This window comes from Sus scrofa, chromosome 9 (genome assembly GCF_054392235.1).
Source record: "Sus scrofa isolate SSC_HxYL_T2T_F1_AM1 chromosome 9, Sscrofa_HxYL_maternal_Yorkshire_Landrace_v2.0, whole genome shotgun sequence".
Classification (NCBI taxonomy): Eukaryota; Metazoa; Chordata; class Mammalia; order Artiodactyla; family Suidae; genus Sus; species Sus scrofa.
Genome location: NC_139391.1, coordinates 71140086 through 71281129, shown reverse-complemented (window position 1 = coordinate 71281129; position 141044 = coordinate 71140086). Strand labels below are relative to the sequence as shown.

General features: G+C 50.1%; 3 protein-coding genes across 20 annotated transcripts; all 3 read left to right on the top strand.

Moving 5' to 3' along the window:
- Positions 1 to 20862: 20862 nt before the first annotated feature.
- SLC26A9 (solute carrier family 26 member 9) lies at positions 20863 to 56638 on the top strand. Of its 5 annotated transcripts, XM_084978397.1 has the most exons (23): positions 20863 to 20958; positions 21312 to 21634; positions 28103 to 28208; positions 28385 to 28511; positions 33544 to 33683; positions 33796 to 33906; positions 35007 to 35182; positions 37800 to 37964; positions 38760 to 38912; positions 39213 to 39295; positions 40040 to 40187; positions 40766 to 40879; positions 41069 to 41146; positions 41715 to 41810; positions 44698 to 44804; positions 46090 to 46159; positions 46287 to 46379; positions 46516 to 46629; positions 47264 to 47533; positions 48561 to 48615; positions 50240 to 50385; positions 52609 to 52680; positions 54339 to 56638. In XM_084978397.1, the coding sequence occupies exons 3-23, from the start codon at positions 28169 to 28171 to the stop codon at positions 54384 to 54386; spliced, it is 2406 nt and encodes an 801-aa protein (XP_084834523.1). In that variant the 5' UTR covers positions 20863 to 20958; positions 21312 to 21634; positions 28103 to 28168; the 3' UTR covers positions 54387 to 56638. The 5 variants fall into 5 exon arrangements, with proteins under 5 accessions (XP_084834523.1, XP_084834525.1, XP_084834526.1 ...); XM_084978399.1 differs by lacking the exon at positions 28103 to 28208 and having other exon boundaries at positions 28369 to 28511; XM_084978400.1 differs by lacking the exons at positions 21312 to 21634; positions 28103 to 28208.
- Positions 56639 to 63717: 7079 nt separating this feature from the next.
- On the top strand, positions 63718 to 92203 carry PM20D1 (peptidase M20 domain containing 1). 12 transcript variants are annotated; one of them, XR_002346929.2, is made up of 14 exons: positions 63746 to 63985; positions 65593 to 65679; positions 68447 to 68679; positions 69508 to 69594; positions 71369 to 71502; positions 72946 to 73065; positions 73991 to 74066; positions 74698 to 74759; positions 75022 to 75100; positions 78164 to 78235; positions 86822 to 86990; positions 90120 to 90219; positions 90437 to 90618; positions 91765 to 92203. XR_002346929.2 is itself a non-coding variant. In NM_001243465.1 (13 exon segments), coding segments are annotated over 13 exon segments (1512 nt in total). In that variant the 5' UTR covers positions 63718 to 63816; the 3' UTR covers positions 91889 to 92199.
- A 21347-nt stretch (positions 92204 to 113550) lies between these two features.
- On the top strand, positions 113551 to 140743 carry SLC41A1 (solute carrier family 41 member 1). Of its 3 annotated transcripts, none has more exons than XM_005667535.4 (11): positions 113551 to 113895; positions 116667 to 117693; positions 128025 to 128132; positions 129256 to 129327; positions 129966 to 130110; positions 130258 to 130404; positions 131008 to 131155; positions 132300 to 132379; positions 133501 to 133635; positions 133907 to 134055; positions 138155 to 140741. In XM_005667535.4, exons 2-11 carry the CDS (start codon positions 117319 to 117321, stop codon positions 138338 to 138340), a joined length of 1545 nt encoding a protein of 514 aa, XP_005667592.1. In that variant the 5' UTR covers positions 113551 to 113895; positions 116667 to 117318; the 3' UTR covers positions 138341 to 140741.
- Positions 140744 to 141044: the final 301 nt, after the last annotated feature.

The following is a 141044-nucleotide window of genomic DNA, read 5'->3' as shown; positions in this document are numbered from 1 at the left end:
CCCAGGACTTCTTCTGATATTCCTCCTCTCTGGTTTTCATTTGTTGGGGGTTTTAGTTCTGCAGAAGAATTCAAAGATATTGTTATGTAGGAGTTCCCATTGTTGCTCAGTGGTTAACAAACCCGACTAGTAACCATGAGGTTGCAGGTTTGATCCTTGGCCTCTCTCAGTGGGTTAAGGATCTGGCCTTTGTTCAGATATGGTGTTGCTGTGGCGCTGGTGTAGGCCGGCAGCTGTAGCTCTGATCTGACCCCTAGCCTGGGGACCTCCATATGCCACGGGTGTGACCCTAAAAAGACAAAAGACAAAAAAAAAAAATGTTGTTATGTGTATTCCTTGAAGAGGAACCAATACCCTGCCCAAGACCGCACTATTGTTTCTTGACTGTTCCTCCCTGTCTCAGCATCCTCTCCCTTCCCTGATCAGCAACTGTTTGAACTTGCCCTTTGGAACTCAGAGAAGGTCACGGAGGCTGAAGCTCATTCGCTGAAAACAAGAAATGAGGAACACAAAAAGGCTTGTGTGCAGGAGCCCCACGGGGTCTGCTCGGTTCCAGTCTCAGGGACCATCTGGTCCCACATCCCTCCCCACCTCCACTTTACAGATGAGGAAACAGGAAGTGTCCAGCCAAAGGTCACCTTGGGTGACAGGGACAGAGCTAAAGTCCAGATCTCCTGGCACTCTGATCTTACTCAGAAATCCACGGGGGGAGGACAGGATAAAGCACTATGAACTGCACAAAGCACTCACCTGCCTAAGGTCACCCAGCAGACACATCCGCAGCTCTGTCCTTTGGGAGCTCATCATGAGACTGTATGAGAGACCTAAGTGCTTTGCGCTTCATTAGGCTTAAGGGAAAAAGGTCTTGTGTCCCCTAAATGGGAGTGGGACAGTAGCCATTGTAGGAGGTGGGAGGAAACCTCACTGCATAAGTCTTCACCCTCGCAGTTTCCTTAGGGGACTGTCCCCAAAGTTACACGACCACTGTAAATTAGCAGTAGCTCTCAGAAACAGGCAACGTGGGGCTCTTCTGTTCTTGGGCAGTTGCCTCTCTCTGTAGCCCTCCATCTAGACATAAAAGTCCAATGGTAGAGACAACTGCTTTGACCCAGATCTTATTTTTTCTTTTTCTTTTTGGCCATGGCATGGCAGGCAGAATTTTCTGGGCCAAGGATTGAACCCAAGCCACAGCAGTGACAATGAGCCATAGCAATGACAATGCCTAATCCTTAACCACTTGGCCACCAGGGAACTCTCCAGAACTCACACACTCACTCATTCAACAAACACCTACTGAGTGCCAACCAAGTGCCAGGCAGTGTGCTAGGCACTGAGGCTGCTCAAGTGACTAGGACAGTCTGCAGAGTCGGGGGAATGGGGCCCCAAATGGGATCAGGGTCATCGCTGGCCCTCACCTCTTGGCCATGAACTTTTATGCTAGTGGGGTGGTTGGTGGGGTGGGGGGTGGGGGGAAACAGATGCATCCACAAAAAATTGACCATTCATTGTGGTGGGAACTCTGCTAAGGCTGTGCAGGGGCTCAAAGAGCTCAGGGAGGGCCACCTGGTCCGGGGTGGGGGACAACAGAGAAAGTGGCTTGAGTCCGGGAGTATATAAGCTTGACAAGAGAGAAGAAACGCAATTCCAGGAAAGCAGGTGCAGAGGGCAGGAGCAAAGCTGCACAGCATGCGTAAGCTGTTTGTACACACTTAGAAAGATCTTGAAGGGTGTAGTCTCAACTGCTAAAGCTGGTTATCTCAGAAAATTAGATTCTGGAGACTTTTGCTTTCTCATTTGTGCATTACTTTTTTTATCTTTTTGCATGTTACTGTTTTGTCTGAAATTTTTACAATGAGCAGGAATTACTTTCATAAGCAGAAAAAAAATTAATACACTAAGAATTTTTGTGTATTTGAAAAAGCACGGGGTTTGAGGAGTGTAAAATTGGAGGAGAAAAGGCAGGGAGCTGTCAAAAGTCCCCAGGGCCTGGAGCCACAGTGGGTCTGGCTCGAGCCCACAGGCAGGGACCACAGCGCTCCTTTATGGGGCAAGTCCCTCCCTGGGAAGCCACAGGGAAGCTGGAGCTGATGTATTCCAGCCAGAGCTCCGAGGAGTAAGCAGATCCTTGGGGTTCTGGAACTCACCAGCTAAAGCTCCCTCTCTCTGTTAGGCTGGGCACCGTGCTGCCCTGAGGTGGTTCCACTGGCAACATCAGCGGATCCTAGTCTCCTAATCAGGGTGTTTCTCTTGGCCCCCATTTCTGTTCCACCACCTCACTCCCTAGCCTGGAACTAGACTAAACCAGTGAAGGACAAAATGTCTGAAGTTCTTTTAAACAAGGTCATTTACAAAAAAAAAAAAAAAAAAAAAGATCTTATTGACCTTCCAAAGGAGTTTTCTATAGATGTCATTTTTTTTTAACACCCTCAGTATTAGTAGGATCTTTTTCTATTTATCCTTTGCCAGAGAAGGAGGAGGTAACTTATAAATTGTAACTCAGGTGTATCATTCAAACACATACACTCACCCCTAAGAACTTCTTCATCCATTCAACGGGGGGCTGCAGGAAGTGGCTGCAGTTCGAGGGGCGCTAACAATGTCTCCAATCCAGAAGAGTCTTTCCTTCACCGGTGCTTGGAATTTTATTTTAGGTTTAGGCACTTCCCATCCTCTCCCTAGAGTTTCTCCTTTCTTCCCCCACTCCCTACAAATGCCTGGGAAGGTTAGGATTAGGTTAGATCTCAACCACTGAATGCAGGTTTGTTGGTGTGGAGAACACAAACCAAGATGATATTATTGGTTCCATCATTTAAAGAGCTCAGAAATGGGAGGGTGCCTGGTGACGGGTCAGGAGTACGGTTTGGGATGCCTTATCCATGCCCTCTTCAGTTGGGGACTACGGAGCGTCTCCCAAGAAAAGAATAGAAGAAACCTCGGAAAAGCTTCTTGGTTCAGGGCCAATCTCCAATCTGACCCTTTCCCTTTTGACCAGAACAAGGCAGAGCTATTCTCTGTCCCCTGAGGGGAAGTCTGCCTTCAAAGCCTCAATAGATGTGGAACAGCTCCCGAAGACAGGGACGTGTCTTATTCAGTGACACTGCTGGTGGCTCAAGTCTCAGTCACAGAGCTTGCTGGGGTGGGGTGGGGGGCAGAAAGAGTCAGAGAACCCAAGCCCAGGGAAACACCCCGCAGATCCTAGAATCTGCTTTTACTCCGAGGTTGGGGTGGGGTGGGGGTGGGAGGGTCTATTACAAATAAACCTGAACATCCCCTGTAGTCAGGTGCTTCATTCATATGCACTTTTGAGGAAATACACAATTTTTCAATGACCTCCTGAAACCGTCCCTCTCCGCCTTCCCCTCTTTCCTAATTTTTGTCATTTTGAGTCTTCTGGCTGCTACTTTTGGGTCTCTTAACATGTTTAAACGTATTAAATATTTAAAACTTTATTTTTTAAGTTTTTTTTTTTTTTCTTTTACATGTTGGCTCTGGGTAGTGACTCCCCTAGGGCAGGGGAAGTTTTAATTTTTTTTGTTTTTTGTTTTGTTTGTTTGTTTTTGCTTTGTTGGGCCACACCTGAGGCATATGGAAGTTTCCAGGCTAGGGGTTGAATCAGAGCTACAGCCACCAGCCTACACCACAGCCACAGCAACTCAGGATCCTATCCGTGTCTGCGACCTACACCACAGCCACGGCAATGCCAGATCCTTAAGCCACTGAGCTAGGCCAGGGATCGAACCTGCGTCCTCATGGATACCAGTCAGATTCGTTTCTGCTGCGCCATGACGGGAACTCCTAAACATTTTTTTTTAAATTAGAGTATATTTGATTTACATTGTTGTGCCAATCTCTGCTGTACAGCAGACCATCAAAGGCATAACGCCTTCTGTGCTGTCTCCATGGGGTGATGTAAGAATGACTAAACCTCTATGACGTCTCTTTAAAGACGCCGCGCCCACTGAGCACATCAGGCCCCTGTGGGGAGCAGTCAGGACTCCCTGTCCTTAGGGAGCCTTGGTGGAAGTCAGAGAGGCACAAGCCCCAGGAGCCGGGCGCCCCACTCAGAGATAAAAGCGGGAACAAGTCAATACCGGTAGAGGCAGCACCTCAGTGGAAGGCGGTCCAGTTACAGTGTAACTGGGCTATCAGTTATCTAGTGTAAATGACTGGTTATCAGATCCCTGCGCTGTGGGTCAGGGAGGTGGGGGAGGGTGAGCCCTACGTGCCTGGAAGGGGAAGACGATATAAGGGGTAGGGGTGCTCAAAAGGGCAGTTCAATTCGCCCAGGGGGAGGGGGCTGGGGGCTGAGAAACCTTGCAGGCGCCCCTCCACCATAGATCTCCAAAGGCGGGGTGGGGGCAGCCGTGTTTACTTTCAGCTGGTCAAGGGCACACAGAATGGGCACCGAGATGTTGATCATGGCTTTGTCAACACAGCGTCCCTGCACTTAATGAAGATTAGATTTGGGGACATGGTTTTTGATGGTTAAAAAAAAAAAAAAAAAAAAGCCTGACTTTATATAAAACAGACTCTTCCTCAAAGAATGTGGGACCCACTTTGCTAAGGCAAAGAAGCCTTCCCAAAGCAGCTATCGTACGATTTCACTGATACGAGTGAAGTCACACAAAGGGCAAACTAGTCGGCTGTAGGAAGAAATCAGGAGAGTTGCTGAGTGGGGGTGGGCTGGGAGTTTATTGGGAGGGGGCACAAGGGGACGTTTTTTGGAATCATCATCGTCTTGTGCAGCTTGATAGGGTTTTGTTTTGTTTTTTTTGTTTGTTTGTTTTTGTTTTTTTTGGTCTTTTTAGGGCCGCACCCGTGGCATATGGAAGTTCCCAGGCTAGGGATCGAATCAGAGCTTAGCTGCCGGCCTTTGCCACAGCCACAGCATCAGATCTGAACTGTGTCTTCGACCTACACCAGAGCTCACGTCAACACTCGATCTTTAACCCACTGATCAAGGCCAGGGATTGAACCTGCCTCCTCCTGGATGCTAGTCGGGTTCGTTAACCGCAGAGACACAACGGGAACTCCTTGAGAGGGATTTGAGTTGTATGGGTGTATGTGTTTGTCAGAGCTCATCCAGGACACATTTGAGATCTGTGTGTTGTTCTATGTAAAACTTATCACAGAAGAAAAAAATAACTGCAACAAATTCTGTGATCTTCAAGATATGATGATGACATATTGGCCTAGATGTGTGCTGATGCCTGCACCTTACTTAGTTGTTCTTCTAATTTAATTTATTCATTAAACTATAGTTAATTTACAATATTATGTTATTTCAGGTGTGCAGCTCCATATTCTTTTCCCTTGTAGGTATTACAATATATTCAATATAATTCTCTGTGCTATACAGTCAATCTTTATAGTTCTTTTTATAGAGTGGTATGTATGTATCCATTAATCCCATATTCCTAATTTATCCCTCCCCCTCCATGTTTCCTCTTGGTAACGATAAGTTTGTTTTCAATGTCTGTGATTCTGTTTCTGTTTTGTAGAGACATTCATGTGTATTATTTTTTAGATTCCACGTATAAGTGATTTCACATGTTTGCCCTTCTTTGCCTCACTTAACTTTGCGTAATATGAAAATCTCTAGGTCCATCCATGTTGCTGCAAATGGCATTATTTCATTCTTTCTAAGAACTGAGTTATATTCCATAATACATGTATACCGCATCTTCTTTATCCATTCATCTCTTGATGGACATACGGGTTGCTTCCATGTCTTGGCTGAAGTAAATAGTGCTGCTGTGGACATAGGGGTGCATGTATCTTTTTCATTTAGAATTGTCATCTTTTCTGGATATATGTCCAGGAGTGGGATTCTGGATCACATGGCAACTCTATTTTTTAGTTTTTTAAGAAATCTCCATACTGTTTTCCACAGTGGCTGCACCAATTTACATTCCCACCAACAGTGTAGGAGGGTTCTCTTTTCTCCAGGATTTATTGTTTGCAGATTTTTTGATGATGGCCATTCTGATATGAGGTAATACCTCACTGTGGTTTTGATTTGCATTTCCCTGATGATTAGTGATGTGGAGCATCTTTTGGTGGTCTGCATCTCACTTTAAAATACTCCCAAAATAAGAGGGATTGATGGATGGACAGAGAGAAGGATAGTTGGACAGACATGATAAACACATATAACAATGTTTTTTGTTTTGTTTTGTTTTTTCTTTTTGCCTTTTCTAGGGCTGCTCCCACGGCATATGGAGGTTCCCAGGCTAGGGGGTCTAATCAGAGCTGTAGCCGCCGGCCTACGCCAGAGCCACAGCAACTCGGGATCCGAGCCGCGTCTGCCACCTACACCACAGCTCACGGCAAGCAGGATCCTTAACCCACTGAGCAAGGCCAGGGATCGAACCTGAAACCTCATGGTTCCTAGTCGGATTCGTTAAACACTGATCCACGACAGGAACTCCAAACACATATAACAATGTTAATGGTAGAAGCTAGATATATGATGGATATATATGTATAGTGGATATATTTTATTCATTGGAGAAGCCTTTCAACTTTTCTGGATGTTTAAATTTTTTCATAATCAAATGTGGAAATAAAAGGATTTAAGGCGTCAGGGAATCATCCTCCTCCTTAGGACCCTCTGGGCCCCTCTCACAGGTCTTGATTCACTTGACTTGGTGGAATCTGGCTGAGGAAGCAGAGGGGCCAGCAGCCCTTGTCCAGCCTCCTTGCCCCGATTCCCTCTTGCTCTGTCCCAAGTTCAGGTGCCCAGGCAGACCACTCCAGATGCTACCCTGCTAGACACAGGGAAATGCTGCATCTCAGACTCCTCACCATTTCCAAAAGTGTTCTTCTTCCTTGGTCCCTTTATGCCCAGCAGGCAAGTAGCGCCCTCACTGCAATATTCTAAGCCCAGAATTCCCTCTTTGTTTCCCCAGGCACAGAAATAAATTGGAGGTATAGTTTCTAAACACCTCTTACTTTATTCTTTTATTGCTTCTCCTTCTGCCTGGGCTTACAGGTAGTCACCTGTAGGGACTGCATGCCTTATTCACTTGGTTGTCTCTGGGCCAATCCAGTTTGTTTGTTTGTTTGTTTATTAGGGCCACACCTATGGCATATGGAGTTTCCCAGGCTAGGGGCTGAATCAGAGCTGTAGGCACTGGTGTACACCACAGCCACAGCAATGCAGGATCTGAGCCGTATCTGTGCTCTGCACCACAGCTCAGGCAATGCCGGATCTGAAACCCACTGAGTGAGGCCAGGAATAGAAACTGCATCCTCATGGATGCTAGTCAAATTCCTTTCTGCTGAGCCACAACAGGAATTCACCAATCCGGTTTAAGTTGCCCCCTCACCCCGAAAATCAGAGGGGATAAGTCTTTCTTTCACATTTATAGAAACTATCAAATTTCCTTCAGAAGATTCTACACTGGAGTTCCTGTCGCGGCTCAGTGGTTAACAAACCCGATTAGGATACATGAGGATGTGGGTTCAATCCCTGGCCTCCTTCAGTGGGTTAAGGATCTGGCGTTGCCGTGAGCTGTGGTGTGGGTTGCAGACTCGGCTTGGATCTGGAGTTGCTGTGGCTGTGGCATAGGCCAGTGGCTGTAGCTCTGATTCAACTCCTAGCTTGGGAACTTCCATATACTGCGGGTACAGCCCTAAAAAAGAAATATTCCACACTGCCCAGTCTCTGATCTAATATCCTCACTGCAGGAAGTTCTCCTTTGTGTCTAATTTAAACCCTGCATGCAGTATCACCCTAATGGTGAACACCTGCAAGCTTTACTATAGGAGCCAATGACCTGGAACCTGGGGTCTATGGCTCTAGACTTGTGGGTGTGTGTGTCAGGTGCACAGGGCTGTGTTTGTGTAATTGGTGGGGCAGCAAAATCAGGAACACTGGGGTCAAACCAACCTTTCTTCCCCACTGGCCTTTATCCTGCACTCCACCCAAGCACCTGGTGTGGCTCAGCCACTGGAGGTGAAAGAGCGCGTTCCCAAGCCCACCCCATCCCCCATCCCACCCTGTCTTTCTGGGCTGAGGAACTCTCTGAGATGACATCCCAGGGGCAGCCCTGTGTGGTTCACCCCAAGCAGGCCCACCTGGGGACAGGAGCCTGGGATGCCTCTTCTTCCCCAGACCCCACCTTCCCCCAGACAAGTTGAAGTCCATAGATCAACTGGCCTTACAGTCTCAGAGGAAGGACGGGAGTTTGGATGTGAGCAAGGGAAAAACATCAAACCCTCCACTTGGTCTGAGAATTTCAGGGATGTCATTCCCCTTTTCAGAAGAAGAAACAGAGGAGTTCCTGCTGTGGCGCAATGGGATGGGTGGCATCTTGGGAGCATTGGGATGTGTGTTCGATCCCTGGCCTGGCACAGTGGGTTAAGGATCCTGCATTGTCACAGCTGCAACATAGGTCACAACTGTGGCTCGGAGTTGATCCCTTGCCAGGGAACTCCGTATGCCATATGGTGACCTAAAAAGAAAAGAAAAGGAAAGGAAAGGAAAGAAGGAAGGAAGGAAGGAAAGAAAGAAAGAGAGAGAAAGGAAAGAAAGAAAGAGAGAGAGAGAAAGGAAAGAAACAGAGAGAGAAAAGAAAGAAAGAAAGAGAGAGAGAAAGGAAAGAAACAGAGAGAGAAAAGAAAGAAACAGAGATAGAAAGGAAAGAAAGAAGAAGGAAAGAAGAAAGAAAGAAAGAAAGAAAGAAAGAAAGAAAGAAAGAAAGAAAGAAAGAAAGAAAGAAAGAAAGAAAGAAAGAAAGAAAGAAAGAAAGAAAGAAAGAAAAGAACCAGAGTCCTGGGTAGCTTAAACGGCTCACCCAAAGTCTATACAATGCCGGCTTCTCGATGTCATCCTCAGCATCCAGCACTTTCTGGGCATAAGTCAAACCACAACATTTTTCAGCCTGGCAGCGTGTAGAAATGAAAGCAAGAAGCTGAAGAGTCAGGAACCCTGAGGTCTGATTCAAGTCTGGGCATTTCCCAGGTCTGAGTAACTGATCCTCAGTTTGTAAACCAGGGATAAAACAGGATGCATAAACAGCCACGTCACAGGGCTGAGGCCAGCAATTAGGTGAGATGGTGCATGTGAAAGCACCCTATATAAACTGTAAGGGTTCTACAAATGCAAGGAGTGCTTACATCACTTTTTTTTTTCTTTTTTAGGGCTGCACCTGCAGCATATGGAAGTTCACAGGCCAAATCAGAGCTGCAGCTGCCAGCCTGTGTCACAGCCAGAGCCACACAGGATCCTACACCACAGCTCACAGCGACGCCAGATCCTTAACCCACTGAGCGAGGCCAGGGATCAAACCTGCGTCCTCATGGATACTGGTCAGATCGCTTCTGCAGAGCCTTGATGGGAACTCCATTTTTTCTTAACGTCGGTAAATAGCACAACTTTCTCTCTCTTGCAATTCCCAGGAAGACCCTAGGAGACTAGAAGTTACCAACACACAGGGTTCTTTCCCGATCCTGAAAACCCCAACCCTACCTGTATCTTCTCATTCTAAGCAGGAGACAGAAGTGAGCCCCACAGGAGGCTCACCCTATCTGGGGCAGTGGGGACCAGGGGGTGGTGGGCAGCTGTGCATCAGTTATGAAGATTCTGCTGTTGGAGACACAGGGAACAGACTTGTGGTTGCTAAGGGGGAGGGGTGGGGAGGGAAGGATGGGGAGTTTGGGATTAACAGAGGCAAACTATTATATACAGGATGGATAAACAACAAGATCCTACTGTATAGCACAAGGAGCTATAGATTCAATATCCTGCGAAACCATACAGAATATTCATAAGAAAATGAAAAAGGAGTTCCTGCTGTGGTGGCGCAGTGGAAACAGATCCAACTAGTATCCGTGAGGATGTGGATTCAATCCCCAACCTTACTCAGTGGGTCAGGGATTCAGCATTGCTATGGCTGTAGTGTAGGCGGACAGCTGTAGCTCTGATTCAACCCCTAGCCTGGGAACTTCCCTATGCCGCGAGTGCAGCCCAAAAAGCAAAAATACATAAATATATAAAAATAAAAGAAAATGAGAAAGAATATATATGTAGATGTGTAACTGAATCACTTTGCTGGATAGCAGAAATTAACACAATGTTGTAAATCAACTATACTTCAATGAAATTTTAAGAGAGAGAGAAGAAAAACAAAAATCTGTGGTTGGAGAGGCACAGAGCTGGGAGTCCCAGCAGACCCAAACTGGGATCCAGGACTGGGTATGTCTGCTGACCAGTGAATCAGACATCTGTTTACAGGAGAGGACGAGTTCCTGAGGTCACGTCTCTGGAGCAGAGAAGCAAAACCCAGGAAATGGGCTTCTTAGGTCCTCTCACCTGAGCCAAGCCCTAAGGATCAGTCCAGCCCTTAGAGAGATGAGATGCAGGCCTACAGGCAGTGTTCTCAGCACTTTCAGAGCCCACGTGTGCATCAAAGACTAAACTGCAATGTAGTGGGGAGAACCCCAACACGGCGGATTGCAGAATTTGGGAGTTTTTCTCTCCTACAATAGTCTCGAGGTGAACAGTCCAGGCAGCTAGAGCCCTCAGCTTCTTGAGGTCATGGGCTCAGATCCCTTCCATCTGTCGCTTTCCCATGTGCCAGGCCATTTGTCATCATGCATGGTTGATGCTGGGTCACCAGCATGGCAAGAGAAGCAAAGAGAGTGGGGGAGATGCACCCAGCTCCTAAGGCCCAGACCTGGAAAGGCTCACCTCACTCCACGTGACAACAGAGAGGCCTCGGTCATGTGGCAAAGGAGCCTGGGAAATGAAGTCCAGCTTGCTACCAGGTGCCTCACAGTAATGCTGTCACTGGTGGCAGAGAACTAGCAGTCTGCAGCACAGCATCAATAGAGTTGGGCCAACACAACGTGACTCAGACTGGATAAAAGCCACCCCATGTGTCCAGTGGGACACACAGGGAGGCCACCGGTCCTAGCATGCACTGAGACATTGGACCTTCGAGGGCTGGAGCTCCGGGACACAGCCGAGCAGAACTCCCAGGAGGGGCCCTCTCTCCATGGCAGGTGGGCAATAGACAGTAAAAATGAGTTTGGAGAAGAAAAACCTATCCAGAGACCCCCTGGAGACTCCCAAGCTTAATCATAAGAAAGTGCAGCCAGGGAGGGGGGATCCAGGTCCCGAGTCAGAGGGAGGGGGCACAGGCAGGCAAAAATGTAGGTAAGTCAAGATAACATGGGCTCACCAGCTGGTGGGGCATGGCTGCAAATGTTGCACCTCTTTGGAACCCTTGGACCTTCACAGAGCAGGGCTGAAACCGCAATACATGATGGCTCTTCTGTAATTGCCCTGGGGCAGGACCCAGGATGGGTGCTCGGTCAATAGGTAAGCAATCGTATTAGTATGCTTAGTACATTTTGGTCCGTGAAGGACACAATAGAAGCAAAACACCCAAATGCTATGCTCCAGGAAGGTAGCCTCTTGGAAACCATTAGAGGCACATCCCTAAGAGCACGTGGTCCAGTGTGTAGGTGCAGTTGGCCCCTGAGAGAATGACAGGAGTGTGGGTGCAGTCAGAGCAAGCAGGGCTGGCTTCAGGGAGGAGGTGTGGCTGGAGCTGAAGGACTTGGAGAACTGAGAAGGGAAGGGGGAACCTTTCAAACTGGATGGGGACAGAGTGCCAAACCCTGTGCTAAATGCTTGTTCAGTCTTCCCAATATCACTCTGAAATAAGTGCTGTTACTACTTACATTTTGGGTGGGGTTTTTTTGTTTGTTTGTTTGTTTGTTTGTTTTTCCTTTTTAGGGCCATACTTGTGGCATAAGGAAGTTCCCAGGCCAGGGGTCGAACAGAGCTACAGCTGCCAACCTATGCCACAGCCACAGCAACATGGGATCAGAGCTGCCTCTGTGACCTACACCCCGCAGCTCATGGCAACACTGGATCCTTAACCCACTGAGAGAGGCCAGAGATTGAACCTGCATCCCCATGGATACTAGTCAGGTTCATGACTGCTAAGCCACAAGGGGAGCTCTATTTTTTGTTTTTTTTTTATTTTTATTTTGCTTTTTAAGGCCGCACCTGTGGCATATAGAGGTTCCCAGGCCAGGAGCCAAATCGGAGCTGTAGCCTCTGGCCTACACCACAGCCACAGCAATGCCAGATCCAAGCTGCATCTGCGACCTATGCCGTAGCTCATGGCAATACTGGATCCTTAACCACTGAACAAGGCCAGGGATCAAACCTGCGTCCTCATGGATACCAGTCAGATTTGTTTCCACTGAGCCACAACAGGAACTCGTATTATTTACATTTTGGACATAAGGAAACTGAGAGCTCAGAGAGCTTGCCCATAACCACACAGCTTGTTCCTAAGGTGCCAGGGCCAATCCTAGGACACTCCGGTTGCAGAATCTGCTCTCGATCTCCTCACCAGGGCCAGCAATGGTGTCAGAACGTGCCAGGCAGGCTTGCTGCTGCCCTTGGCAAACCGCCCCAACAGCCACATCGAAGACAGACGAGCCCCCGCTGCTCTGAGCTCCCTGATCGGTGGAGCAGTCCAGTCCTGCCCGCAAGCCTGGCGCCCTGCCTGCCCCTGAAGATGTCTTCTGTGGAAGCCACAGCCAATGAATGTACCAGCAGGACGAGACGAGCAAAATGTTCAAGAGACTGAAGGGGAACAATGCAGCTCTGTGAGCAGCCCAGGCTGGGGCACAGCCCTGGAGGGCTGACAGGAACAAGCCCCAGCTGACCAAGTTGTCCCAAGGACTCCTCAGCACCCGCTGGTGCTGTGGCCTCTTCTCTGCACTTCCCGAGCCTAGGACCCCAGACCCTCAGCCACCTTCCTTCGTACCCACCTCTGCCGCCGTGCCAGGAGACCTAGTGAAGTGGCCCCGGCTGAGTCCAATGGGCTGGCCCCTGGCCCCCTCCCACACTGTCACGCTGGAAACGCATTCTTGGGGAATTCCATGCACGTCGCTTATGCCCTTGAATCCCAGAGGGAGAGCGGGGTTCAGGCTGGTCAAGACTGACCAGGCTGAGGGACCCTGAGTATGTCCCAGGCTGAAGCCCTGGCATGGTCCCAATCCCCTGCCAGAGTGGACAAGCCCCTTCTCTAGGGATGAAAACCTCCTCCAGACCATGCTCCCACTTCGGCACAGCCCTTCAGGAGTGGTTCTGGGGACAGAGAGGGGCGATTCAGGCAGGGTGCTAGGTGCCCTGACCTGAGAAGGTGAGAAGACTAACGGCAAAGGAGGCTGACTTTGGGGATACCTTTCTGGACTTGTCCCCCAAACACAGCCCCTGTAGAAGAACTCAGGGTAGGGACCTTGCTCTCCACCCTTCTTGCCAACAGGAACTGAGGAGAGTTCCAGCTGCAGGAGTCTGTTCTTGCAAAGGCTGCCCACGTCCTGAAGAGTCTGGTTTATTCCTCAGGTGGGGCGGGGGGGCTCCAGGACCTAGAGGGTGAGGGAACTCACCCTAACCCACCAGCTGGCCAGCTGCGGCAGGGCAAGGCCAAAGACCCCTGGCAGAGGGTCATCAGGGAGCGTGCACGGTAAGGAAGGAACAAGACAAAGGGTGAATACATGGCCCGAGTTCTATGCCCTTTTATTTATTTATTTATTTACTTATTTATATGTGTGGTCTTTCTAAGGCCACACCCGCAGCATATGGAGGTTCCCAGGCTAGGAGTCGAATCAGAGCTGCACCTGCTGCCCTGCACCATAGGCACAGCAACATGGGATCCAAGCCACGTCTGTGACCTACACCACAGCTCACGGCAAGGCCGGACCCTTAAACCACTGAGCGAGGCCAGGGATCGAACCAGCATCCTCATGGATATCGTCGGGTTCATTACAGCTGAACCACACTGGGAACTCCTCCACTCCCTTTTAGAAAAGCGCCTCTCTTCTCGTTCAGCACCCCCATTGCAGACACGCATGTGTACACTTGCACCCTCTTCGCTCGGCACCTCCCAGAGGCAGAAGGGGCAGACGGGCAGGGACTCCAAGGCCCAGGCTCAGGGCATGCCCCGAGGCTCGTTCTGCTACTTGGAAACAACTTGGGAGAAGTGCTGTCTCAAACCCAGTCTGCCACTGGGCTGCATCCTTGGGAGACCAAGAGGGCAAGACCTGTGTGGGAGCTCAGCGCTCCTGGTTCCTGGACAAGGGAGAAAGAGACATTCGTGGTGCAGGGTGAGAAAGGGTATCACCTGGCTGGGGCACAGCCAAAGGGCCTAGGGCGGCGGGTACCGGAGAGGTCATAAAGATGGGCAAACGGCCAGGTGGCGTGTAGTCACACCCAAAGGAAAGGAACTTGCCTGACCAAGGCAGTTCCTTTTTGCCAAGTGTCCCCTTTCACAGATAAGCAAACTGAATCTCAGAGAGGTTGACCCTTTGCCTGTGATCACATGACCAGCAAACTGAGAGTCAGGATTTCAGCCTAAAGTCTTCCCACTCAGCCCTGATGCCTCTCAAGTACCCTGATTTCAAGCTGCTGTGGGAGAGACAACACCTAGAAGACCTGGAACACCTCCCCTTTGACCCGTCGGGGTTCAGAGAGCATAGCCGTCAGCACTCGGAAAAGAGGCCCGTGTGGTCAGGGGGTGGGGGGTGGGGGTGGGAGGGGACGGGGAGGAAGAGTTGGGAGGACTGGACAGGATGACAGTGATCGGTACCTTCCAGTTTTACTCTTTCCTGGAGAAGAGAAGTGGGAGGCGTCATTTTCCAATGACTTTCCAAGGTCAACCAAACACACCACCTTCTGCCTAAGTGGCTGCCCAAGCTAGACCTGGCGAGAGAGCAAGGCCCTGGAACCAGGATTATCAATTCCGTATGCTTCCAGCTAGCTTGATTCCCCCAGCACTGGGGGGTCTAGGTCCCTCTATACCCCACCCTTGAGGAGGCAGCCCTCAAGGCCCCAAAGCCAGCACTGCAGTTAACATTCATAGCCTGGAACTCACCCTGTCCCCACCTCCAGCCTCATTCTGAGCATTTCCAGGGCAGCGCAAACTGCCCTGAACACACTCCCCTAGTCCACCAGCTTCTAGTTTTGAGCAGACGAGTTTCCTCTGTCTGGAGGCTACAGGATCAGCCCATTTGGGAGCTGCACCCCCTGGGCTTCCAGGCCCCAGTACTGCAGACCGACTTCCCCCAAAGCTCTCCCTTAACAAAGGTGGCTGGGGTCGGGCGAGCAGGGAAGTCCCTCTGCAGCTGGCACAGGCCCACAGGGTCTCTGGATGGCGACTGAGTGATCCTGAGAAGGGGGAGGGTGTCACCAAGTAACCGCCCACCCTCTCTGTGGAGAGAGCTTGGTTGGTGCTGCAGCGTCAGGCTGGAGGGCTAGGCTGGGGCCCTGGGCTGAGCGCCGGGCTCAGCTCTGACCTTGTCTCTCTGCCTGACCTTGGGCCGCTCTCTTGCATCTCTGGGCCTGAGGTCTCTCATCTGTAAAATGCAGAAGGTGACTTAGAACCCTCAGGCCCGTTCCTCTTCTCCCCATCCTGTGGTTCAGTGACCCTCCCTTTCCTTTGGTCTCAGCTCCCTGGGGGTCTTGGTCAACTCTGATCTCTCTCCAGATGGGTCCTGTCCTGACCCTCTACCCTTCAGGGTCCACCCTTGGGTTCCTTCCAACATACTGTCCCCCAGCCCTGTGACCATGTGTGTTCTGTAAAGCCCCCCTCCGTGTACTAGTCTTGGTACCCCAAGAACTGGCTCTCATGGGTCTTAGCTGTCAGCACCAAGCACAGGCGCATGGCAGGAGCTTGGGTTCCTTAAGCCAACACTGATTGGCATCGCTGCTACTCACTTCGCCTCCCCTGTCTCATGACGGGCCTGAGATGCTCACTGCTGGGGCACTGAGCCCCTGGTTTCCCTAGGGAGAGAGAGGAGAACTGGCTTCTCCTTGGGTCTCTCTGCAGCCCTGCCAGTTCCCATGCACTCAGGAAACTAGCAGCCGCAAGGCCAGGTCAGATCCTGTCACTGCAGGGCAAGGTGTGGAAGGTTTTTCTGTTTCCAGCCTTGAGGTGTTTGCTTAAGTCACTGGGCTGCTCTGCCTAAAACATGATCGTGCCCACACCCTTGGCACAGGCCCCACGCAGGGCACAGGTACAAGAAGCCAGCAGGTGCAGATAAGGCCAGAGGCCCAAGGATGGGTAGAGGTGGAAGAATTCATCTCCCTCTTGGGGAGGTCTAGTCTCCGTTTGTGCATCTGAAAGCTAGCTGTTCCTTGGCTGGACTAGCTCAAAGGCAACATAGGTCAGGAGGGTATTTGGTGAATACTTTGGCTTTATCTGCATGCCTCAGTAAATCCCCGAGTCCTGTTTGGTGTGAGCACATGAGTGCGTGTACACACGCATTCTAAGACGTGTTGAAGAATAGGGATGGAGCCCCGGGGGGTCAGAATCAGGCTGGAGCACAAGGATGGGCTTTAAAGAGAGAAGCTGGGATGGAGTCAGGAGTCAGAGGGCTTGGGGACAAGCTGGAAACCCCTGATAAAAACTGCTTCCAGGGGTGGCCCCATCCCACTTCCTCCTTGGAGCAGCCACCTGGGGTTTTGAACTCAGGTCTTGGGCTCTGGACGTGGCAGGCCTTTCTGTGTCCTCACCTGGAGGAAGCCTTCCCCCATGTCCCTTGTCCCCTCAGCCTCTCCTCCACCCAGCCACAGTGCTCTCTGTTCCGATGTGACAAGTCCCTGCCTTCTCCCCCAGACTGGGATCTTCTCAGGAAAACAGTTGGGCCTTATTTATCTCAGTATTCTGAGGGCAGCATCCTGGCCCTGAATAAGGATTTTGAAGTGAATGAATGAATGAATGAAAGAATGAATGAATACAGCTTTCAGCCCTAGAAGTGGGGGTGGAATGAATGGGTTGCTATCAAAGGAGAATCCACATGCTTCAGAGAAAGGTACAGAGTTGATGTTTACCTGCTTTCACCATGAAAAATACACAATGATTTAACAAGAATCAAGACAGTGAGCTGTTGGGATGTTGAGGTGCTCTTTGCCCTTTCCTCTTTGTTTTTTGTTTGTTTGTTGTCTTTTTAGGGCCACACCCACGGCATATGAAGGTTCCCAGGCTAGGGGTCTAACTGGACCTGTAGCCACTGGCCTACGCCCCAGCCACAGCAACGCCAGATCTGAGCCATGTCTGTGACTACACCACAGCTCACAGCAACGCGGGATCCTTAATCCACTGGGCGAGGCCAGGAATCAAACCTGCAACCTCATGGTTCCTAGTCGGATTCGTTTCCTCTATGCCACAACGGGAACTCCTCCACTTTGTTTAGGAATCTGCCTCTTCTTCTTTGTGTTTTCATCTCTGCCAACTGTCTGTCTATACCTCTGGGTCTTTGTTTTCTTTCCATCAGCCCTAACTCTGTCTCATAGTTTAATTCTATCCAAGATACCCTCTTGAGCTCTCAGTGTCTCTCCCGCCTGTCCTTGGCTTCTCCAGCCCCTGGTCTGCTTCCACGTTCCTGGGCTTCCTTCCCATGGCCAGTCCCCTGTCCATCTCCCTTGGTGACTTCAGAGAACACTCTGGGCTCATGTATGCTTCCCATTTCCTTTATGCAAGATTTACTTCCCCAGAATTTTATTGAGAAAGTAGGGAAAGAGTTGGGGAGGAGCATCTACAAGTTCCCAGGTCCAGAACATATTCTGGAGGCCTCAGCCATCTTCATCCAAGCTATCTTGGGAGATACACCTGATGAGGAGGCTGAACAGAACGTATCTAAAAGGTGGAGCCGGAATTCCCGTCGTGGCGCAGTGGTTAACGAATCCAACTAGGAACCATGAGGTTTCGGGTTCGATCCCTGGCCTTGCTCAGTGGGTTAAGGATCCGGCATTGCCGTGAGCTGTGATGTAGGTGGCAGACATGGCTCAGATCCCGTGTTGCTATGGCTCTGGTGCAGGCCTTTGGCTACAGCTCCAATTAGACCCCTAGCCCGGGAACCTCCATATGCCACAGAAGTGGCCCTAGAAAAGGCAAAAAGACTAAATAAATAAATAAAATAAAAGGTGGAGCCTTATATAGGGTTTCATCCTCAGCTTTGCAGGTTTGAAGATTAAACTGATACAATGGACTAAGCATAGGATTTGAAGCCATAATATCTAAATCAGATTCCTTCCTTTTCCATCCATGTTTCTGTGACATCGGGCAAGTTATTTTACTTTAGCCAACTTCAGTTTCCTCCTCCAGATAATGAGAGTAATATGCCTATATCATGTGGTTGCTATGAGAATTAAACCAGATAACCTGTGTGAAAGCCTAGTGTCCCTATCAAAAGTCAATGGAACTCAGGGAGGCTGACTCACATTAACAAAACTCACACAAGACCAATCAATAGACCAGAATGTCCGTGAGTATTTAAAAGAGAGAAGGGGAGTTCCTGTCGTGGCTCAGTGGTTAACGAATCCAACTAGGAACCATGAGGTTGTGGGTTCGACCCCTGGTCTTGCTCAGTGGGTTAAGGATCCAGCGTTTCCATGAGCTGTGGTGTGGGTCGCAGACAAGGCCCGGATCCCGTGTTGCTGTGGCTCTGGCATAGGCCAGCAGCTACAGCTCTGATTAGACCCCTGGCCTGGGAACCTCCATATGCTGTGGGAGCAGCCCTAGAAAAGTCAAGAAGACAAATAAATAAATAAAAGAGAGAAGGTTATTCGCAGGCAGCCCCTGATGCTCCAGTCAATTGGTTAGTGTGTGCTCTGCACTAAAGAAACCAAATCACAATCAAAAGTTTCCTTGGCAGGCATGGTATCCCAGCAAGGGGACTTAGTTGTTGGATTTTGGTGGCCATGTCACCTGGCTATAGGGAGAGGCCGATAACCCATCTGCCCAAAGTTTAGAAAAGGTCAGGCTACCCATGCCACTGGACAATGCTGGAGATGCATGGACAAGCCCCAGCCCTCTGCCTCTACTTTGCCTGAAGATTCCAACACAATCATTCACCCATTCCACAAATCTATACGGAGATTTTTCTTTTTTTTTTTTTTTTTTTTTTTTTTTTTTTTGTTGTTGTTGTTGTTGTTGTTGTTGTTGTTGCTATTTCTTGGGCCGCTCCAGTGGCATATGGAAGTTCCCAGGCTAGGGGTTGAATCGGAGCTGTAGCCACCGGCCTATGCCAGAGCCACAGCAACGTGGGATCCGAGCCGCATCTGCAACCTACACCACAGCTCACGGCAACGCCGGATCGTTAACCCACTGAGCAAGGGCAGGGATCGAACCCGCAACCTCATGGTTCCTAGTCGGATTCGTTAACCACTGCGCCACGACGGGAACTCCATATACGGAGATTTTTCTACCAAGCGCCAGGCACTGGGCTAGGTGGTAGGGAAACAGAAGTGAATTAAACAGGCAATGCCCTGCCCTGCCCTCCTTGAAAAGTTCAGAGGCTTTGGAGAAAGACTGACAATTGAACGCATAATTACCATCGGTTGTGATCAGTGTATGGTTACCATGGTGAAGCAGAGGGAGCCGTGGGAACATGGCAGTGAAGCCAGTGCAAGGGGAAGGGCGGCTGGAGGAAACATCCACGCACATATCCTGCCTTCGGCAGGTGGCCAGGCACGCTTGGGTGGCTTGCCTTCCAGCTTTCTTCAGTTGTGTTCAGGCCCCTGGCTACACCCTGACAACTCTGAGTGAACTTGGGTGTTTCCCTAGTCCCCATAAGCAATGCATCTACAAACTCTCCCCTGGGCTGGGCTTGCAGACAATTCATTCTTTCATTCATTCAACAAATATTTATTGAATCCCTATTATGTGCTGAAACTAGTTCATTTGACCTTCTGAGGGGGACTTTCCCCTAACCTCCAGGGTGCCTTACGGAAGCCCCACGTACTGATTCCAGCCCACATTGGAGCCTCTACTGTCTTCTGGAGAGATGGGAGGATGATTCAGGCTAAGGCAGGGCCGCCCCAGATGTCACGAAGGAAGGGGCTCCTGGTACCAGCCAGGGCCTCCCCCTCTCAGGAAATAAGTCAAGAAGCTTCCCCAACCCACACATCTCCCTTTTCCGAGGTCCTCCCACAGAGCTCAGTGGGCAGGGGATGGGCAGGCTGTTCTAACCCGGAAGGCAGGACGCAGCCTGAGCAGAACCACGACCCAGTGGTTCATTCATTTCTGGAAGTGACAGCAGCCTGTGGATCAGATTTGGTAGCCTGCAGATCACCTTACATATAGTGGCTCTAAGTCCAATTTCTTGAGCTCTTTTACCAGGTCCCCAACCCCCATGCTCCCCCTGCACCCTCCCTGGGAAGTTAGGGAACAAGGAATACTTTCTCCATCTCACTGGTGGATAGAGCAATGCACAGAGCTAACAAATGACTTAAGGTTGGGGACAGAACCGGGAACTGGGTCTCCACCACGGCCCCAAATCTCCCAAGGGCCCTCAAGGCCTCCCAGGCAAGGCTTGTACCCTTCCTCAGGGGTGTTCAGAGGTCTGCTGTCCCTCTCAACACCCGCCCCCGCCGCCACTGCTATCCAAACTTCAAAGCAAACGGCCCCAGGACCCCACCCCTCAGGTGGCCTCAATGGGTCCCATTGTCCAAGAGGCAAAGTGGCTTGACCCCAGCCCCATAAACAGCAGGACAGCAAGCTCGAAGAGGGGTCTGCCTTGTCCCCTCCTCAGCCTCGGCTGTCCGCCTTGGGGGAGCCTGTGGGGCTGGGGCCCCGCTGAATGTGACCTATTGTCTTCGGGGTGGATTTAGGAAGTGCCAAGCTCCCATCAAACAGCCCTGCTCCTCAGGTAAAACAAAAACAGGGCTGTTCATTTGGGACTTTTCTTCCCTTATCTCCTTTTCCTATCTCTTCAGGCTTAGCTACGGTGTAGTGTTCAAAACCACTTCCCCTCTGAGCCAATCGGAAGCCGGGGCTCACCCCGTGGCCCTGAGGTAAAGTTATTTATAAACGCTTCCCTGGATTATTTGAGCAGAGCCCTTTCGCACACCTCAGGAACACCTTTCGGCTGCCCGCTCCCCAGACACACCTGCAGCCCTGCCCAGCCAGCTCTGCTCACCCACCGGTAAGCCCCACCCAGCCCACCCTCCGGGGCTGGGGGTCATCCCTGGAAAAGCGTGGACACGGGGGGCTGCGAGAAGGGGGATGACAGGGACCAGCCGATCATGGCAGTGGCTGTTTGCCAAACCGACCACCAGTGGGAAAGAGACTCTGAGAACAGCCCCCAGCCCTTCACCTCTGAGAAGCCCGTGCTGGGTGCTCACTTCCAGGTCGGGATCGCACCTGCAGCGTAGGGTGGGGGGCGCGGAGCTGAAGGGTGTTTGTGGGTCACAGCTCTGGTGGGGGAGGTGTGCCAGACCCAAAAACGGGGTGAGGAGAAACAGCCCGCTCCCCCGCAATGGCTCCCTTCCTTTGCAGAGGAAAAGAACAAAAATATCGGACCTTCCTTGGGGCACCCGCCTTGGAAGCTGCTGGCTGTACCTCTCACTTTCTTTTCAAGTCTTGGAAGCGAAAAGACTCAATGCTTGGCTCACTGGCCTGCCCTGAGCAGCTGCCTCCCGCTCCTTCTGCCCCCCAGAGGTCCTCCTTTCACTCATCTGCTTCTTCACCAGCTCGGTGCACCTGCACGGGCTGCATGGAATCCCACTTATCCACATTGGTGCTGAGAGGTTGGAAGAGGCGGGAGGAGGGGAAAGTGAGCCTTCGGAGAGGGCGAGCCTGGGACCAGCTCCGTCAGGCAGGTAGGAACAGGACCCAGCAACCTGCCTCCCGGGGGACTGCTCAACATGGGAGGGTCTGGGTCAGCTCCACTGGCTCCCAGCCTCGTCACCCTGTAGCCCTGAGGGGTCCCAAGTCATTATCCGGGGGTACCCCCATTCCTCAAAATCAGCCCAAGCAAGGCCAAGCAAAGCTAGCATTCTAGCATAACCCCCCAACCCACCCACTTACCCTTGGCTCCATGACTCTGAGCACCAGGAGGAAGGTTAGGTTTAAGGTTGTGCCCCTCAGGGTGGCAGAGCATCCCAAGGAGGACAGACCAAGGGAGGGCTGTGCTCCTGCATGTCTTCCCTCACAGAGACTCCCAGAACCCCACCATCCTCCCCATCCCTCCCTCAGCCCTGGCATTCAGAGCCCGGCAAGCTCCTCCTTGGGCAGCCCTGAGCCCAGCTGCTCCACCACCAGGACGGCCTTCCCGGGCACCTCCCAGAGCCTGGCCGCCTGGCCCGAATGCTAATTTGTAGAAAACCCTCTTTTACTGCTTGATGTCAAATATCTTCTCAGGAGGTTGGCCCATAGCAGGTATTTAGCAAGTGTGTGCTGAACTGAATCAAACAACCAGAGCTGATCCCAGCGAACTCCCCGAGGGAAAGAGCAAGCTCGGTGAGGAGCAAGCTCTGGATTCCCTGAACCAGAGCAGCAGGTGCTTCACTGGTCTCCATGTACCCTTACCTGCTTCTGAGGGAGACTAACCCTAGTCTCCTTACAGACCTCTGGGAGTCTAACTTTAAGTGTCCGTTTCAAGGACCCATGACCTTGATCAGGTCCCACTGCTGGAAAGTGCTTTTCCAAGTCTGGCCTCAGTCGTTTCAGCTGGAGCTTATTTCCTCAGCCCAGCAGCCATCCCCCAGGGAAAGCAGAGAGGCAAGGGGGCTTAGAGACACGGAGCGGGGATTTGGGGCTGGGGGGTGGGGGTGGGGTTAGCAGTGGCTCCCTCCCTTAGAGGGGAAGGCAGTCCCTAGAACAGCCAGAGAGCAGGTAAGCAACTCGGCAACATTTCACACTGGCCATCGTGTTAGGCTGAGGTCAAGAGGGGTTGGGAAATTTGCCCCAGACACATGGGGACAATAGAAATAAAGAGTATTGAGAAAACACCTTGGAAACTCACAGGCCTCTACAAACACCCTCCTTCCTGCCAAGGACATAGTTGCCAGCGAAGAACCACCCTGTCCCATCCCCACCTCCCACCCCACCCACCCTGTCACTCGAAGGCAGCCCTTTCTCTCTGGCTCCCACCTGGATGAGGCAGGGAGGAACCAGCCCCTAGAGCAAAGGGGAAACCTCAAAGTGACCTTTCCTCTGCCCAGAACACAGCGATTGCCCAGGTAGGGACCAGTGATAAGAATGCCAGGGTGGGTTGGCAGCGCCGGGGCTGCTCCTGTGCCTGGCACACGTGCACATCAAAGAAACAACACACACACACATGCTCACCCTTTGAGGAAGTCAACCTGGGCCACAATGACGGGGTCACCTCCAGACCTATCGAAACCCCACAGACAGGCTCCTTGCCTCCCTGCTGCCCAGATGTCCCGCCCTCTTCTGAAAAGTGTTTCTGCTCCTCCTCTCACCAGTCTGGGGAAATTTTGGAGGAACAAGGCTGAGGGGAAAGGCAGGTGGGGCTCACGTAGGAGCAGATGGGAAAAGGAAGGCTGGGAAAGGCAGAGGGACTTGCCTGGGGCAGCAGAGGAGCAGGGGCGAGAACTCTCCAGAGTAATCAGAATAATAATCTCAACAGTCCGATTTTGCCGCGCACGTACCGTGGCCAGGCACCATTCCAAGCCTTTCTATGCGTTGCCCCGGGCACTGTGCCCGAGCCCATCTCTGCCCACAGTAACCTCGTGGGGCTTTGAAAACAGACCGTCAGAAATACGACTGGGAGGAGGGTCCAGTGGGCTTTCTTTTGAATGAGCTTCCTTTGGGGGGAATTAAGATTCCGATGAGGGTCCCAAAGAAGCCCAGGAGGGGCGGGTCTGTCCCAGCCTGTGTCCTCCCCGTGGAGTCCACATCCCCCTTTGTCCCCATCCCCAGCTCCTTAGCTCTGCGAGACCTCCGGATCCCCCTTGGCCCAGATCTGACCCCAGTCCCCTGCCAAGCCTTGGGAATTGTCCAGACACCCACCTCTCCCACCCGCTGCCCTTCCCTTCTCGCCTTCTATTTCCCTAAAGCCCGGCAGCCCCCCTCTAGGTCCCTCCAGCAACTCAGGACCCGCCCTCCTTACCTCCACAGTGGGAGGAGGGGGCAGGGCACCTTTTGTTCCTCAATATTGTCACATGGCCCCTGCTATTTATCCCTGATCCAGTGGGGGTTGGGAAGCGGCAGAGGGGCTGACACCTTGGATGGGAGGCAGGGCTCTGTGATACACACCTGTGGCACCAGAGCACTTGGGCTTTTTTCAGCGATGCTGACATCACTTGGCAGGGCTGTGTGTTTGTTTAGTTAGGGATCAAGTCTTCGCGTTCCCTCTACCTCTCTCCCCTTCTTGCTCCCTCTTTCACCTTGTCACCCCTACCTGAGCATTGTAGGAGCCCTCCGTGGCGGGGGCGGGGGCGGAGGGGGGACGATCTCTGGGAGCCCCTGAACTCTCTGAGAACCCGGGGAGCCATGGAGGAGAGGCGGTGCCTCCCACCACACCACCAGCTCACTCTTTCCCGCCTCTCCCTCCCATCCCCTCCTTCCTCCTGGGCCTGAAGGACTGGCTGGGGATGAAGTAACCTCCCCTCCTAAGCCCCACCCTGCCTCAACCCCTATTCTTGGAATTAGGAAGTGAGACTGGGGCAGCTCCTCACCAGGAGCTGGGCCAGGTCGCGTGGCTGCACACTTGGGATCCCGTCTGGCCCTGTCCTGGGAGAGCTGGGGCCAGGACAGGAGTCAGGACCCCCAGCAGAGCCCTCAGGAGCAGAAGCAGAACCCACAAGTCTTTTATCACCGGCTGTGATGAGAGAGTCCCCAGGGTGGTCCCATGACACTCAGGGCCAATCCCCAGAGAGCAGGATCAGGGTTGTCTCTGGAAGGTCTGGGGTCCTTTCAACAGGAGCCCTTGAGCTGAAGTCCAAGGCCTGGTTCAAAATCCCCTCCTGCCTCAATTCAGTTTCCTCGTCCACAAAGTGAGAGGGCTGGACCCTGCCTGGTTCTCGGGTTCCCTTTCAGACAAAACTTCCTGAGTCCGGCCAGCTGCTGGGTTCTCGTTTTGGGGTGCAAGGCAAACTCAGGACTGGAAAAGCTCCCAGAGCCTTCTCCCTTTCAACACCCTATTTCTGGGATGAAATGAGCAGAGCATATGGAGAAAGGGGCAGATTTTGCCTTCCAGTAAAGCAAGGGTGCTTCCCTCCTCTGTCAGCCTGGGGAAGTGGGAACTCTCCTAGCATCTAACCCCCGCCCCATCTGTCTAAAGCCTGATCACAGGGGCAGAAACAATCCTGTGTCGTCCACCTGTGCTCTCGGAAGGATTTCCAACATCATCACCCCCTTTCTTGCCTCCTTTCCCTGGAAGTGACAGCCCCAAAGCCAACAGTGGTGAACAGGCTGGAGAAGTCCCAATAAAGACGATCCAAGGGGAAAGAGGTCCCAGACCAGGGTGGTCAGGAAGGCTTCACAGAAGAGAAGGAGGGTAGAGAGAAGGAAGAGAGGGCGGAGCAGGAGGAGGAGAAACCTAAGCAGGTCTTAAGGATGGGCAGGGCTAGAAAGACAGAATGAGTCAGGGCATCTCATGTAAGGAGGAAAGTGTGGACAGAGCCTCAGAGGGAAAACTGAGGAAGTTTGCTTGGGGGATGCTGGGTGGACCACCTGGATGGAGCGGGCAGACCCAGCCAACAGATCTACTGAGTCCACCAAACCAGGTCCAGGTGGTGCAAGGACAAACGTGCCAAAATAAGGAGCTGGGCTTGGTCCTCCTGGAAACAAGGAAGCTGGGGGTTTCTGAGTAGGGGGTGTGGGCTGGGATATCGGTCAGAAGACTAATGCAATCATCCAGGTGTGAGATAAGCCCTGGGAGGGTAGGGATGGGAGAGACACCGGAAGGAAAGAGCAATGGGATTTGATGACCTACTGAACGTGGAGGCTGGCAGGAGGGAAGGGCAAGGACAAGGGTATGGGGCGGGGAACCGTGCCCCTGAGGAAACGGGGGAACGGGGCGGGTCAGGAGGATCCGATGTTCACAACCCCTTCCCACAAAGGCACCACTAGAACTCAGAGCCTTTGAGAACAGCCTGCGAAGGGTCTTTGGGTATCACTGCCTGCTGCCTGGCAGGGAAACAAGATCTCCCATCACCCCCTCTTCCACCTGCTGGTTCTGCCCCTTAAATGCTTGGCTCTTCCTTTACAAGCAGTCTGTAGGGGGCCCGGGCATAGACTCTCCAAACCACATGCCTTCTTCTGAAGCTGGGCTGAAGCGCTGGGTTCCTCCAGAGCATCACGCTCCTGGCTCACTGCTCCCGAAGGACCCACCAGGCAAACCACCTGGAAAGCGGGACGCTTCCTGACCCTGGAAAGGACGGGGAGGGGAAGGAGGAGCGAGGCCACCCTGTCGCTCTGAATAGTCTCTCCCAAGAGGAAGGAAGCACCCTCCCATCTTAATCACAGTAATCATCGCCGTTACCATTTACAGGGTGCCCTCCAACGACCAGCCACTTCACACACCTGATCTCATTTAATCCTCATGGCAACCACCTGGGGCTGTTATTATCCCCATTTACAGATGAAGAAACTGAATCTTTGAACCCAGGTCATTCCGGCTCCCAAACTTGGGCTGTTTTCCTTATGCCATGCAGTCTCTCACTTCTCCCACTGAGATGTGTCACATGCCATTGCTCTTACTCATTTCTGCCCAGGTCTTCTCCAGAACAGCAGTTTGATTCACTCAACAGGCATTTATTGGGTGCATACGAAGTGCCAGGAGAGGGGCTGAGCACAGGCGCTGTTAACAGGCTCATTCCCCTCATTCCCTGCCAGTTGGGTGGCATCCGTGGGGGTTTGCTGGGGCACCCAGCCTAGTGGACCTTGAGGTCTTGTCAGCAAATGAATGGAATGTACCAACCCAACTTTCATTAATATGGGCACAGTCTCTCTCTCTCTCTTTTTTTTTTTTTTTTTTTTTTGCTTTTTTTAAAGGCCACACACATGGCATATGGAAGTTCCCAGGCTAGGGGTCAAATCAGAGCTGCAGCTCCCACCCCATGCCACAGACACAGCAATGCAGAATCCTAGCCACATCTGGGACCTGCGCCATAGCTCATGGCAACACTGGATCCTTAACCCACCGAGCCAGGCCAGGGATCGAACCTGCATCCTCATGGTTACTAGTCGGATTCGTTTCCGCTGCACCACAATGGGAACTCCATCATGGGCACCGTCTTATCCACAATAGCAGCTCACATTTGCATCACTCCTTACATTTTATGTAACCATTTTTGGTCTGCTTATTCATTTGATCCTCAAACAGCCTTGTGAGGTGGATACAGTACCCCACTTTTACTGATGAGGAATCAGTTTCAGAAAGATAATGCTGCCCCTTCTTCCTCCCCAATAAAGACAGAACTAGAACCCAGGTTACTGGGCCCTTAGTTAATTCATTTTCCACCCCTCCCTCTGTGTTCTTCTCCCCATCAGGCATCAACCAGCCTGCTCTGAAACCTCTCATTCACCCAGGTTCTGCTTTCAGATGTCATTGGGGTGGCGGGGTGTTCCAAGCCTCCTGGGTGGTTTTTCAGTTTTAACTCCGTCGGGAATTTTTTGCCAAGCTGGGCACAGACCTTCCCACACTCCCCACCTGCCAGGCATAAATCTCCCTCTGAACCTGTCCCATCTCTTCTTCTCGCTCCTTCTTTCTCCGAGGTCCTCCTCCAAGCAGACTTCTGCCAGTTCGGCAGCATGATGGGGCGGGGGACAGGACAGGATGGGGGAATGAGCCACTGGAAGAGGAGGAGGGAAAGATCGCTGCAGGGAGCTCCTCTGGGCCTCAGGCGCCCTGGCATCCAGCTCTGCCCTGCTCAGCTCTGGAACGTCAGCAAGGTTGCGCAAAAAGCAAGGAGGAGAGAGACATCAGTACACAAGGGTGGGGGAAAGGTTAGACACGGGAAGCTGTGGGAGGGCCAGCCCGTGCAGACATTGATTTCCCAAAAGACATTGTCGTTGTCCCCCTGGGCAAACCTGTTGGTGAAGTCCTAGGTGACTTTAAGAAGGGTCCTTCTGATGTCACCTGGGCCATCCCCCTGCCTCCAGGCAAGCTATTTTCTCTCTTTCTTCTAAGCTGACTGGCTGAATGGTCTGAGCCTTTCTGCCAGGGAAGCTGAGATCTGGGAAGGTAGAGGGACCTGTGGGGGGCACCAGGGGGTGGAGGGGGGAGAAGGGAGAGGAGCAACCTGCTGAATCCTGGCTGTGACTCCTGCCCTCGCACTCCCACCTCCTCTTTGCCTGGGGTTCGGCGGGGGTGACAGTGATGTCACAGGTGTGGAGTGCATAGCCACGTGTTGGGCGCCAAGCAAAACAGCCAGGGCGAGTGTATGCATCATCAGTGCCTGGGAAGGAAGGCCACCAAAAGAAGTGAGTCCGGTGGAAAGACTTGAAAGAGGGAAGGGAGGCACCTTGCTGGCTGGGGGCGGGGAAGGCAGAATAAAACTCTGCTGAGCCAGGACCAGAGAGAGAAGGCCCAGTGCTGGGAAGGGATGCCCCTTCCATCTCCCCTGCTCTGCTTCTCCTAAAGCTTGTAAATGCCCCAGACATGAGCCAGCCCAGGCCCCGCTACGTGATAGACAGAGCTGCATACTCCCTCACCCTCTTCGATGATGAGTTTGAGAAGAAGGAGCGGACATACCCAGTGGGAGAGAAACTTCGCAATGCCTTCAGGTAACGTGGCCCGGAGCCCAGACTCTTCTTTCCTCTGCTCCCCACTGCAGTCTTCTTGCCCCAGGGCGTGGTTCCTGCACCAGCGTCCCTAAGACGGGATTGGGGGAAGCCTTGGGGAGGGGAGGTTCTGAACCCTGAATCTGAGATCTTACACCGTATCTCTGCTGAAACCCTCATGGAGGATGGGGATTGGAAGCAAGGACCAGCCTCAGCTGGAGAAGGGTTGGGAGGCATCTCCAAGCCCCTGCATGAGGTCTTGGCAAGTTCTCAGTCCGCTTAAGTCCCTCCTGGGTTCTTTATGGGAGCTGGAGAAGGGCATGCTGCCACAATACAGGGGTGGGAGCTGCAGAGCCTTTATTTCCATGTCCTGTCACTTTCTTATGGGGAAAAATCTGAAACCTCCCCCACCTGTGCATTTTGCCCTCTTTCCCTCCTAGATGCTCCTTCCTTCCCCTGGTCCAGACAATGCCCAAAAGGCAGCCCCTAAACTCCTGGGCTCTCCTAAACAGTACTTACCAGGATGTGGTCTCACCAGTCCCTGGGCTCTTCTCAGATCCCTGGAATTGCTCTGGCAGGTAGTGGAGCCCGCCTATAGGGAGGGGGCTCCGATAGGTGATCTATACCGCACTCCAGGAGCCTGAGGCTACCAGCCTCACCTTCCCCCTTTCCAGACGTCTGGCAGACCTCCCTCAGGCTTCACTGTGGTCCGGCATGCTCTTCCTCAGTCCCCTGGGGAAAGAGCTGATTCAATTACCTGGATTGAGGTCAGTGGCAATGGGCGAAGTGGAGATGCAGGTGGAACTGGTTCAGGCTGGGGGAATCACCCACTCGAGTCTTCACTCAAAGCCCCGGCCCAACCCCACCTCTCCTGGGAGGCTGCATCTCTGCCTGGTTACAGTTGTGACCTTGAATGCCAGTGTCCAGGCACCAAATGCACAGCTGTTCCACTCAGATAGGTGGGCTCTGCCAGTCTTTGTGTCCAAAGAGTTTAAGTTGGGGTTGTTTCTGGGTTGGAGGGATGAAGGCACCTGTTGTTGTCCTAAGGAGAGGAGGATGATGGAAATCACAAAGGGATGCAGGGAACTCACGAGTCCCATGAGGCTGGCAAGAGAGCCTTGAACGGTGCGTGGCACACAGAAGGTGCTCCAATAAATATTTGTTTAATCAATGGATGAATGTCTAGAAAGCTAATCCCTCTGTCCACTTCCCGCTTGGCTTCTGGAACCTCTGTATAGGTATTTGGCATCTGTTTCCAGCTCTTGTCTCGGGCTTCAGATAGCTTTGCTCAACATTTGGCAGGCTTGGAGTTCCCATTGTGGCACAGCCGAAATGAATCCGACTAGGACTCATGAGGTTGAGGGTTCGATCCCTGCCCTCAGTCAGTGGGTAAACACTCTGGCATTGCTGTGAGTTGTAGTGTAGGTTGCAGACACAGCTCGGATCCTGCGTTTCTGTGGCTGTGGTCGGAACTCCGATCTGACCCCTAGCCTGAGAACCTCCATTTGCTGTGGGTGCGGTCCTAAAAAGCAAAAATAATAATAATAATAATAATAATATAGCAGGCTTGCAAGTAAGGCTGGGCAGGTCCAAGCCCTCAGGTGGGCCGTTTTTCTTCCCGTAGACACCTCTCCATTCATAGGTCCAGTTTTTCCTTCCATGAATAAACCTGAGAGAGTTCCTGAGGGCCTGGTTCTCCCTTAGGACAAGCCTTTAGAGATGCTTTAGGCTATTTGCCACCAGTGCAACTCCTCATCCACCATCCCAGGGATACGAAAGGCACAGCCCACCCCAGAGGAGACTGGGGAGTCAGATGGTGATGGTGATGCTCTTCCACGAAGTATTGGGTAGGAGAGAAAAATCTACCCAGGAGTTCCCGTCATGGCTCAGTGGTTAACGAATCTGACTAGGAACCATGAGGTTGCGGGTTCCATCCCTGGCCTTGCTCAGTGGGTTAAGGATCCAGCGTTGCCATGAGCTGTGGTGTAGGTGGCAGATGCGGCTCGGATCCCACGTTGCTGTGGCTCTGGTGTAGGCCGGCGGCTACAGCTCCTATTAGACCCCTAGCCTGGGAACCTCCATATGCCGTGGGAGCAGCCCTAGAAAAGGCAAAAAGACAAAAAAAAAAAAAAATCTACCCAGACGTTACAGGGTATACAAAGCATTGTCTCTGTAGATTTCAGTTTGGGGTGACATCCAGGGGACCCAGTGTCAGGGAAACTATTGTTAAGCAACAGCAAAGAGCAGGAATTAGTGCTGGGTGGGAAAGGAGGTCTAATCAGAGCAGGTAGTGAGTCACCAGATGGGCTCAGAGTATTTGAGTTCCCTCATCTGGGAAAAGAAAAGCAAATGCCTCCCACCTCCTTCCAGTCATCAATCCACCGGCTGTCACCCTTGAGATTGAAGGCCCTTGTTCCTACCCCTCCTGAATGTCTATGCAAGGACTTCAAGGTGTTCAGCAAACAGGGGAGGGATCAACTGTCCCCACCCTGCATTGACCAACCAACAGCTCCCCACTCTTCCTTCTCCTGATGAATTAACAGAGGCAAGAACTCCAACATTGGCATCGTCACACATAAGGATGGTGGGGAGCAGAGGTGGACCTGCAGAGACAATAGAACCTTCCTTTTGGAGGAAGCTCCAAGAAATAGGACAGCAGCTATATTTCACTCAGATGGAGGTTCGATTCAGGCCCATTCTTTCACTTATTCATTCATTCTTTTTTTTTTTTTTTTTTTTTTTTGGTTTTTTTAGGGCCACACCATGGCATGTGGAGGTTCCCAGGCTAGGGGTCACATCAGAGCTGTAGCAGCTGGCCTACACCACAGCCACAGCAACACCAGATCCGAGCCACATCTGCAACCTACAGCACAGCTCACGGCAATGCCAGATCCTTAACCCACTGAGCAAGGCCAGGGGTCGAACCTGCGTCCTCCTGGATGCTAGTCAGATTCCTCTCTGCTGAGTCATGAAGGGAACTCCTATTCATTCATTCATTTTTTTTTTCAACAGATATTTATTAAGCACCCCAGTACAATACATAAGGTGTGATAGAAAGCTGAACAAAAGAGCCAGACTTCTGTCCATGGTGGGTTTACTGTATAATGGGAGAGACTGATGAAAAGCAGAAATTAGGAGTTCCCATCGTGGCACAGCAGAAACGAATCTGACTAGAAACCATGAGGTTGCAGGTTTGATCCCTGGCCTCGCCCAGTGGGTTAAGCATCCAGCATTGCCATGAGCTGTGGTGGGGTCACAGACTTGGCTCGGATCTGGCGTTGCTGTAGCTCTGGTCTAAGCTGGCGGCTGTAGCTCCGATTAGACCCCCTAGCCTGGGAACCTCCCTATGCCACAGGTGTGGCTCTAAAAAACCAAAAAGAAAAAAAGAAAAGAAAGAAAGAAAGAAAAAAGAAAAACAGGGAGTTCCTGTTGTGGCATAGTGGTTAAGGAATCCGACTAGGAACCATGAGGTTGCGGGTTCCATCCCTGGCCTTGGTCAGTGGGTTAAGGATCCGGTGTTGCCGTGAGCTGTGGTGTAGGTTGCAGACACGGCTCAGATCCCGCATTGCTGTGGCTCTGGCGTAGACCAGCGGCTACAGCTCCAGTTAGACCCCTAGCCTGGGAACCTCCATATGCCGTGGGAGCAGCCGTAGAAAAGGCAAAAAGACAAAAAAAAAAAAAAAAAAAAAAGAAAGAAAGAAAAAAGAAAAACAGAAATTACAATACTACATATACACCATGCTACAGGAGTCCAGATGGGGATGGGGGTCCCTGGGCCTGTGTTCAGTCAGGCCAGAGAAAGGCTATCTGAAATGGGGGCTAGACTTGACCCCTCGGAAGGCTAAGCCATGACAAAATCCGTGCCTTTAGCCTTTAGAGTTTGACACACTTCCCAGGGAAGCAGTCAGCAATCAGAAGCTCTCCAGCTCCCACTCAGGGCATGGTGATGGCTCTCAAGGGAAAGTCCCTGACTTTTCTTCTCAATATCTTTGAGAACACTACATGTAGTAGTGTTGCTGAAACTCAGCCTCTGCCTGCCATGGGCTGAAAAGAAATGCGGAGACAGAGGTTAGGGTGAAGGAGAAAAAGATAGCTTTATTGCTTTGCCAGGCAAAGGGGGCCACAGCAGACTAATGCTTTAAAGACTGTGCCCCCCTTGGGAGAGATTAGGAGGTGGTTTTACAGTTTGGGGAGTGGAAAATAAGGCCCCAGATAAGGATCCAAGCTAGAGGCGAGTTTGCATTGTTTCTCAAAGCTGGTGTTTAGTGGCCCCAGGACTGGATCTGGTGGTCCTCCTTGTTCCAGGAATGAAGAATGCTTCTTCCATCTGCTGGGGGTTTTAGTTCTATACAAAGGCTCAAAGATACTGTTACGTGTCCTACTTGAGGAGGAACCAGGACCCTGTCCCAAGGCTGCACTATTGTCTCTTGACAGCTCCCCCCTGGTCTCTGTATCCCCTCCCTTCCCTGATTAGCAACTGCCCTTTGGAACTCAGGGAAGGTATGGAGGCAAAGGCTTATTGCCTAAAAACAAGAAACAGAGGGAGTTCCCGTCGTGGCACAGCGGAAATGAATCCGACTAGGAACCATGAGGTTGCAAGTTTGATCCCTGACCTTGCTCAGTGGGTTAAGGATCTGGCGTTGCCATGAGCTGTGGTGTAGGTCTCAGACGAGGCTTGGATCCTGTGTTGCTGTGGCTCTGGTGTAGGCCAGTGGCTACAGCTCTGATTAGACCCCTAGCTTGGGAACCTCCATATGCTGCGGGAGCGGCCCTAGAAAAGGCAAATAAATTAATTAATTAAATTAAAATAAAATAAAAATAAAAACAAGAAACAGAGGGCACAGAAATGCTTGTGTGCTTAGGAGCCCCACAGGGCACTAGCTCAGTTACATTCGGTACCCACTGAATTTTGAATGAATTTTGAATAAATTAGTGAATGAATGGATGACCGGGAACAGGATATTACAATCCCTCCCCAACTCAGAGGGTCGGAGCTGGGCAGAGCTGACTGGAAACCTGCCCCCTCCCCCTCCAGATGTTCCTCGGCCAAGATCAAAAGCACCGTGTTTGGGCTCTTCCCCATACTCTCTTGGCTCCCCAAGTACAAGATCAAAGACTACATCATCCCCGACCTTCTGGGCGGCCTCAGCGGTGGAACCATCCAGGTGCCACAAGGTGAGAGGGTCCCCTCAGCCAGGCCTCTTCCCCTTTCAGCCCCTACCCTCCGTGACCTCCCTAACCCATCCCTGCCCGCCCCCCAGGCCCTCACTCTCTCTGTCCTCTGCAGGCATGGCATTCGCTCTGCTGGCCAACCTACCTGCAGTCAATGGCCTCTACTCCTCCTTCTTCCCCCTCCTGACCTACTTCTTCCTGGGGGGTATACACCAGATGGTGCCAGGTAAGGCTTCTCCCCTCTCGGCAGGCAGGTGACCGGGACTGCAAAGATGGGGGAGGGGGCAGAGGGAATTCTAGTGATTTCCTATCTGCATTTTCCTCTAGTTGGTGCTACTTGGTCCAGGGTGGGGGTGGGGGGCGCATGTGCTCGGGAGGAGGAGGGGAGGTGCGTCACGCTGAGTGTCAGTCCCATGTCATCTGTGACCTTGGCAAAGCCACTTAGCTTCTGTGAGCTCAGTTAGCTTTACCTGCTCAGTCTCCCTCCCTGGAGTGTGCGGGAGACTTGGCTGAACAAGATATGACATGTGCCATAAAGTACTTGACAGACATGAGAAATTCTCATCCACCTCCCAGGCTGGTCCCAGCAGGCCACTCCAGGGACATTTGGAGTTCTCCGATACAAAGTGAGGTGGGGGAAAAGGTCACGAGGCCTGTTTCTGACTCAGGCTCTGCTTACATTTCCAAGCCCATGTCCTCATGTGTCCAATAAAATAATGTTAACAATTGAGGGGCACTCTCTTGCGGAGCAGCGGATAAAGGGCCTGGCATTGTCACTGCTGCAGCTCAGGTCGCTGCTGTGGTGCAGGTTTGATCCCTGGCCTGGGGACTTCCACATGCCCTGGGTGCAGCCAAAAAAAAAAAAAAAAAAAAAATCAGAGTTCCCGTCGTGGCACAACAAAAACGATTTCAACTAGTATCCATGAGGATGCAGGTTCAATCCGTGGCCTCATTCAGTGGGTCAGCGATCCGGCATTGCTGTGAGCTTTGGTGTAGGTCACAGACACGGCTCGGATCTGGCGTTGCTGTGGCTGTGGTGTAGGCCTGCCTCTGTAGCTCCGACTCAACCCCTAGCCTGGGAACATCCATATACTGCAGGTGTGGCCCTGAAGAGTCAAATAAATCAAAATAACATTTGAGGTAAAAGCCCCTTGAAGAGTGTGGGTCACGGTTAGGTGTAAGTAATCGCTGTTATGCCAGGGAGGCTCCTTGGAGGCGTGGGGATCCATCCCAGCGGGGGTCGGGGAACATTCCCGGGGCCCCTTTCTGGTTTCCATGGGTATGGTCCAAACATCTGACTTTTGCTGGCCGGGTGGGGCACCACAGGTACCTTTGCCGTTATCAGCATCCTGGTGGGTAACATCTGTCTGCAGCTGGCACCAGAGTCAAAATTCCGGGTCTTCAACAATGCCACCAATGAGAGCTACGTGGACACGGCAGCCATGGAGGCCGAGAGGCTGCACGTGTCGGCGACACTAGCTTGCCTGACTGCCATCATCCAGGTGAGGGGAACGACCTCCATCTCTGCCAGGGCCACGTCAGGAAGCCACCTCTGCCCCTGCCCACCCTGCCCCTGCCTCTGAGTCCCAGTTTTTTGTTTTGGGGGGGTTTCTTTTTAGGGCTTCACCCCCGGCATAAAGAAGTTCCCAGGCTAGGGGTCAAATCGGAGTTGTAGCTCCTGGCCTACACCACAGCCACAGCATCGCCAGATCCGAGCTGTGTCTGCGACCTACACCACAGCTCACAGCAATCCCGGATCCTTAACCCACTGAGCAAGGCCAGGGATCAAACCTGTGTCTTCATGGATGCTAGTCAGATTTGTTTCCACCGAGCCACAACAGGAACTCCCCGAGTCCCAGTTTGGACATTTAAGTTGATTCAGGGCTCTACCTCCTCCCTCTTCTCCATTTTGAGCCCACAAAAGCCACTGAAAAGTCAGAGTATCTATCTTCTCACCTGCCTCCAGCAGGTGCGTTAGACCAGCATTTGCACCTAATGAAACTGTCCTGAGCTAAGGACTGTCTAAGGGACTCAGGGCTTCTCTCCACCACCCCTTCCAGTGCTCAGCTCTCTACCAGCACAGTCTGCCAGCTTCTCTGACATCCCTTATCCCCCCCACCCCAGACTCTTCTGCCCCAAGCCACAGCATCACCTGCTTGACATAAATTGCATTTCCACCACATGCAAAGGACTCCGCTAGGTTTTCTGAAGACAAACGCAACAGGACAGAATGCAAGAGTATGAAGCAACCCCAGAGGGCACTTTTCATGCATTGATTCATTCAGTTAATGTTTTTTGGTTGTTTCATTGTGCCGGGAACTGGGCTAGGCTCTGGGGACAAAAGATAAGTAAGAAAGAGGCTCAGTTCTCAAGGAGTTCACAGCCCAGCAGAGGAAGTAGCCATGTCAACAGATAAATGAGTAGGCAGTGAGATAAGCAGTATAATGGAGCTATGTACCAATTGCTGCGGGAACACCAAAGGGATAGTTGGGGAAGGCCTCCCTCAAAGAGAGGAGGTGGAGTTCCCATCATGGCTCAGTGGTTAACAAACCCTACTAGTATCCATGAGGACACGGGTTCAATCCATGGCCTTTCTCTGTGGGTTAAGGATCTGGCGTTGCCATGAGCTGTGGTGTAGGTGGCAGAGGCGGCTCAGATACCGTGTTGCTACTACGGCTGTGGCGTAGGCCAGCAGCTACAGCTCCAAGTAGACCCCTAGCCTGGGAACCTCTAATGTCGCAGGTGTGGCCCCAAAAAGCAAAAAAATAATAAATAATAAATAGTAAATAAATAAAAAGAGGAGGTGACATTTAACCGCAGTCAAAAAGGATGAGTAGGAGTTCCCGTCAGCGTGCAGCGGAAACAAATCTGACTAGGAACCATGAGGTTGTGGGTTCGATCCCTGGCCTTGCTCAGTGGGTTAAGGATCCACCGTTGCCATGAGCTGTGGTGTAGGTCGCAGACGCAGCTCCGATCTGGCATTGGTGTGGCTCTGGCGTAGGCCGGCAGCTGTAGCTCCAGTTAGACCCCTAGCCTGGGAACCTCCAAATGCCACCGGTACGGCCCTGAAATAGCAAAAGAAAAAAAAAGGACGAGTAGAAGTTGACCAGTAACCAAATGAACAGAGCACCGAAGGACAGTCCAGGCAGAGGGAAGAGCACCCAAATAACTGAGGCCTAAGAGAGCTGTGAACTGGCCAGGGACTGGCAAGACAAAGGGTATGGTGTGACCAGAAAGCAAGAGGCCTTTGGGGAAAGAGCCAGAAAAGAGGCCAGACAGGCAGGTAGGGCCAGACAGTGAAGTGTTAAGTCCATCCCCTAAACAGTGGCTTTGGGTCTGATTAGCACTCAGATGGGATCCCGCAGACGATGGAGAAATAGTGGGTGGGAGGTAGATCAGAATCAAAGCAGGGGTGTTCCCGCTGTGGCGTAACAGGATCAGCAGTGTCCTTGGGGCCACTGGGATGCAGGTTCAACCCCCGGCTCAACACAGTGGGTTAAGGATCCCGTGTTGCTGCGGCTGCGGGGTGGGTCGCAACTACAGCTCGGATCTGATCCTTGGCCCTGGAACTCCATGTGCCCCAGGGCAGCCAAAAAAAAGAAAAAAAAAAAAAAAAGAATCAAAGTAGGGACCTGTTGGGAGACTATGCAGAGGCTCAGGGAAGAGGGATAGGGCCTAGGCCATGGAGATGGGGGGTGTGCGGGTGGGGGGTACCTTAAGGGCATTTTGCCAAGAACAGAATGAACAGGGCTTGGTGATAGATTGGAGCTGGGGAGTGAGGGAGGTTGACTCCCCAGCTTTTTGATGGCCAGCTGGGTGGCTGGGGGTGTCAATTACTGAGAGAGGACATACCGGTGAGTACCAAGTTCTTCCGGCAGATGAGGAAGGTGGAACCAATGAGGAAAGTGGAACCAATCAGGTGAAGTGTCAGAGGCCTGTGTCCCGAGGGGCTAAAAGGTCTGCTGGCAGAAAGGGCAGGACAAGGTCACGATGGACTCATTTCCCTGGAGCTACTGCGGTCCCAGGGCTGCATGGAAGTCCGGGCCCTAGGTTTGGGTCAGGCAGGTGTGGGAACCGCTGACCCATCTTGGTCTCTCCCCACCACCCCTCTCCTCTCAGATGGGCCTGGGCTTCGTGCAGTTCGGCTTTGTGGCCATCTACCTCTCCGAGTCCTTCATCCGGGGTTTCATGACAGCCGCTGGCCTGCAGATCCTGATCTCCGTGCTCAAGTACATCTTCGGACTGACCGTCCCCTCCTACGCGGGCCCTGGGTCCATTGTCTTCGTGAGTCTTAGGAGCACATCCTGCGCATGGAGTGGGGTTTGCGCCGACACAGGAGTAGCGATTACTGTCTTAAGAAGTTGTGAGCTCCTCCTTATGGGATGTTCCCAAGCAAGGGCCCGGGGACCCATTGTTCAGAGAGGATTCCAAGAGGGTCCCACTTTGGAAGGGAGGGTCAAATACATGACCTTGAGGGCTCGCTGAGGTTAATCCCTACGGAAAAGAAGACATACACTCTTCATCACTTCCTTCATCCCAGTGCCTCAACCCCTCCCTGCCTGGGAAGTCTTTTTTTTTTTTTTTTTTGCCATTTCTCGGGCTGCTCCTGTGGCATATGGAGGTTCCCAGGCTAGGGGTCCAGTTGGAGCTGTAGCCGCCAGCCCACACCACAGCCACAGCAACGAGGGATCCAAGCCGCATCTGCAACCTACACCACAGCTCATGGCGATGCCGGATCCTTAACCCACTGAGCAAGGCCAGGGATCGAACCTGCAACCGCAGTCGGATTCGTTAACCACTGCACCACAATGGGAACTCTGGGAAGTCTCTTCTTATGCCTAATCTCCATCCCTCCTCCTTTAGTTTGAACTCTTTGTAGAGAAAGAGGATGGGAAGCATAAGCTCTAGACACGCCCTCTGGGAGAGGGTGGGAAGGTGGGATCCTGGGCAGGATCTGGATTCTGTGTTGGGGCACCTCTGAGAGGGCCGAAAGATACCGCTTCAGTGGGTTGGATGCTGGGTGGGGGTGGGAGGGGAAGAAGCGGTAGGAGCTCATGAGCATGATGCGCTCTCCCCCAGACCTTCATCGACATTTGCAAAAACCTCCCCCACACCAACATCGCCTCACTCATCTTCGCCATCATTAGCGGCATCGTCCTGGTGCTGGTGAAGGAGCTTAATGCCCGCTACATGCACAAGATCCGCTTCCCCATCCCTACAGAGATGATTGTGGTAAGGACCTTGCCCAGGGCTGGGGTGTTGGGGTCCAGGCTGGGAGGCCTGTGAAAAAAGGAATCCAGCTCCAGATAGAGCCAAGGGGGCCCTTTGACCTGCCCACTGTCAGCCCGTGGAACAGACTGAATCCACTTCATCCCCAGCATGTGGCTGCCATTCCTGCTCCTCAGCTTGTTTGCCCTCAAGGAGGCAGGGGAGTGGGCTTTGGGGTCCCCAGAGAAAAGGGAGGCTTGAGAGAAACCCCTGCCCTGGCCCCCACTTGGGGCCAATCCCCATTCTTCACGTCGGGGTTTGCAGGTGGTGGTGGCAACAGCTATCTCCGGGAGCTGCAAGATGCCCAAAAAGTATCACATGCAGATCGTGGGAGAGATCCAGCTTGGGTGAGTCCAGGTGGTGGGAAAGCCGGATCCCACTCCCACCGTACCCTCTACCTAGGCTTGGAGTCGGAGATGAGATGAATTCTATGAAAGTACATTGTAAATTCTAGGGCACTATTATGGTATATATTGTCATGGAGAAGAGCTATGAGTCTTCCCTGCCACACTCCCCCAAAAGTCACATTCAACAGATGCTATGAAAGCAAAGCCTCTCTGATGAGCCCTCCCCTGGTTTTTTTGCCTTGCTCTAATGCATTGACTCTTTTATCCATGTGGAAAGGAAGCTATTAGGATCAACCAAATTCATGAAGCCTCTCCTCTGGGTCCGGGATCACCCTGGGCCCTGGGAGGGGAGAGGGAGTGCTTATGCTTCAGAATTGGAGCGGGCGATGGGGAAAAGGCTTCAGAGCACTGGGGGCTGTGGATCAGAGGACCAGGGAGCTCAGAGAGTCCAGAATCTGGATGTGAACAAATGAGGCCCTACCATGTCCTGGCTCTGTGCCCTCAGACAAGTTATGTTCCCTAAGCCTCGGATTTGTGCTTTGTCGAGGGGAGTGGTGGTAGTGGCCCTGCAGAGGTTCTGAGGATTCCGACGGCAAGGGGTGATACGTGTAAGGCCCTGGCACAGAGTGGGGCCCCATTGGGGTTGACGAAGCCCAGATGGGGTCTCTGTGGGTGGCTGAAGGACGAGGTGCCCTCTCTCTCCTCACACCGTTGGGCCCTGCCTCCCTTCTGGCTCCTCGGCAGGTTCCCTACTCCCGTGTCGCCTGTGGTTTCGCAGTGGAAGGACATGATTGGCACAGCCTTCTCCCTGGCCATCGTGGGCTATGTCATCAACCTGGCCATGGGCCGGACCCTGGCCAACAAGCACGGCTATGATGTGGATCCTAACCAGGTAGTCCAGCCACCACAGCAGGACTGAGCAGGATGGGCTGGGGCCCCCAGAGGCCTGGCAAGAGGCACCGTGGGGCTCTCTGGGAGAGGGAGGAAGAAGGCTGCCTGCCAGTGGGGAGGGGGACGCAATTGCCAACAGGCTGACTTCAGTTTTATGGGGGTTAGATGGTTTTTTTGGTTTTTGGTTTTTTTGTCTTTTTGCCTTTTTCTTGAGCCACTCCCACAGCATATGGAGGTTCCCAGGTAAGGGGTCTAATCGGAGCTGTAGCCACCGGCCTACACCATAGCCACAGCAACCTGGGCTCCGAGCCACATCTGTGACCTACACCACAGATCACAGCAACGCCAGATCCTTAACCCACTGAGCAAAGCCAGGGATTGAACCCAAAACCTCATGGTTCCTGGTCGGATTCGTTAACCACTGCGCCGTGACGGGAACTCCGGGATTTCCCGGGCTTTATAGCAGTAGGATCACTCTCACGTTCAAGATCCAGCTTGCGGGGATGACGATGATGTCTGGTCTGTACCCTGTGCCCCACCCCCACCCCCAGCTTCCAATCTTGTCCCCGGTACCCACAGGAGATGATCGCCCTGGGCTGCAGCAACTTCTTCGGCTCCTTCTTTAAAATCCATGTCATTTGCTGTGCTCTCTCTGTCACTCTGGCTGTGGATGGAGCTGGAGGAAAATCGCAGGTGAGTGCTGGACCAGAGGTTTGAGAGGGGAGGGGATGAAAAGTAGTGGAAGAGTTGCTCTGGAAAAGCCAGGCTAGCTGCCTCTCCAGCCTTCCTCTCTCCTCTACTTGACCCAAGGCATCTACTGGCAAGAAATCAAGAACAAGAAGTTCCCACCTCTACCCTGTTTCCAACTCTTTCTCTGAACAGGTGTCAAGCCTGTGCGTGTCCCTGGTGGTGATGATCACGATGCTGGTCCTGGGGTCCTACCTCTACCCTCTCCCCAAGGTAAGAGCACAGCATGAGAGTAGAGGCCAGGGAGAGACTCCAGTAAGAGCAGGCCCTAAGAGCTGTGTGGCACTTTACAGATTACCAAGTGCCGTCCTTGTCACACTTTGTCCCAATCACAACCTGTAAGGTAGTCAATGCAGGTTTTCCTCTCCCCATTTTACAGGTGAGAGAAACTGAGGCTGAGAGCATCTAGGTGATCTGGCTGTGACGACAAGGCTCGCAAGGGCAGAGCTGGTCTCAAACTCCAGCCTTCAGACGTCAAAGTCCAGGCCCCAGTCAGTGTTGACGAGTGCCTGTGGGCACCCATAGGAGGGCTCTCGGCACGGGCCGTTTGGGGATGAGGGAAGAAGGGAAGGGCAAAGACAGGGCCACGATGGGCCCTGTGGCGCTATCATCTGCACTCTCCAGCCCTAAGATTGAGGGCAAAGATCTGGGGGTTCTATCAGCCAGAAAGTTCTAGAACTGCAACTCTGTCCTGCCAGGCTCCAGGGTGGTCAGGTGTTTGTAGGAAGGACAGGAAGAAGGGGACACTCAGGTGACAAGGAACAATGTTCTGCTTCCCCAGTCTGTGCTAGGAGCCCTGATTGCTGTCAACCTCAAGAACTCCCTCAAGCAACTTACCGACCCCTACTACCTGTGGAGGAAAAGCAAGCTGGACTGTGTAGGTATCTGTGGCCTCTCGGTACCCATCATGCCCCTGCCGCCTCCTCCAACCCCACAGCCCGTTCTGCTATCAACAATCCCTCTGGTCGGCTGCTCCCTATTTAGCATAGCTGAGGGCTAAGAGCTCAGGTCTTGGAGTGAGACATCTTATGTTCAAATCCTAACTCAACCATTCACTGACTCTATACCAATAGCAAGTCCCTTAACTTCTCTGAGTCTTGGCTTCCTCATCTGTGAAATGAGATAATACGAGCAAGGAACACATGGTCTAAACATGTACCTGTGTTCAATAAAACATAGCTGTTGTTATTTTTATGATTTATAGTTCCAAGGAAAGCAAAATGAAATCATTTTTTTAAAAAGTCATGGCTCGGCAGTAATGAACCCGACTAATATCCATGCGGACACAGGTTCGATCCCTGGTCTTGCTTAGTGGGTTATGGATCCAGCGTTGCCATGAGCTGTGGAGTAGGTCACAGATCCAGCTCGGATCCCAAGTTGCCATGGCTGTAGCTGTGGCGTAGGCCACTAGCCTCAGCTCTGATTCAACCCCTAGCCTAGGAACTTCCATATGCCATGGGTGTGGCCCTAAAAAAGACAAAAATAAAAAAATTTTAAAATCTGGAACATAAAGCCGGCAGCCAGCCAGGTTAGCAGACTTCTCTGGAGCTCTATTTCTTCATTTGTAATGAGAATGAGTCATGGCTGTGTCACATACTGATTCTGAGGATTAAGCGTGATCATACTAGGAAAGCACCCTGTAGCCATAAGCACTCAGCAAACATGACTTATTGTTTTGATTAATCACATCCCCAGTGTATCTTCCGCTGGGCAGCAGAAATGAGGCTGCAATGTATCATCCCCATTTAAGCCCCATCATAAGCTGGGAGAGAGGCTTTACTAACCTCTTTTCAAAATGATGAAACCAAGGCTCAGAGAAAGGTTAAGTAACTCATCAAAGGCCACAGAAGTAATAAGTGGTAGTCGGGACTGGAACTCCAAGTCTTAGTTAGACTCCAAACCTCTGGGCTGTTCCGTCTCACAGGAGAGGAGGCGCGCCTGCATGGTACGGGAAGGAAGTCCTTAAAGCCAAAGAAGTGAATGGTTCATTTGGGGTCCCACAGTGAATGAGTGATGAAGGCAGTAAGAAAAATAATGTTCCTTGGAGTCCCACAGTGGTCAACGAATCCGACTAGGAACCATGAGGTTGCGGGTTTGATCCCTGGCCCTGCTCAGTGGGTTAATGATGCGGTGTTGCCATGAGCTGTGGTGTAGGATCTGGCATTACTGTGGCTGTGGTGTAGGCCAGCGGCTACAGCTCCAATTCAACCCCTAGCCTGGGAAGTTCCATATGCCACGGGTGCGGCCCTAGAAAAGGCACACAAAAAAAAAAAAAAAGAAAGAAAGAAAGAAAAATAATGTCCCAATTCCCACCCCCAAAGATCTTACCACATCTCAGCAATCTCCCCACTGCAACAGTAGTCCCTGATATTCACATAGTGTTTGGGGTTTGCATCTGATCTTCACAATTCCCTACAGGAATGTGGGCAGATTTATTTCCTTTAGAGGAAGTTCCCACGTGGTGCAGAATCTGATGTTGTCACTGCAGTGGCTTGGGTTGCTACTGTGGTGTGGGTTCGATCCCTGGCCCAGGAACTTCCATATGCCGTGGCCAAAAAAAAAGGAAGAACTCGGGGGACTCTCAAGTATCATAGGAGACAACTATCAAAACTGCATCCAGGAGTTCCTGCTGTGGGGCAGGGAGTTAAGAATCCAACCGCAGGGAGTTCCCATTGTGGGGAAGCAGAAACAAATCCAACTAGCATCCATGAGGGTGTGGGTTTGATCCTTGGCCTCCTTCAGTGGGTTAAGGATCTGGCATTGCCATGAGCTGTGGTGTAGGTCGCAGATGTGGCTCAGGTCCTGCATTGCTATAGCTGTGGTGTAGGCTGCCAGCTGTAGCTCCGATTTGACCCCTAGCCTGGGAACTTCCATATGCCACAGGTGTGGCCCTAAAAAACTGCAAGGGCTCAGGTCACTGAGAGGGTACAGTTTCCATCCTCAGCCCAGCACAGCAAGTTGAAGGATCTGGCATTGCCACAGGTACAGTGTAGGATTCAAGCCCTGGCCCAGGAACTTCCATATGTCACGGTGTGGCCAAAAAAGAAAAAAAACTGCATCCAATCCTGCCCCCACCCAGGTCAGGAAGTGTAGATAAGCAGGTATTCATGTACTCAGTAAACTCAGATACTCAGTTTACTGTTGGGTGGAGGAAGGGGACTCACATTTATTGAGCACCCACTAAGCACCCATCACTAGGCTGGGACCTTATCTTCCTAACTCTCTGATGCTGTCATGAAGCTGATGTATTATCATTCCCCCTTTGTGGATTAACTAACTGAGGCTCACATTGCTAGTAAACAGGAGAATGAAACAGAACCCCTGCATATCTGACCCAGTTCTCACACTCCTGTCACTCCGCCACGCTGCCTCCCTGAGGGTGCCGGGATTGTCTGCTGACAACTAGCCATGATCAGGCAGTCACACTCAACCCAAGGGAACTGGGCAAGTGTAACCAAAGCATAAATAATGTAAAACGGTGCGGAAATGCTGTGAAAAGGGCAGGGCGGGCCTGGGGTTGTGCTAGCAGGGAGTGGCCTTAGCTGATCCAGGAAAATTCCCAATAGGGTAGTTTTCTCCCCAGGCTTGCTTGGTTTTCGGCCACCCCAGCAACATAGAGAGTTTCCGGGGCCAGGGATCAGAGCCGAGCCACAGCTGCAGCCCGATCCTTAACCCACTGTGCTGGGCTCCAGAGACACTGCCAATCCCCTTGTGCCACAGCGGGAACTCCTCCCAAGCCTGTTTTGACATCTCTCTCCTCACAGTGCATCTGGGTGGTGAGCTTCCTCTCCGCCTTCTTCCTGAGTCTGCCGTATGGTGTGGCGGTGGGAGTCGCCTTCTCCGTCCTGGTGGTGGTCTTCCAGACCCAGTTGTAAGTAACAGCCCCTCCCCCCAAGGCACAGCAGCGGATGCCCCTGGGCCCGTCTGCCAAGGGCTCCCCTGCCGAGGCCTGGCCCAGCCTGCTGTGCCTTCTGGAGGTGCTGCCAGGCCCGAGGAGAGCCCAGCCCAGCCAGGACTGTCATCACAGGCTGAGCTGACTTCCTGTATGCTAAATACCCAGGCTGTCATGGTCCTGAAGGGCTGGGGGCTCAGAAAAAGTAGAGGATGAGCAGGTGGGTGAGCTTAGTGTCCTTCCAAGGGTACTGCCAGACCTCAGACAGAATGGGTCCTCACCCCAGAGGAATACAAGGGCAGAGAATAGATATCTCCTTCCTATGAAAACACTTAGGATTTCCCACCGTGGCTCAGTGGTTAACGAATCTGACTAGGAACGATGAGGGGGCAGGTTCGGTCCCTGGCCTTGCTCAGTGGGTTAACGATCTGGCATTGCTGTGAGCTGTGGTGTAGGTTGCAGATGCAGCTCGAATCTGGCATTGCTGTGGCTCTGGCGTAGGCCAGTGGCTCCAGGTCCGATTCAACCCCTAGCCTAGGGACCTCCATATGCCCCGGGTGCGGCCCTAGAAAATACAAAAAAAAAAAAAAAAAAAAAAAAATCAAGTAGAGGAGTTCCCTTTGTGGCTCAGCAGTTGACGAACCTGACTAGGATCCATTAGGATGCAGGTTCAGTCCCTGCAGGTTCAGTCCCTGGCCTCGCTCAGTGGGTTAAGGATCCAGCATTGCTGTAAGCTGTGGTGTAGGTCACAGATGTGGCTCAGATCCCGAGTTGCTGTGGCTATGGCTGTGGTGTAGGCCCGTGGCTACAGCTCCACTTCAACCCTAGCCTGGGAACTTATATATGCCGTGGGTGCAGCCCTAAAAAGACCAAAAAAAAAAAAAAATCAAATAGAGCAGACCAGATGTTCAGGGCAAGGCAGGAAGGATGCCACATGTTAGGGAAGCCCTGTTTTCTCTTCTTGAGAATGCAGAACCACGTGGTAACTTCAGGGCCACTTACTCTGGTCGCTGTGTGTACCCGCACTCTTTCTCCCCAGTGAGCCCCAGTCTGGGAGCTAACTCTGGAGCTACCTGTCATCTCTCTAATTATAGCCCAGCCACAGGCCACCAGGCATGGGTCTTCAGTGCAGAAAGACAAACATAACAGGCCTAGAGTGAGGAAGGGAATTGCTCTGCCTCTGCCCAGTCCCCAGCCCCAGAATCCTTCCAGAAACATCCACTAAGAGCATTCTCTTCTGTTTTTCTTTTTCTTCTTCATCCAGTCGAAATGGCTATGCTTTGGCTCAAGTCATGGACACTGACATCTATGTGAATCCCAAGACCTATAATAGGGTGGGTAATCCAAGCTTATAATCTCTTCTTTTGTCCTATCCCCACCCCAAATAAGAAGTTTTTTAAAAAAGCAAAAAAGCCAATAATGATATTGCTATTACCTGAGCTGAGTGTCCCTGTCTCACAGGTCCAAGAAATCCAGGGGATTAAGATTGTCACTTACTGCTCCCCTCTCTATTTTGCCAACTCAGAGATCTTCAGGCAAAAGGTCATTGCCAAGGTAAGGCTCAGTCCTCGGGTGACCAGAGGGGCTGGACAGAGCACGCCAGATGATGCATTAAAGGGAGCTGGGAGTTGAGAACAGGCCACCTCCAAAGAGGGTGGAATCAAGACTACTCTGGGCTCTCTCCCTGCAGACAGGTGTGGACCCGCAGAAAGTACTGCTGGCCAAGCAGAAATACCTTAAGAAGCAGGAGAAGAGGAGAACGATGCCCACGCAACAGAGGAAGTCTCTATTTATGAAAACCAAGGTGAAGTGAGGCTAGAAAGAGCCCACGCCCTCTCCCTGGCCCTCTCTGGTCTTGCCACTCGGTGCCCCACCTCCCAGTACCCTTGAAGGCAAAGACATCAGGTCTCTGCAGCCATTGCCTGGTGGCCTTGCCTGGTGGGCATCTTCTCCTTGGGTGAGGAGCGGCCAGCTCCTGGGGTAATCACTGAACTCCCATGGCACCTCTTCATTTTCTGGCTAAGACATACCCATGGAACAACCCCAGATAGGGAGGAGCAATGAATTTTCAGGGTACCCAGCCAACCTAGCATTAGCAAGGTGGAGGTGGGCGTGGGAATCCCGGGGACAAGAAGGCAGACACAGATAAATGCGAAAATGACCTCAATTGTTCCCAAAAGGGCTTCCTCACAGAGCAGAAGGGGCTGAGGCTTCAGGGCCTCTCTTGGATGGTTCCTGCAAATTGCAATGGGTTGTGGGAGATCAGACATGCAGGCCCTGCCTAAAGAAGGGGTGTGGGGAGACACCAGGTCTGTGGGCTCTTCGTGGCTTGTATTCACGACCATCAGATTGAGTTACTCACCTCCACTTGCACGTTCCTTGCTGCTGTGATGGAGTTTGATGATTCCTGACTCTGCCCTCCCTCTCCCACCCTCCAGACTGTCTCCCTGCAGGAGCTGCAGCAGGACTTTGAGAATGCCTCCCCAACCGACCCCAACAACAACCAGACGCCTGCCAATGGCGCCAGCGTGTCCTACATCACCCTCAGCCCTGACAGCTCCACAGCTGTCCCTTGTGAGCCCCTGGCCTCCGCTGAGCCCAGGGACATGCTGGCCAGCGTCCCACCCTTTGTCACTTTCCACACCCTCATCCTGGACATGAGTGGCATCAGCTTTGTGGACCTGATGGGAATCAAAGCTCTGGCCAAGGTGAGGCCCTCGGGCAGAGGGATGCCAGCTCTTCTCCCCCACACGGTCCTCCCTGCTCTTCCACCAGCCCTCATTTCCACCAGCCGAGCCAGGAAGCTCAGCGAGGAGGCTAACAGCTCCTAGGATCCTTTTCCCCAGATGCCACTGCAGAGCAGGCCCAGGCAGTCCAAAACGATGAGTGCCTGGGAAGGAGTACCAGAGCCAGGCTCTGCTGGGTCACCTGTCCTAGCACCCAAGTTCCCTCTCGGGCTGCCAGGAACCCACCCCTGGGGAGAGTTCAACTGGGTCCTGATGCATGATCTGTTGCTCCTTCCTACATTCACCCAGACACTAGCATCCGCTGGTTCTGGCCAACCGAGGAAAGGAGAAGAAATAACATCAGTGCCCCACATCCTTACGCCAAACAGGCAGCTCACTGAACACCTTGAGTAAATGTATCCATCTGATGTCTTCTCAGCAGCCATTTCCAATGGCAAGGAGTCAGCAAACCTCAGAGCTGGGCCATAGAGAGGCAGCTCAGGGAAACCAGCCGGTCCAGAGGGCACACAGGCTGATGTTGTCATCATCAGCCAGGTGCACAGAGGCTCCATCCCCAGCTGTGGGCTCAGCTGGCTTCCCTAGCCTGGACCTGGGGTCCATTCAGGGAAAGCCCTGGCCTCTCCGGGCCTCAGTCTTCCTCTGCATGATCTGCCTGAAGCCACACATTCACGGGAGAGATGGAGTCTGGGACTCTCAGCTACAGAAAGAAAAGATCTGGCCCCATACGAAGGGGCCTCGGGGACTTTAAGTGGCTGCCTGGTTGGCAAAGCCCCATGTCCTCCCCGCTTTCCAGAGGAGCAATCCGCCAACACTCCAGGGAGAAGTGGTGTGCTTTGCTGCTATTTTTATCTTTGGCTGCCAGGGCTCTCAGGGCTGCTTATTTGTTTGGCTTCCCCTCTGAAGTGCATTTTGTGAATTACTTTTGAGATCCACTCAGAACATTCTTTTCCTTTTGTCTCCCTACCCCACCCCCCTCCCCACCCCCCAGCTGAGCTCCACTTACAGGAAGATTGGTGTGCAGGTCTTCTTGGTGAACATTCATGGTAAGAGAAGGCGGATGGTTAGGAGACCAGGAGGCTGGTGAGGGAGTAGGGTAGGAACAGGTGGGGGGGGATGCTGAATAGCCAGGGGGGTGGAAATGAGAACACCCAAACGTTCTCCCAAACTACTGCCTGCTTGTAAGAGCTTCAGGCACGAGTCAGAAGGGACCACAGCTAGAGTATATAAACATCCTAGGGGTCTCAAAAACAGAGTGGGGATTGTGGAGTTAAGGACAATGATGGCGCTCCCGTGGTGGCTCAGTGGTTAGCAAACTCGACTAGCATCCATGAAGACATGGGTTCGATCTCTGGCTTTGCTCAGTGGATTAAGGATCTGTCATGAGCTGCATGTAGGTGGCAGATGCAGCTTGGATCTGGAGTTGATGTGGCTATGGCTGTGGCATAGACCAGTGGCTTCAGCTCCGATTGGACCCCTAGCCTGGGAACCTCCATATGCCATGAGTGTGGCCCTAAAAAGACAAAAAATATCAAAAAAAAAGAAAGAAAGGGAGTTCCCGTCATGGCTCAGTGGTTAACGAATCCGACTAGGAACCATGAGCTTGCAGGTTCGATCCCTGGCCTTGCTTAGTGTGTTAAGGATCCAGCGTTGCCATGAGCTGTGGTGTAGGTTGCAGACGCGGCTCAGATCTGGCGTTGTTGTGGCTGTGGTGTAGGCTGGCGGCTACAGCTCTGATTCGCCCCCTAGCCTGGGAACCTCCATATGCCGTAGGAGCAGCCCTAGAAAAGGCAAAAAGACAAAAAGACAAAAAAAAAAAAAAGGACAGCTAGGGGAGTTCCCTGGTGGCTCAGTGGGTTAAGGATCCAGTGTTGTCACTGCTGTGGTATAGCTTCCATCCCTGGCCTGGGAATTTCCACATGTCACGGGTATGGCAACTAGGATTCTAATTTGCCCCACCAGTAACTTGCCACATATCTCCTTGGTCAGGTCACTTCATCTATCTAGGGATCAGTTGCCACCTTCATAAAATGAGGGGGTGGACCAGATGAATTTGGGTATCTTCTCTACAGTATAGTTAGATATACCATAACTATCTGGGGAAGATTCAGACACACAATTTTATAGGCACACAGCCTCCAAGGGGCACACATACACAGCCTCAAGGACATGCCAAGTGGCAGTGGACCTTCGCCTTGTTAGCATGTATACAGAGTGCAGGGATGTGGACACACAGCAGGTGCACACAGACACACAAGGGAATGGGAAGGGGCCCACACACACCCTGATTCCCTCTGAGGTCAGCGACTGCCAGCAGGCCTAGGCAGCTGCAGCTCCGCTCAGGGTGAGCGTCTGTACCGGCAGTGACCTGCTCTGTGTGTGCTCTGGAGTTAGAGCAGAGGCTCTCCCCCCCACCCCTCACTGGACACCACCCCCCAGATCGTTTAGCCTTTCCCTCTGGAATCACCGCAAACTACCAACTCCCTGAATCCAATTGCTTCCTTCTGCCCTGGGTTGAATGTTCAGCATCCTCGAGCTCGAGTTGCCCCCTGCTGTCCAGAACTGATACTGCAAAGCCTGCTCTCCCCTTCCCTCTCACCATCTTCCCCTGCCCCCAGCTCCAGTCCACAACGGGGTTACCTTTTGAAGGTGCTCTTTCCCTCTTTCCAGCCCAGGTGTACAATGACATTAGCCACGGAGGCGTCTTTGAAGATGGGTGTCTAGAGCGCGATCACGTCTTTCCCAGCATACACGATGCTGTCCTCTTTGCCCAGGCAAAGGCCCAGGAAGTGGCCCCAGGACATGCTTTCCGAGGGGTAAGATGTCTGTGCTTAGAGAACCCTGGGCCCCAGGGCACTGAAATAGCAGGACGGTTTGGGTTCCAACACCAATTCTGTCGTTTAACTTTTCTGGGAGTTCCCGTCAATCCTCAACTACGATCCATGAGGATGCGGGTTTGATCCCCGGCCTTGCTCAGTGGGTGAAGGATCCGGTGTTGCTATGAGCTGTGGTGTATGTCGCAGACACAGCTCAGATCCTGCCTTGCTGGGGCTGTGGCATAGGCTGGCAGCAGCACCTCTGATTGGACCTGGGAGCTTCCAAATGCCAAAGGTGCAGACCAAAAAAGCGAAAAGATAAATGTTTCTGAAGCTGTTTTCTTATCTGTGGAATGGCTACCCCAAGGTAATATTACCTAACTCACAGGATTTTTCTTTTATTTTGACTTTAGGATCATCTGATCATATTTTTTATGTCCCTTTCAAGAGTTTTGTATTATAAAATTCTTTACCAACATTAATTTCCAGATCACACAAACACCCAAAGCGTAGTAGGTTATGCCCAGAATTCTGGCACAGCCGACCCTCTCCTGCTCCTTCCCTCTTTCTAGAAGAAGCCTTGGAGAAGGGAGGGGAGTAAGCCTGCCCGTTTTAATTTAGCAGAGCTTAGAGATTTCAGACTGGTGATGGATGAAGAGTATGGCTCAGGGTTTTGTCTCAGCTTCTTGACATTTAATTTCCTAGCTCAGTAAGCGGTATGCAAATGAGCTACAAATAACACTGTCTACAAATAACACTCCAGAAAGCCCGGGAGGTAGAAAAATCCCATCCTGCTGGAGTCCTTGCCCAGGCCTCCCCAGCCAACCCCACCTCCAAGATTGCCCTCCCAGCTCATGCTGCCCTTGACCTCCCAAGACTCTGTGCTGTGCCCATGATAAAAAAATAAAATAACAAAAAACAATAACGAAAAAACAAAAAAACTCTTCTGCCCTCTGTGGGTCCTCAGAAAGTCTTTTCTGGCCCCAGGGCAACCACTTGCTCTTTGCTTTAAGAGACTGATAAAGGTGAAGCCATCTGTTCTAAGTGCTGAAAGCCTGCCCAAGGAAACACGGGGCCTGGCGCCAGCCCATGGCACACAGAGAGAAACTGTGTGAGAGCAAAGGCCTTTCTGGCCACATGCACCTCGTCGCCAGAGCAAAGAGGGAGATTCTGGAAGAATCCTCAGCATCCGTTATTGCACAAATAATGTCCAGTTACTACAGTGTAGATTTTTTTTTTTTTTTTTTTGCTTTTTAGGGCCACACTTGTGGCATATGGAGGCTCTCAGGCTAGGGGTCTAATTGGAGCTGTTGCCGCCAATCTACGCCAGAGCCACAGCAATGCCGGATCCTTAACCCACTGAGCAAGGCCGGGATTGAACCCCCATCCTCATAGATCTTAGTTGGGTTCGTTAACACCTGAGCCACGATGGGAACTCCGCTACGGTGTAGATATTCTTAAAAATTTATATTATACCCATTGTACATTTACATGTTACAGAATATATACACATATACGAATTACACACACACACACACACACACCCTTTTCAACAGTGCAGTGAAGGAGAACCAGCAAAGTGAGTTCGAGTACCCTCTTACAGATGAGGAAACAGACTTCCAGGGCGGGGAAACAGACCCCCAGGTCAGGCAGCTAGCCAGTCCTCCCCATAAGCTAGGTAACCCTCCCTGCCTCTGAGAGCCCCACTGCAGAGGCCGCCCCCGATGCACACCTGTCTGCTGTGAGGAAGAAGAGCACAGCTGGGCTGTATTTTGAGAGGCAAATGAGGGAGGCGAGGGAAGGGGCAAGAGGGTGAGTTGTGTCAGAACCTGTGGTCCCCCGGAGTTTCCGTCGTGGCCCAGTGGTTAGTGAATCCGACAAGGAACCATGAGGTTGCGGGTTCGATCCTTGGCCTTGCTCAGTGGGTTAAGGATCCGGCGTTGCCATGAGCTGTGGTGTAGGTTGAAGATGCGGCTCGGATCCCAAGTTGCTGTGGCTCTGGTGTAGGCTGGCGGCTACAGCTCCAGTTAGACCCCTGGCCTGAGAACCTCCATATGCTGTGGGAGCAGTCAACAAATGACAAAAAGACAGAAAAAAAAAAAAAAAAAAGAACATGTGGTCCCCCCTCTCCCTCTCCCCTGGAGCCTGCCCTTGGAGCCAGGCTGTCATTCAGGCACTGGCACTCATTCTGCTCCCCTTTCCTTCCTCCCCGCCCCCGTCCAGGCTCCAGTGGACCCTGAGCTCTCTTTGTACGATTCAGAGGAGGACGGCCCCAGCTACTGGGACTTGGAGCAGGTAAGCTGAGCTGATGGAGGAAGAGCCTCTCAAACCCACAGTGTTGGCTGGACTCCTCCACCTCCAAGCCAGAGCAGTCACCTTGAAGGCAACAACGTTTCTTTCTCATCTTTCTTTTAATAGCAGATCTTAATTCTTCTCACTCCCGGAAAGGCATCCTGGGGGAGGGGAGAGTCACTGGACCAAGTCCTGGAGAACTCATATCTATTCTTAACTCTCCAACGCACAGGCCACGGGATTTGGGGCAAGCCAAGTAACACCACACGGCCCCAGGGTTTATCTTGTAAAAAATAAGGGAAATGGGGGAAATACCTGTCCCATCTCCTAACAAGATGAGTGGGAGAGTCCTTTGGTGTTTTTTTTTTTTTTTCATTAATTCAGTTGGTATTTATGGAGTGCCCACAACTTGCCACACACTATTCAAGGGTAGGCACACAGCAGTGAACAAAACAAAGACCCCTGCCCTTGGAAAACTTCTATTCTGGTAGGATCCGATGGATTCAAGGGATACAAATATGACTGTATGTGGAAGGAATTTAAGAGTTAAGAGCTATGGGAGTTCCCGTCGTGGTGCAGAGGAAACAGATCCGACTAGGAACCATGAAGTTGCAGGTTCAATCCTTGGCCTCGCTCAGTGGGCTAAGGATCCGGCATTGCCATGAGCTATGGTATAGGTCGCGGACGCAGCTCAGAACTGTGGTTGCTGTGGCGGTGGTGTAGGCCAGCAGCTGTAGCTCTGATTGGACCCCTAGCCTGGGAACCTCCATATGCCATGGGTGCAGCCCTAGAAAAAGGAAAAAAATGGGGGCGGGGGGAAGCACTATGGAGATGTGAAGTGTTACTTCTCATAGAGCCTGCAGTCCTGGCATGAAGAGGATTCCCAGCCCCATGCCCTGAATCAAAAGAAACCAGATGACTAGGTTTAGAGGAATCTAGCTTTGCATCTAACAGATATAACATCTCACTTTGTTACCTCTTCCCCTTCTGTTTGCCCCATGGTCCTCTGAACACCTCTCTGGGAGGGCTGATGGCATGTGGGGGGTGTTATGAAATAGGGCCGGGACAACGAAGATTTGGCAGACTGATTTCTGGGCCTCCAGGGAATCTCCAGCACATTCCCCAAACCTGGAGAGAACCAAAACAGCTTATCAGAGCAAGAAAGGACTTCAGAGCTTGTCTGATCACAACCCTCGTTTTACCTAATGAAGAAAAGTGGAGTGAGAAAGGAGGGAAGGGCCTGAGGAGGTCAGACACCACACCGCAGGGGATTCAGAGTCAGCCTTCCATGGAGTTCTTATTGTGGCTCCGTGGGGTAAGAACCCAACATAGTTGGATCCCTGGCCTCACCCAGTGCAGTGTCCCTGCCAGCTGCGGCACAGGTAGCAGCTGCAGCTCCGATTGGACCCCTAGCTGTTAAAAAAAAAGAAGGGGAAAAAAAGCATCCTCTCTTGTCACCTCAGTACCAGTTCATCTCTTGCACTGGCCCTGCCTCTTCGCTGTTCACATACATGTGCACACATCCGCACCCACACTTCCTCAGGATGCCTCTTTCTCTCCAGAGGTTCGCAGGGCCACCCGCTGACTGTGACCACCGTGAGCCCCACGGGTCTAACGCTCTCTCTCTCTCCCCATCCCCTCTCCTTCCTGCGGCCCCACAGGAGATGTTCGGAAGCATGTTTCACACAGAGACCCTGACGGCCCTGTGAGGGCCCAGCTGGTTCGCGCGCTGCCTCCGGAGCACCCGGCACCTGGGACTCCCACAAAGCTTGAGCCCGGGACCACTGGGGGTGGAGGGGAGAGGAGAGCACCTCCATCTGGACTCCGGTCTCTCCCCACCCTCGGCCCCGTCCTCTCTCCTGCCCCTATTTCCCTCGTGGCATCTCTGGAGCAAGCCATTCCCAGCAGCAGGGAGAGCCACCTCTTCACCGTTCTGCTGACCCTCAGGGCCCCGGCCAGCAACGAGCAAGCCTCCTGCCCAGCACACCGTATGCCCCCATGCCCTGCCTGTGGCAGCCCATGGGGACCCCCCCACCCCACTGCCAGCCTTTAAGAACAAGCCAAGAACAGAGAGGAAGCCATGTGCTGATGTGGAGTACAAGCTTCCAAGAGGTCTTGGGGCCAGCACAGCTTGGCGTCAGGGGGTGTCAAGCTGTCACAGGACACAGGGACAAACTTGCTTAGGACTCTGGGGCTTGCCCCACCAGCTGCTCCACGTCTGGCCCTGGCAGCTCTGTACTGCTTGGGACCGTGAGTTGCCACAACCCAGGAATCTCCGTCTTGGTGACAGCGTCTCTTTCCTCCTCATCTCAAGTCTGCTGAGACCTCCACTGTTATTTAGCACATCAGACCGTAGCCTGGGGGGTGGCCAACAGAGCCACCTCCCCAGGGGCAGGCCACCAAGGTAGAGGGCCCAGCCTCCTGAAACATCATCACTGCCCCTGCCTCCAAGGGTGGCTCCCTTCCACTTGAGACCAGGTAGGAACACAAAAGAGACAGATGGGTGGGGGGCTGGCAGACTCCTCTGGCAACCTAGCCACAGATACCACTTTCTGCATAAAAGCTTTTGGGAATCCCTCTTGGTACAGGAGACATGGTGGGGGGAGGGGGAGGAGGTGTGCTGGTGCCAACCCAGGGCAAACTGGTTGGACCTGCATCCTGACCATTTCCCTGACCTCAGAAATGCCTCCCCTCGGGAAATCTGCCTTGTCCTCTTCACCTGGCAAAAAGCCAATGATTTTTAACTCTACCCTCTCAGTGTGGGGCTGGAATCCTTCAGTCAGGCAAGGGCAGAGCCCAGCTGGGTGCAGAACACAGGGAAGAGCTGGTCCAGGTTGAGTCTCCTTCCACGGGGATTCCTTAACAAACTCAGCGCCCGAGGCCTTCTTCTTCTGGAGTGATGAGAAGAAGCACTATGTTCTCCATATACACAAGCAAGCAGAGCAATCCCATGGTTGACTTGAAAATAAATGGGTTGCACGTGCAAGTGTTTGGAAGATTTTCCATAGACATGCACTGAAACCCTTTTGGCCTCTCCCCACTGCTTCTCCCAAACTCCTCCAATTTAATGATACCCACCCAACAGGTTGGGCTGGCCCAGCCTGCAGAAATGTCCAAATTCCACACTTCAGTTTGACCGGCCTTGTATGTCTGTGTGTTGAGTGAGCTGGTCAGCTAGCAAGTCTTCTTAGAGTTAAAGGAGAACCCTGATGAAGAGCCAACGGATTCTTGGCCTACAAGCATTGCTTCTCTGTGAATTCATTATTCCATCTGGCTGACCATGGAACTCAAAACTTGGAAGGCAAGAGACCATGTTATCTGGGGTTCACCGTGCCCAGCACCCGAAGTGCCAAATGTCGAGAGGACAAGAACTTTAGCCAATGAAAACACACCCTCCCCAGCTCCATCTCCTGCAAACTCCAGCTCAGGTCCAAGAGGTGGGGAAAGGTCACAGGGCCTCGGGACATCCTAAACCAGAGGTGCCCTTTGAACCGAGTGTCTAGAACACTGGAGGACTTGATGAAGTGATCATTAACCCCCAGGCCAGCCCCAGAGCTCAAGGGGACTGCTGATTCACAGTGGCCTGGCGCTGGGGCTCAAGGAGGGGTCCTGCAATATGTCCAAAGATACAAGTACTCACGGAGCCCTCGGTGGACATAAGATGAGCAACAGCTGGAGTGGAGGGAGACCTTGAAGAAAACTTCACTGTGGGAATACTTTGAAAAGAACACAGATTCACACACACCCCTCACTGGATGTGACCGGGGCAGGAAAGGAGGGCAAGGCAAGGTCATAAAATAATCCAGAATTTCAATACTTTTGAATGTTCTTAGTGATACTGACCTGTGATAATGTGGTTCTCGGGGAAGACCGGGACTCTTGAGATATTTGTGTAATTTATTTAACTTAAACACCATTCTCCTTTTGTTCATTTTGCTAATAAAGTGATTTTTGAAATGGACACCAATGCACGTGTTTTACAGAGAGGCAAGACAAGTCACTTCCCCAAGATGGCCTTGTTTTTGCCCTGTCCCGGGAGCAAGCAACAGGGAGCTGAGACTTCTCTGTGAGTCCGCCAGCTCCTCTGTAAGTTCTGGTTTTCTGCTCCTGGGAGTAAATAAACCTCCACAATCCTGCTGAAGAATAGAGGCCAGGGCAAGAAGACTGGACTAAGGGATCCTCACATTCAGGACCAGTCTCCAGGGCCAACTCTTGTTCTGTTGCTGCTGGGGAGCAGGTACCATCCTGGCCTGGGAATTTCTGCATACCATGGGCACGGCCAAATATATAATTTTTTTAAATTAAAAAAGGGAGGGAGTTCCCGTCATGGCTCAGTGGAAATGAATCCAAATAGGAACCATGAGGTTGCAGATTCGATCCCTGGCCTTGCTCAGGGGGTTAAGGATTCGGCATTGCCATGAGCTGTGGTGTAGGTTGCAGATGCTGCTCGGATCCTGCATTGCTGTGGCTCTGGCGTAGGCTGGTGGCTACAGCTCCGATTCGACCCCTAGCCTGGGAACCTCTATATGCCATGGGAGCGGCCCTAGAAAAGGCAAAAAGACAAAAAAAAAATTTTTTTTTAATTAAAAAAGGGAGGAGTTACTGAGGTAGCCACTGCGGGGGTGGGGGGGGGGGGCAACTAGGGCTCCACCCTTCTGCGCCTTCCCAGGAGCCCTGTGAAGTGCATCTCCAAACTGTGCTGGAGGAACATTTGACTATCAGTTCATCTTCTACTGGTCAAGAGCGATCCCTTGGGTATTCACTCTTCTATAAGTACATGCTGCATGGACATGAGCACAGAGCAGTTCCCAAGGGGTCCCATGCTGTGGTATCATGGAAGACCCCAGAGCAGAAAGGAAGAGGTGTGCATGGTTCCGGGGAGAAGCCAGCAGCTAAGACTGCTCAGAGCTGCTATCCAAAAGAGGTTTTGCAGAAGAGTTTTAAGCAGTACATAGGAACCATCTAAATCAGATGCATTTCTTTGACTTCTCATCTTTAAAACCCATTTGTACCCTTAGTTATGAAACTACTGTATGGCTTTAACAATCTTTGGGGGAGTAGCTCGTCTTTGGGGGGAGTAGCTCGAAACCTCTCCCCCAAATAGTAGACATATTGGGCTTTTTGGTGGTGGTGGTGTTTTTTGTTTTGTTTTGCTTTTTTTTTTTTTTTTTTTGCTATTTCTTTGGGGCCGCTCCCACGGCATATGGAGGTTCCCGGGCTAGGGGTCGAATTGGAGCTGTAGCCACTAGCCTACACCAGAGCCACAGCAACTCGGGATCCGAGCCGCGTCTGCAATCTACACCACAGCTCACGGCAACGCCGGATCGTTAACCCACTGAGCAAGGGCAGGGACCGAACCCGCAACCTCATGGTTCCTAGTCGGATTCGTTATCCACTGCGCCACGACGGGAACTCCTTTTTTTTTTTTTTAATTGTCATTTTCCTGTGGCATATGGAGGTAGTGTAGCTGCCGGAGACGCAGCAACGCGGGATCCAAGCCGCGTCTGTGACCTACACCACAGCTCACAGCAACGCCAGATCCTTAACCCACTGTGCAAGGCCAGGGATCGAACCCCCAACCTCACGGTTCCTAGTCAGATTCAGCTCAGATTCATTAACCACTGAGCCACGACAGGAACTCCCCGCATGGTTTCCTTTTTGCAGATTATAGAGCTGTATAGAGCTGTGGTCTCTCTTGTTTCTGATGTCTGGCCCCCTTGTGGCTGACGTTGGTATGGGGGCTTGCTGTAGGCTTCCTGATGGGAGGGGCTGGTGCCTGCCCATTGGTAGGTGGAGCTGATTTTTTTTCCCTCTGGTGGGTGGGGCTGTGTCTCTGGGTGAGAATAGAGGCAGCTGTGGGTCTGGGGGTCTTTAGGCAGCCTGTTTGCTGATGGGTTGGGCTGTGATCCCACCTGGATTATTGTTTGTCCTGGGGCTTCTCAGTGCTGACAGGTAAGGCCAGGTTTTCCCAAAATGGCCACCTCTAGAGGAATATATGCTGATGAATGTTCCCGAGACTTTTGCCTCCAATGTCCTTACCCCACAATGAGCCACTGTCACCCCCTGTTTTCCCAAGAGATCTTCCAAGAACTGCAGTCAGGTCCGACCCACATTCCTATGGAGTTTCGGCTCTGCCCTGGGACCCAGTACACATGAAAACCTGTGTGCACCTTTTAAGAATGGGGTCTCCGTTTCCCCAGCCCTATGGAGCTCTTGCACACAAGCCCACTGGCCTTCAATGTCAGATGCTCCGGAGCCTCCTTCTCCCAATGCCAGATCCCCAGGCATGAGGACCTGTTGTGGAGCTCAGAACTCTCACTCCCACAGGTGAGTCTCTGTGATACAGTTACTTTCCAGTCTGTGGGCTTCCCACCTGGTGGGTATGGGGTTGCTTATATCACATCATCACCCTTCCTACAGTCTTGATGTGGCCTCCTCTTTGTCTTCTGGAGTAGGATGACTTTTTTGACAGTTTGCAGCCTATTTGATTGAAAGTTGTTCAGCAGTTGGTTGTAATTTTGTTGCTTCTGTGAGAAACAGTGAGCTCCAGTCCTTCTACTCTGCCATCTTAATCCCCCTCCTACTATATACTTGATACCACACCCAAAGAAGAAAAAGTACAGGCCAATCAAACTACAAATAGAATTGGAGGGAGTTCCCGTTGTGGCACAGTGGAAATGAATCCGACTAGGAACCATGAGGTTTCGGGTTCAATCAAGCCAGCAAGGAGCTTATCCAAGGCGAGTTTATCCCAGGAATTTCAGGGTGGTTTACATTTTTTCTTATTTAATATATTTCATGAAATATGCTCTACCTGATATGGAGATGTATTTTCAAGTTATAATCATTAAAACAGTCATATTAGCATAGGAATGAACAAAGCTACCAACGGAACAAAGTAGAGTCCAGTAATGGGCCCAATGACACATGAAAACTTAGTAAATGAGAGTTGTCCTTGCAGGTCACAGAGAAAAAGATGGACTCTTTAATGAATGGTACTGGAAAAACTGGTTATCTGGTTGATAAAAAATGGACTTGACCTCATACCATTTATAGAAAACCAATTCCAAATGGATTAATATCTTTGATGTAGAAAACAAAAGTTTCAACCTTTAAAAAGATAGCATATTAAGGGAGTTCCTGTCATGGCTCAGTGGTTAACAAATCTGACTAGCAAACATGAGGGTGCAGGTTTGATCCCTGGCCTCACTCATTGGGTTAAGGTCCAGTGTTGCTGGAGTTCCCGTCATGGCTCAGTGGTTAGCGAATCTGACTGGAAACCATGAGGTTTTGGGTTTGATCCCTGGCCTCGCTCAGTGGGTTAAGGATTCGGTGTAGGTTGAGGACGCAGCTTGGATCCCATGTTGCTGCGGCTCTGGTGTAGGCTGGCAGCTACAGCTCTGATTAGACCCCTAGCCTGGGAACCTCCATATGCCGCAGGTGTGCAGGTGCTGCTCTAGAAAAGACAAAAAAAAGAAAAAAGAAAAGAAGGATCCAGGTTTGCCATGAGCTGTGATGTAGATTGCAGACACGGCTCAGATCCTGTGTCTCTGTGGCTGTGGCATAGGCCAGCAACTACAGCTCCGATTAGACTCCTAGACTGGGAACCTCTATATGCTGTGGGTGAGGCCCTAAAAAAGCAAAAATATAAAAAATAAAATAAAATAAAAAGATTCATATCAAAATAGCTTTATGACCTTGAAACAGAAAAAAAAACTGCCAAAAAGTTTGATAAATTCACCTGCATTAAAATTAGATTTTAGGGAGTTCCTTTGTGCCTCAGCAGGTTAAGGATCTGGCTTTGTCACTGCTCTGGCTCTGGTTGCAGCTGTGGCATAGGCTCCATCCCTGGCCCGGGAACTTCCACAGGCCACAGACACAGCCAAAAAAAAAAAAAAAGGAGTTCCCATGTGGTTCACTGGGTTTAAGATCTGGCATTGTCACTGCAGTGGCTTGGGTCACTTACTGCTGTGGTGTGGGTATAATCTCTGACCTGAGAACTTCCATAGGCTGCGGGTGTGGCCAAAACAAAAGCAAAAACATAAAGAAAGTGAAAAAACAAGACACAAGTAGAAACATTTGCAACATAAATATAACCAACAAAATATTAGTATCCACAATATTTAATACTCCTAAGGAGTTCCTGTTGTGGCTCAGTGGGTTAAGAACCCTACCTGGTATATGTGAGGATAGGAGAGCAATCCCTGGCCTGGCTCAGTGGATTAAGGATCTCACGTTGCCACAAGCTGCAGGGTAGGTTGCAGAGGCAGCTTGGATCCAGCTTTGCCATGACTGTGGCATAGGACCCAGCTGTAGCTTTGATTCTACCCCTAGACTGGGAACTTCCTTATGCCATAGTTTTGGCTGTAAAAAGAAAAATAAATAAATAAACACTCCTAACAGTAAGGAGACAAACATCTCAAAACAAAAATGGGCAAGGGAGTTCCCATTGTGGCACAGTGGAACCAACCCAACTGGTATCCATGAGGAAGGGGGTTCTGTCCCTGGCCTCACTCAGTGGGTTGGGGATCCAGCATTGCCATGAGCTGTGTTGTAGGTGGCAGACATGGCTCAGATCCCACATGGCTGTGCCTGTGGTATAGGCCGGCAGCTGTGGTTCAGTTTGGACCCTTAGCCTGGGAACTTTCATGTGCCATGAGTGCAGCCCTATAAAACAAAACAAAAAAAGGAGGAAGGGCAAAAGAAATGAACACTTTACAGGGAAACACAAATAGCCAATAGGTATGTGAAAAGATGTTTAAACTCCTTAGTAACATGGGAAGTACAAATTAATACCACAAAGAGTTATAATTGGCCAGCCACAAAGCAGGCAAACTTAAGACATCTGAAATGCCAGGTGCTGCTGAGAAAGTGGAACAAGAGGAACCTACATACCATGCATAGATCAGTGATGGCAGTATAAACTGGTTCAGTTGCTCTGGAAAATATTTGTCTTATAAAGTGGAACAGTCACAGGCAGTACTGCCCAACATTTCCACTTCTAGATATATACACGAGTCTCTCCTTCACCTGTGGTCCAGGAAACATGTACAATAAATGCTTATATATGCACAGAATGCAGTATCATGTATAGTAAATGCAAATAGACTATAGTTAGGTATAGCAGTATGAACAAATCTCAAAGACATCATGCTAAGTGACAGAAGCAAATTGCACATTATTGCTTACAGCATGCTGTCATTTTCATAAAAGCAAGCAAAACCAAACTCTCCTCCTTACATACACATATATAAAGCATCTGGAGTCCCCGTTGTGGCACAGCGGAAACGATAACCATGAGGACGCGAGTTCAGCCCCTGGCTTCACTCAGTGGGTTAAGGATCCGGCATTGCCCTGAGCTATGGTGTAGGTCACAGACATGGCTCGGATCTGACATGGCTGTGGCTCTGGCAGAGGCCAGTGGCTACAGCTCCAATTCAACCCCTAGCCTGGGAACATCCATATGCCGCGAGTGTGGCCCTAAAAAGCAAAAAAAAAAAAAAAAAAAAAAAAAAGTCCCATGTATATATATATATATAGCATTTAAAGCACACACATACATGGGAGTTCCCGTCGTGGCGCAGTGGTTAACGAATCCGACTAGGAACCATGAGGTTGCAGGTTCGGTCCCTGCCCTTGCTCAGTGGGTTAACGATCCGGCGTTGCCGTGAGCTGTGGTGTAGGTTGCAGACGCGGCTCGGATCCCGCGTTGCTGTGGCTCTGGCGTAGGCCGGTGGCTACAGCTCCGATTCAACCCCTAGCCTGGGAACCTCCATATGCCGCGGGAGCGGCCCAAGAAATAGCAACAACAACAACAACAACAATAATGCCGAGGGAGCGGCCCAAGAAATAGCAACAACAACAACAAAAAAGACAAAAAAAAAATAAATAAATAAAGCACACACATACAGATACATGATTTCAGATGGAGCTTACTTGGGCAAGAGATAAAAGCACTAGGACATACACACCTTCAATGTTATTGACCTTTCATGGGAGGGGGGGGTCACAGTTGTCTATGTTATTGTTTGCTTTACATATTCATTGCATATATTCTTTATGTATCAAACAGTACATGACAATTGGGTTAAGGATCAGTGGCTTAAGGATCCAGCATTGCTTTGAGCTATGGTGTAGGTTGCAGACCTGTCTCAGATCGCATGTTGCTGTGGCTGTGGTGTAGGCCAGCAGCTGTAGGTCTGATTCCAGCCCTAGCCTGGGAAACTCCATATGCCACGGGTGCAGCCCTAAAAAGCAAATAAAAAATAAAATAAAATATAAAATAAAATAATAAAATGTAAGAGCAGTACCATATTCAATTGCATCAAGGGATCTGGAAGGAGAGGTTTCTTCTGGCTCCAGGAAATCTAATTTTATATCTCTGTATCCTGAGAGCTTTTTTTTTCCTCAAAAATGATCCTCTACACTGAATAGCTATCAAATTTCAGTTTGTTGGATACACTGAAATTATTAACACATAATCTTTCTCAAAGTTCTTCAGTCTTAGTAGGATTTGCCTAGAGTTGCAAAATACAGTGTTCACAAAAAAAAAAAAAAAAAAAAACCTTTCAGCTAATTCCTACACAGAAGCGAACCCTATGATCTATTACTTCAAAATACTGTCTATAGACAGATCAATCTTGTTTCAATTTCAAAAGAAATCAAGCTGGGGCGGGAGAGCTTCCTCAAAGGAATCTAGTGAAATGGTTGTCAGGCCCTAAGCTTCAGATGAAGTGAGAAGCAAGATGAAGACCCGAAAAAATTCCTTCACTTATTTTGACATTTCCCCCTTTAATTTGATCTGCTGTCGTCTAGAAAGGGGGTTATCTCTAAGCAGAAAACCAAGTGCAGACAAACCCTGCCAATTGCCTGGGGCCCTGCTTCACCTCTGCTCCTACCGCTGCTCGCCACAGAGTGGGAAACCACAACTCCCAAAAGGCCTTGCGGGCCAGGGACAGGGCCATCCCGTTGGATTGGTTGGCCCACATCCCCAGGCAAGCGGTGATTGGCTATTTCTGGGAATGGGGTGGGGCTAAGGCAGTTAAGAGAATTGGAGTAGGCACAGGGCGAGGGACACGGGCGCTGGGCGTTTAGGTCCAAGCTGCAGCCGCTGACTGGTAGCGAGGACTTGAGTGGAACATGGCTCGGCCGTACATTTGCCTTCTGGCCCTGGCGGCTATGCTGCTGCTAGGTATTGCCACCATCTCCAGATCGAGGGGCCTACGGGACAAGGCGCATCAGAGTGCGCCGCGAATACCTTCTCAGTTCAGCCAAGAAGAGCGCGTCGCGATGAAGGAAGCGCTAAAAGGTGAGCCTGGGTCCCCTTCGCCCACTTATTCTCAGATACAGGTCCCTGTCTCCTCTGGCCAACCCGTGACCCCTCTCTCCCGCCGCAGGGATCAGCTACTTGAGCTCAGCAACAACCCCCAGCTGAGCCCTAGCCCTCATTCCCAGCACCTCGTGCCCGGCTTGAAGATCCCACTCTCCTCCTAGACCTGGCTTCTGGGGACTCTGGCATTCCCTGCTGACCCCAGAAGCTTCAACTTTGCCCGCGTTGCCCTGGCTCTCATCCACCCAACCAACGCCTCCTCCAATTGCCTGGAGCTTTACAGTGCTTAACCTTTGTTAGTTTTCACTTGTTAAATGAGCTGATGTTAAGACCTAATGAGCTTAATCTTATTCACAGACGAGGGAGATTGGGAGTTTAGGTCAGTTAAAAGATACTCCCCAGAACCCCACCTCACAGAGCAAGTACTGGATGACATCTATTACCTGTAGGATCATGTGGGTTCTAGATGGCTTCAAAAAGAGGGGTGGGGGTGTTACTGGGTGTGAGATGTTCCTAATTTCCTCTCCTAAGGGGCATCTCTCCTGTAGACCTCAAACCAAGGCTAAAAACTTTTTTACCTCCTCAATCTGCATTTTCCAGGAGAAAAGAGGAACGTTTCTGCTAAGTGCTACATCGGGTGGTATAATGAGATCCTTCCTCACCACTGGGCTTAGCTTCAGTCTTTCCCTTCCATTAAGTAATGGATTAAAAGAAACTGCCTACATAAACATGTGCAGGCAGATGCAGGGACCAAAAGCCAACCCTTGTGGTTAAATATAATTGTGCTTGTGCTAGAGTGATAGGCCTGGGAGGCAGAGCAGGGCTTTCCCACAGCATCAAAGTATAAACAGTTCTCTGAAGGCATCAGGCAGCCGCTCACCAGAGTCTCTTTGCACAAAAGAAAGGAAAAGCTAGGTAAGACCCTAAAATAGGGACCTCATAACAACATGGTTTAGAACTCTGAGCAGGGGGCAAAACATCTGAGTTCAGATCTTGAGTCTGGTTCTCAATCGCCCATAGGCAGTTTATTTAGCCTTTTTTTTTTTTTTGTCTTTTCTAGGGCCCCTCCCTCGGCACATGGAGTTTCCCAGGCTAGAGGTCCAATTGGAGCTGTAAGCTGCTGGCCTACGCCAGAGCCATAGCAACGGGGGATCCGAGCCACGTCTGCAACCTACACCACAGCTCATGGCAACGCCAGACCCTTAACCCACTGAGCAAGGCAGGGATCGAACCCACAACCTCATGGTTCCTAGTCGGATTTGTTAACCACTGTGCCATGAGGGGAACTCCTCGGGCTTTCTTTTAAGAGCCATGTTAGCCAAAACAAACTCAAAGCACCTGGGTTTAAATGCCAGCTCTACTGCTTGTTTCTGGACAATCTTGAGCAGCTCACCTACCGCCTCTAAGCTTGCTTCCTCACCTTCAAATTAGGGAAAATGGCAGTGCCTACCTCAAAGGATTCTTTTGCCCTCCACAAGAAGACAATGAATGCAAAAGAACTTTTTTTTTTTTTTTTTTGGTCCCAAGGACTGTGGAAATACCAATGGTTGTTACCATCTGTAATCTTCCATCTCTCACTCTGACAGGTGCCATCCAGATTCCAACAGTGTCTTTCAGCCCCAAGGAGCTCAACACGACAGCCCTGGCTGAGTTTGGAGAATACATTCGTAAAGGTCAGCCACAAACTGTGGGCAAGGGGTAGGAGAGGGAGCACTGGAGACCCTTCTTTTACAGCTGATGAGGAAGTTGATTTTGTGACTGACCAGAGGACAAATTAATTTCCATAGGCCTTTTTTTTTTTTTTTTTTTTTTTTCCCTTTTTACAACTGCACCCAAGGCACATGGAAGTTCCCGGGACTAGGAGTGGAATTGGAGCTATGGCTGCTGACCTACATCACAGCCACAGCAACACCAGATTCAAGCCATGTCTGTGACCTACGCCACAGCTTGCAGCAACATGGGATCCTTAACCCACTGAGCGAGGCCAAGGATTGAACCCCCATCCTCACAGAAACTATGTTGGGTTCCTTTTTTTTTTTTTTTTTTTCCTTTGGGCTTTGGTCTTTTTAGGACTGCACCCACCGCATATGGAGGTTCACAGGCTGTAGCTGCCAGCCTACACCACGGCCACAGCAATTGAAGATCCGAGCCTTGTCTCGTGACCTACACCACAGCTCACAGCAACGCCAGATCCTTAACCCACTGAGCGAGGCCAGGGATCGAATCCACAACTTCATGGATACTAGTCAGGTTCGTTAACTGCTGAGCTACAACAGGAACTCCCTATGTCAGGTTCTTAACTTGCTAAGCCAGAACGGGAACTCCTCCATGGGGCCTCTTTTAACAAAAGTTTGTACATAGGAGGGGGCGGGAGATGGGAGGATAGAAGGGAGTTAGAGTGGATGCGGAGTGAAACTATAGGTTTGCACTTTGAAGAACCAAAGCACGTAGCTGTTGGGTTGGAGTTTGAACTTTCTCAATCTTTGCCCTGAATATGTGTCAGTCAGTAAATATATAATCAGAAGGTAGGACTAGAAATTCTCCTGTGCAAGTTTCCAGAACAATGGCCATGCTCATCCCTCTACCCCGCCTCCGTACACTCACCCCCACACCTACCCAGGCCCGGCTCCAGATTTATTGCTAATGCATGCTGAGCTTCTTGGCAGTCGACAGCTTTAAACTATCACAGCAGCCTTCTCTCCTCACCCTACGGCCCATGAGCTAAAGAAGGATGATTTAAGGGGGAAAGGGGGACTTGGAGCACCCCACTCCCCGTATAAAGAGCTCAGGGAGAATAGTGAGGCCATTTTCCTAAATCAAATAAAAAAACAGCCCCTCTAAAGTATAAGGGGCAGGAGAGGCTGGCACAGGCACAGCAAGTAGCCACCTCTTAGTACTCTGGGACCAGAGGATTTGGGGTCAACCCCCAGCAGTTGGAAGTCTTCGCTGAGGAGGAGGTAAAAATTAGGAAAGAAATGTACAGAAGTTTCAGTCGTGGCTCAGTAACAACCTGACTGGTATCTATGAGGACTCAGGTTTGATCCCTGGGCCTTCTCAGTGAGTTAAGGATCCGGCATTGCCATGAGCTATAGTGTAGGTCACAGATGCGGCTTGGATCTTGCATTGCTGTGGCTGTCGGGTAAGCTGGCAGCTGTAGCTCCAATTCGACCCTAGCCTGGGAACCTCCATATGCCGCAGGTGCGGCCCTGAAACGCAAAAAGAAGAAGAAAAAAGAAAGAAATGTACAGTAACAATAGGCTAGATAAGCTGGCCGACATGGTAAAAGCATATTCTTTCTGGGCTTTTTTTTTTTTGGTATGTTTGTTTTCAGGTGTCCACAGAGGACTATGTGGATTCTTCCAGTACAGTCCAGATAGCAATCAGAGTTCTTTCTCCTGTGTATCTAAGGCCACTTGAATAAATACCTATCTAAACCGGAATACTTGATCTTGGGAAAACTCACACTTGCGCGCCAAAGTATGGCTGTGCGCTAGACAGAACAATCTTTTATCTCCATATAACACGGATGTTATTGTTTGGTAATTGAAAAGGATTATTGTTTGGTAAAAGAAAAATATCTCTGATTTATAAATAAATATATAATATATATAATCTATATGTGAAATATGAAATATAAATATGTATATATATATGAAAGTCATGTTTAATTCCTAGTACTTTGAATACTGGGGCCTACTACATTTAAAATTTAGAGAGTTCCCATCGTGGGGCAGCGGAAATGAATCCAACTAGGAACCATGAGGTTGCAGGTTTGATCCATGGCCTCAGTCAATGGGTTAAGGATGTGGCGTTGCCATGAGCTGTGGTGTAGGTCACAGACGCGGCTCAGATCCTGCATTGCTGTGGCCGTGGTGTAGGCTGGCAGCTACAGCTCCGATTAGACCTCTAGCCTGGGAACCTCCATATGCCACAGGTGTGGCCCTGAAAAGACAAAAGACAATAGACAAAAAAAAAAAAAAAAATAGGAGTTCCCTGGTGGCCCAGTGCGTTAAGGATCTGGCACTATTGCTGCTGTGGTGTAGGTTCAATCCCTGGCCCAGGAACTTCTGTATGCCACACGAACAAACAAATAACAAAATTTAACATAGTCCTAGTTTGCAAAGCCCTGTAACATGTATTTGGGACATTAGAGGTCAGACCAAGCCAGCTCTTGAGTTCCTGAATGTCATAATCATGGGGTCTTGATCTGCATGTTATTACAAAAATAGTGCATGAAAATATGGGGAAAAGGTGTTTTAGAGATTGTCTAGGCAAATCAGGAATCAGATTGGCTTTGTCCCAGATGGCTTCCTAAAGGAGGCTGCATGTTTTAAGGGGGCGAGGAGGCAGGGAGGACCAAATGGTAAGAAAACCAAAAAAAAAAGAAAACCTTTTGAGTCTGGCTTTCTCTCTCACTGTTTTTCATCCCTTTGCTTCTAGTCTTCCCTACTGTGTTCAAAACCAGCTTCATCCGGCATGAAGTCGTGGGAGAGTATAGCCACCTGTTCACTGTCCACGGCTCGGACCCCAGCCTACAGCCCTACATGCTCCTAGCTCACATTGATGTGGTGCCTGCCCCTGATGAAGGCTGGGACGTGCCCCCTTTCTCTGGGCTGGAACGTAATGGCTTTATCTACGGTCGAGGCACAATAGACAACAAGAACTCTCTTATGGTCTGAAATGCTATGTTCCTTATGCCTTGGGGTCCTAAAGATCAACCCAGGATGGGGAGCTCAGCTAACCTCTGGGAGGCAGGAGGTTATGGCAGGAAGAACCCTGACTCCAGAAGACCTGGGTTCCAGCCATCAGTTTGTCACTTCCCTTTTCTGGGCCCTGACTTCTCCACTGTGAAATGGGGATTCGAGTAGATCCCTTTCAGCTCTCACATTGATAAATGGATGCTTTTCTCCAGGTGGTAAAGGTTTATGGGGAGCTCTGCATCCTTACATCCCATCCTCTGGGACTTTTTTGGCGGGGGGGCACACCTGTGGCATGCAGAAGTTCCTGGGCCAGGGACAGAACCCTGTGCCACAGCAGAGACAATGACAGATCCTTAACCCTCTGAGATACCAAGGAACTCCACCCTGGGACCATTTAACTTGTTCTGTCTAAAGAGCCTCTCCTGGAGTTCCCACTGTGGCTCAGCAGGTTACAAACCTGACTAGTATCCATGAGAATGTGGGTTCAATCCCTGGCCTCACTCAGTGGGTTAAGGATTTGGCATTGCCATAAGCTTTGGCATAGGTCACAGATGCTTGGGTCTGGTGTTGCTGTGGCTGTGGTGTAGGCTGGGAGCTGCAGCTCTGATTCGTCGACCCCCTAGCCTGGGAACTTCCATATGCCGCAGGTGCAGCCCTAAAAGAAAAATGGAAAAAAAATAAGAGTTTATCCCATCCTAGTCCCACCAGCCCTGTTGCAGGCAGCTGATTGTCTCTGATGCCTTAGTACTCCCACTTGGGTAATAAGCCTTTCTTCTCTTCCACTGCCCTTCTGTACCCCAGGGAATCCTGCAGGCCTTGGAACTTCTGCTCATCAGAAACTACATCCCTCGAAGATCTTTCTTCATTGCTCTGGGCCATGATGAGGAGGTAGAGCCCCCTCATCCTATCTGGGGGAGGGAGTATTTTTTACCATGGTCCACTTTGCTCCCCAGCTGCATGGTCTCCAGGATATGGCATGGTGGTTTGCCAACTTATCTGTAGCCAGAAATACTAAAGGACTTTGACCAAAATGCAGATGCCTAGGCCCTGAATTTGGATTTTTTTTTTTTCTTTTTAGGGAGGCACCCATGGCATATGGAAGCTCCTAGGCTAGGGGTCAAATCAGAGCTACAGCTGCCAGCCTACACCACAGCCACAGCAAGGCTGGATCTGCACCATGTCTGTGACCTACACCACAGCTCATGGCAAAGCTGGATTCTTAACCCACTGAGTGAGATCAGGGATCACCCGCAACCTCATGGTTACTAGTCAGATTCATTTCTGCTGCACCACAACGGGAACTCCTGAATTTGGATTTTTTAAGGCTTTTTTTTTTTAAGAGTAGTTTTAGGTTCACAGAAAAAATGAGAAAAAGGTACAGAGATTTCCTCTATTCTCCCAACCCGTACACATGCACAGCCCCCCCCAAAATCAACATCCCCCACCAGAGTGGCCTGTTTCTTATAAGTGATAAACCTACCTGGACACATCATAAGCACCCAAAGCTATAGTTTACGTTAGGGTTCACTCTTGGTATTGTATATTCTATGGGTTTGGACAAATATATAATGACATATATGCTATCATTACAGTATCATACAGGGTATTTTCACTGCTCTAAGGAGCCACTGTGGGAGTTCCCATCATGGCTCAGTGGTTAATGAACCAGACTAATATCCATGAGACACAGGTTCGATCCCTGGCCTCACTCAGTGGGTTAAGGATCTGGCATTGCTGTGAGCTGTGGTGTAGGTGGCAGACAGCTCAGATCTGGCATCACTGTGGCGGTGGTGTAGGCTGGCAGCTACAGCTCTGATTCCACCCCTAGCCTGGGAACCTCCATATGCTGCGGGTGCAGCCCTAAAAAAAACAAAAGACAAAAAAAAACCCTGCAGTGGTCTGCCAGTTCATCCCTCTCTCCTTCCCCCAAACCCTGGTAACCACTGATCTTTTTACTGCCTCCATAGTTTTGCCTTTTCTAGAAGGTTATACAGTAGAATCTTATAGTATGTAGTTTTTTCAGATTGGCTTCTTTCATATGCATAGATCTGAATTTTTAACAAATTCCCTGGTAGTATCTGAGGCAGGCACTGAGTCCATCAACTAAATACTGAAAACCACTGCCATGAAGGAGAAAGAGAAATAACAGGAAGATCAACGAACATGTTTTAGGGAGTTCCCGTCATGGTGCAGCAGAAACAAATCCAACTAGGAACCATGAGGTCCCTGGCCTTGCTCAGTGAGTTAAGGATCCAGCATTGCTATGAGCTGTGATATAGGTCACAGTCAAGGCTTGGATTTGGCGTTGCTGTAGCTTTGGCGTAGGCTGGCAGCTGTAGCTCCAATTAGATTCCTAGCCTGGGAACCTCCATATATATGCCACAGGTGTGGCCCTGAAAAGCAAAAAAAAAAGCGTATGTTTTATTTCCACCAATACCACTTAACTTTAACTTTGACCCTGAGCAAATCACTTCACACTCTGGGTCTCAGTTTTTTCATTTGTGAGACACCCCAGGTGAGTTGGGCCCTTCGGGGTCTGACACTCCAGTTTTGTGACTGGGCGGGGTGGCTCTGGAGCCCCCAGCTCACTGAATGGGGCTCCATGAGCTATCCCTGGTGGTCTAGCTGAGAAGGACTGTGGCCCTTGGTTCATTGTCTGCAGGTGATGGGGGTCAACGGGGCTCAGAAGATCTCAGCCCTTCTACAGGCAAGGGGCGTCCAGCTAGCCTTCATTGTGGATGAGGGGAGTTTCATCTTTGATGGTTTCATTCCCGGCCTTAAGAACCCCTTTGCCATGTAAGTAAAGTACCCCACCCCCTCATCTTGGAAGGTATTCTCACTCCATTAGAGGTGACCTCAGCCTGATATCTATAAGCCGTGCTGAGCCAACTTTTTTTTTTTAATTAAAGTTGATTTACAGTGTTTCTTCAGTTTCTGTTGTACAGCAGAGTGACCCAATCACACAGAGTTCCCTGTGCTGTACAGTAGGAGCCCATCGCCCATCCATTCCAAATGTTGCAGTTTGTGTCCACCAGCCCCAAACCCCCCGTCCATCACACTCTCTCCCACTTCCCCCCAGAAACGACAGGTCTGCTCTCCATATCCATGATCTGTTTCTGTTTTGTAGATAGTACTGTTTGTGCCTTATTTTAGATTCCACATGTAAGTGATGTCATATGGTGTTTGTCTTCCTCTTTCTGACTTACTTCACTTAGTATGAGGGTCTCTAGTTCCATCCATGTTGCTGCAAATGGCATTCTTTTGTCCTCTTTATGGCTGAGTAGTATTCCATTGTATGTATGTACTACACTTCTTAATCCATTCCTCTATCAATGGACATTTGTTTTCATGTCTTAACTATTGCAAATAGTGCTGTGATGAACATAGAGGTGCATGTATCTTTTTTCCTTTTTTTTGGTCTTTTTGCCTTTTCTAGGGCCACTCCTGTGGCATATGGAGGTTCCCAGGCTATGGGTCTAATCGGAGCTATAGTAGCCGGCCTATGCCAGAGCCACAGCAATGTGGGATCTGAGCCACATCTGCAACCTACACCCCAGCTCACGGCAACGCCGGATCCTTAACTCACTGAGCAAGGTCAGGGATCAAACCTGCAACCTCATGTTCCTAGTCGGATTCATTAGCCACTGAGCCATGATGGGAACTCCGCATGTATCTTTTTGAATGAATGTTTTGTCTGGATATATGCCTGGGAATGGGATTGTCAAATCACATGGACAGCTCTTTCTTCTTGCTTTAATCATCCTGAGCTTTGACCAGATCTGAGCTCCTCTTTCCCTTCTTCCTCTAGTGTAAAAAAAATTTTTTTTTTTTTTTTTGTCTTTTGTCTTTTTTTGTTGTTGTTGTTGCTATTTCTTGGGCCGCTCCCACGGCATATGGAGGTTCCCAGGCTAGGGGTCGAATCGGAGCTGTAGCCACCGGCCTACGCCAGAGCCACAGCAACGCGGGATCCGAGCCGCATCTGCAACCTACACCACAGCTCATGGCAACACCGGATCGTTAACCCACTGAGCAAGGGCAGGGACCGAACCTGCAACCTCATGGTTCCTAGTCGGATTCGTTAACCACTGCGCCACGACGGGAACTCCGTAAAAAAAAATTTAAGCAGCGTGAAACTGATTTCCTGGCCCACCAGACCACTGCACAAGTGGACCTGGGGGCCTATGGGATCATTCAGGGCAGGAGGAAGTCAGGAGGGCCCTCTCTGATTCTCTCCTACAGGGTTGCAGTCTCCCAGAAGGGCTTAATTAACCTCATGCTGCAAGTAAACACAACTCCAGGCCACTCTTCAGCTCCTCCAAAGGAAACTAGCATTGGTATCCTTGCAGCCGCTGTCAACCGGTAAGCAATTCCCAGGCCTGCTCCCCCGCCAGACTCAGCCTGGAAGACCCGGTACTTTCCCACTTTGTATCTGAGGAGGCTAAGCTTCCTGTCCCGAAGCTGGGCTGAGAAGCCACGATGGGGGTGAGGGGAGGGGGAGCCGGGGAGGTCAGAGAGTGAGAGGTCAGAAGAGGATCTATCCACAGAGCAAGCAAGGACCAGCAGACAAAAACTAAGTTAGGTCGCTGGAATAGTCCAGCATTTGGGCCCAAAGTCAGAGATCACAAGCTGGAAAAGAACTGTCTAAATTCTCCCCTGTCCTGACAAGAGGACCAAGATAAAAGCTACTGGCTTGGGTAAGGACCGCAGGGTCTGTAACAGACCCTGGCTGGTTTTCTTGCAAAGTGGGAAGAAGAATTACATTCATTCACTTAAATATGTAACTGACTCTCTCTCTCTACCATGATCAAGGCTTTGGGCATACAAGTGATGGGCGTACCAGTGGTAGAAAAAACAGACAGTCCCTTTCCTCCAGGAACTCAACTGTTAGGAGAAGAGACTGACAGTTTTGCAGAGAGTGGTAGGTGTGATAAGTGGGGGTTCCCTACCTTGGACTTGCTAGACAGGGACAGCTCTTGCTGGTGGAGTAAAGGTAGTCCCACCTGTGCTTAGAGATCTTGGAATGGTTGGATTGGTGGAGGTGATGGGGAGGTGACGGGAGACCTCCGCCACAGCCACAGCAACACAGGATCTGAGCCACATCTGTGACCTACCCCACAGCGCACGGCAACACCAAATCCTTAACCCACTGAGCGAGGCCAGGGATTGAACCCTCAACCTCATGGTTCCTAATCAGATTCATTTCCACTGAGCCACAATGGGAACTCCCAGACTTCTGGTCTTTGACTGAGTTGGGTAAGTCTTGGGAACTCCATTTCTCTTCCAGACTGGAACAGACACCAATGCCAAACATGTTTGGAGATGGACCAATGAAGATGGCATTGCAGGAACTGGCAAATGAGGTGTGAGGAGTCCTATAGACCCTTGGTCAGCTGTGGAAGAGGAAGAAAGGGGGGCAGAGAAGTTGCCTTTAGAATAATGAAATGGTCCCACTGCTGACCAGCGCCCTGCCCATCCCAGCCAGTGGATGAGCCACGATGCAAGGACCTGGCTTGTTCCTTGGGGATTTGGGTGCTCGGGCTGAGAAGCTGAGACCTAACACCCAGCACCTGGAGGGAGCTGCTTCCCACTCCCCATTGAGACTACTGCTGAGAGCCCTCAAAGCAGCTCTAAAGTTGGGAGAGGCATTCCCGTTGTGGCTCAGTGGTAACAAACCCAACCGGTATCCAGGAAGACATGGGTTCGACCCCTGGCCCCATTCAGTGGGTTAAGGATCCAGCATTGCCATGAGCTGTGATGTAGGTCGCAGATGTGGCTTGGACACTGTGTTGATATGGCTATAGTGCAGGCCAGCAGCTGCAGCTCCAGTTCAACCCCTAGCCTGAGAACGCCATATGCCACAGTTGTGGCCCTAAAAAGACCAAAAAAGAAAAAAAAAACTAATAAAGTTAGTAGAGAGCCGGGCCTCAGGAACAGTGACCCTGTTATGCTGACCCCTCTGAAATCCTGCTGACCTGCCTCTTTCCCTTTCAGTTTTCCTTCCCTACCAATTTATTCTTGAGCAACATGTGGCTCTTTCGGCCCCTTGTAAGCAGGTAAAGTCTTATCTTTCCATCCCTCACACCCCCCACCCCACACCCACCCCCTCTCCAGTCTCCTTTCCTTGGCTTAACTGGAATTAATGTTTAATTAATTAATTAAACTAACCATCCCTCAGCCACCAGACACTACCTCTAATTCACATATAGGACATCCCTCCTGGTCTTCAAGATCTGCAAGGTTTAGGAAACGGGTGAATCCTATAACCTGTTCTTTCTTCCCATTGGACAAGGAGTGACCTTGGTCCTTTTGCTTTAGGTTGATGGAGAGGAATTACATAACCAATGCCCTGGTCCGGACCACCACGGCACTCACCATGTTTAACTCAGGAATCAAGGTAACACTCCCCCTGGTTCCTCCCACGTATCTATTCCTCACTGCCTAGGCACGCCTATATCCCTTGGCTATATCTCCTGGCTCCTCCTTCCTTCTGTGGTTATTATCTGAATAGTAGAAAGGCCCATGCTGAACTGTCCTGTGTCAGATGAGTAGGCCTCAAGAGCCGGGGTTCTAGCGGACATCTATAAACCCTCTGAAATTGCTGGCCCAGTTTCATATATGTTTGTTTTAGGATTCTCCCTCAGGTTCGTTGGGTCTGTACCCCTTCAAAAAAAAAAAAAAATTATACTGATGTGAAGAGGCATTATTTGGGAGTCAATTCTTGTGATCTATTCTGATTCAATATGTAATATGTTTACTTAGCACTTTGATCACGTACACAAAAGACTCCCAACCTCTCTTCTACCTTTTTTATTCTTTTTTTTTTTTTTTTTTTTTTTTTTTTGGTACAGGACCCACAACACGTGGAAATTCCCAAGCCAGGGACCAAGCCCATGCCACAGCAGTGACAATGCCAAGCCACCAGGAAATTCCACCTTTTTTTATTATTCTACCTCATATTTTGAAATATTTATTCACCTACAACTTTAATGATTAATATATTCCCCCTAGTGTTACCCTGAGTAGAATGAGAGAAATGCACCTGCCATTTTTAAAATCGATAACATTTGTGATATATACAATACTTAAAACGTATACATTGTCCTTCCCCCAGACACACTGAATATTGGGTGGCCTTAGCAAACATTAATCCCTTTTTTTTTTTTTTTGGGGCTTTTCAGGGCCAAGCCCGCAGCATATGAAGGTTTCCAGGCTAGGGGTCAAATCAGAGCTACAACTACAGGCCTATGCCACAGCCACAGCATGCAGGATCCCAGCGTCATCTGCGACCTACACCGCAGCTCATGGCAATGCCGGATCCTTAAACCACCAAACAAGGCCAGGGATCAACCCGAAACCTCACAGTTACTAGCCAGATTCATTTCCGCTGCACCACAACGCAAACTCCAGCAAACATAAATTCTATCTGAGGGTTACTTTTAGAGAAATAAGTTTCAGGTGAACCAATACTTTGATAAATGTTTTTTCCAAGAACTACTTTTCAGTAAATTGGTCTGCTTCCGGTTGGGCTGGCCCACTAAGGGGCTACTCTTGTTTAAAGGAACAAGCACAGCCATGCTAGTTCACCTGGGCCTCGGCCTTTCTGAAATCTTAAAAGGAGCCGGACCGCTCCCATTTCTACCAGTTCCACCAGCACAACTTCGAGGAGCGCCATTCACCTAGAGTACAATGTGGCCTTGTGGAGCTCTGGTGACCTGGAGCCCAGGATGAGGATAAGTGAACAGTGCCTTAGAATGAATTTCTGGCATAATGGACTGGTGTGTCCAGCGTGTCAGCCAGACCCGAGCCATCTCCACCAGCTGCCTGGAGTGTTCACCAAACTCACAATGCCGTGTCCTTGCATTTGAATGGTGTCCTTGTCTCTTCAGAATACTTTCACCTTTGTTACTCCATTGGATCCTCCTCCCAGCACTTTGAGTGTTCTTGTCCCAATTATAAGAGACAGAGGCCCAAAGAGATGGTCATTATTCAGAATCACAGTGATTAATGAACCCAACTAAGATCCATGAGGATGCAGGTTCCATCCCTGGCCTCGCTCGGTGGGTTGAGGATCCGGCGATGCTGTGGTGTAGGTCACAGACTGGCTTGGATCCCAAGTTGCTATGGCTGTGGTGTAGGCCGGCAGCAGTGGCTCTGATTCAATCCCTAGCCTGGGAACTTCCATATGCCACTGGAACTTCCATATGCCACAGGTGTGGCCCTAAAAAAACAAACCAAAAAAGGCAATATCACAGAGCTAAATTGTAATAGCCCCATTCGCCTGTCTCCCTAGACTGGTGCTTGTTTGCCTCCTACCAGTTCAAAGAAAGATACGCAGTTGGGGAATCTGTTGTCCCTCAGCCTCTGAGGAAGAATTCCGTCCATAGCTTAACTCTCCTCCAATCGGTCCTGGTTCTTCCTGGTTGGGCAGAGACTAGAGTTAAATTTTGCAATTGGATTTGGGAAACTACCACCACCACCATCATCACCAACACCACGATCACCCCCTGAGGGATCCAACATGCCATGACCGGGCCTGCAAAGATTCTGGGTGCCCCATCCTGAGAAGCACTAATGCTTGACCGCTGCAAAAATGTCCCAGGTGCCCTGGGAAAGAGCACACAAGGAGGATTGCCAGTGGCACTGCACATGGCCAAAGCACAGGTGACTGAGCGGTCACAGAGAAAGCTGTCTTGCTTTTTTTTTTTTTTTTTGTCTTTTTTTTTGCCATTTCTTGGGCTGCTCCCACAGTTTATGGGGGTTCCCGGGCTAGAGGTCATATCGGAGCTGTAGTCACCAGCCTACACCACAGCCACAGCAACGCAGGATCCGAGCCAGGTCTGCAACCTACACCACAGCTCACGGCAACACCAGATCCTTAGTCCACTGATCAAGGCCAGGGATCAAACCTGCAACCTCATGGTTCCTAGTCAGATTCATTAACCACTGAGCCACGATGGGAACTTCAAAAGCCGTCGTGCTTTGAGCAGCTTTCTGTGAGCCCCTCCAGGACCAAGAAGCAAGATGGTCTGGCCTGAAGCTGAGACACACCTCTAGCATTGAACATGACCACATGTCAAGGGTGCAGAGAAGACAGGCTGACTAAAAAAATTAAGCCTTGGACTTTTTCTGTTTTGGTTGGTATTTTTTTAATGACTTTTATTTTTTCCATTGGAGTTAGTTTACAGTGTTCTGTCAATCTCTACTGCACAGCTAAGTGACTCAGTCATGCATATATTTGCATTCTTTTTCTCATGTTATCCTCTATCATGTTCCATCACCAAGGACTAGATATAGTTCCCTGTGCTACACAGCAGGATCTCACTGCTTCTCCACTCCAAATGCAAAAACGCAGTAGCTTCCTCTCCCTCTACTGGTGATAGTTGGCATTTCCTGGGCAGGGATCAGGTGTGGGGGATGTGAGGTCAGCTCAAGCCACGGTTTGTGGTTCTCTCTCTAGGTAAATGTCATCCCCGCTGTGGCCCAGGCCATCGTCGACTTCCGGATTCACCCCGCACAGACTGTCCAGGAGGTACGTATCATGTGTTCCCAACCACTGGGTCAGAATCAGTTGAGGTGTGGCTGCCAGGACTCGGGTGTACCTGCAGTCCCATAGCTGGCCCAGTCTCTCATTTGTTCCACGACTTTTCAAAGGCTTCCTATGTTCCAGGTGCTTGGCTACGATAGGAGATCTCTGGCTCAGGGGAACTTGGAGTCTGGAGGTGGGAGATGAAAGATAACAATAATAAATGACACATATTGATGATAACAATAGTAACAAATGCATATAGTGGGCTTGCTATGCTCTTGGCCCTCTGCTTAGGTATACACACAGTCTTTTAATCCCCATAACGACTCGATGAGGTAGGAAATACATTATCCTCAGTTAAAAGGGAAAACAGACCAACAAAACAGTTAAGTAACTTATGCCCAGGATTATACATCCAGCATAAGTTCCAAAGCCTGTGCTTTTAGCCACCACACTATACTAGGATTGTGACAATGAGGGACAGACAAAGAAGAGGACCAGGGCAAAGAAGAGGGCTGATGCTTTTACCTCTAAGGATCAACTAGGTCTTGTGCTGTGGCACAACGGGATCCATGGCATCTCTGTTGCATCAGGATGCAGATTCAATCCCCGGCCCAGCACAGTAGGTTAAAGGATGTGGCTTTACTACAGCTGCATCCTAGGTCACAACTGTGGTTCAGATCTGATTCCTAGCCCGGGAACTCCATATGCTGCGGAAGAAACAAAAAAATAAAGAAATAAAAAGAAAGAAAGTCTTTTCTGATCACTAGAAATCTGAGCTGGAACTTAAAGGACAAATAGGACTTTGCCAGAAGTAAGGCACTCAGAGTAAGGCTAAAGTCAAGTCTAAGTGTAGGATAAACTGGGAAGAAGTGATGAGAGATGAAAATGAAGTTGTAGTTTGGGGATCCAGGCCTTGTGTGCCATGCCAAGGAGTTTGGGCTCTAATCTGTGGACAAACAAGGACTGTCAGAGGTCTTCAAACAGGGCTGTGATAGGCTCAGATTCTCTTTCAGGGAGACAGGGCTAGAGGTGATGCTGAGGAAGCACTGGAGTAAGAAGAAACAGATGAGCTGTTGCAACATCTGGGCAGTGGGTATGGAGGTCTGAACTTAGGCTGTGGTCATGAGGTGGAGAAGAAGGCACCACCAGAGGTGTGAGGGATGGGTCCAGCAGGACACCCTGGGTAATGGATGTGGGGTGAGGGAGAGGCAGGACTGCTCCAAGGTTTTAAACCCGGGTAGTTAACCAGGTGCTGATGCCTTTAACTGAGATTGGGAATTCAGGAAGAAGAGCCAATTCACACAGAAACATAATGGTTTAGAAATTTGAAGAGTTCCCACTTTGGCACAGCAAGTTAAGAATCTGACTGCAGTGACTGGGTTGCTGTGGAGGCATGGGTTCCAGCCCAGCGGGTTAAGGATCCAGCATTGCCACAGCTTTGGCGATAGGTCACAGCTGCAGCCTGGATTCCATCCCTGACCCAGGAACTTCCACATGCCGTAGGCACAGCCATAAAAAAAAAAGAAAAAGAAAAAGAAATTTGAGATGCTTATATTAATAGGCAATTATAAATACCTCAGGTCTAAGAGGTGGAGGCTGGAGTATTATTGATTGAAACCTCTACAGTTAATAAAATCCCATAGGAATGGTGTGTAAAGTTTGGACAAAAGAGAGTTGTGGGGAGTTCCCATCGTGGCTCAGTGGAAATAAATCTGACTAGTATCCATGAGGATGCAGGTTCGATCCCTGGCCTCACTCAGTGGGTTAAGGATCCAGCATTGCCATGAGCTGTGGGGTGTATATCACAGGTGCAGCTTGGATCTTGCATTGCTGTGGCTGTGGCATAGGCCAGCAGCTATAGCTCCAATTCAACCCTTAGCCTGGGAACATCCATATGCCATGGGCATGGCCCTAAAAAGACAGAAAGAAAAAAGAAAAAAAAAAAAGAGGGTTGTGGACAGAGCCTTGCAGTGGTCTGCTATGAACATCAATTTAAAAGTTATAAAAATGAAAAAAGAAAAAAGTGAAAGTTATAAAAATGAATGTGTAAATGCAAAACATGCAGAGTGCTATGAGGAAAGGGGGCTGAGTGCTATTGCACAATATATGACAAGGAATCGGACCTTGTCTAGGGGTCAGGCAAGGCTTCCTCAAGGATGTGACATTTGAGCTGAAAGCTAAGGGTGAGAAGAAATACATAGACCATGGGAGTTCCCTGGTGGTCTCGTGGTTAGGATTCACGCTTTCACTCCTATGGCCTGGGTTTGGTCCCTGGTCTGGGAACTGAGATCCCACATCAAGCCACTGATGTGGGATGCTATGACCAAAAAGAAAAAAAAAATACACAGAGATGTAGGAAAGGCCAGCTTAAACATCAGGGCGAGCTAAAAACAATTCAAAAGGTAAATCTGATCCTTTAAAAAATGATCAAAAGAGGGAGTTCCCATCATGGCACAGTGGAAATGAATCGGACTAGGAACCATGAGGCTTCAGGTTTGATCCCCGGCCTTGCTCAGTGGGTTAGGGATCCGGCGTTGCCGTGAGCTGTGGTGTAGGTTGCAGATGTGGCTCAGATCTGGCATTGCTGTGGCTCTGGTGTTGGCTGGTAGCAACAGCTCCGATTAGACCCCTAGCGGGAACCTCCATATGCCATGGGTGGAGCCCTAAAAAGACAAATGACAAAAAAAAAAAAAAAAAAAAAAAAAAAAAAATCAAAAGAGGCAATCGAACAACTGCAGGATGAATGAATGTTCTAAGGGAAGGGGCAGATGTGTCGAGGGTCTGCCACGCTTAGATTTCTGGGGTCCTTTCTCCCTAGAGTCTTCCCCTTGGGGAGTGCCGGGTATCCTCACACAGGGTGGGGGTCAAGTTGACAGCCTGCCCAGAGTCACCCAGCTTTGGCAGGGAGCTGGGACAGTGTAGGCCCTGGGCTCTGCTGCTTTTCATCCAGTGCCAACCTTTGTCCTCTCCCTGGGGGCTCAGGGGCCAGGAAATCACTGAATTCCCCTAACTGAGCTTCTTTCCACCAGTTTTTTTCCAGCCTTATTCCAACTCCATGCCCTTTCCGAGGGCTGTTTTCCACCAGCGGGGGCTTTCATCTCCCCAGGTGCTGGCACGCTCCCCGGCTCTCCTGTCGCCTGCCACAGTGGCCTTCCGTCCCGGCCTAGCTGATGAAATCTGTGGAATCCCTCAGCCCACCCTGCACACCTGCCCCAGGGGAGGAATGGAAAGCCCCCATCATCCCCAAAGTACATGGCACCTCTGTGTCCTGGTCACTCCTGTCCCTCATGTCCTGATTCTGTGCATCAGAGAAATAGAGAGGGCCAAGTGTGCAGAGTTTGGGGATGGACCCAGGGAGGACAGAGATGGCCCCCAGTGCCCTCTTTGGTCATTTTGGGGCTGCACCCTTGGCATATGGAGGTTCCCAGGCTAGGGATCTAATCGGAGCTGTAGCTGCTGGCCTACACCACAACCACAGCAATTCAGGATCTGAGCTGCACCTGCAATCAACACCACAGCTCACGGAAACCCCAGATCCTTAACCCACTGAGCAAGGCCAGGGATAGAACCCTCATCCTCATGGATCCTAGTCGAGTTCATTAACCACTGACCCACAACAGGAACTCCAAGTGCCCTCTCTCTCCACCTTTAACTGGTCTCTCCCATGTTGTGGGTATAGATGGGTCTTCAGCAGTCACCTATGAGGAATAAGAGCCTTGAGAAATGTATCAGGAAAGCATGTAGAAAGGAAAGTTTGTTCTGAATGGGCCTCAGGAAGTAGAAATAAGGCCACTGGGAGATGTTTCAGGGAGCCCCCACTTAAAGGAGAGCTTTGGAGGATGGCACCTTAGATGGTAATGAGCTTCTCTGAAGCTGAACGCCCACCTAGCTTGAGTGTTTTGTAGGAAATTCCTTTCTTCATTTATTCATTCAAGTGTTTGTTTTTGTCTTTTTGCCTTTTCTAGGGCCGCTCCTGTGGCATATGGAGGTTCCCAGGCTAGGGGTCTAATCAGAGCTATAGCTGCCGGCCTACACCACAGCCACGCAACTCGGAATCCGAGCTGCATCTGCGACCTACACCACGGTTCACAGCAACGCCAGATCCTTAACCCACTGAGCAAGGCCAGGGATTGAACCTGTGTCCTCATGGTTCCTAGCTGGATTCGTTAACCACTGCGCCACGACGGGAACTCCCTATTCATTCAAATGTTTATTGAGTGGCTACTGCAGGCTAGACATTCTTCCAAGCACTTGGGAAAATGGTGACCAAGGCAGCCAAGATTCCCATTCTAAAGGTGCTTATGAGCTAGTGGGGACGAGACAGCAATAAGCAAGTGATCAAATAAATGAACAACGTGGTCTTTTTTTGAGGAGAAGGAACCACAAAGAAAATCGTAGAATGATGTGTCACAAAGTGATTTAGGAGTGGAGGTGGTTGCAGATGCAGCTCAAATCCTGAATTGCTGTGGCTGTGGTGTAGGCCGGCAGCTGAAGCTCTGATTCGACCCCTAGCCTGGGAACCTCCATGTGCCACAGGAGTGGCCTAAAAAGCGAAATTAATTAACTAATTAATTAATAAAGTAAAGATAGTGGTCAGTCCTCTCTGAGGGGGTTTTCATACTGAGACCCAAGAAGCAGCAAAGACCTGGGGACAGCATGCAGGCAGCAAGAGCCCAGACCTATAATCTCAACAGAGGCTCAATTCGGATATGTCTAGCACTATATTATATCCTGCAGACTATACAGAATATCAAAAAAAAGAGAGAGAGAGGTGGGGGAGGTTAGATGCTCCAAGAAGCCGTATCTCAGTTTATTATTAGAAAGACATTCGTGTAAGAGTTGTTCACAGGTGGAATGGATTAAAGCACATGATGGTGACCTTTTCTGCCACTGGAACTATTCAAGCACAAGCTGATGACAGCCTGTTATGAATGTTCTAATGTCCTTTCAGCGGGACAAAGCTGCTTTTTTTTTTTTTTTTTTTTTTGTCTTTGTAAGGGCTGCACCCATGGCATATGGTGGTGCCCAGGCTAGGTCGGGATCGAATCAGAACTGTTGCCCCTGGCCTATTTCATAGCCACAGCAACCCCAGATCTGAGCTGTGTCTGCAACCTACACCCCAGCTCACGGCAACGCCGGATCCTTAACCCACTGAGCAGGGATCCAACCTGCATCCTCATGGATACTAGTCAGATTCGTTTCTGCTGAGCCACAACAGAAATGCCAGATGAAGCTGGTCTTGCTGACTCTAAAGACCTTACCAGTTTTTAAAGTTATCATTCACTTGAGAGGAAAGTATAGCTTCGCGTAAAACAGAAAACAACATAACACAGGGATGTGCTAGGAGGTCTATAGGAGCTCTGAGAAATGAGGGGTTAATATCCTCTAAAGTGCCCTTTGAGGTCCCTCCCACCATTGATGAGTCCCTTCTTTTAGTCTCATCCTTGTGCCTTGGATTATTGCCTAGGATGGTCCCTCTATTCTAAACAGGTGAATAACAGCTAACCCACACTGAGTGTTGACTGTGTGCCAGGGACCAGCTTGAGCACATCACATATAGTCCAGTAATGGTCACAGCCACCTTACCAGGTCGGTGCTACTATTATCCTTCTGTTAACAGATGAGCAAGCTGAGATGCAGAGTCGAGGAGTTTGCCCAAGGTCACACAGCTCTAAGTGGCTGTCTGGGGCACAAAGTTTGGTGTTAGCCCTCAGTTTTTGTGCATGCCCCCTCCATGCTCAGACTGTCTTCTTGCCTCTTCTCCATCAGTTTCATATCCTTCCTTCCAATCCTGGGTCAAAATTCATACCGCTAAGGAATCCATCTTAAGTGTCCACCTTCTTTCTGGCTCTACTCCATGATGCCTCAACCTGTAGATACTTTGGAAGCAGTAAAGCATCATCCTTGTGAAGTCAGATCACATTCAGATACCCAGCCCAGCAACTATATCAACCTTGGGCAAGTTCCTTAATAAGACAACTCCCATTATTATTTTTATTGGCTCACATCTTTATGGTTTGTTTCTTGAGGGGTTTTTTGTTTGTTTGCTTGCTTGTTTTTTGGCTATGCCCACAACATGTGGAAGTTCCAGGGCTAGGGATTAAACCTGCAGCACAGCAGTGACAATGCCAGATCCTTAAACCACTGCCACCAGGGAACTCTTGTTCGCATCTTTAAAACTTTGTGTATCCAGGAGTTCCTGTCGTGGCTCAGTAGAAACCAATCTGACTAGCATCCACGAGGACGCAATTTTGATCCCTGACCTTGCTCAGTGAGTTAAAGATTCGGCGTTGCCATGAGCTGTGGTGTAGGTTGCAGATGTGGCTTGGATCCCACATTGCTGTGGCTCTGGTATAGGCTGGTAGCTACAGCTCCAATTCAACCCCCTAGCCTGGGAACCCCCATATACTGCAGGCACAAGCCCTAAAAAGAAAAAAACAAAACAAAAAACCCCCACAACTTTGGGTATCCAACACTTATTGCGTGCCTTTTTTTTTTTTTTTTTTTAATGGCCACACCCATGTATATGGAAGTTCCTAGGTCAGGGATTGAATCCAAGCCAAAGCTGTGACCTACACAACAGTTGCAGCAACACCAGATCCTTTAACCCACAGTGCCAGGCCAGAGATAGAACCGGCACCTCTGCAGCAACCAGAGCCACTGCAATCAGATTCTTAACCCACTGTGCCCCAGCAGAACTCCCATTACATGCCTCTTATGTTCTTGGCACTAGAAATATAAAAATGAGGTAGACACAACCCCTGTCTTTGAGTCTGGACCTAGCCTAGCAGCTTGTGGGACACCTGGGCTCTTGTGGCTGTCACTGAAGGAGGTCCAATCTCTTTGCCCTCTTCAGTTTCTGGAGGCAGGAATCTTTAAGTAATTTGGGGCAGGGGGCAGAAGGCACAGTCCCAACCCACCTTATAGGGGATGACCAGGAACCTCCCAGTGGATCAAGAATATATCCAGACAATGGAGTTCCCGTCATGGCTCAGCAGAAACAAATCTGACTAGCATCCATGAGGACACAGGTTCAATCTCTGGCCTCACTCAGTGGGTTAAGGATTCGGCCTTGCCAGGAGCTGTGGTGTAGGTCACAGATGTGGCTCGGATCTTGCGTTGCTGTGACTGTGGCATGGGCCAGCAGCTACAGGTCCGATTCGACCCCTAGCCTGGGAACCTCCATATGCCACGGGTACAGCCCTAAAGAAAAGACAAAAAAAGAATATATCCAGACTATATTTTAATTTTTGTATTAGAGCATTTGAGACATAAGTGCCGGAGTGAAAATAAACTCTGATAAGTTGACCCCTCCCCCAGCCCCCCCAGCAGGAAATGTGGTTTGACTCAGATGGTTTCTAAGACAGAGGTAGGAACCCTCATTTCCTTTCCAGACTCAGCTAATAGCATGCTTTTTCTAGGGGACACTGACCTAAAAGGGGTCCTCTTGAGATAATGCCCCCCAGCTATGAGGTGCTCCCCTTTCTAGGGCAGAGATAATTCTAAAGCAACTGTAGCGCGAATGGGTCGACATAGTGCTAAGGTTTTCCCTGGATGGCTGAGTGGGTTTGGGCAGAGCCATCCTTAGCTAGCCTTCTGGTCCATTCCTACATGGCTCCATGTGACCTGATCCTCAGGGTCTGGTCTGCATCCTGCCAGGGACTAGGACTTTTGCTGAGTTCAACTCTAGTCATTTTAGACCAACTTTTCTAGAAGCTTCCTCAGGTTCCTTCCTGAGGAAAAGAGGCACAGAGAGAAACCTTGAATACCAGCCCCCCAACTCCTGACTTTTTGTCTGTTGAGCTCATCTTCCTGGCTCCACTGCTGTTGGTTACAAACAGGAAGCAAGGATGCCCAGAGAGAAGAAAGTGTATGACCCTGTCACCACCTGTCTGAGGCTCCCAGGCTGAAGTGAGGTCATCCTTATCCATCCACCGGCCTGGAGATGGATGACATCACCATGCTGTCTCCTCTACCTTTGCACCCAGCCCATGGATCACAACCCATGGGGGAGGATGCAATTTGCTGATTTCCCTACCCCGCACCTGCCTTGTGGCTGTGAGGCAAGCCCCCCAGACATTTAAGGTAAATCCACCACGCTGTAGATTTCCAGGAAGACCCAGCTCTCCTATCTCCTACAACCCGTCAGCTGAAATTGAGGTACTAAGACTGAAAAACTAGTCTCAGAGTTCCCGTCATGGCACAGTGGTTAACGAATCCGACTAGGAACCGTGAGGTTGCGGGTTCAGTCCCTGGCCTTGCTCGGCAGGTTAAGGATCCGGCGTTGCCGTGAGCTGTGGTGTAGGTCACAGACTCAGCTCGGATCCCACGTTGCTGTGGCTCTGGCGTAGGCCAGTGGCTACAGCTCCGATTCGACCCCTAGCCTGGGAACCTCCATATGCCATGGGAGCAGCTCAAGAAAAGGCAAAAAGACAAAAATAAATAAATAAATAAATAAAAAACGAGTCTCCTCTGTAAACCCCAGGGCTCTGCCTTGCTGGAGAGAAATCAGGATTGCTTGAATCCATGTGGTCCTTGGATAGCAGATCACTACAAAATCAAACTCCCTTTGTGTCCTCCCTCAAGGTCCTAAAACTAGCCAAGGACATTGTGGCAGACGACCGGGTCCAGTTCCATGTATTGAATGCCTTTGACCCCCCACCCATTAGCCCCTATGATGATCAGGCCTTGGGCTACCAGCTGCTCCGCCAGACCATACAGTCTGTCTTCCCGGAAGTCAACATTGTTGTCCCAGGTAATGACCTCATCGGCTGTGGCTGGGGGGAGGCGGGGGCTGGAACTGTTTCCTATCTGGTGTCCACTGCCCCACCCCCACCCCAGCTGTTCAGCCTGGAAACAGCTGGCTGCTTCCTCTCCTAATGGGACTGGAACTGTATTTTCCCCTCTGAGTGGAAGTGAGAAAGCAAACAGGATAAGAGCAGAAACAATAAATTAGGTCAGCCAAGCCCGGGTCCTTGCTTGACCTAAACCAGCCACCCTGGCACAGAGGAGGGGATAGACCCAGATGCCCCCTCCTCTGGAGGAGCCACAGAGAGGGGCCAGGTTCCCTCCAATCTGGTTCTGATCCATTCTAGGTGACTGCTCAGCAATAGAGCTCAGACTCCGCAGCCAAGAAACTCTTCCTGGCTGAACCAACTGCATGGACCCCCTTCACCTCTCCCAGTAGCATGCCCCTATGCCCCTTCCCCAGTTCACCAGCATACCTTCCAAATCTTCGCTGTATAGACAGTGGTCCTCAATATTTAAGAGGAGGAGTTCCCGTTGTGGCGCAGCAGAAATGAGTCCAACTAGGAACCATGAGGTTGTGGGTTTGATCCCTGACCTTGCTCAGTAGGTTAAGAACCCAGCATTGCCAGGAGCTGTGGTGAAGGTGGCAGACATGGCCAGATCCCCTGTGGCTGTGGCTCTGGTGTAGGCCAGCAGGTACAGCTCCAATTCATCCCGTAGTCTGGGAATCTCCATATGCCTCGAGTGTGGCCCTAAAAAAAACAAAACAAAAACAAAAAAAAATTAGGAGGAAAAGAGGATTGCCTAAGGAAATTAATAAAATGCGGATTATCTGGACCCACTCCCAAAGATTAAGGTTAACCAGCTCTGGAGAAGACCCTGGAATCTGCCCTTTTAACAAATAGCCCGGGTGAATCTGACACCAAAGGCCGGCTAACCACAGTTTGAGAATCTCATGTCTGTGATATGAGGAAGAGATGCTCTAATGTAAAGACCTGTGCCCATGTCCCTTTTAGCTAGCTTTAATCATGAATGCCCTCATTTCCCAAGCTAAGACTTAGGTCCCACCCCTGTGCTAGTCATGGCCCTTAAAGGGATTTCTGTGAAATTCTGCATCCCCAAACTCCTCAGGTGTGGAAAGAAAAAGAAAAAAAAAAACAGCCTTGGTTTTTTAATCAACTTAAATCTGTACGACTCCTCAGAAATTCAGCCTCAGGCATTATTATTTTTTTGTCTTTTTAGGGCCACCCCCACAGCATCTCAAGGTCCCCAGGCTATGGGTCCAATCAGAGCCGTAACTACCCACCTATGAAGAGCCTCAACAATGTGCAATCTGAGCCACATCTGTGACCTACACCACAGCTCACAGCAACACCGATCCTCAACCCACTGAGCGAGGCCAGGGATTGAATCTGCATCCTCATGGATGTTAGTTGGGTTCATTAACTGCTGAGCCACAATGAGAATTCCTCAACCTCAGACATTATTGAGGCCTCCAAACATCACTCCCACCTTCAATCAGGCCTTCGGGGTCTTATGCAATAGTGTAGCATTAGGATCCCTTAGCCCATGGTCATCAGTCCTTGTGGTTCCCTCTGAGACATCCGTAATCCTGGCCACAAGGTCACTTCAGGTTGCAGATTTCCTCGGATTCCCTGGCCTGTCTAGACCCAAGATCCTCCCTAAGCATAGCTCTCTGAGATTTGCCACTCCTTGGATTTCTGCCACAGAGCAGGGCCTGGGTCCTCACCATCTAGGAATCCTGGCTTCCACATTCCGCATTCTCCTCTCTTGGCCCTCAAAGACCCCCCACCTTACCTTCTCCCTCCAGGGCACCTGCCATAATCCCATTGGCAGAATTAAGACTTTCAGCAGAATGAAGAAAGGCAGACATCAACTGGCAGAAATCCCCAAAGCAAGAAGTGGTGAAGGGGCTGAGTTCTCATGTGAAACCAAGAGTGGAAAGTAGAACAAAACACAAGTTACCATCCCAAGTCATCCCACACACTTCAACTGATGCTCCAAGGGGTCTTTTTTTCCAAGAACCCTCCTACTGGAACAAGGCCTAGCCCTTGATGGGGAGTCGGGTGACGTGCTACCATCAGGAGGGTCTCCTAGGACTTTCCAAATGTGAAGTTTGACTCTAAGAAGACAGAGTCCTTTTTCAGAGGACAAGAATAACAGGAAAATAGGGTTCCCGTCGTGGCTCAGTGGTTATCGAACCCGACTAGCATCCATGAGGACGCGGGTTCGATCCCTGGTCTTGCTCACTGGGTTGAGGATCTGGCATTGCCATGAGCTGTGGTGTAGGTCACACACGAGGCTCAGATCCTGAGTTGCTGTGGCTCTGGTGCAGGCTTATGGCTACAGCTCCAACTGGACCCCTAGCCTGGGAACCTCCATATGCCACAGGTGTGGCCCTAAAAAGACCAAAAAAAAAAAAAAAGAAGGATACAGGAAAATACATTCCACTTTAGGAGGACTGCACTTTATAGCAGTCACATTCCCCCCAGGGAGTATTTATTTCTGACCTGGATGATATGCAAGAAAGCTCAAGCAATAAAGAAGTGGTCCTTGGATTTCTGGATAGCTAGCTTTCTAGAATAACTGGCTATGGGTACGAAGTGAAGCTGTTGGCCTCCATGGTCATCACGGAAAGCAGGCACTTAGTTTTGGACCATTCAAGGGATGTCTCATGAACACCTTTGGAAGAAGATCCCATGTTCCCATGTTCCTGGCTGAAAAAGTGTTTTAGAAAGGTTTTGAGAGTGGGTAGCCTGGAGGACAAACACTCACAGCTGCATTCTCCCAAGGAAGGGCCAGATATTTTCTCTGGTCACCCAAAGGTCTCAATTTTTTTTTTTTTTTTTTAGGGCCCCACCTGCGGCATATGGAGGTTCCCAGTCTAGGGGTTGAATTGGAGCTGTAGCTGCCGGCCTACACCAGAGCCACAGTAACTCAGGATCCAAGCTGAGTCTGTGACCTACACCACAGCTCACAGCAACACTGGATCCTTAACCCAGTGAGCAAGACCAGGGATCGAACCCACAACCTTGTGGTTCCTAGTCAGATTCATTAACCCCTGAGCCACGACGGGAACTCCAAAAGCCCACTCTTCTTGATTCTCCCTTTCCAGGTACATGTGTTGGCAACACAGACAGCAGACACTATTCGAACCTCACCACTGGCATCTACCTGTTCAACCCCCTCTACCTGCAGCCACAGAGCTTCCGCTTGTGAGTATGTGGAACAGGTTTGGACAGCCTGGGGGAGAGAGAAGTTACATATGACCTGTCCCTTCCACGCCCCTGTTCTCTTGACAGTCCACAGCATGGGTGAAAGCCAGGGTTTGCACAAACTAAAAGACACTGTAGAACCCAACTGGCCAACATTCCTCAGTGCCACAATCTCACCACTCCCCGAAACTTGTGGGAATGGGTGACTGTTTTTCAGAGATGGAGACCATCAGATGATTGAAAGGAACCTGGTAGAATCAGAAGCCATGGGTGCTGTCCCCACCCCTTCCTCCCTTTGAGAGAGTACGTCCCCTATGATCTCATTTTCTCCCCAAAAACGGGAGACTCCAGAGTTGGCAGTTACCAGTCAGTGAAATACAGACGCATTTGAGGTCAAAGGTGGGTCCATGCTTTGAATTCTCAAAAGCAAACATACTGTAGGAATCTAAGACATGCTCACATTTCAACTGCTGTGTGTGAATTACTCTCTGTGGGTTCTTCAGCAGATTTTTAGTCCCAGGGTATGAGGGGATGATGTCCATTTCCTCTCTACTCCTTACCACATCCAGCTCTGATGTCTTTGTCGTAAGTCAGTTGCCAACAAAACAATTTGAATATGAGCTTAAGAACAGATTTTAGGAGTTCCCGTTGTGGCACAGCGGAAGTGACTCTGACTAGTATCCATGACGATTCAGGTTCAGTCCCTGGTCTTGCTCAGTGGGTTAAGGATCCGGTGTTGCCGTGAGCTGTGGTGTAGGTTGCAGACGAGGCTCGGATCCCGCGTTGCTGTGGCTGTGGCGTAGGCCGGTGGCTACAGCTCCGATTCGACCCCTAGCCTGGGAACCTCCATGTGCCACAGGAGCGGCCCAAGAAATGGCAAAAAAGACAAAAAAAAAAAAAAAAAAAAAAAAAAACGCCAAAAAAGAAAAAGAAGAACAGATTTCACAGTTTTTTGTTTGTTTTTTAATGGGGTTGAGGGGACAGGGGAAAGGGAGCTATTTTTTATTTCCTTTCATCTTTGAGGTTACATGTATGGTTTGGTGTTGTGTTGTGTTGTGTTGTGTTGTGTTGTGTTGTGTTGTGTTGTGTTGTGTGGAGGAGGTTGTGGACCTGATGGTGGAGTTCCTAGGTGAAGTAGAGAACCCTGTAATACTCTGGGCAGATGCCCTCCCTAACCACTTGTGCCCCTAATAATGAGGGGGAGGCAGCTGGCTTAGAGAGAAGTCTAGCTGGGACTCTGGCCTTAGAATTACAAAGATAATGTTGAAATGATCTAATGGATTCCAGAGCAAGCGGTGATCTTGAACTACGAGTTTATTATTATCCTCCCCTAATGTTCTTTGCCATGGGCATGGATCCTGGGACAGATGACCAAGCAGGTCGTGTGAAACCTCACTTCTTACAAACAGCCACTCCCAGCTTGCCCACATGCTACCCCTGGAGGGTCAAAGGACAGTGGCTTCAGGGAATGGGGCCGGGGTGGGGTGGGGGGCGTGGCGCTCTGTAATAACACCTGTACTATAGCAATGGACTCTCCTCCTTCAGCGTGCATGGAATCAATGAGAGAATCTCAGTCCAAGCCTACGAGAGGCAAGTGAAGTTCATTTTCGAGTTTATCCAGGATGCTGACACAGACCCCAGGCCAGTTCCTCACCTGCATGAACTGTGAGGTCAGGGAGCCTGCTGGTTTAGGGGTGCCTGATGCTGGGCCAGGACTAACCCAAGGGGAAAGCCGGTGTTGATGAAGCTTCTGGTCAAAACCACCTTGCCCACCTGCCTTGATCATCCCTAAATTCACCCACGAACAAGGCCAGGGAGAAGTGAAGGCCACCAGGAACCCACCTTCGCCCTTCCTGCCGACAGTGCCATCCTTCAGCAGATGGGCATTTACTGCCTTCTTGTCCATATGTTAGAAGATAGCTGGTTTGTCTTCCACTCGTTAAGGCCTGATTTAGTAAATGCAGATTTGAAAAGTACCAACCAAGTTTTACCTTCTACGAGTATTTTATTTAGGGCACACTTATTGGGCTGCCTTCTCCATGGCTTATACACTGCTTCTTGGTGTGATTTTCTTTCCTTTCTCTTCCCTCCTTTTTTGGATTTTTTTTTTTTTTTCAAGGGCTGCACCCATGGCGTATGGAGGTTCCCAGGGTAGGGGTCAAATCGGAGCTACAGCTGCCAGCCTACACCACAGCCACAGCAACGCCAGATCCAAGCCATGTCTGTGACCTACACCGCAGCTCACAGCAACGCCAGGTGCTTAACCCACTGAACGAGGCCAGGGATTGAACCTGCAATCTCATGGTTCCTAGTCAGATTCATTTCTGCTGTGCCATGACAGGAACTCCCTTTTTTGGATTGTTCATGAAGCTGGCTCTTCATCTCTCCTCTCCTGCCCCTGCATCCCTCCCTTTACCTGCCAGTTTATTCTATACCTGGGCAGGACTTAGTCAAACTAAGATACTACCATAATTACCACAACGATTGGTCAAATAAAATGATCCATGCAGCATCAGCTGGTCACTGAGGGGTGCAGCTGAGACAGGAAGCTTTGAAGGAACCCCCAGACCTCCTGGTTCTGGAGGTTGGAGCCTGGAGAAGAAAGCCTCTGTCCTTGGGCTCCTCCCAAGGGCTCCCTGGGCTTTGCTCCCTCCCCTGCCCCATTCCTGCCACCTGCTACGGCTGTCCCACCCCAGGAGGCACTAATCTGTGGAAACATTTCCCTGGCACATTGCACAGGCTGAGCTCCCAAGAGAAGGGCACTCATGATCCAGGCTCTTGCTGGAGCCCAAGACCAGCAGGGCCCTGGCATCCTGTCCCAGTTCAGACTTATCAAAGGGACGTGGAGGGCATGGGGCCGGGGTGGGGGTGGGGGGGAACTGGCTGCAGGGGCTCGGCCCTGGCCGGTGGGGCTGGAGGAGGGGTCAGCTGCCCTCCCCCAGGGGACCGCAGAGTTCCTGTCTTTTTTCTCTGGAATTCAAGCCTGAGCATATTTGAATCTGCTCCGTGGCAGTCAGATGTGGGGGGGGTGGGGGGGTTCGGGGGGGGCATTGAATGCAAGGCAGCATTTCTTGGCTCATGGCTGGGAGCTGTGCTTTGTGTCTCACAAGGGAGTTGAGGTCATAGAGGGAGACACAGAGGGAGCTGGGACTTAAAAGACTCCCTCTTTTTTTCCTCTCCTGATGAGGACATTCGATGCCTTGCTGGGGTGTGACAGCAGTGGGCCCTGTTTCCCTCCCCATGTCCCCTGCCCACTATGGTTGTGAGCCATTCCTTAGGAGCTCAGGCCTAATGGGAAGTGTGAGAAACACAAGGGATTATTGGAGGTTTTCTGCTTCTCCCCCTAAGATTCACATTCCTTCCCTCACCCTCCCTCTTTTGGCCAATTCAGTACTTATTCAGCCTTTGCGAGAGGGTGAGCCAAAGAACAAAAGGGACTCTTCACATTTGTACAGAACTGTACATGTGCCTCCACACCTTATCTCGTGGGAGCCCCACAAGAACCCCGTGAGAAGGCAGTGCTCCTCTTAGAGAGGAGGAGTTGCTTCTTAGACAGGTTACATATCTAGCCGGGGACAGATTCAAACCCATGTCACCTGCCCCAAATTTATTGTTATTCCCTGGTTCTCTGTTATAGATCAAATCAACTTCCCATCAGTTATCTTATTAGTACTCCAAAGGTTGCCCCTGTTTTTTTTTGTTTTGTTTTGTTTTTATTACTCCAATGAATGTATCACATCTGTAGTTGTATAATGATCATCACAGTCCAATTTCACAGAATTTCCATCCCACAACCCAAGCACATCCCACCACCCCCCAAACTGTCTCCTCCGGAGACCATAAGTTTTTCAATGTCTGTGAGTCAGCATCTGCTCTGCAAAGAAGTTCAGTCTGTCCTTTTTTCAGCTTCCACATGTCAGTGAAAGCATTTGATGTTGGTGTCTCATTTCTCATTGTATGGCTGACTTCACTTGGCATGATCATTTCTAGGTCCATCCATGTTGCTAAAGATGCCAGTATTTCATTCCTTTTAATGGCTGAGTAATATATCATTGCATATATGTACCACATCTTCTTGATCTACTCCTCTGTCGATGGACATTTAGGTTGTTTCCATGTTTTAGCTATTGCAAATAGTGCTGCAATGAACATCGGACTACATGTGTCTTTGCCAGTCATGGTTTTCTCTGGATAGATGCCCAGGAGTGGGAGGTTGCCCCTGTTTTTATAAGTGAGATGGGAGTTCCCATTGTGGCTAATCGGGTTACCAAACTTACAATTGTCCACGAGGATACAGGTTTGATCCCTGGCCTCGCTCAGTGGTAAGGATCCAGCATTGCCACAAGCTGCAGCATAGGTCATAGGCCAGTAGCTGCAGCTCCAATTCTACCCCTCACCTGGGAACTTCCCTATGCTCCGGGTGTGGCCCCAAAACAACAACAAAACAAACATAGATGAGGCATCTGAGGCTCAAAGGTTAAGTGATGGTGTCATGCAAGGTTAAGGGCAGAGTTTATCTGAGTCCAAAGCCTGTGCAATAGTACTGAAGAGGAAACTGAGGTTCAGAAACATTATTTGCCCAAGATCATGCAGTTCTCAAGGGGCAGCCTTAGAATTCAAATGCAGCCCCCAAATCCCCAAGTCCAGTGCTTTTTCAACCATACCACACTGCCTGCACCCAAGAATCTGTGGTGTATGGCTCATTCATTCTGATCCAAGGAAATCTCAAGGTCAAAGGCTGTTTGACTCTTGGATTTAGTTCTTAGTTCAAGCTCTCTTTTCCCCTGGCTGACCTCTCCCTAGTCACACCTCTCCCCCTGTCTGCCAATATTCCTTACCGCCCCACCCTCAGCTTCGGGATTCAGCTCTCCCTTCCTGAAATTGGGGACAGCCAAGTCTCTAATGATCTGTAGGACAACTGGGGAAAGAATGACCAGGGGACCCTCTCCCCATGTAGCCTCACCGCTGTCTTCTGGCATCAGAAATGATAGTCTTGGGAGTTCCCATCATCACTCAGCGGAAACGAACCTGACTAGCATCCATGAAGACAAAGGTTCGATCCCTGGACTAGCTCAGTGGGTTAAGGATCCGGCGTTGCTGTGGCTGTGGTATAGGCTGGCAGCTGTGGCTCTGATTACACCCCTAGTCTGGGAACCTCCATGTGCCGCAAGTGTGGCCCTAAAAAGACCAAAAAAAAAAAAAGAAAGGATAGTCTTCTGAGCCCCGGAGTGGGAGGGAAGGCCTTGAGAGGGAACTTCTCCAAATCCGGACTCTGAGAACACAGATACTCCAGCCCTATAGCTCTTGAAGGCTTCTGGAAAGAGCAGCTGAAAGTGCTGGTCAGGGCAACACGAATCCCGAGATGCTGGGCAGGATGAAACAGAGAATCTGGGACTTTCCTCCATCCATCTACCACTCCCCAAATCCACCTGGAAAGAGCTCCAGCAGATTTCACAAGTATACCGCGCACTCCTATCAAGCTCAAGCTTCTTACTCATACCTCACTCCTTGAGGTTGGAAAGAAAACAAAATATTCCCAAGCAAAGAGAGTGGGAAAGGAAAAGAGTAAATGTTGGCTGAAGCCCCTTGATTTTGAACCTGGATTGCTGAAAACTTGATGTTCTAGACCAAGTATTCTTTTCTTCCAGAGGAAATAAGAGAAACAAAGTTCCTACTGAAGAATTAGACGCTTCGTTCATTTTTTTTGAAAGTTGAAACCTAATTAAATACTTTAATTAAAAACTAGTTCTGGGGTGTTCCCTTGTGGCACATCAGAAAGGAATCTGACTAGTATCCATGAGGATGCGTGTTCAATCCCTGGCTTTGCTCAGTAAGTCGAGGATCCAGCATGACCATGAGCTGTGGTGTAGGTTACAGACATGGCTTGGATCTGGCGTTGTTGTGGCTGTGGTGTAGGCCAGCAGCTGTAGCTCCAATTTGACCCGTAGCCTGGGAACTTCCTTATTTTGAAAGGTGTGGCCCTAAAAAGCAAAAAAAAAAAAAAAAAAAAAAAAACCTATTTGCGGAAGTTCCCGTTGTGGCTCAGCAGTAAAGAGCCCAACTAGTATCCATGAGGATTCGTGTTCCATCCGTGGCCTCGCTCAGCGAGGTAAGGATCCAACATTGCCGTAGGCAGTGGTAGGTCCCAGAATCAGCTCGAATCTGGTGTGGCTGTGGCTGTGGTATAGGCCAGCAGCTGTAGCTCCGATTCAACTCCTAGATGGGAAACTTCCATATGCCACAAGGTGTGGCCCTAAAAAGCTACAAAAAAAAAATTTTGCAATTGTTATGTTCAGTGTCCATATCATTTTCAATAAAAAGGATAAGTGCCATGTTTTCCTATGTTACATCTAAACCTACACATGCAAAAATGCTATAAATGATTTAAACTACAAAATGGTCCTCGGCCCCTATGTGCAATGTTGCAAACACTACTACACTAATTCATCAGTGCCTCCAGAACCAGAAATTGGAACTCAAAGAGAAGCAAAAAAAAAAACAAAACAGTCACTCAGCACTCCTGGGAAATAACATGTCATGCAGGAATCTATTGCAGTCATGCTATCTGAGAGGAAGGATTTGACAAGTCAATTTTCTTTTCCCTTAGCTAAGCACTTTGACAGCTCCATTCCTCGCAGCTCTCCAAAGCTAGGTCTGTCTCCAAAGTTCACAGTGATGCAACCCACAAACCTTCAGGGCATTTTAGTTGTCAGGTTTTTTTTCTGAAGACATGTAAGGCAATTTATGTAAAGAAATATTTCTTGGCGTTCCTGTCGTGGCTCATTGGTTAACAAATCCACCTAGGAACCATGAGGTTGTGGGTTCAATCCCTGGCCTTGCTCAGTAGGTTAAGGATCTGGTGTTGCCATGAGCTGTGGTGTAGGTCACAGACACGGCTTGGATCCCAAGTTGCTGTGGCTCTGGCGTAGGCCGGCAGCAGTAGCTCCAATTCAACCCCTAGCCTGGGAACCTCCAAATGCTGCGGGTGTGGCCCTAGAAAAGACAAAAAGACAAAAAAAAAAAAAAGACAAAAAAAAAAAAGAAAGAAAGAAATACTTCTTTGGGCCTGAACTGTGTTAGCCTCAGAAATGTATGGTTTTTGCTTGTTTGTTTGTTTTGTCTTTTTTAGGGCCACACCCACAGCATATGGAGGTTCCCAGGCTAGGGGTCAAATCGGAGCTATAGCTGTCAGTCTACACCACAGCCACAACAATGCCAGATCCGAGACACATCTGTGACCTACACCACAGCTCACAGCAACACCAGATTCTTAACCCAGTGAGCAAGGCCAGGAATCGAACCTGTAACGTCATGGTTCCTAGTCAGATTCATTTCCGCTGCACCACGAGGGGAACTCCCAGAAATGTATGTTTAGGGTGACCAGGTGCTCTGTGCCAGCACTGAGTGCTGAATCCCAAGTGACAGAAACACCTCATAGATTTAGCTTTTTTTTTGGTCCTTTTTCTTCTTAGGGCCACACCTGTGGCATATGAAGGTTCCCAGGCTAGGGGTCTAATTGGAGCTACAGCTTCCAGCCACAGCAGTGTGAAATCTGAGCTGTTTCTGCGACCTACACCACAGCTTACGGCATCGCCAGATCCTTAACCCACTGAAAAAGGCCAGGGATCGAAACTTCGTCCTCATGGATGCTAGTCAGATTCATTTTCACTGAGCCACGATGGAAACTCCTAGATTTAGTTCTTTGTGGCTGTAATCTTTGTACCTTCTAAACCGTGATGCCCAGGGCAAGGAGCTCTCTTGTCCAGGTCTAACAGACAAGGTCTTATTTTATGTACCCCTAGTGTGTGGTTGGGGAAGTAAGGAAGGCCTCTGTGGTGAGAAGGTCATGAACAAGCTAAAACTTTAAGGTTGAATAAGATTTAACAAGACAGCATGTATGTATATATAATTGAGTCACTTTTCTGTACAGGAGAAATTGACAGAACATTGTAAATCAACTATAATTAAAAAATTTTTAAAAATTGGGAGTTGCCATCATGGCTCAACAGTAATGAACCCAACTACTATCCATGAGGACACAGGTTTGGTCCCTGGCCTTGCTCAGTGTGTTAAGTCTCCAGCTTTGCCATGGTTGAAGATGGCTCAAACCTGGTGTGGCTATGGCTGTGGTGTAGACTGGAAGTTACAGCTCTGATTTGACCCATAGCCTGGGAACTTCCATATGTTTTGTATGCGGCCCTAAAAAGACCAAAAAAAATTTTTTTTTAAAGAGTTAAGAAAGGAGTTCTTGGAGTTCCAGTTGCAGCTCAGTGGAAACAAACCCAACTAGTATCCACGAGGAGGACGTGGGTTTGGTCCCTGGCCTGGCTCAGTAGGTTAAGGATCAGGCACTGCTGTGAGCCGTGGTGTAGGTCACAGATGTGGCTGGGGTCTGGCGTTACTGTGGCTATGGCATAGGCCAACAGCTTCGTTCTGATTAGATCCCTAGGCTGGGAATCTCCATATTTTGCAAAAGTGGCCCTAAAAAAAAAAAAGACAGAAGTTCTCTTGTGGTGCACTGGGTTGAGGATAGGACATTATCGCTGCAGCAGCTTTGGTCACTGCTGTGACGCAGGTCGATCCCTTGCCCAGCAACTTCCACATGCCTTGGGCATAGCCAAAAACCAAAATGAGGTAAGGCAAAAAATGGGGGGTAGGAATGGAAGATGTTGTGCCAGACAGAATAGAGTATGCAAATGAAAGTGTGATGGCTTCAGGAAACTGAAAGGAGGCCTTTTGGGGCCTTGTAAGTCGGGATAGGAATTTTGGAACTTGATTTAAGGATAATAGGAAAAGGAAGAAAAATTGAAAGTTTCTATTTTCCTCCTTCCTCCCATCTTTCCATTTTTGCTTTTATTCCTTCTTTCTAATACTTATACAGTGCTTACTACATGCTAGGCCCTGTTCTAAATAATGATATCTGTATCTACATGATAGATTCATGTGTGTATATTCATTTAATCCTAATAATTACCCTGTGTAGTAGACCGTTGTAGCCGTTGAGAAATCAAGTCAATGCAGTGGAATGGAGAAAGGTAGGTGTGTTCAAGAGTTATTTAAGTTAGTCATTAGGGGAAATGCACATCAAAACCACAATGGGATAACATTTCATAACCACTAAGTTAGCCATAATTAAAAAAAAAAAAAAAAGAAAAGAAAATAGCAAGGGTTGGTGAGGATGTGGGGCAATTGGAACCCTTGTGCACTTGCTAGTGGGAAGGTGAAAAGGAGCAGCTGCTGTGGAAATAGTTCAGTGTTTACTCAACAAGTTTAACAGATTTACCACATTAGCTAGCAATTCTACTCCTAAACATATACTCAAAACTGAGAACAGGTATTCAGACAAGTTTGTACACAAAAGCCCATAGCAGCACCATTCACAATAGCCACAAGGTAGAAACAACCCAAATGTTCATTAATGGATGAGTGGATAAGTAAAATGCATTGTGCCCATACTGTGGACTATTAGTCATCCCCGGGCTGCAGCATGAATGAAACTTGAAATCAGGATGATGAGTGAAAGAAGGCAGACACAAAAGGTCACATGTTGTGTGGTTCCATTTTTACGAAACGTCCAGAATGAGGAAATTCATAGAAACAGAAAACAGACTAGTGATTGCCAGGAGCTACAGGGAGGATAGAGGGAGGAGTGGCTGCTTAATGGTTAAGAGGTTTTCTTTGGGGCTGATGAAAATGTAACTAAAGAGAGGTGATAGGAGTCCCCGTTGTGGCTCTGCAGTTAACAAAGTCGACTAGTATCCCTGAGGATGCAGATTTGATCCTCAGCCTTGCTCAGTGGGTTAAGAATCCGGCATGGTGAGCCATGGTATAGGCTGCAGATGTGGTTTGGATCTGGCGTTGCTATGGCTGTGGCGTAGGTCAGCGGCTATAGCTCCAATGGGACCCCTCGCCTGGGAACTTCCATATGCCACAGGTGCTGCCCTAAAAAGACAAAAATAAATAAATAAATAAATAAAAATAGAGGTGATAGTTGTACAACATTTTAAATATACTAAATGCTAATGGATTGCGTGCCTTTTTTTTTTTTTTTTTTTTTTTTTTTGGGTCTTTTTGCCTTTTCTAGGGCCGCTCCTGCAGCATAGGGAGATTCCCAGGCTAGGGGTTTAATCGGAGCTGTAGCCTCTGGCCTACGTCAGAGCCACAGCAATGCAGGATCCGAGCCGCGTTTGCAACCTACACCACAGCTCACGGCATCGCCAGATCCTTAACCCACTAAGCGGGGCCAGGGATTGAACCCGAAACCTCATGGTTCCTAGTCGGATTTGTTAACCACTGAGCCGCAATGGGAACTCCTGATTGTATGCTTTTAAATGGTAATTTTTGTTGTATGAATTTTATCTCGGGGGGGAAAAAAAGTCTTTAGTAAGAGGTAGAGTTAATGGATGGCTCTTGGTGACTGATGGGTGGCAGGGAGATGGAGAAGTACAGGAAGGAGTCAAGAAGGACATCCAGCCAGGTGACTTGAACAAATGGGAGAGTGACTACATTTACTGAGTTGGGGAAACATGAAGGAGTAGATATCTAGGAGGTGACAAATCTCCATTTCAGATATGACGAGTGAAAAAGTGTTGAGACATCCAAATCTAGAGCTCAGAAGAAAAGTCTAAGACAAAGATATTTGGGAGTCATCAACGTAGTACCGTAAATTAACACTAAAGAGTGAGTGAAGGAGTTCCCTTCATAGGCTCAGCAGAAATGAACTGACTGGTATACATGAGGATGGGGGTTCAATCCCTGGCCTGGCTCAGTGGCTCAAGAACTTGGAGTTGCTGTGTACTGTGGTGTAGGTCACCGATGTGGCTCAGATCCCACATTGCTGTGGCTGTGGTATAGGCCAGCAGCTGTAGCTCCGATTCAACCCCTGGCCTGGGATCAAACCCATAACCTCATGGTTACTAGTCAAATTCATTTCCACTGCACCACAATGGGAACTCTGGGAACTCCTAATAAATAATATTTAAATGAATAAAAATAAGAAGGCAGTCCCATTGAAGATCAGTGGGTTAAGAACCTGACTAGTATCTGTGAGGACGAAGGTTCTATTCCTGGTGTCGCTCAGTGGGTTAAGGAACCAGCATTGCTGCAAGCTGCAGCATAAGTAGCAGATGCACCTTAGATCTGGTGCTGCCATGGCTATGGTTTAGGCCAGCAGCTGCAGCTCCAATTTGATCCCTAGCCTGGGAATTTCCATATGTTGCAGGTGCAGCCATAAAAAGAAAAACAATAATAATAATAATAATAAAATGGCTATCAAGCCATGAAAAGACATGGAGAAAATTTAAATGCATATTACTATGTGAAAAAAACCAATCTGAGAAATCTACCTACTGTATGATTCTAACTACATGGCATTAAGGAAATGGCAAAACCATGGAGACAATAAAAAGATCAGTGGTTGTAGAAGAGGTTTATGAATAGGCAGAGCATAGATTTTTTCTTAGGGCAGAGAAAATATTCTGAATGATATTTTAATGATAGGGAGACATCATTAAATATTTCCAAACCCGGAGTTCCCATCATGGCTCAGTGGTTAACAAATCCGACTAGGAATCATGAGGCTGTAGGTTTGATCCCTGGCCTTGCTTAGTGGGTTAAAGATCCAGCATTGCCGTGAGCTGTGGTGTAGGTCGCAGACGTGGCTTGAATCCCATGTTGCTCTGGCTGTGGCGTAGGTCGGTGGCTGCAGCTCCAAGTCGACCCCTAGCCTGGGAACCTCCATATGCCGTGAATGCGGCCCTAAAAAAAAGCAAAAAAAAAAAAAAAAAAAAAAAAAATATATATATATATATATATTTCCAAACCCATAGGATATACACCACCGAAATTGAATCCTAAGGTAAGCTTTAAACTTTGGGTGATTATGATGTATCAGCATTGATTCATCCTTGATGAAAAATGTACCACTCTAGTCAATGATGTTGATAATGGGGAAAGCTATGCACGTACAGGGACAGGGGATAGATGGGCAATCTCCATATCCTTCAATTTTATTATAAACCTAGAACTGCTCTTTCAAAATTGTCTTTTTGAAAAGTAGAATGCATTAGCAAACATCATGGGAATTTTTAAAGAGCCCTATAGGAGTTCCCATCATGGCTCAATGGTTAACAATCTGACGAGGAACCATGAGGTTGCAGGTGGAGGCGCCTACATTCTCACTGCTGTGGCTCTGGTTGCTGCTGTCAGTGTAGGTTCAATCCCTGGACCAGGAATTCCCACATGCTGCCTGGGTGGCAAATAATAAATAAATAAACACATAAAAAAATTCTATGGAGTTCCTTTTGTGGCTCAGTGGTTAATGAATCTGACTAGGAACCATGAGGTTGCGGGTTCGATCCCTGGCCTTGCCAGTGGGTTAAGGACCTGGCGTTGCCGTGAGCTGTGGCGTAGGTCACAGACGTGGCTCGGATCTGGTGTTGCTGTGGCTGGCGTAGGCCGGTGGCTACAGCTCCGATTGGACCCCTAGCCTGGGACCATCCATATGCTGCGGGAGCAGCCCAAGAAATGGCAAAAAGACAAAAAAAAAAAAAAAAAAAAAAAAAAAAAAACTCTATGTTTAAGGACTTTGTAGTTGAGTTGGGAGAACAAAATTAACACATTAAACAATAAGTCCATGTAAAATAAGTTTTAAGTTTTGTAACAAATCAGATTGCATTCCGTCTTTCACCCTCCCCTTTATATGGGTGCAGTCACATATTGAAAACTCTGCTGTTCCCTGAAAAATCCCTCATTCTCCCTTCCCTGCCTGCAGTTTCACTCTATTTCTTCTAACTAGAATGCTTTCCTCCTCTGTTTTCAGTTCTTTGGAGGATGTACTTAGGAGTATAATTGTTGGGTGACGTGGTAATTCTATGTTAAACTTTTTTGGGGGGTTGTCTTTTTAGGGCCACATCCGTGGCACATGGAGGTTCCCAGGCTAGAGGTCTAATCAGAGCTGTAGCCTCCAGCCTACACCAGAGCCACAGCAACTCGGGATCCGAGCCACATCTTCGACCTACACCACAGCTCACGGCAACGCCGGATCCTTAACCCACTGAACGAGGCCAGGGACTAAACCCAAAACCTCATGGTTCTTGGTCGGATTCGTTTCTGCTGCAACATGACAGGAACTCCCCTCTGTTAAACTTTTTGAGGAAACATTGAGCTTTTTCCACGGCAGCTGCCCCACTTTACATTCCTACCAGCCAATGTACAAGGTTTCCAATTTCTCCACCAACACTTGTTATATTTTCTGGGTTTTGCTTTTTTTTTTTTTCTTTTATGACAAACCTAGTGAGTGTAAATCGGTATCCCATTGTGGTTTTGATTTGCTTTTCCCTAACCAACCAAAATACCTTTTTTTTTTTTGCATTTTAGGGTAGTGCCCGTGGTCTATGGAAGTTCCCAGGCTAGGGCTCAAATCAGAGCCACAGCCACAGGCCTACACCACAGCCACAGCAACGCAGGATCTGGGTGGTGTCTGCGACCGATACCACAGCTCACGGCAACACCAGATCTCTAACCCACTGGGGGAGGTCAGGGATCAAACCTGAATCCTCACAGATACTAGTCAGATTCATTTCCACTGTGCCATAATGGGAACTCCCAAGTTAACTTTTTTTTTTTTTTTTTGCCTTTATTTTGGAAGGGGGGTGCCACACCCACAGCACATGGAGGTTCCCAGGCTAGGGGTCCAATCGGAGCTGTAGCCTCCAGCCTACACCACAGCCACAGCCACAGCAACTCAGGATCTGAGCTGGGTCTGCAATCTACACCACAGCTCACGGCAACGTCAGATCCTTTACCCACTGAGCGAGGCCAGGGATCAAACTCGCATCCTCAGGGATACTAGTCGGGCTCGTTAAACGCTAAGCCACGATGAGGAACTCTCCCAAATTAACTTTTTAATACATCTACTTTTCTCCAATCCACTAACTTGATTTTGATCTGTCACATTGCAACAGCCTACTTCAGAGAGTAACAGGATTAAATGAGTTAAAATATAAATCCACACAGGAAGAGTCAATTAAAGCATCTCCATGTCTTTGAAGGCTTCCAGAGCCTTCCCAATATTCAGTATTTGTTTTCATATGACAAAGGCATATTGTTACCGCTCTCCGAACATTCTAATATGAAGCCATGACTGAGAACCATCAGGTTGGGGCACTTGTTCCCCAGACTGGTCAGATCGTGGAAGTCATCCAGGGACTATAAAAAGGGTGGATTTCCTGGCCTGGCACCAGATCTTTGGAAACAGAATTTCCAGGAGAGAGGCCTGGAAATCTGTACTTTGAAAGAAGTGCCCACAGGCGATTCCTATTACCAGGCCTGTTTAGGAAACCCTGGGCTAGAGGATAATCAAAGGGCAGTAAACACAGAGAGACGTTTGGAACTAGATAATCTGGGCGTTCTCTTTGTGGCTCAGCGGTTAACCAACCAGACTAGTATTCGTGAGGTTTTGGGTTCGACCCCTGGCCTCACTCAGTGGGTTAAGGATCTGGTGTTGCCGTGAGCTGTGGTGCAGGTCGAAAACATGGATCCAATCCTGCATTGCTGTGGCTGTGGTGTAGGCCAGCAGCTGTAGATCCAATTGGACCCCTATCCTGAAACCTCCATATGCCATGGGTGCGGCCCTGAAAAGAATAAAAAAAAAAGATAATCTGGTTTGCAAAATATGATCTCCCTGGAGTTCCCACCACAGAGCAGTGGGTGAAGAATGTAACTGTAGCAGCTCGGGTCACTGCAGAGGTACAGGTTTGATCCCTGGCCTGGCACAGTGGGTTAATCTACTCAATACAATGTAAAACCTACATGGGAAGAGAATCTGAGAAGGAACAGATGTGTGTATAACTTATTTACTTTGCGGTACCTGGAACTAACACAACTTTCTAAATCAACTGTACCCCAATAAAATTTTTAAAAATAAATAAATTGGAGTTCCCACTGTGCTCAATGGATTAAGAGCCCGACTAGTATCAATGAGGATGAGGGTTCAATCCCTGGCCTCACTCCAGGGTTAAGGATCCAGTATTGCCGCAAGCTGCAGTGTAGTTCAAAGATTCGGCTCAGATCCCGTGTTGCTGTGGCTGTGATGTAGCCCAGCTACAGCTCTGATTTGACCCCTAGCCTGGGAATTTCCATATGCCACAAGTGCGGCCTTTAAAGAAAGAAAGAAAGATAGATACATAGATAGATAGATATGAGATCAGGCATTGCTGCGGCTGTGGTGTAGGTCACAGCTGCAGCTCAGATTCAATCCCTGGCCCAGGAACTTCCATTTGCCACAGGTTCGGCCATAAATTTTTTTTTTTTTTTTGGCTTTTTGTCTTTTTAGGGCCACACCCACGGCATATAGAAGTTCCCAGACTAGGGGTCAAATCCGAACTGTAGCCACAGGTCTATGCCACAGCCACAGCAACACCAGATCCAAACCGTGCCTTCGACCCACACCACAGCTCATAGCAACACCGGATCCTTAACCCCCTGAGCAAGGCCGGGGATCAAACCTGCATCCTCATGGATGCCAGTCGGATTTGTTTCCACTGTGCCAAGACAGGAACTCTGATAAATGTTTTTTTTTTTTTAATTGGCCTTCTTGGAGTTCCTGTTGTGGCCCAGTAAAAATGAATCTATTAACCATAAGGTGGTGCGTTTGATCCCTGGCCTCTCTCAGTGGGTTAAGGATCCAGCATTGCCATGAGCTGTGGTATAGGTTACAGACAAGGCTCGGATCCTGCATTGCTGTGGCTGTGGTGTAGGCCAGCAGCTGTAGCTCTGATCGGACCCCTAGCCTGGGAACCTCCATATGCCTCAAGTGTGACTCGAAAAAGCAAAAAAAAAAAAAAAAAAAATTGACCTTGTTGCATCCTGTCTCTAGCAGAATAAAACTTACTCAATCTCTGGCTGATGACTTACCACAGGGGTGCTATCCCCTGGACTGTCCCCCCACCCACATCCATGTGACAGAGACCATCCATCTTTAACACTTTGCAGCTGAGAGGGCCCTCATACTCTGTGAAGTCTAGACTTGAATGTGAGTCCCAGAGAGAGCCTGAGCTGCCCCTTCCAGATGCCTAATTCTTGTCTTTTTTTTTTTTTAGGGCCACACCCGCAGCATATGGAGGTTCCCAGGCTAGGGGTCCAATCAGAGCTGTAGCTGCTGGCCTACACCACAGCCACACGGGATCCGAGCCGTGACTGCAACCTACACCACAGTTCATGGCAACACCAGATCCTTAACCCACTGAGCAAGGCCAGGAATTGAACTTGTGTCCTCATGGATGCTAGTAAGATTCGTTTCCGCTGAGCCACAACAGGAACTTCCGGATGCCTAATGCTTGTTTGTGGCTCTTCCTCTTTGGTGAAATCATACTATTCCTACTCTGTGTGGGCAATATTCCAAATGTTCTGGTATCACTAAACCTCCCAGCTTCTCTAAGAAAGAGAGCTGTGTTTCCATTTATTTAGAACTGGCTCTGAGAGATGAAGGAGTTTGCTCAAGGTCACATACCTTGTATGTGACTGAGCATAGATTCAAACCCATGTGATTACAAAGCTGTGGCACATTCCACTCTGCAACTCTGCCTCTCAAAGATTACTTCATCTCCCTAGTTTTAGCTCGCCAGACTATTTTGCTTGCTGCTAAGTCTTTCTGGTTATACCCAGTAATTTCAGCATGGTAGCTCCAAAATATCTGGAATCTCCAGCTTAAAGGAATCCAGGGAGAGTCTACAGGGGACTTTGGTTAAGGGGTGGGGGGTTCAGGGGTTTCTGTCATGGCTCAGTGGTTAACGAGTCCGACTAGGAACCATGAGGTTGCGGGTTCGATCCCTGCCCTTGCTCCGTGGGTTAAGGATCTGGCGTTGCCGTGAGCTGTGTGTGGTGTAGGTTGCAGATACGGTTCGGATCCCACGTTGCTGTGGCTCTGCTGTAGGCTGGCGGCTACAGCTCTGATTGGCCCTCTAGCCTGGGAACCTCCATATGCCGCGGGTACAGCCCTAGAAAAAAGACAAAAAATTTAAAAATTTTTTTAAAAAGGTAAAGGGGGGTTCAGTTAGAGAGAAGCAAAGAGGATGATGAGAGCAACGAGCACAGATGGCCACGCTTCCCCAGCCCGCCCCCATCACTACATCCTCCTAGAACTGAATAAAGCCGGAAGGGGATATCACCTTAGCCCTGGGCAGCAGGAAAGAAGTTGACCTCTGAGAGAGAGAGACAGCAGGGGAAAAAAATGGGAGGGGGCATCCCTTCCCCAGCAGAAACAAAAGACAGAAAAGTTTCCAGCCGTGTCAGGCTAGTCTTGTGACTATACCATGCTGGTTAGAGGATCCAGGATTTACAGGGCTATGGAACTTTATGATGTTTGAGGATAAGCATCTGGGCGAAGGACAGCAACTGTCCCTGAAGGAAGGTCAGGGGACCTGGAGGACCTCAGGATAGAGGCTACATGAAACATATTAAGAAAAGGGGGGAGTTCCCATTGTGGCGCAGTGGAAACAATCTGACAAGTAACCATGAGGTGGTGGGTTCGATCCCTGGCCTTGTTCAGTGGGTTAAGGATCCATTGTTGCCAAGAGCTGTGCTGTAGGTCACAGACGCAGCTCGGATCCTGTGTGGCTGTGGCTGTGGTGTAGGCTGGCAGCTGAAGCTCCGATTTGACCCCTAGCCTGGGAATCTCCATATGCTGCAGGTGTGGCCCTAAAAAGCAAAATACAAACAAACAACAAAAAAAAACAAAAACAAAATAAGATAAGTGGGAGTTTTCCTTGTGGCTCAGGGGGTTAAGAACTTGATTAGTATCAGTGGATTAAGGATCTGGCATTGCTGTGAGCTGTGGTATAGGAATCAGACACAGCTTGGATCCAGCATTGCCATGGCGGTGGCATAGGCTCTGATTTGACCCCTAGTCTGGGAACTTCCATGTGCCACAGGTGTGGCCCTAAAAAAAAAAAAGAAAGAAAGAAAGAAAGAAAAGAAACGTGCCAAGCAAGACTGAAGAAGGCTACCCAAGGAGGTATTTCCCTCACTGGCTCCTCCACTGGCCCCTGGCAGTGATAAATACCTCCACCGGTCCCCAAATCCTCCACCCCCACCAACAATCTCTTATTCTAAGTGAGATACTGCGCATGCTATAGAAAGGCCATTTCATGACACATCTTGTACCCTCCTCCAACTAAACTGCTACCCCAAGCTTATCCTATATAGAAAATTCTGGAGCAGCTGCTAGTCCATTGTCTTCCAGAGGGAAGACCTGGGGAGGGGATGCCGTGAGTTTGCTGTGATGCTGCAAGGGGGTAACTTCTCCCGTGTAGTAATGGGAGCTGGTCAGACTTCTGACCTGATCTGGTATCAGCTCTAGCTGAAGGAGAAGGAGAAGACTCTGGGGAGAAAGACAGTGATAGAATACTGCTAGAGAACACAACAGGCCAGGAGAGAGACTTCCTGGAGACAAAGGGGCTGGCAGTGACCTCTGGTCACCCATCTTCACAATGGGCATACAGGCCATGAGGAAGTCAAAGCCAGATCTGAAAAAAACAGTTCTTTAATGGGGAGGTAGGAAAGAGACCCTGAAAAGTCTCAAAGCATCTCCTTTGGAAAGGAGAAGTGTAGAAAACCTCTGTCTTTTTTTTCTTTCTTTTCCTTTTTTCTTTTTTTCTTTTTTTTTTTTTTTTTGGTCTTTTTAGGGCCACACCCACAGCACATGCAACTTTGGGGGCTAGGGGTTGAATCCATACTGCAGCTGCCAGCCTACACCACAGCCACAGCCACAGCCACACAGGATCCGATCCGCATCTGCAACCTCCACCACAGCTTTCCTCAACGCTGGATCCTTAACCCACTGAGCAACGACAGGGATCAAACCCACATCCTCATGGATTCGAGTCAGGTTCTTAACCCACTGAGCCACAACGGAAACTCCTAGAAGAACTCTCTTGGCTAACAAACTGTAAGAGTAAGCATGAGGAGGAGTTACTTGCAGGACTAGCAGTTTAAAGATCTGGTATTGTCACTGTGGTGTGAGTTCAGTCCCTGGGCTCAAAATTTCTGCATGCCATGGGTGCAGCCAAAAAAAAAAAAAAAAAAAAAAAAAAAAAAAAAAAAAAAAAAAAGGAAGAAACAGGAAGAGCACCTATAGGACCTTGGAGGTTCTTCTACAAAGATCTGCTGTGATGCCCAGAGATCCACACAGTCTCCTTGACACCACCACCCCCTCCACCTCCACCTGAGTCTCTCCAGAAGCATCCAGCTGGCTTGCTACCTGCCGCTAGTTCCTGTCTTTTCATCTGTGACCTCTGCTCCCTACATCCGTGCTTCTCTCTTCACAGACTCTAATAGCTAATTTCTGCTTTTTCAGTAGGGAAAGGCTGGGTGTCTTCTCCTTCCCAAGGTCACAGCTGGCTGGGCTGGAAGGAAATCTGCTCCCTCCAGCCCCTCTTGGTGTTTGCCCTAGGGATCAGCACAACCCAGGGCAAACTACCTGGATGAGTCTTATCCATCTAATCCATCATTCATTCAACATAGCACCTATTGCAGGCTAGGTGCTAGGAATACAGTAGTGCTCAAAACAGACATAAAGTCTTGTCCCAGTTGCCCTGAGGTTTCAGAAAACCCAAACTGAGCTCCTCCATATTTATATACTCAAAGAAATATTTGCAGTACCTATAATCAACAAAAACTCATATCTGAAATACCTAAAGAACTCCTATAAAGCAATAAGACAGAAAGCCTAATAGAAAATGGACTTGAACAGATATCCATTAGCAGTAAATGCATGAAAATATATGCTTATTAGGAAAATTCAAATTTAAACCACAATGAGATACCATTGTGCACCCACCAAACTGGCTAAAATTTTTAAACATTTTTAGATTGACAATACAAAGGATAAGGAGCAGCCAGAATTCTAAGACACTACCAGCAGGAGTATAAACTAACATGAGCACTTTGGGAAATATTTAGTGGAGCTCCCGTCATGTTAGTGGAGCTCAGTGGTAATGAACCTGTCCAGGACCCACAAGGACGCCAGTTCGATCCCTGGCCTTTCTTGGTGGATTAAGGAGCTGGTGTTGCCTTGAGCTGTGGTGTAGGTCACAGACACAACTCGGATCCAACCTTGCTGTGGCTGTGGCATAACCGGCAGCTACAGCTCTTACTCAACCCCTAACCTGGAAATTTCCATATGCCACAGGTGTGGCCATTAAAAAAAAAAAAAGACATAAGAAATAAAAATAAAAATGTAATTTAAAAAAGAAAATATTTAGTAACATTTACTGACACTAGACATAAACATAAACTATTCTATGACCCAGTAAGTCTGTTCCTAGGTATATATCTAACAGAAATATAAGTGTATCAAAGAACAGAAACAAAATTATTACAGCAGCATTATTCATAATAACACCAAACTGAACAACTCAAATGTCCACCAACAGAATAATGGAAAAAAATTGTGGGATATGCATGTAATGGTGGTGAAATAAAATTTATATTGTATTACAAGGTAAGAAATAATTAACTTTTTTTTTCTTTTCGGCCTCCCACGGCATATGGAGTTCCTGGGCCCAGGATCAGATCCAAGTGGTATTTGTGACCGAAGCCACAGCTGTGGTGGATCCTTAACCCACTGTGCCCAGCCAGGGATTGAACATGTTTCCCAGCATTCCCAAGACACCAACGGTTCTGTTGCACTACAGCAGGAACTCCAACAAGAAAAATTTAAACCTAAAACTTTTCTCTGCTTGTTTGGGCCTCCTCCTTTCCCTTTTGGGTGTATTATGCATCTGCATTAACCAGAACTCCTTAGGAGATAACGTTCCTTCTTAATCTTGTAAGGGATCATGATGACCCATTACTTGCTTTGTACTGCAAATCTGTCTTTTGTCTTTTTTTTTTTTCCTTAGGACTGCACCTGCGGCAATTTGGAGGTTCCCAGGCCAGGGGTTGAATCAGAGCTACAGCTACCGGCCTATGCCAGAGCCATAGCAACACGGGATCCGAGCCTCGTCTGCAACCTACACTACAGCTCAGGGCAACGCCGGATCCTTAACCCACTGAGCAAGGCCAGGGATTGAACCTGCAACCTCATGGTTCCTAGTTGGATTTGTTTCCACTGCGCCACGACAGGAACCCCCATTTGTACTGCAAATCTGAATTGTGTAAACTGTCAATACGTCATTTGATGTATAAACCTTTGTCTCAAAAGCACATATAACTGTGTTTTAATCTCCAATGAGCAAAACAGTCCTCAGAGCTTTCTGAAAGACTCTTCCAAGTTACAAGCCTCAGGCTGGCCCAAATAAAAGTTCCCATTTCTTGGAGTTCCCGTCGTGGCTCAGTGGTTAATGATTCCGACTAGGAACCACGAGGTTGTGGGTTCAGATCCCTGGCTTTGCTCAGTGGGTTAAGGATTTGGCGTTGCCGTGAACTGTGGTGTAGGTTGCAGATGCAGCTCAGATCCCAAATTGCTGTGGCTCTGGCGTAGGCCAGCGGCTACAGCTCTGATTAGACCCTACAGCTCTGATTAGCCTGGGAACCTCCATATGCTGCAGGAGTGGCAAAAAAACAAAAACAAAAAAAAAGTTTCAATTTCTTTCTTCGGTTGACTATTGATTAATTTTTTTCATCAACATCTGCAATGGCATACTATGCAGTAATGAAAAGGAATGAGCTACTGCTTACCACATTACGCATGCATTTCACAAACATAATATTGAGTCAGAGAAGCAAGACACAAAATAGTACCTACTGAATGGTTTCATTTAGAGAAAGTTCAAGAGCAGGCAAAACTAACCTAAGGGATTAGATAGAGACATTATTTCTGGGAATGAGGGTGGGGTAGTGCCTGGGAGAAGATATGAAGGAGGCTTCTGGGGTGGGTAGTGGTCTTAATTCTTTTTTTTTTTTTTTTTTTTTTTTCGGCCGTTCCAAGGCCTATGGAGTTCCCAGGCCAGGAATCAGATCTGAGTCCCAGTTACAACCCAAACCACAGCTGTGGCATAGATGGATCCTTAACCCACTGTGTGGGCCAGAGATTGATTCCGCATCTCAGGAGCTGCCAAGACACAGTCAATCCCACTGCACCACAGCAGGAGCTCCAGTGATATAATTTTTGATCTATGTTCACTATGTCATCATTTGTTGACCTGCACACTTTGGATTTGTGCACTTTCCCATAGGTCTGGTATACTTCAATTAAAAAAAAAAAAAACAACTCACAGGAGAGGGGGACTGTTTCAGGGGGAATAAAAAAAAAGTAAGCTGGGAAGGGAATATGAGGCAGATTAAGATTTTACATATAAAAAAAGAGGAGTTCCCATTGTGGCTCAGTGGTTAATGAACCCGAATAGTACCCATGAGGACTCAGGTTCAATCCCTGGCCCTGCTCAGTGGGTTAAAGATCAGGCATGGCCATGAGCTGTGGTGTAGGTCATAGATGTGGCTCGGATCCTGTGTTGCTGTGGCTGTGGTGTAGGCTGGAAGCTCTAGCGCCGATCTGACCCCTAGCCTGGGAACCTCCATATGCCTCGGGTGTGGCCCTAAAAAGACAAAAAAAAAAAAAAAAGATTTTACCTGCAGGTGACTGAGCTGTGACAAGATGAAAAGGGGGCAGGGAGAGCTGTTGAATGGAACAGGGCAGAAATTGTATCCAGCCCCTAACTGAAGTCTCCAGATACTCTAGATTGAAAAGTCTCCTTAATGCCTCACCCACACTACACCACCTAGTCAGATCTTTTTGGAGGAAGCCCAGTGCTTCCTAGCCTAGCTATTACTTCTGTCTCCACAGAGAGACTCAGTATTTGTAGCCAAAATTAGAACCCTAACTTAGACACTGACATTTCCTCTACCAGGGGCTATGAGGCTGTAGGCCTTTGATGCAAATATCCCAGCAGCTAAACTGGAATAACCCTGAGTGCTGGAGTGGGAGGTGAGGGGCTTGATTGCAGGGCTTTGCCATCCTTGCCCAAGGAAGCTGCCTGCTCCTATGGCTGTGTGTGCTGGTGAGTGTGTATCTCAGAAAGAGGAAGGTGTAGCCAAAAGCTTCACACCCAGCACTGTGTCCTCTCCGCAGGCACAGCTCTACTTCAAACCCCATGCAGGGGTCTGGAGTCTTGCTTGAATGCACCCCTGAGCCACTTTCCAGGAGGAAAAAAAAAAATCACAGGAAGGAACCACCGGTCACAGGTTCCACTGACAAGAGGGGAAAACCTGGGGGGTGGGGGTGGGGGGCGGTTCCTTTATGGGGAGGTCACACTCCATGCACAAAAACATCCCCCAAAGAACTGGTACTGAGTTTGTGTTGGAGAGGTGGAGATACCCCAGGGAGGAAGTGGCAAAAGGCGAAATGGGAACACCCCTCTTTGATCCCATAAGGTGCGTCAGGGAAAGCTGGATTTTGTTTAGCCCGGGATGGAGACATCTCGTCCCATGTTACCACCAGGACCAGTGGATCAGAGGAAGCCAGCCTCCCCTCCGCCCCTACCTCAGGTGGTGTGTGGGGGACCCCAGTGGTGAATCTGACCTCTTTTCCCTACCGCCCGCCCATCCCCACCCCTTCCAAGGCTGGCACTTTATTAAGGCCAGTCCCACCAGGCTGAGCCACGCGCTTGGAGAAACGCGGAATCTGGCAGAAGCGCAAGGTGACGAGCTAGCCCCAGAGGAGCTGTGTCCGAGATCAAGGTAGGGACGGTTCTCTCCGGGTACGGAGCGAGGCTTAAGAGCACGGAAGTGGCCGCTTGAGCCCCAGTGGTCAGAGCTGGATGGCTCCACGGGGAGGTTTCCCCATCTTCCCGAAGGCCAGAGGCTGAAGGAAACAGTCAAGATGCAGTAGACCCGCACAGGCGCACACGCCTTTAAAGGACGAGGAAAGGTCCCGGCGCGGCGGGGAGGGCCCGAGGGAGGTGGCACCGGGCCTGGAGCGTTGGTCAGCAGGAACCTGCCGGCGGATGCGCGCTGGGACCCGCGAGTCAGCGGCACAGGCGGCCGTATCCTTGTTCCCGTCACTCTTCGCACTGCGTTCGCCAGTGCCCCGCCTCCGAGGCGCAAAGCGAAGGAAAGGGGCTGGGCCGAGGCTGAGCCCGCCCCCTCCCCCAGCCTTCGATTGGCTACTGCAGTTGTCCATCCAGAATCTATTTTTGATGGAGGGGGGGTGCCACCCAGTCTGCCCCAGATCACGTTTGCCACTAGCAGCCAACCAGTCGGGCCCGAGTGCGCGGGCAAGAAGCGATTGGGGGCGAGTGAGCTCGGCCCCGAGGTCCCCCGTCTGGGTGCCACCCCCGCCCGGGCCCGAGGTGGTATATCCTGCGCTCCCCGGCCACCTCCCCCTCGTGGAAGTGGAGCGGCGGCCTCGGAGTAACGCGGAGGCGAAATGTAGCGAGCCGGGTATCGCGGCTGGACGCTCGCCTAGGCTGGGGGTGTGGGGTGGGAGGGTGGCGCACCGGGGGCCGAGTAGGACTGCCGAGGAGGAGTGATGAGAAGAGGGGGCTCCCTGCACCCCCGAGACTACGGGTCCCTGCTGCCACTCACCAGGCTCCCCCTTTCCTCCCAAGCGAGGGGCAGGTCAGTCCTGTTGGGTCCTGGGGGGTGGAGGGTGGCGGTGGAGGGCGGGAGACCTGGCGCGCAGCGCCTTTGCTGAGTCTGAAGCGGGGAGAGGCGGGAGGGCCACCCAGTTAACTGCTCCCCCTCCCCGGCTTTGGGGATATTAAAACGGCCTTTTTTATCCCCTCCTCAGGGCATCCTGAGTCACTTTTGCTTCTTTCATCCCAGGGCCTTAGGCCCAGCTGAAGTCCCTTTACTGGCAGTGGAGTGGGGTGAAGGACCGGCTTCTCTAACTTCGAGCCCCCTTTCGGGTTAAGTGACCTGCCAGGAAGACGGGAGGAGGAGGGAGAGTCAAGTTTTAGCGGACTCAGAAACTTTTCTGGCACAGGGGCAGTGGACTCTCTCCTGCTCAGAGGTTTCCTCCTGGAGTTCTAATGACGGTTTTGAAAGAACCACAGGACAGTGTTTAAGGAGCCTGGAAAAGGGAGTCCTGGTGACGTGAGTGGCTAGGAAGAGAAAACAATTCCCGTGGGCCAGTTACTGGAGTTTGATCCACCCTTCCCCAAACTGGAGTTGACTAATTATGTGTGTTTGGAATACTTAAGGACCTATTCATCCTTCCTAGGGAACTTCTCTTTAAATGAACTTTTTTACTTGTAAGAGCTATTCTGGTGAAATGGAATAGGGTGGGATCAAGGCCTGGGGATACCTTCAGGGGAGAAAAGTGGGGCCCCTACAGCTAAAGAGACTTGCATTTGGGTTTTTATTTTTTGTGTTGCTTTGGCGTATTTAATTATTTTCTTTTTTTCTGGTTGGTGCTTTTGTTTTCTGGTCTTGTTTTTTGTTTTTTAAGAATTCTATTATATCCAACTCTCAGTAACCCTGGGGAACAGGGTGAACCTAGATACTGAAGTGTGTGCATCATAACTGATAGTTTTACTCTCTTTCCCTTCAAACTGAGATAACACCCTTGTTCTATCTGACAAGCTCACGAGGCCAGCAACAGGGAGAGAGAAGTAGGCACAGAGGCCTGGATCCAAGTCAGTGTCTCAGCTTTTTGTAACACTGTTGACTCTCAAGGGCAGGAGTGGGTAGGCCTCTGGCACTTGGCCTTGGTCTGGCAGGCTTGCCCCATTGCCCAGGGAGTCCTCCCATTTGTTTGTTTTTTACACCCCCCCCCAGGGGCTGGGGCTTTGGAGGGTCTGGGGATTGTCACTCAGTAATCACATTCTCCCTGCTTGTTTGCCCTATGTGACTCTCTTGTGACCGTAAATCAGTTGCTACAGTGGGGTGGCTAGGTGGCAGGGAGTTTGTGACCGATTTTGTAACTGACCCCACTGGGACACCACACCATTAATCTTGGGTTCTTAATGGTCCTTTAAGAAGGGCTCTCAGCGTTCCCGTGGCGGCTCAGCGGGTTAAGAACCCGACATAGTGTCCGTGAGGATGTGGGTTCGACTTCACTCAGTGGGTTAAGGACCTGGCTTTTCCCGTGGCTGTGGTGTAGGCTGGGAGCTACAGCTCCAATTTGACCCCTAGCCTGGGTACTTCCGTATGCCACAGGTGCTTCTATAAGATAAAAGAGGGGGGGAGGTCTCCCCCAGGATATCTTTGCCAGTCCCCCATTGCTGAGAAGGCAATGCCAAGGTCTCTTGTGCTGCATCTTCCAATCCCAGGCTTGACCACATCTCAAGCTGGTGATCCCTGTGGGGCAGTGGGTTGCCTCTTGGGAAGACGGCAGGGATCGTGCCTTGTCCAGCGTCCAGATGTCAAAGGGCAGAAACAGATGATTTTAGTGAAAAAAAGGAAAGCAGATTGCAAACTGCCTTGTGGGAGAATTCTCCCAGTAGGAGCTGTCCTCTGCTATATGGTAACATTCTCTTTTTCTCTTGTCTTCTCTCTTCCCATATAAGGTGTTCCATACAGATTCTTGTGACTTTTAAGGACCAGGGATTTGGGAAGGTGCAGGATCTTCCCAGGAAGAAAGAACATTTCTGGGAAAAAGGAGAAAGACGGCAGGTACTGCCTTGGGACCCGCAGAGCCTGAGGAGCTGTGGGAAGCTGACGGAGCCCAGTTAAGAGGCGGGGGAAGGAGCCGAAGCCCAGGGCCGAGGCTGCCTTTTGAAAGATCTGAACTCAAGCTACTTTTCATGAAAGAAGAGCCACCTAAGAGGGCACCCCAGACTTGACTGGCCTCTTCTGCTCTGGATGCCCCCTGCTCTGAGGAGCCTGTGCTAAGAACCAAAGAAGTTAAGAGGCAGGAGGAGTTTCCCCCAAGCACGGCGCCGGCTGGCTGGGTCAGGCATCCGCATCCCTAGTGACCCGGCTGCAGTCTGGGGAGGACTTTCTTGCTTCCCTCCCGTTTGCGGCTTCGGTGCTTGATGGGGCTGTCTGTTGGTGGATCAGATTTTGCAGCGCCTCTTAGGAGCGGGGAGCCGTGGGAAGAGGTCCCACGGTGGCCAAGCCTGGGATCACCCCAAGACTAAGTTCTTTCCCAAGTTAGAAAGGGAGAGAAAGCAAAAAGAGAAAGAGGAAAGTTCTCCCTTCTCCTCCTCCCTTCCCGTCATGTCCTCGAAGCCGGAGCCGAAGGACACCCACCAGCTGAACGGGACTGGCCCTACGGCCTCACCCTGCTCTTCAGATGGCCCCGGGCGAGAGCCCATGGCCGGGACCTCAGAGTTCCTGGGGCCTGACGGGGCTGGGGTAGAGGTGGTGGTGATTGAGTCTCGGGCCAACGCCAAGGGGGTTCGGGAGGAGGATGCCCTGCTGGAGAACGGGAGCCAGAGCAATGAAAGTGACGATGTCAGCACAGACCGTGGCCCTGCGCCACCCTCCCCGCTCAAGGAGACCTCCTTTTCCATCGGGCTGCAAGTGCTGTTCCCCTTCCTCCTGGCAGGCTTTGGGACTGTGGCTGCCGGCATGGTGCTGGACATCGTGCAGGTAGGACCTGGGTAAGGGCAGCTCTTGACCCTGAGCCCGGAGCTACCTTTTCCTCCTGGGAAACTGTCTCTTCGGCCTTTTCCTCCACCCCCCTGTCAGAAGCCACTGCTGCTTCCTTGAATACAGTTTCCCTTTGGGCCATGGCCTCAATTTCTTCTTCATCTGGTCACTTTCTACAGAAGCTTCGAGGAAGCCCAATAGCCCCGGGGACGTGGTCAGGACAGTATTGCTTAACAGAAGCAGAATGGGTTCCAGAGCTCAGGTTGGGAAGAGGAGAGATGGAACAGGGTCATTGCTAGCCATCCCTCCTGGGCACTGCTGCTGAGCCCCGCTCAATTGATATCCGTCTCCTCTTTATGCTTTCTTTTTAAAATTTTATTTATTTATTTAGGGCTGCACCCGCGGCATATGGAAGTTCCTAGGCTAGGGGTCGACTCGGAGCTGCAGCTGCCGGCCTACAGCACAGCCACAGCAACACGGGATCCTTAACCCACTGAGGGAGGCCAGGGATCAAACCCACATCCTCATGGATACGAGTCAGGTTTGTAACGCGCCAAGCCAGCGCCACAAGGAGAACTCCTCTTTATGCTTTCTTTTCCCTTTTCTTCGGGGTTTCAAGGATACCCAGAGTAGAAAGCTGGGTTTCAAGTCTCCCCTTCATCCTCCTGCCGGGCAGGAATTTGTCCAGCTGCCAAGAGGGTCTCAGATTAAGTGGGAAGGTTCTTAAAGGCATTTTGTGTTGCCGTCTGCCTGTAACCTTGGCAGGATCTCCTTGGGGAATGGGGGCGGGCACATGTTGGCTGATACATGATTGGGGCGGGGGTGGGGGGGTGGGCAGGGCATGAAAAGTCATAGAATTGGTAATTATGTGACATATATGGGGACAAAATATAACCAAACCTGGGCAGAACTCCTTGCTACTTACCTGTCCTTCATGAATCTGCCATGGGCAAAAAGAGCTCTTTGTGAGGCTCCTGAGTAGAATAAAGGAGAAGAATTGGCAGGAGCAGGACACTTAAGAGCCAGGGATATGCTGTGTTAGCCTATTGTAAGTTAGGACTTAGCCAGAACTTCCAGGTCCCAGAGATGGTTAAAAGTCTTGTTTCCAGCTAAAGGTTTTGAAGCTCAGGAAGGCACACAGAGCTGGGTTTATCTAAGTTCATCACTAGCATGTATCAAATTCCTACGGAGTACTGGGCTCTGTCTTAGGTACTCAGAGAAATCCAAAGCCTGGAGGAGATCTAGCTTTTGCCCTTTGGGACCCCCCAGTGTGTCCCTAATTATGGAAGCTCCCAGGAGAACACAGAGTTCAGCATCTCCTCCCCTTTGCCCAGCCAACCCTACACATGATGCATGTGAGTCCTGCTGGCGAGTCCCACCATTCATTGCCTGTGTCCCAGGAAACCGGGTGGTTGGTTCTAGGTAGTTCCTTTGATAGCATCCACCTGGACCACTTTGACTTGAATTCTTAGGAGAACCCTGCACCTTTGGTTGCTAATGAGGATGGCTTTTTTTTTTTTTTTTTTTTTTTTGCTTTTGAGGACCTCCCCCACAGCATATGGAGGTTCCCAGGCTAGGGGTCAAATCGGAGCTACAATTGCCAGCCTACACCACAGCCACAGCAACACAGGGTCTGAGCCATGTTTGCGACCAACAACAGAGCTCACGGCAACACTGGATCCTTAACCCACTGAGCAAGGCCAGGGATCGAACGTGCATCCTCATGGATGCTAGTCAGATTTGTTAACCCCTGAGACGTGATGGGAACGCTGAGGATGGCCCTTATGTCATGCCCAAACACCTTGTGCTGCCTCCTCTCTCCCCTACTCTGTTACCTCCATGAGGGCTTTTTCCTCATGGAGGTTAGGCAGCCAGTCTGGAGCCGGAAAGGCAGGCTTTGGGTTCCTGCCCCTGGTAGCTGCTCTTCCTCCTAGAGCAGTGAGCGGGGGTTTGGGGAGGAGGGGAAATGAGATCACCACCTCTTCCATCCCTTTCCTGTGACCTTGATTCTCCGTCTGAGAGTTTTCCAGTTCTGGTTTGGTGCCTCCAAAAGGTATAGAACTAGGGTCTGGTGGTAACCTGGGGTTGGGGGGGGGTTAATTTTCTGGATAATACGAACTGCAATGGGGAGCATCTGCTGGACTCCTCTGTAGGCCCATGATGTAGGAAACATACCTGTCTCCATTTTGGAGAGAACCTGTGGCACAGGTGGGTTAGTAACTTGTTCCTGGTCATCTGACTCCGAACCTGTGCCATTAACCTCTATGGCCTTCACCATGGCCGTGTTTTGCCATTGGTTAAAGACTCTGGGAGGAGGGAGTTCCCCTTGTGACACCACAGACACAAATCCAACTAGTATCCCTGAGGAGGAAGGCTTGATCCCTGGCCTCGATCAGTGGGTCAGGGATCTGGCATTGCTATGAACTCTGGTGTAGGTTGCAGACTCAGCTCAGATTTGGCATTGCTATGGCTGTGGTGTAGGCCGGCAGCTGTAGCTCAGATTAGACCCCTAGCCTGGGAACTTCCATATGCCGCAAGTGTGGCCCTAAAAAGCCAAAAAAATAGACTCTGGGAGGAGTCTGTTCTCTTTTGTCTGTCCTTGAAGAACAGGGTAGACTGGAATCTGGAAGGACTGGAGATGTATTCTAAAATGAGCAAGAACAATGGAGTTCCCGTCGTAGCTCAGTGGTCTATCCGACTAGGAACCACGAGGTTTCAGGTTCGATCCCTGTCCTTGTTCACTGGGTTAAGGATCTGGCGTTGCTGTGAGCTGTGGTGTAAGTCACAGACACGCCTCGGATCTGGCGTTGCCGTGGATCTGGCATTGCCGTGGCTCTGGCGTAGGCCGGCAGCTGTAGCTCTGATTCGACCCCTAGCCTGGGAACCTCCATATGCCGCGGTATGGCCCTAGAAAAGGCAAAAAGGCAAAAAAATAAAATAAAATAAAATGAGCAAGAACAAAAGTTGGTAGAGGGCCCCTCCCTCCCCCAGTCTCTCACACTGAGAATTCTAGGGCTGGAAAAGGATTCTGACATCTTGCCCCACATACACCCCTCACTCATGAGCCTGAGACATTGAGAGACCGAGGTAGGGAATCTTGGGAGCCTGCCCAAATGTGCCAGCTTGCACCCTTGGTGTAGCACCTAGGCCCACCCCTCGCTAGGGTCCAGTTGGTATAGATGACAAAGGCTGGTTTGTCCTTGTCGCCCTCCCCCAGCCTCCCTGCCACAGCTGGTCTGGAGCAGGCCTTGCAGATGGCTATGATGATATCATGGCAGGGGTGGGAGCCAAGAGACCAGGACCTGGGGCCACAGGGAGACTCTTATTTCATATGGGGAGGGGGGGATGACTACTGATCTCAGGTTCAGGAAGAGCAGGACACTTTCTAAGGATTCCTACCCCGCAGTCCCCTTCACAGACTAAGATGGGCTTTGGTGGGACAGAATCTGGGAATACCTAAGAGGCTGGGGCCATCTGGGAATGCTGGCTCTAGAGTGTCCCCCAAGTCTCAGAGCAACTAAGCAGGAGGCCACGTTGGTGCAGCTGACTCCTTGGTCCAAGCCCGGAAGTCCCATTTCTATCTCCTCTTATCTGCCCTCCCCTCCACTGGGGATAAGTACAGCCAGCCTGCACATTGAGATAAGGGGCAGGTGTACTGGCCAAAAGCAGGAAAAGGTTAAGTGGACTATGACCTGCTCCAACTTCCCTACATGTGGCCGAAAGTTCCTATCGCATTTGGGAAGGGTAGCAGGACTGGATCCAGTGTTGGAATTGAAGGGGTTGGGATCTGGGAGCCCTCCATGCGGCAGATGCTCTGCCTCACCCCCTGGTTTGGTCCAAGCTACTGCCCAGCATCTCACTTCCCTCTGTTGGCCTTTGGAGGGCTGGGGATGGCTTGGAGGGGGTGTGCCAACCTTCACCGGAAGTCCCAGCTGTGTTAAGACAGGTGAGCATCCTAGTTCCTTCTCTTAACTCATGACTCACTTGCTGAGGATCCCAAGCTGCCCAGAGGCTTTTCTCCTTTGACACCTATAGGATGTCTGCCAGTGGCTGGGAGGCAGGGAGAGAGCCTCTGGCTGGATTTACTCTAATCTGAGCTGACTCACTTCTCACTCTGAAAAGTCAATTCCTGCTTCCCAATTTCTCCCACAGCCTGGTTCTTGGAGCTTTGAGGGCCGTTAGTCTTCATGTCTTTGACTCGAACTTTTCTGAGCTGTGACTTCCCTCCCTGCTGCTATCCTCCGGGAAGGGAAGAGGCTCAAGGCAGAACACTCAGAGGCAGACGAGGGTCTGTCTTTGAGGCCAGAGGAGGTGAGGGATGGAAAGACCAGGAAGAGGTAGCAGCAGGGCCACTGAGGCTGGAGACTTGGGGTGGTTGCTCTGAATCAGGATTATTTCTAAGTGCTGGGAGAAGCAGTCTCACCCCCAGAATATCAGGGACCAGTGAGCACCTGTGCCCCCTCCCACCTCCCCACAAACACATGGGTAGAGAAAGAAAAGGAAGAGGAAGTTCTGGTCGTGGCTCAATGGAAACAAATCTGACTAGTATCCACGAGGATGCAGGTTCAGTTCCTGGCTTCACTCAGTGGGTTCAGGATCCGGCGTTGCCGTGAGTTGTGGTCACAGATGCAGCTCGGATCCCGTGTTGCTGTGGCTATGGTGTAGGCCGGCGGCTACAGCTCCGATTCAACCCCTAACCTGGGAATCTCCATATGCCGTGGGTGCGGGCCTAAAAAGACAAAAAGACCAAAAAAAAAAAAAAAAGGAAGAGGGGCTGCGTTTCAGAGAAGCGGTGAAATCTGTCCATGTGTCCAGCCCCCACTTACCTCCAAGTGCTTCCTGGAACGTGCCCTTTTCCTTCCCCAGCAGAGCAGGAGGGCTTGGCTGACGGGTGTGACATCAGGGGCGGGCCCTCCCAGCCAGGATGAACAGGATGGGCCTGAATTAGGCCAGAGGAGGAAGGAGAGACACCCCTGTCACTACCACGTTCTACCACTCCTCACCTTACCGGGCCACCCTGCTTTCCAGGCTCTCCTAGAGCCTGTGTGTGTGTATGTGTGTGTGTGTGTGTAGCCCGCCTTTGAGAGCATTTGTGGGTGAAAAAAGTATGTGTGTAGGCACTGGCTACTCTGCCCCATGTGCCAGCTCACAGCTGCTGATTCTTCTTGCCTCCTTGTGTAGCTAAAGGAGAGGGTGCCTGTGTGCTGGGAGGCGGAAGGTTTGGGAGGTATAGGAGCAGCCGAAGGGGCTTAGCTAAACTTCATGCATTTTTTTCCTTAATCATAAAGACAGGGAGTTCCCATCGTGGTGCAGTGGTTAACAAATCTGACTAGGAACCATGAGGTTGCGGGTTTGATGCCTGGCCTCGCTCAGTGGGTTAAGGATCTGGCTTTGCTGTGAGCTGTGGTGTAGGTCGCAGAAACAGCTCGGATCTGGCGTTGCTGTGGCTCTGGCGTAGCCTGGCAGCTACAGCTCCCATTAGACCCCTAGCCTGGGAACCTCCATATGCCACAGGAGCGGCCCTAGAAAAAGGCAAAAAGACCAAAAAAAAAAAAATCATAAAGACAAAGAATATTCAGAAAATATTGCTGGCATTCACTGGGAGTATTTCTTTCCAGGCTCCTTCACTCTGCCAACACATGTACACATATTCCATACGCCTACCTGGAGATCTCAGCTTTTCATGGAGCTGGCAGTTTGGAAGCTGCCAGGGGTAGATGTTATGCAGCAGGGTCGGGGTGGGAGGCTGGGGGAGGGGAACAGAGGAAATTCTTCCTCTCTGGCGCAGGGTGGCCAGTTGAGGTGAGGGAGGAGGAGGTGTAGCAGAGCAGGGCCTTGCCTGCTGGGAGCTGGAAGCCCAGTGGTATGCACCAGCTGTGTCCAAGAGTAACAGTGCCTGAGTTCTCCCAGAGTGGATGGGGCTCACTGGGGCTGCCTTCTCCCTGGGGGCCTCCTGGCTCTTCCTGTGGGCGCCTGAAAGCTCAGCAACTGTTGCAGGGGCGGGGTGGACGGGGGAGGTTTCTTTGCCATCCTTAGTGTTCAGAGAAAGCCTTCCCTAAAAAGAGTCCTGTGCTTTCCACCAGTGAGAGGCTAGACCAGGAGCTCCTGGTAGGGACTTTGTCTTCTCATCAACATCCCCCCCCCCAAAAAAAAAAAACTCTGGTAAGAGAAGAGAGGTTCTTGCCTTTTTAAGACATTCCCCCCCCCCGCCCCCGCCCCAGTGTTGAGCCTACCCTGGTCTCTAATCCTGGCCCCAGGCCCCTCTGATTTCCTTGCTCATCCTTTTTTTTTTTTTTTTTTTTGGCCATGTGCATGTCATGCAGAAGTTCTCAGGCAGGTCAGGAATGAAACCCAAGCCGTAGCAGTGACAATGCCAAATCTTTAACCCACTAAGCCACCAGGGAACTCCCATCCTTTGCTGTTGTTGTTGTTGATTTCTGCCATCTTGCAAAACTGAAACTCTACACCCATTAAACATTTAGTTCCCTTTTCCTCTTCCTCCCAGCCCCTGGTAACCACCATTCTACTTTCTATTTCTAGGAATTGGAATGTTTTGGATACCTCATATCAGTGGAATCATATTGTATTTGTCTTTTTGTGACGGGCTTATTCACTTAATATAATGTCCTTAAGATTCATCCATGTTGTTGCATGTAACAGGATTTCCTTCCTTTTAGGTCATTTCTTGTGTGTATAGACCATGTTTTATTTATTCATCCATCTGTCAATGGACACTTGGGCTGCTTCTACCTCTTAGCTATTGTGAATAATGTTACTATGACCATGAATGTGCAAATATCTCTTTGAGACCCCTTCAGAAGTGGGATTGCTGGATCATATAGTAGTTTCTTAATTTTTTAAGGAACATCCATCTAGTTTTCCATAGTAGTAGTACCATTTTCCATTCCCATCAACAGCGCACAAGGGTTCCCATTTCTCCACATCCTTGCCAACACTTGTAATTTTCTGGGTTTTTTAAAAGTTGCCTAGTAGTTTTTTTTGTTTTGTTTTATTTTGTTGTTTGGGCCACACCCTTGAAATGTGGAAGTTCCCAGGCTAGGGGTCACCCTCACCCCGGCAATAACCAGAGCCACTGCTGTGAAAACACCAAATCCTTAACCCCCTGAGCCACAAGGGAACTCCTCGAGTAGCTTTCTTTTTTTTGTTTGTTTTTTTGTCTTTTCTAGGGCCACTCCCGTGGCATATGGACGTTCCCAGGCTAGGGGTCAAATCAGAGCTGTAGCCGCAGGCCCAAACCACAGCCACAGCAACACGGGATCCGAACCGAATCTGCTACCTACTCCACAGCTTATGGCAACGCCAGATCCTTAACCCACTGAGCAAGGCCAGGGATCGAACCCACAACATCATGGTTCCTAGTTGGATTCGTTAACCACTGCGCCACAACGGGAACTCGGAGTAGCTTTCAAATAGCCAGCCCTGGCTTCTGCCTTTTTCCTTCCTAGCCCTAAGGCATGCAGTGCTCTGTGAACCTCAGTTGCCTCATTTATAAAGTGGGGATAAGAATTGCTCCTACTTGGAGTTCCCGTCATGGCACAGTGGTTAACAAATCCGACTAGGAACCATGAGGTTGCGGGTTCGATCCCTGGCCTTGTTCAGTGGGTTAACAGTCCGGTGTTGCCGTGAGCTGTGGTGTGGGTCGCAGACAAGGCTTGGATCCTGCGTCGCTGTGGCTGTGGCAGAGGCCAGCGACTATGGCTCCAATTGGACCCCTAGCCTGGGAACCTCCATATGCCACAGGAGCGGCCCAAGAAATGGCAAAAAAAAAAAAAAATTGCTCCTACCTCACTGGGTTGTTGATCGGATGAAATGAGAAAATGCACACAGTGCTGACCTAAACGATGTCGGCAGAAAGAATGGGTTGAAGCGCCAGGCCTGATGGTCTCAGGGCTGGAATCCATGTCTCCTGACTCCCAGTCCAGTGCTCTTCCTGCAGGAGTATACCTCCCTTCCCTAGCAGAGAGGTTGAGGAAGGTACGAGGGGTAAGGGGGTACAGAGGAAGAATAAAAAACCTCTTGCAAACCAGCACACTGAGGTTTGGGGGCCACAGCCTTCATTCAGACTCTGTTCTGCAGGAGAATTGCTGTGGCTGAGGCCCAAGGCCCTTGGAGATAGAAACCAAACAAACTCTCTAATCTCAACCCCAGCCCCGTGGAGGCCAGCGCTTAACAGCTGAGACAACACCACCCAAGGCTGAGGCCACAGAGAAACTAGACTCAAGGCAATTTGAAGGGAGAGGGCAGAGGAGTTCTGGGGTGTAAGCCAGCCCGGGGTGACTCAGCTGTGCGGGTCCCCACCATCTTCTCCCCTGGCTCCACAAAGCAGGCCGAGGAAGCTGAGCCAGACGAGGGTCTCCTGACGGGCAGAGTCTCTCTGTGTCTCCCCTGTTCTGGAGAGAGGGCCGTGTTGTTTGGAGTACCATGGGCTTGGTTTGCTTCCAGGGTTCCTGGAGGAAAGGAGGCTAACAGGCTCGCTCCCTGCTGTTTCCATTTCCTCCTCCCGCCCCTGCTCCAGACTCTGCAGTTGTAACTGAGCAAAGGCTCCTGTGCCCACAACACACAAAAGCCAAGTTCTGCCAGTGGCTGTTTGCAGCCGAACGAGGACTTATTGCAGGGCACCAAGCAAGGGTGTGGGAGACAAGCCTTGGATCCACTCCAACTTGGTCTTTTTTTTTTGGTCTTTTGTCTTTTTAGGGCCACACCTGCAGCAAATGGAGGTTCCCAGGCTAGGGGTCGAATCGGAGCTGTAGCTGCCAGCCTACGCCAGAGCCACAGCAACAGCCAGATCCAAGCCGCGTCTGTGACCTACACCACAGCTCACAGCAATGCCGGATCCTTAACCCACTGAGCAAGACCAGGGATCAAACCTGCAATCTCCTGGTTCCCAGTCGGATTCATTAACCACTGAGCCATGATGGGAACTCCCAACTTGGTCTTTGAGTTAGGGGTTGTTAAAGGGGAAGGAAAAGAAGCTGGGGTGAATCATCGCATTGCGACTTGTTTTATTACTCAATGAATTTAATTACATGTATTGTTGGACAACAATCATCACACCCCAGTTTTATAGCATTTCCATCCCAAACTCCCTGCACATCCCCCCCCCCAACCTGTCTCATTTGGAAACCGTCAGTTTTTCAAAGTCTGTGGGTCAGTATCTGTTCTGCAAAGAAGTGCCCTGTATCCTTTTTTTAGAATTGTGACTTTTTTTTAAGGTTAATTCCTTATTATTATTATTATTATTTATTACTCAAGGAATTTATCACATCTGTAGTTGTATAATGATCATCACAATCCAGTTTCACAGGATTTCCATCCCACAACCCTAGAATTGTGACTTTCACTGTGGATTCAGGAGTCAGAATGCCTACTGTTTTAAGAGTCTCAGGTCTGGGGTTCCCTGATGGCTCAGTGGGTTAAGGATCTGATGTTGTCACTGCTGTGGCCCAGGTCACTGTTCTGGTGCAGGTTTGCTCCCTGGCCCAGAAACTTCCATATGTCAAGAGTGTGGCCATTTAAAAAAAAAAAAAAAAAAAAAAAAAAAAAGTCTCTGGTCTGGTGGTCCATGACCTGAGGGCCTGTTAGCTCATCTTGCCCTGAGTCTGTACATGAACAACATTATCATCAACCTCAGCAATTTCAGTCATCCGGCTGATTGGTGTTCAGTTAGCACAGGATTGAGGTCAGAGGGGACAAAAAAGGAATTGAGGTCAGAGGGAATAAGAAAAGGAATAAAAGGAGTTCCTGTCGTGGCTCAGTGGTTAAACGAATCTAACTAGGAACCATGAGGTTGTGGGTTCTATCCCTGGCCTCGCTCAGTGGGTTAAGGATCCAGCGTTGCCATGAGCTGTGGTGTAGGTTGCAGACACTGCTCGGATCCCGCGTTGCTGTGGCTGTGGTGTAGGCCGGCAGCTGTAGCCACAGCAATGCAGAATCCAAGCCTTGTCTGCAACGTACATCACAGCTCAAGGCAACACCGGATCCTTAACCCACTGAGCAAGGCCAGAGATTGAACCCACAACCGGCTCAGATCCCATGCGGCTGTGGCTGTGGCGTAGGCCGGTGGCTATGGCTCCGATTGGACCCCTAGCCTGGGAACCTCCATGTGCCAGGGGAGCGGCCCTAGAAAAGGCAAAAAGACAAAAAAAAGAAAAAGAAAAAGAAAAGGAATAAAGTTTTGGATAGATACATTATCATAATTAGTCATAAACTCAGGACAGGAACTCACTTTAAGGGAGCCTCAGTTTCCCATTCAACCTCAATGCCAGCCCTTCGGGGCCCTGAAATTCTTGGGGTCTGTTTTCACTTTACAGCACTGGGAAGTCTTCCAGAAGGTGACGGAAGTCTTCATCCTGGTGCCTGCCCTGCTGGGGCTGAAGGGGAACCTGGAAATGACCCTGGCATCAAGGCTTTCCACTGCAGTGAGTGTCCTGGCTGGGAGGAGGCGGGCACGGAGGATTCGGGGCAGCTCAGAGCCTGACTTGGAAAGGACCACAGGCCGGTCGCAACTGCCCAGCTTTGCAGTACGGGTCTGGGGTGGAAAGGTGGAGGGAGATCCCAGGCTGGTTGTCCGGCTCCTGGGCAGGGGCTCCCTGCCCAGAGTGGTTCCCAGGCTCAGTTTCTCGATGTCCCTGGACTCTTGCCCCACCCCCTGCGTGGCGACTCGCCTCGTGACTGTTTGTGCAGCTTTGACAGGCGAGGATCATGCTGGTCCCTCCACCTGCACAGATGGGGGCCTCCTCTGATCTCCAGCCCTGCTCTGCAGCTGGCCAGGAGCAGAGCCAGGCCTTCCCAGCCCCCCTCCCATTCCACTCCTTTTCCCCTTTGGCAGCTTGCTCTTCTGTAAGGGGACAGATGAAGGGGGCTGCTCCTGACTCCCACCTCCTAGTACCTCTTAGATCAGCCAGCACGGTTCAGAGACTGAACCAGATATAAGGCCACGGGATGGGAGGGAGGAAGCAAGAAAACTCAGGAGGCCCGAGGAGCCAAGTGGCAAGGATGTCCCCACACAGCCATGAGCCTAGAGAAGGCAGCAGAGAGAAGCCGCAGCCAGCTCCCCCACCCCAGCCTGACTCCAACCCTGCAGCTTGCCCTCCTGGCCTCTTCTCATGCCATCTCACTCCTTCCCAAACACTCTCGTGGCCTCCGTCCCGCATCAGCTGCTGACCTTTCCTTCCCTAAGAGAGCAGCTGGCCTCAGAGCCAGGGATCGATCAGGTCCTCCGAACCCATGTGGGAATGAGTTACCCAGATGAGCAGGACAGAGCATGGAGTCGGCCTCTGCTCAGCAGCTGTTCTAGGAAGAGGGGGCGAGGAGGCTGCCTTGAGAGCTCCCTTCCTGCCCCCCACCACTCCCAGCCTGCTGCAGGAGCTCAAGGCTATTTAGCTCCTTCCCCAGCCTCTCAACCCCGCTTTACTTTCCCTGGGGGTCGTGTCCTGGTCCCAGAGTCTTAGGTCACATGCACTGATCCAGGCAAGGTCCTATAGATGGAGCCGCAGGCCTTTTCTAGCCTAGAGCTCCAGCCCCTTGTCCTCCGTCTCCCAGGCCAACATCGGGCACATGGACACACCCAAGGAGCTCTGGCGGATGATCACTGGGAACATGGCCCTCATCCAGGTAAGAGAGCAGGGACCAGAGACAGTGGGTTGAGCTTCCTCCTTGGTCAGGATCTGACAGGCTGAAGTCAGTGCCCCCCTGGCTCCTGAGTGAAGCCCCAGCATCCTGCTGAGCTGGCTTCTCCCAGAAGACCTCCAGGAGGTACCCAGGTTTCCCAGGAAAAGAGCCAAGCTCTTGAGGTGGGGACCCCAGGATCTCCAGTGTCAATCCTTGACTTCCACGGGTGGAGAGGGCTTGGGTCCCCACAGATCAGACTCAGGAGGACACTCAGAAGTGAAGTGTCCGGGACCATTGTTGTCCCATCCCCCCATGAGGCCACATAGCTTCCAGCTGGGAGTCTTCCCCCGTGAGTCCCAGGCCTTGTGTCTGGACTGAAGTCTCAGGCTCTGTTGAACCTCCCCAGTCCCCAGAGGATCACTCATTCAGCCAGTAACATGTCCTGGCCTCCTGCAGGGTGCACTACCCGGTACTAGTGTCTGGTGCGAAACTAAATAAATAAAGACATCATTCCAGCCTGGGAGGACTGGACAGGCCAGCCTAGCCTGCCTCCTGGGGCTGCTGAGGTCCAGGAAGATGTCTGGCTAAGTGCTCAGTGACCTCAGCTAAAAAGCTCTCTGCATTACCATGCCCCTCCTCAGGTGCAGGCTACGGTGGTGGGCTTCCTGGCATCCATCGCAGCCGTCGTCTTTGGCTGGATCCCTGACGGCCACTTCAGCATCCCACATGCCTTCCTGCTCTGTGCCAGCAGCGTGGCCACGGCCTTCATTGCTTCCCTGGTCCTGGGTAAGGAAGGGAAGGGAAGGGTGGGGGAGTAGGAAGGGGTGCCCCAGAGGTGTCAGCTAAGCCTGGCATCTCAATCTCTCTTTTCAAGTTGATAGATAACCCCATTATCTCTTCTTACCCCGCCCCACCCCTCTCCTTCCACCCCAGGCATGATCATGATCGGAGTCATCATTGGCTCCCGCAAGATTGGTATCAACCCAGACAATGTGGCCACGCCCATCGCTGCCAGCCTGGGCGACCTCATCACCTTGGCACTGCTCTCAGGCATCAGCTGGGGACTCTACCAGGAGCAGGGTGAGGCTGAGGCCACCGAGGCTGTGGCCAGGGTGGACTCCTGGGTGGGATTTGGAGGGATGGTCATGGGTTTGCAAACATGAAAGGATTTTTTCTATGTTCTTAACTGTTTGGTTGAAACCCTGTTTGTAGTAACTCCCTCCCTTAGAGAGATGAGGCAAAGTACTTATCACAAATTCATGCAGACAGCAGGAGCAGGGGTAAAAGTATCTGAGAAATATGCGTGGTCCTGTGGATTCTTATTTCCTTTGGAGGGATAAGGTGGAAAGGCACTCAAAGCTGGAATTTGCTTGCAAAATGAAGAAGAGAAAGGGAGATGGGGATTTCTGGGGATCAAAGCAAGAAACCTAGGATCTGGTCTCTGCCCCTAATAAGTTCAGTGCCTGGGAGGCTTTCAACCTTGGTTTCCTCATCTACAAAATGGAAAAGGCTGGCCCCATCTACCTCCTTGGTTTACAGTGAACATCCAATGAGGTAATGCACTCACTGGGCATTTAGCATGGTATTACTCTTGATCTGTTGGGACATTTGCAGACTGGGCCAAGCAGAGGCTTGGACAGGGAGCCACGGTACTCACCCTCCTCTCTTCTCTGCCTCTCTCAGATGTCTGGCAATATATCTACCCCCTGGTGTGTGCCTTCTTCGTGGCCCTGCTGCCTGTCTGGGTGGTGCTGGCCAGACGGAGCCCAGCCACAAGGGAGGTGTTGTATTCGGGCTGGGAGCCTGTCATCATTGCCATGGCCATCAGCAGGTAGGCTCGGGCCCTTGATACTCACCCCGGCCTCCCCTCTCCCTGCCACAGACTCACTTTTAAGCTCTGGAAAGAGAAAGTGAGGCTCAGACCGTAGAAATACAGATCAATAGATCAGTTACATGACCTGTTCTGTCCCAAATGGGTCTTATTAGAAAGCAGAAGCACATAGAGTTCCTGTTGTGGCTCAGTGGTCAAGAACCCAACTAGTATCCACAAGGATGCAGGTTCCATCCCTTGCCTCACTTGGTGGGTTAAGGATAAGGATCCGGTGTTGCCAAAAGCTGCAGCATAGGTCCCAGACGCGGCTTGGATCCAGCATTGCTGAGGGTGTGGTGTAGACTGACAGCTGCTGGTCAGAGTCAACCCCTAGCCTGGGAACTTCCATATGCTGCAGGTGCGGCCCTAAAAAGAAAAAAAATAGGATAAGATAAAATAAAATAAATAAAATAGAAAGCAGAAGCATATTGGCTTAGGAAGCTAAAAAGGCATAGCTGGATCCAGGGATATAAATGATATCATTAGGGCCCCAGGATTCCTCTCTCGGCTCTGCTTTTCTCTGCTTTCTTCTGTGGTGGCCTGCAGTTTCAGGTTTGCACTTTCTTACGCTTACTAATTACAGCAGGGAGAGAGAGAGAGTCTTTCAACAGTCCCACAAAGTCCCATTATAGAATTTCATTGGCTGTCATCCAGTCACCTGGCTATCCCTGAACCAATCACTGCAGCGGTAGAGATGTGCTGCTCTGATTGGATGGCCCCAGGCTTCACCATCCTCCCGGAGCAATGTCACCACAGTGACTGGAGTTCGGGAGAGGTGGTTCCCTGAGGAAAAGCGCAGCACTGTCACCAGAAGGGGAAATAAATACTGAGCAGGCAAAACAGCAGGTGGCTCCTCTAGACAAATAGGGGGGTGGGTGAAGGAGGCGTCTGCCTGGCCCAGCACCACCAGCTTGCTTGGGGCACTGTGCCAGTGTGAATGTCAGGGGCATCAGCTGGCTGTGGCCGGGGAGACAAGGACTGGAAGCAGGGGACTCCCAGGAGCCACCTTGCTGTCCACAACCAGACGGGCCTGCGCCTGTCATCCTGGGACTGCAATAGAACCCTTCAGTGCTCTTTGTGTCATCTTGTCTTTGTGTCCATGTAGCGTGGGAGGCCTCATCCTGGACAAGACTGTCTCAGACCCCAACTTTGCAGGGATGGCTGTCTTCACGCCTGTGATTAATGGTGAGGTCTTGGCATCAGCTGCTGGGGGAAAGAAGAGGATGGGATCAGAGGGTCAGAGGGGGCCTCTGTGTCAGTCCAAGTTCTAGCAGGCAAGGAAGTCCCGCTCAGACAGTTCAAACTTTAATGAAGGAGTTCCCTTCATGGCTCAGTGGTCTGTGAACCTGACTAGGATCCATGGGGATATGGGTTCGATCCCTGGCCTCACTCAGTGGGTTAAGGATCCTACATTGCCATGAACTATGATATGGGTCACAGACGTGGCTCAGATCTGGTGTTGCTGTGGCTGTGGTATAGGCCAGTGGCTACAGCTCCAATACGACCCCTAGCCTGGGAATCTCCATATGCTGCAGGTGCAGCCCTAAAATAGAAAAAAAAAAAAAAAAGCAAACAAACTTTTTGAAGAAGGCTTCCCACAGAGGTGGGAGCAGGGTAGAAGGACCCAGAGGTTCCTCGAGGGTCAAGGGGAGGAGGTGGTGTTTTGGGAGCTCAGAGAGAATGCTTCTCTGCCCCCCCCCCCCCAGGGGTTAACCTCTGCCAAAAAGCAGGGAGGGGTCAGGAAAGAAATGCCTGACCTCCCTCTCCTCCCACCCTCTCTGACTGTCTACTGGTTCCTCCCGATGAAGAGACCCAGTTAGAAGCAGCCAGCAGGGAGGCTGGTGATGCAGTCTGTAGAAGCTGGCTTCCCAGGGCTCAGAGAAGGCTGAGAAGGGCAGGGGATAGGTTGGGATAAAGGGCAGAGTCATTAGCACAGTTCCTAGAAGAGGTACCAGAGTTCGGAGCTCCACCCTGAAACTGTGTGCTAGAACCCACACATGAGCATTGGGTATCTGGGTCCTTTGGAGAAAGGCTGAGGCAGACGGGGCCCCGTGCCTTTGGCTGTGTGGCACAGCAGGTGCACACGCTGTACTGGTGGGTAAGTCAGGCTCCCTAAGTCCGCCTGTGTCCTACAATCAACCACACCGGTCAGTCCCAGTACATGGGACTGTCACATCTCCGTAGCAGGAAGATGGGAGGAGCCTGGAAGGAGGGGTGCCTTTGTCTTCCTCCTTAGTGTCTCCCGGGGACTGGTGAATAGCCATCCCCAACCCCCGCCGTGTCTCAGGTCTTATGTGTCTCTGCAGGTGTTGGGGGCAATCTGGTGGCCGTGCAGGCCAGCCGCATCTCCACGTTCCTCCACATGAATGGGATGCCGGGGGAGAACTCTGAGCAAGTCCCTCGCCGCTGCCCCAGTCCTTGTACCACCTTCTTCAGTCCCGGTAATGCCAGAGGTTCTGCCCACTTGAGCTTCACGCTATCACTTTTGCAACAGCCGGAGCCCAGAGCTGTAGGCTCTTTTTTTCTGTTGGGCTCTAGATCCCAGCTGTCTTGGAGGGCAAAGCCCAGGCAGGAAGGGGCTGGGCACCACGGGATAGAGCTGTAGAGACAGTCCCCTGTCTGTGGCCCCAGAGTGTAGCGAGGTACCACCTGGCTGGGAAAGGCTCTCCTCCTCCCCTCCTCCTCCTCACACTGTCTCTCTCCTGGTCCCAGATGTGAATTCCCGCTCGGCCCGCGTCCTCTTTCTCCTCGTGGTTCCGGGACACCTAGTGTTTCTCTACACCATCAGCTGTATGCAGGGCGGGCACACCACCCTCACACTCATCTTCATCATCTTCTACATGACAGCTGCACTGCTCCAGGTACGGGCTGGTGGGGCATGGCGAGGGGCCAAGGCTGCCCTGCAGGGATGGAAGGGGACATTCAGGCTTGTCCTATCAGACATTCTGCCCCCTCTTTCTCTGTGACTGTGTGGCCAGTAAACACTGGGCAGGTTATAGTTCCAGCAAAGTCACTAATACACTGCGTGACTTTGGCGCCGTTGTTTCACTCCTCTGAGCCTCAGTGATCCATTTGTAAGTTGAGAGGAATGAACCGAGGGTGGGAGATTTCAGGCAGGTATGTAGCCTGGCCACACAGCTCCATGTGGCTCTGTTTATGTGCGGGCATTTCTTGGGAGATTTCACTTGAATAAAGGGTTTCACGGGAATTTCCTCGTGGCTCAGAGGCTAAGAATGCAGCACTGGTTGTCACTGCCGTGTCTTTGGTTACAGCTATGGCATGGGTTCAGTCTCTGGCTCGGGAGCTTCCACATGCCAAGAGTACAGCCAAAAAAAGTTTTCACAGCTTGGAAAAGTATCAGAACTACTGCCTTGCCATTCTGTAATTCTAGGACACCTTCTCCCTGGTTTTCTACTATATTTTTTTCAATTTTTTATTTTGAAATAATTACATGTTCACAAGAAGTTGCCCCCCACAATGTACAGAGAGATCGCATGTACTCTTCACCCAGTTTCCAACATCTTGCATAATTATAGCACAACATCAAAACCAAAAAATCGGAATTCCCTTTGTGGTACAGTGAGTTGAGAATCCGACTGAGGCAGCTTGGGTCGATTCAGAGGCATGGGTTTGATCCCCAGCCCGGTGCAGGTTAAAGGATCCTACATTGCTGCAGCTGTGGCATAGGTCACAGCTACAGCTCGGATTCTGTCCCTGGCTAGGGAACTTCCTTATGCCGCAGGTGCAACCATAAAACAAACAAACAACAACAACACCAAAAGACAGGAAATCCACATTGGTACAATGCACAGATTGCACTTTTTTTTTTTTTTTTTTTTTTTGTCTTTTTAGGGTTGCACCAGCGGCATGTGGAGGTTCCCAGGCTAGGCGTCGAATCGGAGCTGTAGCTGCCAGCCACAGCCACAGCCACAGCCACTCCAGATCCGAGCCACATCTGCAGCCTATACCCACAGCTCACGGCAACACCAGATCCTTAACCCACTGAGCAAGTCCAGGGATTGAACCTGTGTCCTCATGGATGCTAGTCAGATTGTTTCCTCTGAGCCAGGACAGGAACTCCCAGATTGCACCAATTTTACATGCACTCCTGTGTATGCAGGTGTGTATAATTCTGTGCAAGTCTATCAAATGTACATTCCTGTAACCATCACCACCATCAAGATAAACCATGGTTCCATCACCACAAGGCTCCTTCATACAACCCATTTATAGCCAGACTCACCCTCAGAATCACATTTTAGATGTCTGGATTTGTTTTTTGAATAGGTAATAAGAGTCACATAGTTCAAAAAATTTTTAAGGTTCATAGTGAAACTCAGCGAAAAGTCTTCTCTTCCCAGCCATCCCCACTTCTCTTCCTCACAGGCCACTGGTGTTATGTTTGTTTTCTTTCTTCCTTTCTTTCCTTCTTTCTTTTTCCGAGGTATAGTTGATTTACAATGTTATGTTAGGTTCTGGTGTACAGCAAAGTGATTCATATATATATGTGTGTGTGTGTATATATATATATGATTCCAGGTTATTACAAGATATTCAGTAGAGTTCTGTGCTATATAGTAGGACCCTGTTGTTTATCTAGATCTATTTCTTTTTCTTTTTCTTTTTTTTTTTTTGCGGTGGAGGGGGGTGCGCACCTGTGGCATATGAAAGTTCCCAGGCTAGGGGTCGGATCAGAGCTACAGCCGCCGGCCTACGCCACAGCCACAGCAACGTCAGATCCCAGCCACATCTGCGACCTACACCACAGCTCACAGCAACGCCAGATCCTTGACCCACTCAGCAAGGATGGGGGTCCAACCCACATCCTCATGGATCCTAGTCGGGTTTGTTAACTGCTGCTGAGCCACGATGGAAACATCTAGATCTATTTCTTATATATCCTTCAAGCTTATTCTATATTTATACAGGCAAACATACATGTTTTTCTTATGTTCCTCCTTTTTTAACCCACGTGTAGCACACTACACGCGCTATCCACACACCGCTTTTAACACTTAAGATTTTATCTTAGAGATCATTCCACATCCGTGTGTAAAAACAGAGACCCCTGATTTGTATGGCTGAATTCTCTTGTGTTGTATTGATGTACCATAACTTTTTAAATTTTTTTTAACTGAAACACAGTTGATTTACAATGTTGCATTAGGTATATAGCAAAGTGTTTCAGGTTTATTCTTTTTCTAATTCTTTCCCTTTATAGGTTATTGAGTATAGTTCCCTGTGTATACAGTAGGTCCTTGTTGGGTAACTGTTTTATATATTTACATAGCAGTGTGTATATGTTTTTGTGGTGAGCTGTGGTGTAGGTCACAGACTCGGCTTGGATCCTACATTGCTGTGGCTCTGGTGTAGGCCAGCAGCTGTCATTCTGATTCGACCTCTAGCCTGGGAACCTCCGTATGCTGTGGGTGCGTCCCTAAAAAGCAAAATAATAATAATAATAACAACAATAAGAATAAGAATAATAAAGGTTCTTCCTGATCCCTTAGCAGCCACCTTCCAGCCACATGTCCTAGGGCCTTTCTTGGGAGGCAGAAATGTGGGGGCAGCTGCTGCCGTTCCCTTCCTGGGGCACATCCTGAAGTCCTTCTGGCCACTCTCTTTATTTGGGATTCTTCTGGAGCTGCTGGGAAGGGTGTGAGGTTCTGAAGGGCTGGCCCTCACCCAGGGCTGGGGCCTGGGCCACAGGAGTGCAAGGCAGCTATGTGCAGGGCAAGGCTAGAACTGTAACCTCTGGCTTCCTTGGAGAGAAAACAAGAGAGCAGCTCAGTTTGCCTAAAATAGGTATCACTTCTGGCTCCTGGATCCCCCAGTGGGCCCTGGTTCCAGTATCTGAGCCCCTTCAGGCAGAATTTACATACCACAGTATTTACAAAGCGCAGTCGGGAGTAAAACCTCCCAAATGACTGTGCTGAAGCTTTACTGTTAGAAACCATTTCATTTCTCGCACAGATGCAGTCATGTGGGGAGCCCAAGCGACAGAGTACATAGAAGATGCAGGCCTGCCCACTCCCACATAATATTCTAGATCCAGTTCATCACCAATTTAAAAGTACGTGTGAATCTTGTTAAAATACAGATTCTGATTTAGGAGATCCAGGGTGAGGCCTGAGGTTCTGCATTTTTAACAAACTCCCAGCTATTGTTGCTGCAGCTGGTCCTGGGCCCACTAGCAAGGTTCTAGATCCTTCTTAGTTTTCTATGGTAATGGAAGAAAAGCGAGGATACAGATAAATCAAAGCAACAAATAACCCAAAATGTCTTTTGGATGGGTATGGACCGCCTGCTTTATATTTAGCTAACTTCTATTTTGCTAGGACTAATGTTAAAATAAACTTGCATTCTCTGTGGCCACAAAAGCAGAACGGGAAGGGTCAGGAGGAAGGCAGCTTGGGATAATCAACTGTTACTCAGACAACTGTGCCGGCAGCCACCTCAAACACTGTCCTTATTCCACTCTGTTCTGAGGACAAATTCCTGTGTGAAAAGGAAACTCCAACCCCCAGCCTCCTGCCGAGCTCCCAGAGTGACCAACATGGCAGGAATTGGAGAACAGGACCCGAGAATAGGATGACCCAGAATTAGAGGCAAGAGGGCTGCATTCCTACAAAAAGGAGGATGTAGATTAGAGAGCCTCCTGTTTGGTGAATTTGGGAGCAGAATGTCACACTGATGTGGGCGCCTCTCAGGAGTAGCGGCATCTTCCTTCCCAAAGAACTTGAATTACACCCATCATCTGTTCGAGGTGGTAACCGTGGGGTGGAGGAACTTAGAAGGGTTTCAGGGACGGAAAGACAGAAAGACAGACGACGAGCTGTCCCAGCTCAAGGTCTGTGGAGAGCCAAGCCTTGTGATGCAATGAATGGCTCCGCTCGCGTGGCCTCTGGCTCCCCCTGGAGCGCGGGGATGGCTACAGGCTGGGCCCTTCTCTTTCTCCAGGTGCTGATTCTCCTGTACATTGCAGACTGGATGGTGCACTGGATGTGGGGCCGGGGCCTGGACCCAGACAACTTCTCCATCCCGTACTTGACCGCTCTGGGGGACCTGCTTGGCACCGGGCTCCTAGCACTCAGCTTCCATGTCCTCTGGCTCATTGGGGACCGGGACACGGATGTGGGGGACTAGCCTGGTCATGCACCCTTCTCTCCACCCCTCTGCACTTTCTGTTTGAAATATGTTTGGGTCCCCTTCCCCCACCCCACTCCACACGCCCACCTCTTTCCAGGACTTCACTTTGATACCGAATTCTCATTATTTTCAATGGGAATTTTTATACATTGAGCCAAGTCAGTATAGCAAGAATTCAGGCAGGACAGATGGACTGAGATGAACAGTACAAGTAGATTTCTGAGCCAGTCACCAAGTGCAATTTCATGGTGGATTGGGGCAGAGGTTTCCGTCTGGGATCTGGGGACATTTGGTTTAGCTTTAGTAAACTCAGCCTCTGTGAGTGGGCTCTGGTTTTTGGGGTTTGTTTTTGTTTTTTGTTTTTTGTTTTTTTCTTTTGGTTGAACAGAGGGATAAATATCACTCCTTCCCCCCCCCCCCCCCACACACACATACTTTTTCTAGAAATGGATCAACTTCAGAGCACTAGACAGGAAACAGCTGCTTCTGGCCCCAAATAATCCTAACCCCAGTCTCTGCCCTTCTGCTCTCAGAGTGAGGTGGACTATTTAAATTGTGTACATGCTTCTTACCCAATTGCCTCGTAAATACCACCAGCCCCTCCCTCTGATCTTTTGCCAATCGATTGTCTCATCCAGGAAGGAATGAGCAAGTGGCCTGGTCTCCCTGTTGCCCCATGTCCACCCATAGGCTTGCCAAGATCTGTGTCCTCCCTGGGCCCAGAGGACAGATCCTTTACCTCTGTTCAACCTTCATCTCTAATTGCCTCTAAGCACGACCTTCCCCAGAGCTTGCCTGGTTGGGTTCCAAGATTAGGGACGGAGAATGGGTATGTGGAGAGTGGCTGGAACATTGAGGGCAACAAGGGGTATTTCACTGCTGCGGCTTCTCCTAAGGACATCATCACATGGTCACCTGAGACTGTCGCTTCCTAAAATTGCCCATTCTTTCATGCCGTGGAGGCCTGTTTTCCTCTCTTTTGGCTTCTGATGTTCATCGTTCATCATTCATTCATTCACTCATTCAAATACACAGCCTCCCCAAGAGGAGCTTGTCTGCAGGTCTGAAACATTCATTGAGCGCTATCTGTTGAGTGCCTACTACAATGTTAGATCCTGGGCCAGGCACGGACTGGCCAGGGGTAAGGAGAACACAGCTCTAACCTCTCCTCGTGCCCCAGCTATGTGCCCTTTCCAGTCCGGTAGAGAAAGTTTCCTTGCTAGAAGGATTTGCATCTGTATCACCAAGCCGGTTTCTGCCACGATTCCCCCCACCCCACCCCGCCCCCGCGCCCCGAGAGCCCTCCTCCCGGCAATGCTGACCACAGCTGGAAACCCCAGCCCTATTGCTCCACCACTGTTGAGGTCCCTAAAGACCCCTTCGTCGCCTTCCCTTCCCTCCATCTCCTCATCAGCCACCCAAAAGAGGATTCAGAACTAGAAGGTTGGCACCAGCCGGCTACTTCTACCTTTCTCAGCCTAGCACAAGACTGAGAGAACACGGGAGCCTCTGCATCTTCCCCATCATTGCTGTGAACAGACCAGAAGTCTGTCCCCACTCACACATGTACACCTCTGGGCATTGGATGCGGGATTTTCCTAGCCTCTCTAGCCTCATCTATCTCCAGCTGCCCCTTAAATGCTCCCCTCTATAGCCCATCTCCAGGGGACGACGAGACAGTGACCCTGTCTCTTACCAAGCCCATGCCTCATGACAGGAGCATGTCCAATACTTCCAGGGACTCTCTTTTCTCCATTTTCACCCAGGCCGTCTTCCAGAGTCTAGAACCTTAGGATTGGAAGCGTAGAGGTTTTCTAGCTGGGGTTGTGTCCCACAGACTTAATTAACACCAGCCTGGCCTTGTTTCTGTTCTTCCTCAGGCCTTCCTTGTCCTCCATTTCCAAACACCTTTGCACACAGACTTGTCTTGTACAGGCGCCAAAACCAATTCCTCTGCCCCCAAGGCTGTGTCCCTGTGATCTGCAGTCACCCCGGCCCCAGTCGCTCACCCCCTTCTCATCTCTGGAGTTCTGGCCAGGCTGCCTTGGAGGACTCCAGAGTGTCCTGCTTTGCTTAAAAAAAAAAAAAAGGCAGGAAGGTCGGCGTATCCTAAGCCCGGAGCGTGTGAACAGAGGGAGGCCTGTGGGGTGAGAAGGAAAGAAAGTGAACTTCCTGACTTCATGACTTTTATGGAAGATTCACTTCTTTTCCCCCAGTTGCACAAACTGCATGGACTTTTGGCCTGGCTGCAAGGAGCAACATCGGTTTACTCTTCTATCCTTAAAAAAATGACAGAACTGTGTCTTAAGAGAATTATTTATAGTGACTATAACTGAATTGACAAATGTCAACGTAACTGATAAATTATATTTGGTAAAATAAAGAGGATGTTTATTTAGGTGCTTGGTGGTTCCTGTGTGTCTCATCAAAAAGCAGTTTCCGCTGTTCTTTTTGGCCCCTTCTGCAGTCCCACCCTTTCGTGGCACAGAAGTGGACAGGGGCCAGGGTATAGCAAGAAATGAAATATGTCTTAAATACACAGGTGTGTGATAGAAAACAAACAGCAATCATTACTGAGAAGCAATCACGGGTGCTCTGGGACATATTCCAGAAACCAATGCAATGTCCTTGCTCTCTACATGCTGACTTGGCCTCGATTAGGATATTGTGCAAGCATCTTTGGGTTTTTGCTTTTTCTTTT

Excerpts from the sequence above, each read along its gene's own strand:
- SLC26A9 (XM_084978397.1), top strand. The coding sequence starts at position 28,169 with ATGCATCATCAGTGCCTGGGAAGGAAGGCCACCAAAAGAA. Across the intron at positions 28,512-33,543 it reads AAACTTCGCAATGCCTTCAG|ATGTTCCTCGGCCAAGATCA; the intron begins GTAACGTGGCCC and ends CTCCCCCTCCAG. Across the intron at positions 52,681-54,338 it reads GCTACTGGGACTTGGAGCAG|GAGATGTTCGGAAGCATGTT; the intron begins GTAAGCTGAGCT and ends GCGGCCCCACAG.
- SLC41A1 (XM_005667535.4), top strand. The coding sequence starts at position 117,319 with ATGTCCTCGAAGCCGGAGCCGAAGGACACCCACCAGCTGAACGGGACT. Across the intron at positions 130,111-130,257 it reads CATTGCTTCCCTGGTCCTGG|GCATGATCATGATCGGAGTC; the intron begins GTAAGGAAGGGA and ends CTTCCACCCCAG. Across the intron at positions 132,380-133,500 it reads CTTCACGCCTGTGATTAATG|GTGTTGGGGGCAATCTGGTG; the intron begins GTGAGGTCTTGG and ends GTGTCTCTGCAG.
- PM20D1 (XM_021102138.2), top strand. The coding sequence starts at position 63,817 with ATGGCTCGGCCGTACATTTGCCTTCTGGCCCTGGCGGCTATGCTGCTG. Across the intron at positions 63,986-65,592 it reads GATGAAGGAAGCGCTAAAAG|GTGCCATCCAGATTCCAACA; the intron begins GTGAGCCTGGGT and ends TCACTCTGACAG. Across the intron at positions 73,066-73,990 it reads CTTGCAGCCGCTGTCAACCG|ACTGGAACAGACACCAATGC; the intron begins GTAAGCAATTCC and ends TTTCTCTTCCAG.